Genomic DNA, 144,179 nt, shown 5'->3' with positions numbered 1-144,179 from the left:
CCATGCCCAACTATTGCAGTTTTCCTGTGGCCTGTGTTCCTCCCCCTGCCCTTTCTTCCTTCCTCTGCCAGCCTTTTCATTTAGGTTCCTCTCTGCTTTTTACTCACGCCTTGAAAAAGGGTTCGGACCTGATATGTTGCCTATATATCTACCTCCTCTGGACTCTGTGATTCCTGGTGAGTTCCTCCAGCATTTCTGTGTCTTTACTACAATTACGTCATTAGCAAAGTTTCGTGTTTCACTCGAAGAAAGATATGGGCTGATTATGCATTAAACTTTGAATGTAGTATGGTAGATTAACGAAGTATTGAAAATGTAGAATTCTAAATCGAGTTATGAAGTCCAAAGCATGAAACTATACACTATAACTGTAGAGAATATGGTCAGTACCCCCCGTGATGTTTTGTCACAAATTGGTCCTCATGCTTTAGGAAGTACAGGAATGCATTGTTGAAGTGCAGGATTGCTGTTAGATACAGTACATTTCCGGCCATTTGAAAAGCTTGGGACCTTACGTTTTTTGGTTGACTGGATTTTTTTGGATAACTGAATAATGGCTTTAAACAGCCTAGTAGCATCTGCAGAATATATGTATTGGTTAACAGAGTAAAATGGAACATCAGTTGTTGTTGATCGCCGACACATCCCCACCACCATTGCCGATCCCTGACATCACACCACTGCCATCGCCGATCCTGTCCAGAAGCCTGAGGTCCCAAATCCTGCCCGGGAGCTCAAGGTCCCTGCTCCTACCTGGGAGCCTGAGGTCCACGGTCCTGTCTGGGAGGCCACTTTTCTTGATGATGCTGGGACAACAGAGAACCAAGTACAGTGGAGAATAAAGAAGAAATAGAAAGAGAGAGGGGAGGGGGTTACCGAAACATGGACAATCTCCTCATGCACTGCCTGATCCTCTAACCTCCAGTCGCTCACTGATGGCTTGAGATTGTTCTCTGAGCCAGCAACCAGCTGCTCAGCATCTGTCTTCCCGGCTGGTTCTAAGCTCTGTTGATACCAAACTAGGACTAACAGCTCATCAGAGCTCCACATGAGCACATTGGGGGAGGACAGGAGGGAGGACAGGAGGGAGGAAAGGGCATGGGGAGGAACACAGGCTAACAGGTAAGATGTCATAGGTGGATATAGGTAGGAGGGTAGAAGACAAAAAAAAGCTTTTTAATTTGATTATACTTCCCATCACCCATTGTTCTAAATTATCTAAACCCACTCTACCTCTCTCTTGTGTACTTCAGTTTTGTGTTTATAATGAGTAACATTGAAAGTGAATAACTACAGAGCTCTGAGTTTTCAGTTAATGCATTCTTAATTAATCAATTCATTAAATTTGAAAGCTACAAAGAGTTATATTAAATAATTTATTGAAATGTTATGAGGTGCTTAAGTATATAAGTAATAGTCCGAAATCAGTGGAATAAATTTCAATGAACAAAATGCACCAACAAGACCCAAATAGCCCAATATGAACAGGCAAGTTTTTAAGTCCTTAAATTTCATGGATTATGAATAGTGAATGCAAGAATTAATGTCTCTACTTTATTATGCTCTATTGTAAAGATAATCAGCTTTTAAGTAAAAAGTAAAGGTTCCATTATTGTCATGCAATACTAAATTTAGAATGTAACACAACATAAAATTCTTTAACTTCTTCTACTGAAAGGAAGACAGAATCATTACTTTGTCACGCACCCTTTAAAGATATATCCTTTAGCTTTTCTTCTTGATTCAAAGCTTTTACTGAAACAAACATGTACTATCTTTGTACATTACCCTCATTTGTAAGCTAGTCTTGCTTGCACCTTGACCAAAATAAGATGATCTAGCCATCTACACATGTGTCATTGCACCACTTAAATTCCAGATAGAACATATTGACTGGATTATATTCCTTGCAGGATTAATACACAGATTGTCTGATCAGATATCATTGTCTGCACCATCAATGTCCAAACCAAAACGACAACATTTATACATTGGGTGTTTCTGTTCTTGCTGTATTTGTAGCCAAGATAAAAATAGGCTTAATCCCCTAATAAATACAAATTTCTGGAAAGTGGGGTCATAGGTAGATAGGGTTGTAAAGAAAGACTTTTAGCATATTAGCTTTCATAAATCAAAGTATTAAGTATAGGGGTTGGGATGTGATGGTAAAATTATACAATGCATTGGTGAGGCCAAATTTGGAGTATTGGGTGCCATTTTGGTCACTGAACTACAAGAAAGAAATTGATGAGATTGAAAGAGTGCAGAGAAGATTTACTAAGATGCTGTCTTAAGTTACAGGGAAATGTTAAACAGGTTAGGACTTTATTCCCTGGAATGTAGAAGAATGTATGGAGATTAGAAACAGATATTTAAAATGATGAGGTATTGTGATAGCACAGGATATTATCACCAATGTATATTTGTATATATTTGCTTATATTTGTGATTGACTGAGAGTCGTAGTCGCGCCTACTGGCAGGACATAAAGGGATGCTCCTAACCAGACCCAGGTCAGTCTGGACTGGTCGACCATGCTGTAATACGCTCCAGTCTTTTGTTGATTAAAGCCTTGGTTTGAGGTAACAAGTTTTTGGTTCATTTGACGCACTGCAGGTATCAAGAGAGAGTAAATGTCGATAGACTTTTTCCTCTGAGCTACAAACCAGAGGATATGGGTTAAGGGTTAAAAGGGAAAAGTTTAGGGAGAACATTAGTGCGAACTTCTTCACATAGAGAGTGGTGGCAGTGTGGTACAAGCTGCCAGCTGCAGTGGTGATTGTGGGCTCAATTTTAATTTTAAGAAGAATGTGGACAGGCACATGGATTGGAGGGGCAGGGTGCATGTCAGTGGGATGAGGGAGAACAATAGTTTGGCACAGACTAGAAGAGTCAAAGAGATCTGTTTTGGTGCTGTATTGTTCTATCTTTGGCTTGGCTTCGCGGACGAAGATTTATGGAGGGGGTAAAAGTCCACGTCAGCTGCAGGCTCGTTTGTGGCTGACAAGTCCGATGCGGGACAGGCAGACACGGTTGCAGCGGCTGCAGGGGAAAATTGGTTGGTTGGGGTTGGGTGTTGGGTTTTTCCTCCTTTGCCTTTTGTCAGTGAGGTGGGCTCTGTGGTCTTCTTCAAAGGAGGTTGTTGCCCGCCAAACTGTGAGGCGCCAAGATGTACGGTTTGAGGCGATATCAGCCCACTGGCGGTGGTCAATGGGGCAGGCACCAAGAGATTTCTTTAGGCAGTCCTTGTACCTTTTCTTTGGTGCACCTCTGTCACGGTGGCCAGTGGAGAGCTCGCCATATAACACGATCTTGGGAAGGCGATGGTCCTCCATTCTGGAGACGTGACCCATCCAGCTATAGTTCTATTGTAAACTGTTGTTTTGAACTATTTATGAGGGAGTTTTCAGACACTTCATACCATCCCCCACAAACAAACACCAGACCACAGTCTCCCATACCTTATCAGATCTCTTCATATTAGGAGACCTCTGCTCCACAGCCTCCAAACTGATGGTGCCCCAACCCTGCGTTGCCCACTTCTACCTCTTAGCCAAGATCCACCAACAGAACTATCCTGGTAAACCTATTGTTTTTGCCTGCTCTTGCCCACATTAACTACCATATCTCCCCTAGGCCAGTCCCTTCCAATTCTTTTTTTGGGTATCTCTCATATGCTCATGAGAAATTCAATTCATTGTTAATCAAGGCAAATGATGGTATGTTTAAGGATTATCATCCTTCTCCCATCCCATGCTCTTGCCATGTCTCATTCTCTTCCCAGGGAAGTGATGGAAGTATAGTGGATGAAGTGGACTGTACTCTTGCAATGACGGAAAATGTTGCTGCTTACAGAGCTGGGTGGTCATTCAACTTCTTGCAGTGCTGGGATCTATGCCTGGGTCAATGTTCAAGAACAAGAAATCCTCCTGAGGAAGTGAAGTGAAGAAGTAGCTCCAAGTACTGGCCAAGAATATGAATACAAGCAGAGGTACACAAATTCCCTTGACGTTTTAAGGCATATATTTTCTTGCCATATATTTCATCCATGACCTCTTCATAAATCTGTCCACCTTCCTTATTCCTTCTGGAAACTTAATCAATGACTTCATTTGTTGACAACCAAATAATCGGTTCTTCATTGCTTCCAGTCCATTGTTACAAAACCAAATGAAACTAAAGAGATGGTTCACCATTCCACTCCTACACAAGGAGAATAGATAAAAATGAGGAGTATGATGTTCCTCTGGTGGGGGAGGGCTGATGGTGACCTGGTTCAGTAGGAGAAACTGACATCCGTGAGGAAGACAGTACAGTCCTGTGATAGGCAGGCAGTGCAACTGAGTGAAATGTATCTTCTTTGCTACTTGGTACATGGTGGAACATTTCCAGTCATTCTATTGACCACATGTGAAAGATGAATCTCCAGCTTAAGATGATTGAACTCCAGTTTTGTGAACTGAAATGGTGACTGGTGTCACTGACATACCTTCAAGTTTGAAGATTTGGTGGATAGCATGTTTGGAGAACTAAAAAGCAGCAGAAAATATTGATGGAGGCATTTGTAGATTCCTAAATAGTTGACATGATACCCTGTGCAGAGCATGTTATCAATAAGGATCATGTAATAGGGGTAATAGAATCAGAATTTATTTTCTTGATGTCAAAAAATGTTGTTTTTCAGCCGAATTTCAGTGTAAATATTCCTAGAAAATTACATTTAAAAATAAATAAATTAGTGCAAAGATTAGACAAATTGGGTCATTTCATCAACCTTTAGACTGAGGAAATCAAATTAGTGCAAACAAATATAGAGGATGAATTCATATATTTTTGGATTTCTAAATCAGAGTATCGAGGAACTAACTAAGAAACAGATTATTTGGGATTGAGTGCTGTGCAATGAGAAGCCATTTATTGGTAACCTTGTTGTCAAGGGACCCAAGGCAACATGATAGAATTTTGTATTAAGATCAAAAGCGATGGAGTTCATTCCGAAACGAGGGATTTCAATCTGAACAAAGGAAGCAATGAAGGTGTGAGGGTTAGATTGGCTGAAGTAGTATGGGAAAATACATTAAAGGATGTGACGGCAGATTGGTAATAGACAGCACAAAAAATAATACAAGATCCACAACAAATACCATGAAGGCACAAAAATGTAACAGGAAAAGTTATTCACCAGATACCAATGAGACCCTGAAACATTCATTGGATCCTCCTTTGAGGCTGCAAAATGAACTGCAGTTACTCACCAAGTCTACTCTGACAGTACATCTACCACAAAGAAAGACAACGGCAATAGGTACATCGAACACCTCTGCTTTCAATTTCTCTCTGATTTAGCTTGACATCTGAACTGGATCTGGAGTTCACCTGTTGGTCCTTTATCATTGACTGGTGCAAATGCTCAAACAATCAACCCAAAGCTACCATGAGAGCTTTTTCACCAGGAGCAACTGTGGAAGTTGAAAAGGACCATTAAGAATAGGTAATTACCTCTGATTGAAATACCAATAAATTAACACCCAAGGCCCACCTGAATATTCATGAATGGAAGACATTGGAGTGGAAAATGAGGAGACCTGTTGGAATCAAACTGGAATAAGGAGATTGGAAAAGTTGGAATCAACTTGGTTGAATGAACACAGATATTCAAGCAAGGGCAGACATGTAACAGGGAAAAGGGCATCAGGTTAATGATCTGGAATGCAAGTCCTGAAGAGGTTATGGAAGCTATTTAAAGGGTCACATTCAAAATGGAATTTGATAATTACTGAAAAAGAGAAAATGCAGGACTATGGGAATAAAGGCTTGGAGAAGAATTAATTGGTTTCAAGCAGTCACAAAGAATCTGGACAGGAAATCTTAGCGAAGTTCTATTCCTCTGGGCTTGCAAGTAGTGGGTCTAATTACAGTATCTCCACCATCATCCCAGCTAAGATCAGTTTCTGGCATCTGTGGTTCAGTTTCACTAATGACTGAATGAGAGAGATCGAACATTCCCAGGTTATTGAAAGATCTGTCTGGATTTTGCCCTGGTGCTAACTTTTAAATTCTATTGGAGAGAATATTTGTTTTAATCTGTCATAAATACAAATGTGAAATAACTAATGAAAGTGCTGGACATGCTCAGCAGCAGGGTTGCCCTTTACAGTGCTAGCGATCAGGACCGGACCTTGGTTTGAAGCCCATGCTGTCTATTTGTACGCTCTCCCTGTGTCTGCGTGTTTTCCCAGGAGGCTCCAGTTTCCTCCCACCCTTCAAAATAAAATATAGATTAATGGGGCGTAAATTGGGCGACTTGGATTCATGGGGCCAAATTGGCCTGTTAAAATGCTGCATGTCTAAAATCAATTTAAAAATAGAATCTGTGCAATGCTTCAGGTTATCAATGTTAACTCTGAAATGTTAACCCTGTTCTCTTGTCACAAATTCTGCCTCGAGTGTTTTCAGAATTTCCACTTGTTTCTTGAAGGACAACCAGTAGTAAGTGACACATTTGGACTCTCAGAAAAAACACTGCTGTAGCATGCCTAGGTAACTCTGATAGGTCCTCTACCACCCAGAAAGAACAGGTCGGCAGATGCTTAGGAACACCATCATTTGGAAATCTTCCAGGTTGCACATTATCCTGTGTTGGAAACATTTGTCTGTACACTAATGACATCTTCAATAAAGCACACCAATACCTCTAAACTTTGTCAGGAGTTTGCAGAGGTTTGATATGACATCATAAACTCTGGCAAATTCCTACAGATGTGTGGTGGAAAGTGTGCTGACCAGCTGCATCATTATCTGGTAATGGGGACACCAATCATCTGGTATGGGGAGATCTGGTATGGGGAGATCTGGTATGGGGACATCTGGTATGGGGACACCAATACCCTCGAGTGTAAAGCCCAACAAAAAATAGTATACACAGCCCAGTCTATCACAGGCACAACCCTCCCCACTATTGAGAACATCCACAAGGAACACTGCCAACTGAAAGCAGCAGCAATCACCAAAGACCCACACCACCCAGCACAAGCTCTGTTCTTGCTGCTGTCATCAGGAAAGAGGTGTAGGGGCCACAAGACTCGCACCACCAGGTTCAGGAACAGCTGCTCCCCCTCCACCATCAGACTCCTCAACAACAAACTCAATCAGGGACTCATTTAAGGACTTGTACTTTTGCTCTTTATTGATTTTAAAAAATATTCTCTCTATTGCAGTCAGTGTTTACAATTCATTATCTGTTTACAGTTCTTTATTTGTTTTCATGTGTACGTTGTGTGCAATTTTTATTGCATTACTAATCAGAGATAATTCTGCTTTGCCCGCAGGAAAAAGAATCTCAGGCTTGTATGTGATGTCATGTATGTACTCTGACATCTATTTGCTTCACTGGCTGAAAAACATTTTGGTACAATCTAAGTTCATGAACTAATTCAGTGGTTCATGGGTTAACTGATAAAAACAGTTAATATGTATTGTCCATGGGACAAATTGATGAAATGAATGCTGATGTCAATGGAGAAAGAAGCAGCCTGGCAATCCCTGTGTCTTATCATTAAAGATGCGTACATAATCCATTGAAATGCACTGGAGAAAAGAAATCCAGAATCACTAAAAAAATAAACTTTGCCAGGAGTTTGCAGAGGTTTGACATGAGCTTGCTCATTAAAAAAAAACAATTCAATGACCTTTAGCCACAGGTATAGAATTTAAGAAAGATATGAATGTGAAATCATCTCTCTCTCTCTCACACACACACACACACACACACACACACACACACACACACACACACACACACACACACACACACACACACACACACACACACACACACACACACACACACACACACACAAACCTCCACGCTACAACCCTGGTCTTACTATATTCGAGATATTTCCTTCATCTTCCCCACCCTTCCTCCAGCTTCTCTCTGACTTAATGGTAATCTGTTTACCCTATTTCAGTTCCAACGAAGGGTCCTTGATGGGGAACTATGACCTGGTTATACTATCTACAGAAGCTGCCTGATGTGTTGAGGGTTTCTAGCATGTCCTGGTCTTATTCCAAGAATCTCTTTTGTTTGAAACTGCAACAAAACCTTATTTTTAAACACCAAATAAAGACCAAAGTGCTCATGAAGCTGCCTGCTAACCTTTGGTGCTTCATGCAGTAGAATATAGCCAGATCCCTCTGGACTTCACTCATCTGCAGTCTGTATCCATTTAGATAATAATAAACCTTTTCATTCCTTTTACTGAAGTACATAACCTCATGCTGACCCAGACCAGAGTTTTGCCCAGCCATGCAAACTATCTATATTCTTTGCAATATCACCATTTTCTCATCACAACATGTTCTTCTATCTTTTTACATACCCTAGACGACACAACTGCCATTGCAAGACTGATTTTTATGATGGTAGATAGGTGGCAAATTAAACAATTCTGTCTGGGGTGATGATGATTTTCTTGGCTATCAGTGGAGATTAATTCATTTGGACAAATGGACAGTATTCCATCGCACTCACAATTTGTGTGTTGGAGATGGTGGGAAGGTTTTTGAAAGTCATAAAATAAGCCATTTGCTGAAGGATAACCAGTCTCCCCTGTGCTCCAGTATCCCACATTACCTTATACGACTGGTGGAGTTGAGTTTCTGGTTATTAGTTTGTACGCAGGATGCTGATTTTAGACTGGCTGTTCTGGAGTGTCCGTTTACAGGCTGGGATCCTTCCTTTTGGGATGGTCATTGCCCAGTAGTGATCTTCGTCAGTCGTGGCTATCCTGTGAGGTCGAGGATGAGGGACTTCATTCCATTTTCCACAGAGCGATGACATCTGTGTGTGCATTTGTTCAATGTGTACTTGATGTTGCACTCCAAGAAGCTCACGATACCATCAACCAACTAATTCCAATGGCATGAAAACCATGATGATTGGAGATGATGGATTTATTGTGCGTCAGCCATTCTCAACCTTTTTTGGATTTGGCCCCCTTCTCTCCTAATGACTACATAAAAAATATTTTTATGATTTCAGTCTGTGCCCTTAAATGGATGTGCCCCCTCCCACCCCTCCCCCTGGGGGGGCTGTATGACTCCTGTTGAGAATGGATGGTCTAGATTTTGAGGCAGGCAAACATTGTATGCCTCATTTTCTACGGACAGAAATGATCATTGTGGTATCAGTAGCAAACATCTCCACTTCTGACACGATGAACAAAAAATTATTAGAATAAAGGTCCCTTTCACTTTGGCCATAGATATCATAAAAAAATAAGAATGGAGAAAGAGAATTTGAGCTTTTGGCCTCACCCTTCACCACTGACGGTTCAATGTAGTCTGTTCGGGTATGATGAGGATCTCTCTTTTACCAGAAATTTTTTTTTTGTGTTATTTATTCATTTTTCAGTCTCTAGAGGTCACTGGAAAATCCAGGAAGCTTCAATGATATCGACACAATAAAAGCTGGCAGTAATTCTGTCATTTTGTGAGACACAAAATGCATTTCACTGCCAGAGATAGTATAACGGAGAGCTATGAAACTGATCCCAGGTGTTGGAGATCTGAGCTATAATGACAGACAAAATTCATTTTCCTTGTAACTAATGACATGAACATTTTGTACAGTATTGGAGATCTCACATCCATTCTGAACAGATTTATATAGGATCTCAAGACAGTCTAAATCAGTGGTTCTCAATCGTTTTCTTTCTACTCACACACCATTTTAAGTAATTCCTATGCCATTGGTGCTCTGTGATTACTAAGGAGTTGCTTAAGGTGGTATGTGAGTGGGAAGGGAAGGTTGAGAATCACTGCTCTAGACCCAATTGTCCATTTCATCATATACAGCACAGAACAGGCCAGTTTGGCCCTACTAGTCCATGCCAGAACAAATCCCCACCCTCCTAGTCCCACTGACCAGCACCTGGTCCATACCCCTCGAATCCTCTCCCCTCCATGTAATTATCCAGTCTTTACTTCAATGTAAATAACGTCCTTGCTTCAACCACCTCTGCTGGAAGCTTATTCCACATCCCAACCACCCTTTGCATGAAGCAATTGTTACTGAAATTTTTTTTGAGAAAAAATGTCATTGGCCCATTTCCTTTGGAGTTATAAAACCGTGCACATGATGAGTCAATTAGGTATGATTTAAAAAGTGGTTATCAAACTTTTTCTTTCCACCCACATACCACCTTAAGCAATCACAGAGCACCTATTGCATAGGGAATACTTAAAGTGGTAAGTGAGTGGAAAGAAAAAAGTTGAGAACCACTGACCTAAATAATCAGGACTGACTGAATATTTTGAGGGATAACCATTGTTGCAATGTCAGAAACGCAAATCCCAATTTACAGGCAGTGAGAATGTACAAACAGAAATAGACCAGGACCAGAATATTTTTTAATCATTGTTATTTGAGATAAATGGTGAAGAACTGGTGTCATGTTTGCAACAAGTATTGGTCTGCAATGTTTCCATTTTAATTTTTTTCTTTTGGGTCAGTAAGTAAAGCCATTGACAACATTGCAGGAGATCTTGGTTCTGCCTGTATGGAGTTTTCATTTTCTCCCTGTGAGTGCATGGGATTCCTCCTGCTGTTCCAGTTTCTTCCTACATTCCAAGGACATCCGAGGTTGCTCGGTTAATTTTTAATTTTTAAAAAATTTACAGCACGGAAGAAGCTGATTCCGGCCATATAAACCTGTGCCGCCCAATTATACCCAAATTAACCTTCAACCCTCCATATTTTGGAGGCTGGGAAGACACCAGAGCACCTGGGCAAAACTCACAGAGACACAAGGAGAATGGACAAACCCCTTATAGATAGCACCAGATACAAACCCGGGGTTGCTGGCACTCTAATAGCATCGCACTAACTGCTGCACTAACTGTACCGCAGAAAACTGAACCTAATGTGGAAGTGAGTGTTAGAATCTGGGGGGGGGGGGGGGAGGAAAGGGGGATTGAAAAGATTGTGGAGAGAACATCAAATGGGATTAGTATAAATGGATAGTAGATTATCAATGCAGACTTGATAGGTTGAAAGGATTGCAAGACTCTTCTAGAGATTGGGGGTTAGCAGAAAAGAGCTAGCCTATATCTGGTAGGCAGGATAATCATCGGGTTGAGCAGTGTCAGTGGGAGACGTTTCAGGTCAGAATCCTTCATCAAGACTAAGAGTGCAGAGGGAAATATAATGAAGACCAAATGCTCCAGATTCCAGCATCTGCAATCTCCTCTGTGTCTGTAGGTTAATCATGTTTACTCAGTCTAGGCTGTGGCCCAAAAGATACTGATATCAGTGGAGGCTGATATTAAGAAAGGAAGATTTTGTTAGAATAATGTAGTGTTGTATGTAGCATTTGAGGATAATCAGTAGTGCAGTGCAATTAGCACCACAGCTAAGTTGTATTCAGTCAGATGCCTCAAATGGAAATATGATTAAGACCAGATCATTTAGTTTTGATAATGTGGAGAAATACTTAACTAACCTGTCACTGTTCAGCTGGGATGGATGACTGAAGTAAGGGTTTGCTGAAAGGCTGCCTACCTGCCATTAGTCATGCACACCCTCATTAGCAATAGATGAACAAAATAAGCCAGAGCTTAATGGTCGACTCCAAAAGAGAGAAGTATGCCTTTCAAAGAGAATTGAGGGAAGGGTGCATGTAAGAATACATAATTAAAGCCTGATCAATAAAACATTGCACGCAATTCGACATTTGAGAGCAACACATTCATTCAAAGTGAGTAACAACGTGATTCTTTACAAAAGATATAGAAGAAAAATCCATGCACAAAATTGAATAGTGGAAAAATAATTGTAGAAAGAGGAGCCTCTGAAGTGACTCAAAACCCATTACAATTAGGAACACAGTAATCAGGGAGAGCTATTTGTGTTTAACAATCCTCCTTTTAATGGTTGATTTATGAGAAAAGGTTGGATAGATTAGAAGAGGTGGTGTGTTCTCAGGGTAGAGATATTTAAGGGGAAATATATTACAGGGGTTTAAAATGGCTGTTTCTGTCACTAACCCAATAATATGGATTTGATGTATATGGATTAAGAATTGGATTGCATATGAGAAGACTATTTTTTGATGCATTTTTATGTGATCATGGTAAGTGGGTGGAATAGATTCAATAGTAGCTTTCATAAATTAATTGGATAAAACTTACCCTAACAATGTGATCTGCTAGGTTTTTTTTTAACAGCAAAAGTGGTTGGTAAGTTACTAGAGATTCTGATGGAGAAGATGTACATGCACTTGGATGGATAAAGGCTCATTAGAGATAGGCAGTTCAGTTTTGTGGGTGGGAGATCATGTCTTTTTCGAAGATGGGACCAAGAAGGTTGATGAGGGCATAACTGTGAATGTTGTATTTATGGATTTTAGCAAGGCATTCAATAAGGTGCCATTCTGGAAAGATAGGTCATGTGGGATCCAAGTTGATATAGCAGATTGGATACAAAATTGGCCTCATGGAAGAAAGCAGAGATTAATAGTGGAAGGTGGCTTTTCAGACTGGAGGGCTGTGACTAGTGGATTCAAAATTCAGTGTTTGTGGGAGGAAGGTCATGTTTGACCAATCTGATTGAATTTTTTGAAGAGGTGACTAGGAATGTGGATGAGGGTAGCGCAGTGGATGTTGTCTATATGGACTTCAGTAAGGCCTTCGATAAGGTACCACATGGAAGGTTAGTTAGGAAGGTGCAGTCTTTAGGTATAAATTTTGAGATAGTCAAATGGATTGAACATTGGCTGAAAGGGAGAGGCCAGAGAGTGGTAGTGGATAATTGTCTGTCAGGTTGGAGGCCGGTGACCAGTGGTGTGCCTCAAGGATCTGTATTGGGCCCATTGTTGTTCGTTATATACATTAATGATCTAGATGATGGGGTGGTGAATTGGATTAGTAAATATGCAGACGATACTAAGATAGGTGGAATAGTGGATAATGAAAAGGTTTTCAAGGATTGCAGAGGGATTTGGGCTGCTTAGAAAAGTGGGCTGAAAAATGGCAGATGGAATTTAATGCTGATAAGTGTGAGGTGCTTCATTTTGGTAAGAAGAATCAGAATAGGACATATGTGGTAAATGGGAGAGCATTGAGGAATACAGAAGAGCAGAAAGATTTAGGAGTGACGGTACATCGTTCCCTGAAGGTAGAAACTCACGTGAATAGGGTGGTGAAGAAGGCTTTTAGTATGCTGGCCTTTATCAATCATTGCATGGAATATAGGAGTTGGGAGGTGATGTTGAGATTGTATAAGACGTTGGTGCGGCCTAATTTGGAGTTCTGTGTGCAGTTCTGGTCGCCTAATTATAGGAAGGATATAAACAGAGTGGAGAGAGTGCAGAGAAGGTTTACCAGAATGTTGCCTGGGTTTAAGCATTTGGAGTATGGGGAGAGATTGGACAGATTGGGTCTTTATTCTTTGGAGCGTAGAAGGTTGAGAGGGGATTTGATAGAAGTATTTAAGATTATGAAAGGGATAGACAGAATGGATGTGGATAGACTATTTCCGTTAAGAGGAGGAAGGTTTAAAACAAGAGGACATGAGTTAAGAATTAAGGGGCAGAGGTTTAGAGGTAACATGAGGGGGAACTTCTTTACTCAGAGAGTGGTAGCTGTGTGGAATGATCTTCCGGGAGAAATAGTGGCGGCGGAGTCAATTGTATTATTTAAGAAAAGGTTGGACAGGTATATGGATGAGAGGAAGATGGAGGGTTATGGGCATTGTGCAGGGAGGTGGGATTAGAAAGGGGTGTTTGGTTCGGTGCGGACTAGAAGGGCCTAATGGCCTGTTTCCGTGCTGTAATTGTTATGTTATGTTATGTTATGTTTGGCTCATTGCTGTTTCGATTTAGATGAAAATGTACATGGCATAATAAGCAAATATACAGATAACAAAAATGTTTGGTATTGTAGATAGTGAAGGTGGTTGACAAAGATTGCAGCAAGATTTTGATCAGTTGGGCAGATAGGCAGAGATGATGGAATTTAATGCAGAGAAATGTGATGCAAGGTTTAGCATGGGTAGGACCTACACAATTGTAGGAATCTGGGGAGTGATGGAGAGCAGAGGGATCTAGCAGTACAGGCATATACAGGTGTGCGCTGCTTAATGTCTGATTGGGCAATGTACGACTGCATACATGTAGGGTTATAATGGAGTTCAATCAGAAATCCCGATCAGAGAACATAAGAACGGGACATAGTGGATGTAACCGGAATGGAACAAGAGGCAAGGGAAAAGGAAACTGCAGACGAAGAACAGGTACAGATGAGGTTCACTGTTAAAAGAGGTTAGCCAAATTCTTTGCAGAAGAGATGGACTGAACGCTTTTCACTGATAGAGAGGAATGTTCATGCAGTGTTCGCTGCATATAAGAAAAATGATGAAGAAAAGAAAAAGCAAACTAGGAAAACAACACTGGACATGTTCATGACGAAGCCAACACCTCCCCCAAGAAGATCCTCAGACAGGTCCTGCAGGTATTACAGAGTGGCAGTTCATCAATGGAGGTTACTCGACCTGAAACTCTTCCAGTGGAACATAATGAGGAAGTTGAGAACAGTGATGTGGATGATCCGGATCCTCTTTGTTAAATTGTATGTGATATAAGATGAGAAGCTGTTTACAGAAAAGTTTAAAAAGTGAAAAACTGTTTAATTTATCATAAGTTCAGCATCTCATATGGCTTTGCTAAATATACACAGTAATATCGTGTTATATAGTAATATGGTGTTCGCACACCATCCACATCACATATTGCCCAGTTTCACAGAATGCATTGTGGACGTTAAGTGGCGCATACCTGTAGTACCTTGAAAGTGGTGTCAAAGGTAGATAATGTGATCAAAAATGGCTTTTGGCAAATTGGTCTTCATCCGTCTTGAGTATAAAAGTTGGGAGGACATGTTGCAGTTGTACAAGAGAATTGTGTTCAGTTTTGGTCACCGTGCTGCAGGAAAGATGTTGTCAAGCTGGAGAGGGTGCAGAGTGTACTGATAATAACCGCACCAGCAGTGCGAGTATAAGACAGCTTTAATAAACTAATATGTACACTAAGAGGTCTTGTCTCTGCAAGACGAACCTGGAAGGCTAGACTGTAGCTCTGGACGGCTTTATGGACAAGGTCACCGGGATGACCCCTGGTGACCTAGTGGTGTAATTACATGTCACCCCACAGAGAAAGTTTATGAGGATGTTGCCAGGACTCAGGGCCCTGAGCTGCAGGGAGGGGTCGAACAGGCTAGAGCATTATTCCTTGGAGCGCAGGAGGCTGAGGAATGATCTCAGAGAGGTTTATAGATTCATCAGAGGAACAGATCAGGTGAATGCAGAGATACCTTTGCCCAGAGTAAGGGAATCATTAACTAGATATCATAGGCTGTAAGCTGAGGTGGGAGAGATTTATTACGAAGCAATGGGATAAGATTTTTACATAGTGCGGTGAGTGTTGGGAGAGATGGTTGAGGCAGATACTATTGAAACTTATGAGAAAAGATTGGACGGATTCATGGGTAGGATGATTGGGAGGAAATATGGGCTAAATGCTGGCAGGTGGGACTGGTGTGAGAGGGACATTTTGATCAATGTGGGTAAGATGGTCTGAAGGGCCTGTTTCCATGCTGTATGACTCGAATAGAGGGACAAGACTGACACTGACCGTGGGGCCTATTGTCTTGGCAAAGATTTTATGCTGACTTGAATGAAATTTACAAAGCAGAAGGGTGTGAGATAAATATAACTTTTCAGCCACCAAAAGAAGCATCTGCAAGATGATCTTATTCAGCTAAATAAACCAACTTTGGAAGTGGGAAATCTGATAGACTTAAAATAGAATTTTAAGAGTTGGAAATGGACTGTTAGAAAAGTCAATCCTTTTTAGCATAAAGTACTCATGTAAATTGGGAGACAAGATAATGGGCTAGATCCACAGGAAAGTGAAAGGCATTGAGGGGAATAAATGATCTTTGTTCTCTTGTGCTGAATGTGTGGTGGAGTATTAGTTGTCAGTTGCATGCACTTCTACACAATTGCTTCTGCAATGCGTCAGGATCTAATCTATAGGAGCGGAAGGAACCAGGGGCCAATGCTCCTACAGGTGTTTGGTTCCTCTGACCAAAGAGAACTTTCTTCCTCCTCAACTTTAACCAAGAGTGGGAGGATGTAATTACAGCCTGACAAGTTGACATAGCGAGTTCCATCTTAGACACAAGTGCCCCAATTTCAAAAGGAATTTTGCTTGGCTGCGAGTGATTTTTAATAGATTTCAGGCTTGTTTGACTTCCTTAAAGTAGAAAATTATATTACTCAAGTGGTAAAGAAAGAAGCCCAGTCAAAGCTTATTCTCTTCTTGCTCTGCCATGATGAAGTCAAAATGAGGCTGCAGAAACAGGCAGAAATCAACTTAAAAGGTGTTCCCTAAGCCCTTCACCTTGTCATCTCCCATCTGTGTACAAATTACACACCGCCCGTCGGTGCCTGGTAACATTTCCTCATCGTTACAAAAGGCAGGTATCAACTGTCCCACGTGAATTATCTTAAAGAATTGAAACTTCAATTTCCTTTAAACTAAGAAGCCTGATCCATTCTGACTTTCCTCGCAAAGAAGCAGGCTTTTGAATTGAAGAAACCGACATGATTAGAGAAGCAATCAATTTCACTCAGACCATTGTAATTGTCAGTGAAGAATGAATCCTTGACTTGATTAAACTAGTCCTAAGCCGGAGGTATAGCAATCTTGAGGAAATGTGTTGTATGTAATTGGATTTTGAATTATCAATGCACTGTGAAGTTGTCTGGGGAGCTGACTGAAATATTAATTCATGGAAACTCAGGAAAAGGCTGCCTCTGTGTACCACGGTCACCTGTTGCACTTATCCAGAATTATTTTTAAATAATAATTGATCTAGTTCAACCATGATGGAATGCCGTTAAATGCCTTGTATGTTGGAAGAATTAACAGATTCCCAATGGTTTATCGGGATCTAAAGTTTGTTGCCGACTTATGTCTTCTTGAAAGGATCTGTGCCATGCCTCAGCGCTGTCCCTTTCACCTTCGAGTCAGACAATTCAGAGACATGAGGACAGCAGATGGGACAGAGGATGATAAATTAACAGAAATGTCAGAAGCAGCACCATTTGAATCAGATGTTGTGCAGACATCCTATTTGTTCTCTCAGATCACATAAAATATCCCACTACATGGTTACAGAGCAGAGGAGAATGTCCCCTTTGTCTTTGTGGACACATATGTACATTCCCTGTGTTCCAATCGAAACTGGGTGCAAAACCTTGAGGGATGTCAGTATCTTTTTCCCTTTAGTGGCCTGAATCTTGGCACCGAATATCTTTACTTTCTAATCACCAATTTCAGAGCTTAATAGAGGACTTAGACCCTTGAAACAGCTTGGCTATTCAATAAGACTAGCAGTTTCTGACATGGATTTAATAGCTCCTGGCTGTGTTCCCCGACCCTCTGCAAACCCAAAAGTTGAAGGTAAATGGAGATAGCTCCTGAAAGAGGTTAATCCTTCTACAACCCTGTTACTGTTGAGCCCATGCTGCCTCACCACCATTATGGGAAAGATATGAAAGATGGGCTCTGCCTGCTCTCTTGATCTCAGAATTAGTGCTTTCAGTTTTTACTTGCAAGGTTATTAAGAATAGTCCTAACATGCTGTGTGGCACCAAATGATAGCGCCACATTATTATGCTGCCAACGACCTAGGTTTAAAACCAGTGCTGTCTGTAAGGAGTTTGTATATTCACTCTGTGTCTGCGTGGGTTTCCTCCGGGTATTCCAGTTTTCTCCCACCATTCAAAACGTACATAGGTTAATTGGGGTATTTGGGTGCCATGAATTCGTGGGCCTGAAGGGCCTGCTACTGTGCTATTTATCTAAATTTAAATTTATATAACGAAAGATCCTGTGCCTGTGGTTGCAAAGAAGAACAAGAAAGGTTTCTCTGATATCCTCACTAATAACATCCTGCATTAAGCATCACTAGATATCATATAACCATATGATATAACCGTTTATGGCATGGAAACAGGCCACGTCGGCCCTTCGAGTCCACACCGGTTCACTTGAACAACTCCACTAGCTCAACCCTCCCGCTCTCCGCCCATAACCCTCCAACCCCCTCACCTCCATGTACACATCCAACCTTCTCTTACGTGGCAGAAGGGACCCTTCCGCAACTATCTCTTTGGGAAGATCGTTCCATTCTGCCACCACTAACTGAGTGAAAAAGCATCCTCTAATATTTATCATAAAGTTTTGCCCCCTTACCCTTAACTCATGCCCTCTTGTTCCAACCTCCCCTGGCCTCAGGGGAAAGAGTCTATTTATGTCTAGTCTATCTATTCCTTTCATAATTTTAAATACCTCTATCAAGTCCCTACTCAGTCGTCAACATCCCAATGAATAAAGTCCCAGTCTCCTTAATCTCTCCCTGTATCCAGATGCTGTAAGCCAGGCAACATCCTTGTAAACCTTCTCCACCTTATCTATATCCTTTCTATAATTTGGAGACCAGAACTGAGCACACATCAACAGAAAATGCTTGTAATACTCTGATCAGGTGACATCTGTGACAACAAAGCTATGCTAATGTGACTGGCATAAATATTTTGTTTTTCAAAATTTTGTGCACAGAGTAGTTGATTTTTCTGCGACCAAAACCAAACGATCACGCTATAATCAATTGGCTGTTTGTGGAAGCTTGCTGCGCGGAGATTGACTGCGGATGAGAATGTGAAAAGGCGTTATATAAAAGAATGATTTCTTGTACACCCTCCTGTTTCTTTCAAGGTAGATGATCCCCATGCAGTTCCAAGCCATCTTCTAAGAGCAGGTCACTTCACTGCTCCCCTTATTCACTCAACAAAACAAGGTTCAAAGAAGCTCAACAGCAGCTCGTTATTTTTATTGACCCACACTGTTTCAAGAAAGCAGTGTCTGGCCCGAGGTATTGGATTCTTGTTCAAAATTCACTCAGCCAGCTGCAATTAGTAGAGTCGCTATAGCAACTCGGAATTAGCTTTCGTGTTTTATACCTGCAAAGTTATTGGCATTCAGAATGGACCTCACATGCCTTGCTCCATGAAATCATAAAGGTGAGCTTAGTAACTGTTGCCAGGGAAACCACTCGTTGGTTAAAGGGCACTGATAGCGAGAGCGAGGATAAAAAAGAGAGAAAGACCGAGGGGATGGGAGATTGCTTGAGTTGTCTGGAAACATTCACCAACTGGTCTCATTTTTAATCATTTTATGTAGGGAAGGGGTTGTCTTTAAATCTAGTGTCTGATAGCTGACAGAAACACTTTGATCCATCAACCTGTGATTTCAAAGAAAAACAATCTATGACTTTATGAAGAAATGTTAATAATCCCTCTCTACTGTTGACTTTTGCTGCTTTTGTTCAGGATAAATGGCAACATTCCTACATCCGTAGATTAACTTCATGACTCTCAAGATTATTGCCAAGACACTAATGAGATCTTGCTGAGTTTTATATACAGTTTATGGGATCCTCATAATAAGGGGGCAATTAAAATTTCCCTTGGTTGTGCTTGGCAAGATTCTGGAGCAGCATTCAGTCTTCCGCGCTCTGTCAGGCTAATGTTCTCGAGTGAAGACAGGGATAATGCACAGAACAAGGAACAAAGGCTAATCAATCTCTCTCTGAACCACTATGTGGTGATTAACTTAAGACCGTAAGTGTACAGTAGGTAGGGATTTTTTTTTTCCCATTGGAGGGAGCGAAGAACTAGAGGATATAACCGTTTGGGATGATGTCAGTCCATGCGCCTTCATACGTAGGTGGCGGAAATCTGGGGCATGTGCCTTGAAAATAGATAGATGGGGATTTTATTGGGGATTTTGAGGGTGGCATAGTGGGGTATCTCACAGATCTGTCAGTCTCACAGCTCAGCAACCCCGGTTGGATGCTGATTTCTGGTGCTGTAGGTGTGGAGTTTGCATGTTCTTGCGATGGAATGGGTTTGCTCTGGTTCCTCCCACATCCTGAAAATGTATGGGTTGGCCATTATACATTACACCTAGAGTGAGGGTGGGTGGGTGGGTGAGAAGGGGGTGTGGGGGGGGTGTTGATGAGGATGTTCAGTGAATGAAATGAATCAGAATAAATGGGTGCTTGATTGTGGACGTGGGCTTGTTGGATTCTTTCTCCCACTGTGACTCCATGACTCCATGCTGATAAATGGAGTTAAGATTCAGATGGCCAACAAACTCATAATATGAAAGAACAGGGAGTGTGTGGTCAACATCTGCTCAAGGAACAAACAGCTCCCTCCTTGGCTTTATTGGCATGGATATCACATCATGTGGAATTGAATCAATCCAATCATGATATTGAAATTAACATAGAACATAGAAGGCAGAGAATTACAGCACAGTACAGGCCTTCGGCCTACGGTGTTGTTTGGATGTATGAGAACCTATCCACAACAATCGAATCCTCTCCTAGCTAGAACTCTCATTATTTACTTGCGTCCATGTGCCTATCAATGTCCCTCTTGTACCGGTCTCCACTACCACACCTGGCAGTACATTCCAGGCACCCATCATTCCCTGCATAAAAAAGACTTCCCTTCGACAGCTCCACCAACTTTAAAAAGACGTCCTCTGGTATTTCCTATTGTCGCTGGAGGAAAAAGGTGCTGGCTGTCCTCCCCATCTATGCACCTCTTAATTTTATAAGCCTCTATTAAATCAACTCTCATTCTTTGTCGTTCCAAAAGAAAAAACCCCTCTTTCAACCTTACCTCATATGATATGTTCTCCAATCCAGCCAACTTCCTGGTAAATCTCCTCTCCACCCTCTTGAAAGCATCTATATCTTTCCTATAATGAAGTGACGAGAACTGAATGCAATAGCCCAAGTGTAGCTCAGCCAGAGCTTTATAAAGAGGCAGTGTTAGCTCATGGATCTTGGATGGACTGACTAAACTGAATTTTGGCACAGGTATAGTCACTGAGTTGGCCTTGGACAAGTGAAGTCACCACCTTTATGTTTTTCAGTGCTTAAAGCTGAAGGGTATTTATGTGAAGGTTGTTTTTTGGTGGCAAGGACTCTTTTGTACTTGACTCGAGGCTTTTAATGAAGGAGCTCCCCGATGCCACTCAATCAAGTGGTTTAGCTGGATGTGGCACCACATCCCATCAGGCTATAGAGGGAGAAGGAAGAGAAATTAATGCTGGCAGGACTATTACTGGAAGTGGGCTCACCTCTCATTCTCCTGCACTCAAATATCTCTTCCAGATGTCGTTTTTCAAATCATCTCTAATAGATCAATAGTTGGAGATGGACCAGCACATCTGGGGAAGGATGGGGTGCAAAATTGAAGAATAAAACAAATCTTTCTGCTGTCTTAACAAATAAGGTTGTCTCAGTTGGAAAAGTAAGTGTGTCAGCGGAGGTAAACAGGACAATCTGCAGTTGCCTGGGTACACAAAATTGCTGGAGAACCTCAGCAGGTCTATAGAAAGCAAAAGGCAGTCAGTCGGTCGGGCCTGAGACCTCCCTCAGTGGTGTTGACGATCAGGCTGCTCCTTCAATGAAACTGTGGTGCCCTGCCCTCAACCTCTTATTCAGGTGCTCAAGGAAAGCTATCACTGTGCTATCTTCTTTGGCTTGGCTTCGCGGGCGAAGATTTATGGAGGGGGTAAATGTCCACGTCAGCTGCAGGCTCGTTTGTGGCTGACAAGTCCGATGTGGGACAGGCAGACACGGTTTCAGGGGTTGCAGGGGAAAATTGGTGGATTGGGGTTTTCCTCCTTTGTCTTTTGTCAGTGAGGTGGGCTCTGCGGTCTTCTTCAAAGGAGGTTGCTGCCCGCCGAACTGTGAGGCGCCAAGATGCACGGTTGGAGGCGCGATCAGCCCACTGGCGGTGGTCAATGTGGCAGGCACCAAGAGATTTCTTTAGGCAGTCCTTGTACCTCTTCTTTGGTGCACCTCTGTCACGGTGGCCAGTGGAGAGCTCGCCATATAATACGATCTTGGGAAGGCGATGGTCCTCCATTCTGGAGACGTGACCCACCCAGCGCAGCTGGATCTTCAGCAGCGTGGACTCGATGCTGTCGGCCTCTGCCATCTCGAGTACTTCGATGTTAGGGATGAAGTCGCTCCAATGAATGTTGAGGATGGAGCGGAGACAATGCTGGTGGAAGCATTCTAGGAGCCGTAGGTGATGCCGGTAGAGGACCCATGATTCGGAGCTGAACAGGAGTGTGGGTATGACAACGGCTCTGTATACGCTTATCTTTGTGAGGTTTTTCAGTTGGTTGTTTTTCCAGACTCTTTTGTGTAGTCTTCCAAAGGCGCTATTTGCCTTGGCAAGTCTGTTGTCTATCTCGTTGTCGATCCTTGCATCTGATGAAATGGTGCAGCCGAGATAGGTATAGAAAAGGTATAGAAAAGGCATAGAAAAGATCTGTGAGAATCTTGGTGGATTGGGAGGCTATTAAAAAAGAGGCTGAATAGACTGGGACTTTTATTCCTGGGGCATAGGAGACTATTGGGGTACCTTGTAGAGGTATACAAACTCACGAGAGGTGTAGATCAGGTAAAATATCATAGTTTATTTTCCCCAAGGGTAAGAGAATCTAAAAGTCGAGATTTAAGATGAGCGGGGTAGGATTTAAAAGGGACCTGAGGGGCATCTTCTTCATAGAGAGCGGGTGGTGGATACGCAAAACAAAACTGCCAGAGGAAGTGGGCAAAATTGCTGTGCTAAAAAGACACGGAGATAAGTACATGGATAGGAAAGGTTCAGAAGGATATTAGCCTCATACAGGAAAATCCAACTTGCTTGGTCAGCATGTTTCTGAGCTGTAGAAATCTTTCTGTGACTCTCAACCTCAAGGGACTGCCTAAAGCAGAGTGCATGTAAATTAGATCAGAACTCATGGAATAAACATTTCAAAGGACCAGAATTCTAGTAGCATGATAAAATGACATTGGCTAGAAGGAACTGCTTCGTCCAATCATCGTCCACTGATTGTGTGATGGAAGCAAGTCCTACTCAAAAGGAAATTGGAAAGGTTTGTATGTTTAGAGAGGAAGGATGGGGTGGGATGAGAAAGTGGCCCTGGTGGACAGGGAGCATAGACATCATGGGGCAAATGCCCTCCTTCCTTTTGGGTTCCAAGTATTGCGAGACATTAGTGTTGGTGATAGCTCATAGGAGTAGAAGGTGAACTTCTCGCTGATTGATAAACTTTGTTTGGCTGCTCAAGTGGACATTAAAGACCTGTTGGCACTAGTTGGGAAAGGGTAGAGTAACTCCTCGAATGACCTAGTCAACCAGTATCACAAAATGTGATTGTCTTCTCAAATCATGTCATTGTATCCTCGATCTTGTGGAGCATACAATGGCTATCATATTTCAACAATAACTGAAAGGTGCTTCAGTACCTGAAAAGTTTTTAGTGACATTTTGAGATTTTTAATATTTTATTATTGATTCTATTGATACAGTATTGTAGAGAACTAACAAATCTTATTATGAACTAACAAAGGAACAATGGAAAATTCACCAGACAATGGTTAATTCAAATTAATAGTTTTTAATAAATGATTGATTACTTAACTCTAAACTTAACCCCACTATGTGAAAAAAAAATATGTGTGTGTGTATGTGTGTGTGTGTGTGTGTGTGTGTGTGTGTGTGTGTGTGTGTGTGTGTGTGTGTGTGTATGTGTGTGTCTCTGTGATTAAATCCCAAACTATTACAGTTTAAGCTTGAATCTGAAAAAGTCAATTTTAAAGTCCAGTTTCAAACTTCTTGTTGAACTTGAGAATCTTTTTAAATTGTAATTCAGAAGTAATTATGAAGCAAGAGTGAAGCATTAGATTTCTTTAAATTGTTCCTCAAAAACAATAATGAAGTATTTTGAAACATCAAATCATCAGACTTATTTAAAACTCACAAATTTCTTTTCAAAACATTGTTCATTCATACGAACAAAATTCTTCAATCCTCCATAGAAGTGATTTTCCACAAACATCCTCCTATTATCCTGAGGAGTTACAGATTCTGTATCTTTCACAATGATTTCAAACTTCTTATTCAAAAGTGACCATTCCTCTGGACATAATGAGGCTGCCTCTCTTTTCTTAAAAGAGCAGTCAGAGTGGCTATTTTCTTTTAAAATACCACTAGTTGTTCCTTCTTTTACTAAGAAGAGAACAGATGGTTTTCAAAGGATTTTGAAACATTCTCTTGACAGAGAAAGCAATCCTATATTCATAGGCGATACGGTTTCTTCCAACTGACTCAAAATCATGTGACATGACATCATCACTGATTCAGTTTCATTTCTTCAAAAACATCTGACCTCATCTTAGTCCAAAACTATAATTGAATGACTTTGAATCACTCAAATGGTACTTGAGTTTTGAAACAGCTGCCAGCCTAAATATACACAAAAATGCTTTTAAGAACCATACACAGTACTTGAGTTCTCAATTAAGGCCACTTCAATTCTTCTATAGCTCTGCCTTTCCAAGACACATCAACTTTGAAAATGAGCTCCCTTCTGAATGCATTTTGTATCTGTGTGTGACCCTGATCCAAACCCACAATAACCTTACCAAAAATATATATAATTCTATAACAACTTTAAATATTATGTGACAGATTATGTTATATTTTATATTGTATATAGATACATTTTAAAGGAGATAAATTGTGGCAGGTTTTTAAGTGTAGGTCACAAACACATTTCACAACACAGTTCTCATTTAAAATACCAGAGTTCTGCTCAAACCAGACAGTCCAGGCTCCGAGTGCCTTTGCAAAAACTTTGAAGAATGCCTATAAGGACTTCACATGTAGGTGTTAATTGGACATGCTGTGGAGTAATGGTTTATGTTGTTGGAAAGCAACAGATGAACAGACTCAGTAGATTGGGTCTGGTGCCGCAGTATGTCTGAATGCAGTTTGTAGTTCTAGGAAGGTCATGTGGTTTTGCAAGCAGAGAGAGTCAAACAGGCTTTTATCTGAGAGGGAGAAAAAAATCAGTTCTACCGTTCAACAGCAGCAGCTGGAACTGGAACAGGACAAGCTGGCAAGCTTGTGGACAAACCCCATTTTGAAGATGGGTTGTGAGTTCTTAGTTCAGCTTGTTCAAAGCACTTGTGGACTATACAAGAGGAGATGCTGGCTGTATAATGTTTTACTTGAAATAAGGGAAACAGAAAAAGAACTCTGTGATGATCTGAAAGAAAGATGTTATCATCTGGAAAACCCTGATGGGGCAAGTTTCTTCAGCAAGACATTGACGTACGTGGCTGATTACAAGGAATCATTTGTGTCCAACAAGCAACAAACCTCTCTCTGAAAACCAACCAGAACCTTCCTGAGTGGTAACCATTTACCTTTCAAGCACCAATGCCTGGTGAAGATTCATAAATGCTAAATTCTGTGCACAGTATAAGAATTGCCTGATACCGGTGAACTTGGAGGTAAGATTGGACTATGAATCAAATAACGTTTCTGCACTTACCCACACATTACATACACGTGCACTTAGAATTAGAAGGGTGTTAATTTAGGTTAAGTTAATAGTAATAAGTTAAAGTTTGATCCTGTTTTCATGATTAAAGATAATTAAAAGTAACTTTTGTTTAAGTAACCATTTGTCTTGGTGAATTTCTATTGCTGCTGGGTTTTGGGGTCCTTTGGGCCCATAATATTTAATATTAACATTCACACATCCATTTCACTATGGTGGAAGGCTATGAAACCTGTGGCACCAAATTGCACTCAACACCATACATTTTAGAGCAGGGGTGGCCAACCTTTTAATTTTTAATTTAGACATACAGCACAGTGACAGGTCATTTCAGCCCATGAGTATGTACTGGTGGGTGGGGGGGGGGGGGGTGTAGGTTAATTGGGCGATACGGACTCCTGCAACGAAATGGCCTGTTACCGAGCTGTATGTCTACATTAAAAATTAAAAGGTTGGCCACCCCTGTTTTAAAGGATGGGAGGAAACTGGAGCACCTGAAAATTCTCACCCGGACACAGGGAGAACTAACAAATTCCTTGCAAACAGCACTGGCTGGATTTGTTGGTGCTGTAATAGTGTTGGTGTTAACTGTTGTGGTGGGTACTTTGGGAATGAACATTCTGTCTTTCTCTTGAAGCTTGATAAGCAAGAGACAGGATGGATGGGAAATGGGACAGGAACACGCAGTTCATTACTACCTCCTCCATTGGCTTGAGTGAGCCATTTGGGTTAACTTCTGCTGGTCCACTTAGTTTTTCCCTCATGTGCTGGAGCAAGATTTGCCAGGAACCTGGGAAATAAACAATGCCCTGTGTCGGCACAGATTGCTTAACAAGCCTGGGCCAATATTATACATAGCAGCACCTTGAGCAGGACTCCAACCCACAACACCAACTCAGGGCTGAAACACCTTCGGCCACTGTAGTTCAATAGACACGTAAGCCTGCCATGGTGTTGAATAAATGGTCAGAGAATCGGTTGCATCAGATGTTGATTGAGGAAAACCTTTTGGTGAGTTCCCTGGAAAGATTCCCCATCTCAATCCTTCACACGAATCCAACATGATTTGCAAGATAAATCGACAGGGAGCTTTGGTTTAGCATCATACCCTCTTCAAAACAAACAGGGAATCTATTTTAAACCTTTTTACTTTTCCCTTGTGAAGGAACTACAAAAAAAACAACCACGAATTCAATCTTCAAATCCCCTGGGTTCTGCAATCCAGGCATTGCACTGAGGGGAAACTAGAGCTGCAGCACTCTCTGTTGGTCACAGAAGGAAATGACACAAATGGTCTTTCAGAAATGATGGTAGCAATAATCCATAAACTCTGTTTGCTGTCAGATTTAAAAAAAACAAATTTCCCAATGTTTCAATTGTTCAGCTCATGGGCCAAGGAAGGTGGCAAAAAACAAGGGGGATGTTGAAAGCAGTAAGATAGGCAGCAATGGGGATAGAAATGCAAAAATTAAGGATTCAATCAATTTCTGGTCTGTCCATTTGCCATGGTGGGTTTTACGGAAATGTTCTACTGTATGTTTAATACAGTAAAACTAGGTCATGGATCAGTATTGATTTATTTCCCAGTTTGCTGTGGTTCTGTCCTATGTCTTCCTTTAATGTGCCTGTTGTTGATCTTAATTTTCACCCCTCCTTCTGATCCTCATTGTTGCAACTGTTCAGCACTTTCTCGTGCTCTTTCTCTCTTTCTCTCCCCTCTCTCCTTCATTATCTGAACCTTTCTCTGTGCCACTCTATCTCATTTTCCCTCCTCGCCTTCCCTCCATCTCATCTCATTATCTATCCCTTTCTCTGTGCCTCTATCTCATTTTCTTCCCTCCATCTCATCTCATTATCTATCCCTTTCTCTGTGCTTCTATCTTATTCTCTTCCCTCCTCTAACTTACCTCTCTCCTCCCCTCTCTCCATCATAGTTGTCGGCAGAATCACAAAAGTCAATGAGGAACTGTACAGGAAGGGAGATAGAGCAACTCATTGAATGATGTTATGACAACAACCTTGCATTCAACGTCATCAAAATCATGGAGATGATTGTGGACTTCAGAAGGAAGTCGGGGGAACATGACCCGGTCCTCATCGAGGGCTCAGTAGTAGAAAGGGTCAAGAAATTCACATTGCTGGGTGTCAGCATCTCCAAGGATCTGTCCTGGATCCTCCATGTTGATGTAAGGCCTGCCAGCGGCTATACTTTGTGAGGTGTCTGAGGAGATCTGGTATGTCACTGAAGATTCTGAAACTTCTACAGGTGTACCATGGAGAGCATTCTGGCTAGTTGCATCATTGTCTGGCATGGAGGTTCCAATTCTCAGGACAAGAATAAACTCCAGAGGGTTGTTAACTGGGCCTGCGACATCACAGGCACCAGACTTCACTCTATCGAGGACATCTATATGAGGCGGTGCCTTAAAAAAGTAGCCTCTATCCTCAAAGACCCACCATCACCCAGGCCATGCCCTCTTCATTCTGCTACCCTCAGGAAAAAGGTACAGGAGCCAAAAGATGAGCAGTCAGCGGCACAAGGACAGCTTCTTCCCCGCTGCCATCAGATTCCTGAATGATCAATGAACCAAAAACACGGCCTTACTTTTTGTGCACCATTATTTTTTTAATAGTACTGTTGTAAAATGGTTATAATATGTATGTTTCCACTCTGACGCTGCCGCAAAACACTAAATTTCATGACTTGTTCATGACAATAAATTCTGATTCTGATACAGGTATATATCGCCAGCGATAGGGACTGGGGTTCGAATCCCTGATGTTTGTAAGGAGTTTGTATGTTCTCCCCGTGTCTGTGTGGATTTTCCCTGGGATCTTCAGTTTTCTCCCACCATTCAAAATGTACCAGTAGTGTAGATTAATTGGGTGTAAATTGGACTTTTGGGCTAAAATGGCCTGTTACCGTGCTGTATGTCTGTGATGCGCTATCGAGCAGAAAGCAGACACGGAACATAAAGTCTGTTCAACAGGCTTTATTCCATATAAAATTCCACAGAGCTGGCTGTGAGAGTAGCTGTGCAAAGCTCTGAGACTGACCTCAAGGGGCCAGATCTAGCTTAATCCCGGAAGGTGATTGGCAGCCGACTGGATGGGGCTTGGTCCATTCAGGTTGGCTGATTGACAGCCGGCCAGGTGTTGCCTTGTCCTCCCATGCTCTTCCTGCAGGCACACAGGTCGCCCCCTGCTGTCGGCTAGTGGTGTATCACCACAATGCCCTGGATGCTCTCACAAAGTTGTGGTGGGTTGGCTTTGTCACTCCCATGACTGACAGATCTCTAAACTGATGCTTTGTTCTGAGCAATAGGCGGACAGAAAAAAATAGATTCATGGATGCACTTGAAACTTCCTTGGAGAAGTGCATCATTCCCACCAACACCTGGGAACCCCTGTCCCATGGCTGCTCAAAGTAGAGAAATAGATGGTTATTGAGATCTTCTGGGCTTGGTATTGGGAGCCCACACAGATACCTTATCTACATGGCAGAAGGAGAGGAACCACTTGTAGTCCAATGCTCCTACCTGCCATGGCAGCTTCATCTGATCCTATCTGCAGAGGAGTCTATGTTTCTCATATTGGTCTCATCAGACGCTTCAGAGCCTACAAAACAAGTCACCCTCAATCCCGAGAAGGAAAAAAACCAGGCATATTATATCTGAGTGATATATTCTGCATTTGAGATTCATTCCATTGGTTTATGGTAGGTGATTTCAACAGATCACCACTGACTGGGTATGAGTTTCCAGCCATCAGGAAACAATCAGGAATGCAGTTGTACATTAGAGTTTGTTATATAATTCCTGTTGTAAAATAATTTCTGTTGTTATATAAATCTTTGGTGAGACCACACAGAAGGAGACCAAAATTACATCATGCAGAACTTGTGGAATGTAAGTTGTAAAACTTACAAGTAAGGAAGTTGTGTATTTACTGTACACTGAGAAACATGATCGTTAGTTCCTTTGATACATTTGTTTGTGCTTGGGAATCATTCGTTCTCGAATCACAGAGTCCTAAAGAGGTACAGAATCAAAGCAGTCTGATTCCATGCTGACCATCCACCATCCATTTACATGGATGTATTCTCCCCACATTAACAACCCCTCCCAGATTCTACCACTCACCAACGTACTAGGGGCAATCAGCAACCAACCTCCGTGTCTCTGGCTGTATGGGAAAAAACCCAGAGGACTCAGAGGAAAAGCAGTGGTTAGAGTGAGAGTGTGCAAACTTCAGACAAAATCAGAATTTCATCCAGGTCTCCAGCACTGTGAAGCATTCATACAATTGGCGCCTCAATGTTCCTAGCCTATACTGATGAGATTAGTGTACTTGAAGCAGGCAAAAGCAACCAATGGGTTCATTTTCAAACATTCAGTGTCCTCTTTGGAAAGGGACAAAGAATTTTGCTTCTTTTGAACAATTGAAAGCCAAATTTAAACTTCCTCATAGACACTTTTTTTTAGATATCGACAGGTTAGGCATTTTGTTCAATCTAAGCTTTCTGATTTTCCTCGAATTTCAGAAAAATATTCTTGATTTACCTTTGCTTTGCAGTTCTCCCAGTGTAGATTAATATCAATTATTTATAATAACTTATTAGATTTAAGAACAGTCTCAATGACTGAGATTAAGAATGATTGAATATATCATTTTCAGACCAAGATTGTGGATTTTCACTCTTAACTTGATTAATGGCTCCACATTTTGTGCATGACATTGTTTGTTACAATTTAAGATGGTGCATAGTCCAAAGTCCAATGATCTCATTTTTATACTGATGTCGATCCATCATGTGATAAGTGTAAAATCTTTGAAGCTTCATTGATTTCTATGTTCTGGGAGGGCCTTAATTTAGAAAAATTTTGGAAGGATATTTTTAAACTTTATCAATGTTTCTAAAGATCAAATTAGAACTGTGCCCGTTCATTTGCTTTGTTTGGTTTATCCAAAGAAGAGCATTTTTAAAAACATTTTATGTAAGGATTTTAAAAGTACATCCATGTATATATATTCAATAAAGCTACAAGGTAAAAAAAATACATGTGTGGTATATATATATATATATATATATATATATATATGTGAGGTTTTTCAGTTGGTTGTTTTTCCAGACTCTTTTGTGTAGTCTTCCAAAGGCGCTATTTGCCTTGGCGAGTCTGTTGTCTATCTCATTGTCGATCCTTGCATCTGATGAAATGGTGCAGCCGAGATAGGTAAACTGGTTGACCGTTTTGAGTTTTGTGTGCCCGATGGAGATGTGGGGGGGCTGGTAGTCATGGTGGGGAGCTGGCTGATGGAGGACCTCAGTTTTCTTCAGGCTGACTTCCAGGCCAAACATTTTGGCAGTTTCCGCAAAGCAGGACGTCAAGCGCTGAAGAGCTGGCTCTGAATGGGCAACTAAAGCGGCATCACAAAGATAAGCGTATACAGAGCCGTTGTCATACCCACACTCCTGTTCGGCTCCGAATCATGGGTCCTCTACCGGCACCACCTACGGCTCCTTGAACGCTTCCACCAGCGTTGTCTCCGCTCCATCCTCAACATCCATTGGAGCGCTCACACCCCTAACGTCGAGGTACTCGAGATGGCAGAGGTCGACAGCATCGAGTCCACGCTGCTGAAGATCCAGCTGCGCTGGATGGGTCACGTCTCCAGAATGGAGGACCATCGCCTTCCCAAGATCGTATTATATGGCGAGCTCTCCACTGGCCACCGTGACAGAGGTGCACCAAAGAAAAGGTACAAGGACTGCCTAAAGAAATCTCTTGGTGCCTGCCACATTGACCACCGCCAGTGGGCTGATAACGCCTCAAACCGTGCATCTTGGCGCCTCACAGTTTGGCGGGCAGCATCCTCCTTTGAAGAAGACCGCAGAGCCCACCTCACTGACAAAAGGCAAAGGAGGAAAAACCCAACACCCAACCCCAACCAACCAATTTTCCCTTGCAACCGCTGCAATCGTGTCTGCCTGTCCCGCATCGGACTGGTCAGCCACAAACGAGCCTGCAGCTGACGTGGACTTTTTACCCCCTCCATAAATCTTCGTCCGCGAAGCCAAGCCAAAGAGAAAGAGAGAAGATATATATATATATGTGTGTGTGTGTGTGTGTGTGTGTGTGTGTGTGTGTGTATATATATATATATAATATATCCCTCCCTCCCGCCTCACCCCACCCATCCCCATATGCTGGTCCACCACCGGCTGACTCCAGTGGGCGACCTCTATACCTGCAGAAGAGCATGGGGACAAGACAACACCTGGCCGGCTGTCAATCAGCCGACCTGAATGAACCAAGCCCCAGCTGGTTGGGGGGGGTCAATCACCCTCCGGGATATAAGCCAGAGCCGGCCCATCAAAGACACTCCCAGAGTTTACAGCAGCTCTCCTCACAGCTGGCTCTGTGGAAGTTTATGCCGAATGAAGCCTGTTGGGTTTTGTGTGTTTACTTCTGTCCGATAGCGCACCACACCCCCGAAACCTATCAAAGAAAGAAAAAGAAAAGAAAGGAAAAGAGAAAGAGTTGGGAGAATGTCAAAAGGAAATATAAAATTTCACTGCTAATATTAAAAGAATTAGGGGTTACCAACTGGATGGGTTTTCAGAGAATCCTTCAAATTTTCAAACCATGTTGTAAGTAAGGGCTCCATATTTAAAAAAATATTGATAGTTATTATATAAATTATAAGTTATTTTCTCAAGTGGAATACAAGTACGCAATTCCGCATGCCACCTCTCCATCCCTAAATCGATATCTGATGAGAGGATATATTCTTGACTTCAAACCAAGAGAGAATTTTAGCTTTTACCTCATTGCTAGCTAGATGAAATGGAAAGATAACTCTCCACCCACTCATACACATGTAATGTCCTGTTTCAGCCTGGAGAAAATTAGATGCAACATTAAGGATGTAAAGTTTCAATTTGACAAGATGTGGGGCCATTCATAGATTACTTATCCTAATTGGAAGATTTAAGAAGTCTGGATGCCCTGGAGACTCTCTGTCTGGTGTCTGAAGATAGCTATTCGATCCATATCTTTACAATTCTACAAGTTAACCTTGGTTAGAGGGAGGGGTTGGATTAGCCAAAGGATTTTTGTTTATTTTTTTCTTTCTATCTTGTTTTTAGATTAATCAGTTAAACAAGGATTTAAAAATGTATATAAAGGGATTGTTTAATTTTGTCTTATTATTTTCTATACAAAATTATACTGGGATATATTATGAGAAAGGGATAAACTGTTAAATATCATATTTATAGAATTTGATGTCTTAAAGAAACAGTCAAATAAGCAATATGGATAGACTTTTGATTTACATTATATGTTTAGAGTGTGATATGTATATAATTATTAGAGGATTTATTTGTTAAACTCAATATTTTAAAAATAAAGGCACATCTGGTTTCCAATGGAGGTTCAGTAACACAGAAATGAATGATTACCAAAGCCTTAGAATACTGATGAATTTCTCCAAGAGAACAGATTTTTATTGGTGCCCCCTGGCAGAACTGCCATCTTTCAGATAAGATGATAAACTGAGACCTTGTCTGGTCTTCTGATGAATGTGGAAAACCCACGGCACAATTTATAACAGAGCCAACAGCTCTCTCTAGTGCTCTGGGCAAATTTATCCCTTAAACAATATCTAAATCACCACTGTTTGTGTGAGCTTGCTGTAGGAAATCTTTTTTATTTGTTACATTTTTGGAGGTGGGGGGGGGGGTCCTGGGTGTTTGTGTCAAGGCCAGCGTTAATGGTTCCTCATCACCCTGGAAAAGATGGAGGTGAGCGATGTCTCCAATAATGGCAATGCTTTCGTGTCAGAGATAGCTGCATTTATACCCAGCAACAATAGAGGAACGGTGTAATATTTCCCAGACGTTGTTTGTGATGTTTCCATGTTTCTGCTGCCTTCATTCCTCTTGGTTAAATTTAGACATACAGAACAGTAACAGGCCATTTTGGCCTTGAGCCCATGCCACCCAAATGACCTACAACTTGGGACGTTTTGAGGGGTGGGAGGAAACCAGTGCACCCAAAGAAAACTCACACAGACAGGGTGAGAACGTGCAAACTCCTTCCAGACAGTGCCAGATTTGAACCTGATCACTGTCACTGTAACAGCACTAAACATGCTGCTCATACAGGTTATCTGATTGGGAGTGAAAAAGTCTGCAGATGCTGTGATTGTAGTCAAAACACAGAAATACTAGAGGAACTTAGTTGCGTCTATAGGAGGTAAATATATACCAGCAACATTTCGGGCCTGAGCAAATTGGCACTGGAGTGAGCTAACCCTGCTTGCCTTTGAATATAAAGGCAGGGATGTGATGTTGAGGCTTTATAACGCATTAATCAGACCGCACTTGGAATATTGTGAGCGATTTTGGACTCCATATTTAAGGAAGGATGTGTTGGCATTGAAGAAGGTCCAGAGGCAGTTTTCAAGGATGATTCTCAGAGTGAAAGGGTTTTCATATGAGGAGCATTTGAAGGTTCTGGGATTGTACTCATTGGAGTTTAGAAGAATGAGGGGGATCTCATTGAAACCTATCAAATACTGAAAGGCCTGGATAGAGTGGATGTGGAGAGGATATTTCCTTTGGTGGGGGGGGGGTCTAGGATAGGGCTGGCATCAAGGGGGGGCATTCGTGGGCATTTCCCCCCAAATGAGTTATGCCCCCCCCACCCACACGACTAGCATCACTAGCATCAGGCACTCAATATAAGCACGGCTTCCCCCCCCCCCACTGAAAGAGTTTTCGAACATTAGTTTGTGCCCCCCTCTTCACGGTTACCCTAATGCCCCCCTCATTAGAATTGTTCTGACGCCCCTGGTCTGTGACCAGAGGGCACAGCCTCAGAATACAAAACGTCCCTTCTTTATCCAGGGTGGTGAATTGCTGCGGAAGGCTGTAGAGGCCATGTCATCGAGGATATTTAAGGCAGAGTGAGATGCGTTCTTGATCAGGAAGGGAATCAAGGGTTTCAGGGAGGGAGGCTGGAGAATGGGATTGAAGAGCACAGTAAATCGACAATGGTGGAGTGGCGGGACAGACTCGACGGGCCAAATGTCCTGATTCTGCTCCTAAATCTTCTGGCCTTATGCCCGGCAAAATAAATCTTTTCACTGTATTTCAGTCCACGTGACAATAATGAAGGCAGGGAGGAGCTCAGAGAGAAATGTAAACAAAAATCTTGCTGCTTTGGTCTGAAGCCCTTTTCAGATGGAGAGTGATCAATCTGGCAAGAGCCTGGTGAGAGAAGAGAGCAGATCATGTACCTGAAGACATAGGTAGGGGCAAGGCCACAGAGGGGTTAAAAAACGTGCTCAACTGCAGGTCAGTGGTGGAGGGGGGGTGGGTGGGTATGAACTGGGTCTGCAGAGTTTGCATGCGTTTGTTATTGACAGAAATATATCCGGGAAGCGTGGACACTGGGGCTGCAGTCAAATCCCCAGGCAGCTGGGGATATCAGTCCTTCTCTGGTTGGGGGTCCAGGCTCTGGCATGTTGACCAGTGAGCAGATTTCCTGTGTCTGATCGAGTGCAGTTTAAACACTGCAGACGTTTTGTGAACGATCTGGAAGCGTGAGAGGGTGGAGTTGGGGATGTGGGGTGTTGGAGAGACAGATGAGAAACGAGCCCCAAAGAGGCAGGAGGCTTAATTTGTAAGGGAACTGGCCCCCTGAGTGAAGGGAGGGAGGCTGAAGGATCAATCACCCAGCTTGGAGAATGTGAGGAGAGAGAGAGAGAAGGGCAGAGCAGGACGAAGATCAGAGCCGATATTGATGAGATCTGCGCTCTCATCAGACCCTGAAGGATGTGTGCGTCTGATGTTGGCTGAAGGACGCTCACAGGCAGCTTCAATCCAGTGCCATTGAACCAGAACTCGGTGAGATCCAGTCTCTTCTTGTTTAAGTCTGCGACTGGCTGCTTTGTGTTGGTTTAAATCTGCTTGGATTATTCCAGAAGTCACTTTACAACTCTTGCATGAAATCTGTGATTTATAGGGACCACCGTAATGAACCAAGCCAGTGACATGTCCCTTTAAAAAAAAGGGGGGGGGGCTTTTTTAAAAAAAAGAAACCCCCTGTGCTTTTTGCAGCTATTCAGCAGGATTTGTGGATGTTGTTGCAGTCGCTCTTCCCAAGACCTTCCGTGGCTCGGGGGCAATGAAGGGAGAGCTGGTGGGGGGTGGTCTGCTTGGATGAGGGAGATGCGGTGTCTCACAGAGCGCTGCGGGCAGCCGCATTCGCAATGGGATTTGAGAATTCTCCCCCTCAAGCTGCAGGGGAAGGGGGGGGGGGGGGTGGGGGTTGATAATTCTCTAATTGAGGTGTTTTAATTTTTTTTTAAGTTAGCAGCTGAATGATTATTTTAAAACCTACAGCTAAGGGTGTGAAAAGTTAGAGGAATTAAGGCAGGCAGATGGTTGTAGGGCAGTGGTTCTCAACCTTACATGCCACCTAAAGTAACCCCTTACAAGCCACAGTGCACCCATGGGGCATGGGATGCCAGAGATGCTCTGTGGTTGGTAAGGGATTACTTAAGTGGAAAGGAAAAAGGTTGAGAACCATTGGTGTAGGGGGTACATGTCAAACACAGTCATAATGATTTGTAAAACTTGTCCATGGGGGTGGTGGTGAATGGACTCTTAAGATCCATATATTCTATTGTTCCACTGTTTCCTTGTTCCTATATCCACATATTCTGCGTATCCATAGATCCTTATATGCTATATGATTCAGGGCTAGCATCCCCTCCCCTCAATAACCCTGATCGTCCAGGTTCAGGCCTGGAGCCATAGGGAGATGTTGTACTGGAGAGAAGACCAGATAGGGCTGGAGTAACTGGATGATGACAAAGCTATTCCTGGGACGTTGGGTACCACCTTGGAGGAGGCATAGGTTCATGCTACAGGAATAGGAAGAAAGGCTCAATCAAGGTTGCAGGATAAAACTAGGAGATTATTGGAGACCAGGGGTCGATCAGTCTTTGATTCTTTAGATCAGCAAAGGGTTGACAAGTGACCTGATAAAGACGTTAGATCATGAAGATGCCTGAGAAGATAGAGATGGAAGAGTGTATTGGGAGTCATAAATGCAAGAGTTGGGGGGTGGGGGGGGGGGGTAGTTGAAGCAAACAGCATGGATATCTTCTGAAGGCAGCAAGGTAAAAACCTGAGGGAGCGAGAAATTCCAAGGTGGTAAGGGTTGGATTATGTTTGCTTGGAGCAAAGCCACTGATGTGAAGTTGTTGGGGTGAATTGGCTATGTCTGAGCAGTAAAAGTAATTGTGCTTTCCACCAGCCTTGCATGGGATCGGCACCCCCCTTCCCCTCTTCCTCTCCAAAGCTCACTCCTTGCTGCAATCTGATGCTGAGAAATTCCCATCCATCACTTAAAGTGCGTGAGCTATCTATTCACATCAGCATACTCTGCTGTGCCCTTGAAACACTGACCATAAAAGTCAATAGAATGGATTCTGGAGGCTAGGTCAGCCTGCTGGCACTGTTTGGTAGTATGTTTAGTTCTATCGACCAGGAAGCAATTTGCAGGCCGTTGACTCTCGCAGACTCTGCCACAGCTCACTATCTCTGTGCAGTATTGAGGCCAAGCGATTATTGTGTTTTCCTACCCACAATATCTCAGCAGATTATTTCCTCACCAATCTTTTTTTCATTCATCACCCCTCTACCCACTGACTGCACTCACCCTCATTTTAGGAGTTCCCCAGTTTTAAAATTCATTTTCCCTCCTTCCTAGCTCTGCAATTTCTTTCTGTCCTATAAACCTCTGAGAAGTCTGTGCTCTTCATTCCCAACCCCATAATCATTCCCAAATTTAATTACTAAACTATTTGGCTTTAATCCACCAATAGGCATGTTATGGAATTCTATTCCTAAATTTTCCATCTCTTGACACCCCTTTCCCCATTTAAGATGATCTTTAAAACCTTCCTAACACCAGAGAATTGTTATAAAGAGGTCACTTGGCCCATCAATGCATTATCAAGGCTTTGTCAGAGCAGTCCAGGTAGTCCCATGCCGTGGCTCTTCCTGAAGTTCTGGAAATGTGTTCCTTCAATAGTTATCTAATTCCTCTTGAAAGACATAATTGATTCATCTATCACCCCTCTAAGGCTGTGTTCCAGATGATTATCCATTGGGTGAAACAGCCTTCCTCTTTGCCCAAATTTAATATCTACTATCTGCTATGTGACTGAGTGCCAGTGAAACAACACTAAATAAATAGAAGCTGTATTTGATGGAAGGGTGGTATTAACATGCAATGGGAATCTGTAGCAGGAACAATTGATAATTTTTCTCTTTTCCTCAAGGGAAGATTCTGCATCATTGCTCTCTGATTCCACAAAGGAAATGATATAAAGTTGTTTGTTGGTCGGTTGTGGCTAAGTAGGTAGCATTCTGGAACTTTAGAAGTCCAACACCAAATACAAGAGAATATAATTCAGGCTGGTGCGGAGGGAGCTTCGTGCAGTTAGAGGCGCTTGGCATTTAATCGAGGTAGTGTGTTTTCTCATGTTTCCGTGACAACGCGACCGTGAGCATTAGATTGCTTGGGATTAGTGAGAATGGGCGGGTGATGGTCAGTGCAGGTTTGGTGGCCTGTTTCTGTGCTGTATCCCTCTGAGCCTATTGGCATTTTTACACAGAATCTTTGGAATTATTCCGGGGAATGAAATGAGCATAGTTACCTCTGGTGCGTCCCGATGCTGTTGTTTATACAGGGGCACTTTTACACAGCCTTCCTGTGTGGTGGAGTTTGCTGAAAGGGGAACGTCATATTCATTAGGCCTGTTTCTTACGGAGTGCCTGTGGCCAATTTACAGTAATTTAATGCAAACGGATGCACCCTTTATGGCATTTTCTACATCGGAGAGACCGGTTGCAGACTGGTGCTTTGCTCAGCATCTCCTCTCCATTCACAACCACAGCAACCTCCCAGTGGCCACCCACTTCAATTCCGAGTCACACTCCCGCACTTACATGTCCCTCCATGGCCTTGTGTACTATCCATCCGTAGATTGAAGGAACAACACCTTATTTTTCTGTCTGGGCACTCTCCAGCCAGATGGCATTAACATTGACTTTACTGCTTTCCACTAAACCTTTTCTTTCCCCTCACCCTTTTCCTGTTTAACCAGTTCTCCATCCACCTAGCCATCCATCCTCCCTGACATTGCTGCTATCCCTCCCTCCTTTCTCCACCTATATTCTCCTGTCTTTACCATTCCCCCCCCCCCACCCACCCCCACTCTTTTGTTTGGATGAATTGAGGTGAACAAATTCAATTCTGAGACAGACCATGGAGTTGGAATGATCTTCAGTTCCTTTAGAACCAAGAAGTGGAGGTTAGAGGAGGCTTCCTCATCTCCATGTCTCCATTGATCTCTGTGACATGGCCCCCTCTCTTTCTACCTCCCACCAACTTCTCACCCATACAGAGAAATGAGACTAAAGATTTGGCACTGTCTCTAAGGAGTTAATGCATTTTCCCTGTAACCTGCGTGGGTTTTCTCTGGGTGCTCCAATTTCTTCCATGCTAACTCAGTGCAATTGGGTGGCACGGATTTCATCGGCCGGAGGGGCCTTCTACCATGTTGTATCATTAAAGAAATGAAAGATGTTGAATTTGCATGATTAGAATTGAAGAATTCCTGCTTTAAGATATGTTTGCAAGTCAGTCGTGATCTAATTTCATTTCACTGCATGTTGTTGGGACTTTTCCATTGTTTAGTGATTTCTCCTATTGCTTTCTGACAGGCAGATTCTTCAAGGTTGTGAAAAAAAACAATCACTAGGAGAAAACACAATTCTTTTCAAGACTACATGTGTACGCAACCAAGGGCAACAGATTTACTGCTTAGTAACCAACTGCAAAATTCCGTTAGAAAAGGATACCTCAATGAGTCACCTGTAAAGCACTTTTCAGGCAATAAATTCTCTCTGAAAGGCAGTAACTCTTGTAATAAGGGAACCCAATTTAAGCTCAGCAAGATTTCCCATGAGATAATTACCAGATTTTTTTTGTTGAGAAATATACCAGTTAGGAAATGATCCCTCAAGCCCTCTCTGCCATTGTATGTCTATGGTTGCCATTGGTTAATCTCATTGTAATTTCATTTTCTTTCCCTGTGCACTGGTTTATCAAGAATTTGCTTAACTCTGCCTTAAAAGTAAACCTCTGAGTCCGTCATCCTTTGAAGGAGCAAGTTCCAAAGAGTCTTTCAGTTCAACAAATGAACAAACAGGAGTTGGCTGCTTGATCCCTAGATTCCTGCACTGCCATTCAATGACAGCTAAAATGATCTGACAGTCACCTCAACCCCACATATAAATGAACAAAGACCTGGCCACCTCTTTTCTTTGAGGAACAGAGTTCCAAAGAGACATGAAGCACCCTCCCTTCCCCCCCCCCCCCCTCCCCACCCCCAGGGAAAAAAAGAGCCTTATCTCCATCTTCAAAGGGAAAATTATTATTATTAAGTTCTGCCTTGGAAAAGCAACCAGCTTGTTAAAAGCCTTATCCTACCTCAGCTGGACTCTCTTCACCCTCCTCCCATCGAGAAGAAGATTCATGAGAGTGGGATCACATCACCCCAAGATCCCTTTCCCACTCTTATCAAGCTCCTGAATGAACCCCACACGAGTTAAACACTGTTGCCCCTGCTCAGTTACTACTCATCTCTCTCTGACATTTTAACTGTGGTCAACTGTTGCACTACTTGTGGGTTGACTAGCTGGACTGCTTGCATTGCAGACCTTCTCACTGCACTTCACCATCACAACCTATCATCATTCAAGTTGCCTCTCCATTTGAAATGTCAGGATTACAGATTCACCTTTGGCTCACAAGCATCTTATTCCACCAATAGCATCTTCTAATGTGGCGAAATGCCACACATCTGATGTGTCGTCAAACTAAGCTTGACAGCAAGCCTGGAGACAGGGCATGTAAGAATAATTTCAGTTAGAGAGAGATGAGATATTTTAGTGCTCTTGCAGCTGTTGAAATGCAAGGGGTGAACAACACTGTTTCGCCTGGTTGTATATGTACAGTCAGATGATAATAAACTTGAACCTGAGAGACCAGTGTTGGAAGGTCACAGAGATCTTGGCAGATTTGTTTCAGAGAAGGGGAGGGTTGGAGGGTTTGAATAAAAGGACATTTAAATCAAGGCATAGGTGTACAGAGAGCAGAAGAAGGTTTTATGGTCACCAAGGTGACTTCGACCACTGAATAGATCTATTAGGCCCTGTCAAGCATTTGTTATTTTTGGCCAAGTCAAGATTCGTTGGCTTGAATAACAAGGCAGTTCATTCACTCAACGTGAGTGAATGGAGTAATTGCTTGGAGTCCAATGCATGCTTCAGTATATTTCTGATCCCTTACATTTTATTTTCTCCTCTGCAGCACGGTGAGTGCAATGCTGTTACAGCGCCAGCGAATCCCGTGCTGTCTGAATGTTCTCTCTGTGTCTGGGTACTCGGGATTCCTCCCACCTTTCAAAAATGTACCAGGGTTGTAGTTCAGTAGGGTGTTAATGGGTGGCAAGGTCTTGTGTTACGGTGCTGTATGTCTAAATTTAAAGTTAAAAATTTAAATGATCTTACGACACATCTGGCTAGACAGAGCTCCTGGGGACATGTTGTGATAAAAATCAAATAAATAAGAACCAGGAAAACTGACAGGGATGTAATCTTATAAGTTCTGTTGTCGTTTGGTTTGATGAGCAAAATAGACAATAGAAGACATAAAGCACAATGCTACTTGCCATCCAGGGGCCAAAGGTCATGAACTGTGGTTGATCAAGGATTGCATCTGTTCACCCAGCAGTCAAGGCAGCATGGTCACCGAGGTGGGAGATGTTAAGGTGGTTTTCGTAAAGTTTGTAATCATTTCTACAAATGGACCAGGTTTTGCAGGAGCTGAGCATCTCCTGCATTTTCCAGCTCAATAAGGTATAGTTTTAAGGTAAGAGGTAGAAGATTTAAAAGAGATATGAGGGGAAGAACATTTTAACACAGAGTGCGCCTGTGGTGGCGTTGGTAGCAAATATTCTTGCGATATTTAAGAAGCATCTAGACAAGCACTAGATTTACCAAGAGAAGGAAGGCCATGAACCTGATACACACAACTGAGTTTAGTATGGTCTTAGGTCTAACTTGGCTCATGTGGAGAACCCAGATTCTCCAGAGGAGCAGTACAGTGATTTAGTCGTTAAACTACTGGTCCGGCAGACAGTTCTGGTCCATTGATTCAGAGATGTTTATCAGAATCTATGGCTGCCAGGGAGTTTAAAATTGGGCAATTAAGTAAATCTGAAGCTCAGTTAGTCCCAGTAGCAATTACCCGATTGTCATTAAAAATTCATCTCGTTCATCTAAGTTTCTCTAAACCTGAATTGGTTGAAACATTTATTATTGCAATAGGTTTGGGATCTAGATGCTTCCTCAGTTCAAGAGCCATTCAAGTTCAAGTTCAGATTTATTGTCAGAGTGCATACATGACATTACATACCACACTGAGATTCTTTTCCTGGAGGCCAAAGAAATTCTACTTATTGGTAGTGAATAAAAAAAGTATTCAAGAAATAATATGGGTACAAAAGAGATGGCAGCTCTCAATGCCGATTTTCTTGATGGTGGAGAGAGTTTTGCCTGTGATGTACGGGGCTGTATCTACTCCCTTGTGCAGGAATTTCCACTCAGAGGTATTGGTGCCCCCATAACAGGCCATGATGCAGCCAGTCAACACTCTTTCCACTACACATCTGGAGAAGTTTGTTAAGTTTTTTGATGTCATCCAAACCTCTGCAAACTCCTGAGGAAGTACGGATGTGCTTTCTTCACGATGGTATTGGCATGTTGGGTCCTGGAAAAGTCTTCCCAGGAATTTTAATTTGCTTGCCCTCTCCACCTCTGATCCCCCAATGATCACTGGATCGTACACCACTAGTTTTCCTTTCCTAAAGTCCACGATCAGCTCCTTGGTTTGGTGACATTGAGTGAGAGGTTGTTGTTAGTACACCATTCAGCTAAGTTTTCATTCTCCCTCCGATATGCTCACCCCTTTTTGACATCATCGGCAGATTTGCAGATGGTGTTATTGTTGTACAGAGCCACACAGTCATAGGTGTAAAGTGAGTAGGGCAGGAGGCTAAGAGCAAAGCCCTGAGGTGCTCCAATACTGATGGGAATTGTGGGGGAGATGTTCTTGCCATTCCTCACTGATTGTGGTCTGGAGGAAATCCAGGATCCAATTACACAATGGTGTGTTGAAGCCCAGGTGTTGGGCTGATATTGGTGTTAAATGCTGAACTGTAGTCGATAAAGAGTATGCTGATGTATGTGTGTTTGCTATCTAGGTGTTCCTGGGCTTTGTGTAGAGCCAATGAGATGCCATCTGCCATAGACCTGTTGCTGCGTTAGGGAAATTGGAACAGATCCATGTCACCACTCAGACAGGAGCTGATATGTTTTAAAACTTGCCTCTCATAGCACTTCATCACTGTGGATGTGAGTACCACTTGTCCATAGGCAGGTTACCAGGTTCTCCTTCGGCACAGGTATGATTGATATCTGTTAGAAACAGGTGGGTACCATTCCCTCCTGGAATGAGATGATGAAAATATCAGTTAATACATTGGAAAGTTGGTCAGCACAGCTACTCGGCTGGGTATTTCGTCCAGAATAGTTGCTTTCCTTGGATTCACTCTCCTGAAGGCAGCTCACACGTCATCCTTAGATACTGACCATAGAAGATCATTAGGGGATATGGGGGTGCATAGTGGCTTTTCCTTGTTCTGGTGGTCAAACTGGTGCAGCAGGAGATAGCAAAGCTTCACTCCTAGGTGAACCCTCGATTTGGGGGATGGGTTGTCTCGAAGATGTCATCCTATGAAAAATAACATTCAGGAAGTTAAGGCATCACCTCTTGTTGCAATGTGGAATTCAGCACTGAAGCCACTGAGGGTGGAAATTAGGATATTTGAGATCCATTAAGCTCTCCCTCTCTTCACTTTCCCCATTAACTCCTTTCATCAAACACACTGTTAATCCTTCATATAATCTCTGATTTAATTCCTTGTTTTATTAGCCCAATGGGCAGGTGTGTGTAAAAAGAAATTCTTCTGATTTAGCCCTTTTGAAGTTTGGGTATGGAAGAGTGTGATATTTCAGATTCTAAATTAGGACACAATTCTGTCTTCTTTCAGTGAGATTGCAGTTTTGAGCAAATTCTCTGAAGTGCACACCTCAAGTATGTTTAAGGAGGGAATATTTCACTTCAGGCAGATCATGGTATATGCCAAATAATCACTTATTTTTGATGGTGAGGGCAGATTCTCATAGAAACATAGAAACATAGAAGATAGGAGCAGGAGTAGGTCATTCGACCCTTCGAGCCTGCTCCGCCATTCAACGAGATCATGGCTGAACTTAAAGTTCAGTACCCCGTCCCCACCTTCTCTCCGTAACCTTTAATACACTTATACGAGATAGACAACAGACTCGCCAAGGCAAATAGCGCCTTTGGAAGACTACACAAAAGAGTCTGGAAAAACAACCAACTGAAAAACCTCACAAAGATAAGCGTATACAGAGCCGTTGTCATACCCACACCCCTGTTCGGCTCCGAATCATGGGTCCTCTACCGGCATCACCAACGCTTCCACCAGCGTTGTCTCCGCTCCATCCTCAACATTCATTGGAGCGCCTTCATCCCTAATATCGAAGTACTCGAGATGGCAGAGGCCGACAGCATCGAGTCCACACTGCTGAAGATCCAGCTGCGCTGGGTAGGTCACGTCTCCAGAATGGAGGACCATCGCCTTCCCAAGATCGTGTTATATAGCGAGCTCTTCACTGGCCACCATGACAGAGGTGCACCAAAGAAGAGGTACAAGGACTGCCTAAAGAAATCTCTTGGTGCCTGCCACATTGACCACCGCCAGTGGGCTGATATCGCCTCAAACCGTACATCTTGGCGCCTCACAGTTCGGTGGGCAGCAACCTCCTTTGAAGAAGACCGCAGAGCCAACCTCACTGACAAAAGACAAAGGAGGAAAAACCCAACACCCAACCCCAACCCACCAATTTTCCCCTGCAACCGCTGCAACCGTGTCTGCCTGTCCCACATCAGACTTGTCAGCCACAAACGAGCCTGCAGCTGACGTGGACATTACCCCTCCATAAATCTTCGTCCGTGAAGCCAAGCCAAAGATATCTAATTCCCTCTTAAATATATTTAATGAACCTGCCTCTACTGCCCTCTGTGGCAATGAATTCCACAGATTCACCACCCTCTGGGTATAGAAATTCCTCCTCATCTCGGTCCTAAATGGTTTGCCTATTATCCTCAAACCATGGCCCCGGGTTCTGGATTTTCCCATCCTTGGAAACATCCCATCTGCATCCATTCTGTCCAGTCCTGCCAGAATTTTATATGTCTCTATGAGAGCCCCTCTCAATCTTCTAAACTCCAGCGAGTACAATCCCAATTTGCGCAATCTTTCCTCATAAGTCATTCCTGCCATTCCAGGTATCAGCCTGGTGAATCGCCTCTGCACTCCCTACATTGCAAGAACATCCTTCCTTAGATAAGGTGACCAAAACTGCACACAATACTCCAGGTGGGGTCTCACCAAGGCCCTGTTCAGCTGCAGTAAGGTATCCTTGTTCCTAGACTCAAACCCTCTTGATATGAAGGCCAACATACCATTTGCCTTTTCAACCGCCTGCTGTACCTGCATGCTCGCCTTCAGAGACTGGTGTACAAGTACCCCTAGGTCTCTCTGCACTTCCCCATCTCTTAATCTATTGCCATTCAAATAGTAATCTGCCCTCCGGTTTGTGTTACCAAAGTGGATAACCTCACATTTATCCACATTGTAGTGCATTTGCCATGTATCTGCCCAGTCCCTCAATTTATCCAAATCACACTGGAGCTTCCTGACCCCTTCTTCCGTGCACACAACTCCTCCTAGCTTAGTGTCATCTGCAAATTTGGAGATATTACATCCAATCCCCTCATCCAGATCATTAATGTAAATTGTGAACAGCTGGGGTCCCAGTACAGATCCCTGTGGTACCCCACTGGTCACCGCCTGCCACTCAGAAAATGAGCCATTTATCCCAACTCTCTGTCTTCTACCTGCCAGCCAGTTCTCAATCCACATCAATACTTTGCCCCCAATCCCATGAGCCTTGATTTTGGAAGCCAGTCGTTTATGTGGGACCTTATCGAAGGCCTTTTGGAAGTCCAGGTACACCACATCCACTGGCTCTCCCCCATTTATTTTACCTGTCACCATCTCAAAGAATTCCAATAGATTTGTCAAGCACGATTTACCTTTTGTAAATCCATGTTGACTCCGTCTGATCCCTTCTCTGCTAGTCATATGCTCCGCTATTACATCCTTAATAATGGATTCCATCATTTTGCCCACTACTGATGTAAGGCTTTCCGGCCTATAATTCCCCGCTTTTTCTCTACCTCCCTTTTTAAATAGTGGGGTAACATTAGCTACCCTCCAATCCATGGGTACTGATCCTGAGTATCGAGTTCTGGAAAATAATTCTTAGAGCATCTGCTATCTGAATGGCCACTTCCTTGAGTACCCTAGGATGTAGATTATGAGGCCCTTAGGATTTATCTGCCTTCAATCCCATCAATTTCCCCAAGACCATTTCCTTAGAGATACTGATTTCTTTCAGTTCCTCCCTTGCATTAGTCTCTATGTTTCCCAACATCCTTGGGAGGTTATTTGTATCCTCTCTTGTAAAACAGAACTAAAGTAAGAATTTAATTGGTCTGCCATTTCCTTATTCCCCATTATATATTCCCCTGATTCCGACTGCAAGGGACCTACTCTGGATTTCACCAATCTTTTCCTCTTGACATATTTATAAAACCTTTTGCAGTCGGTTTTTATATTTGCCGCAAGCTTACTTTCGAAATTTATTTTTGCTCTCTTGATTAATCCCTTCGTCTTCCTTTGGTGCATCTTGAACTGCTCCCAGTCTTTGGTTGTGGTACGTTTTTTGGCCGATTGATATGCTCTCTCTTTGGACCTAATGCTGTCTCTAATTTCCCTTGTTATCCACGGTTGAGTCACCTTTTTTGGTTTACTTTTATGCCAAACCAGTATAAACGATTACTGCAATTAGATCTGTGAATGCTTTCCATTGTCTATCCACCATCAACCCCCCCATAAACACCACCCAATCAATCTTACTCAACTCCCGTCTCATACCATCATAATTCCCTTTATTTAAATTCAGGACCTTAGTCTCGGTTTTAATTTCATCACTCTCCATGTCGAGTGAGAATTCGATCATATTGTGATCGCTCCTACCCAAAGGGCCTCGTACAACAAGATTGTTGATTAGCCCCTTATCATTGCATAATACCCAATCTAAAATGGCCTGCTGCCGAGTTGGTTCCTCGATATATTGGTCTAGATAACCGTCCCGTAAACGTTCAAAGAATTCCTCCTCCTCAGTATTTTTACTAATTTGGTTAGTCCAATCTATATGCAAATTAAAGTCTCCCATGATGACAGCTGTTCCCTTATTGCACGGTTTCTAATTTCTCTTTTAATGCCTTCCCTCACCTCTACACTACTATTTGGAGGCCTATATACCACCTCCACTAATGTTTTCCGCCCCTTGCTATTCCTCAGTTCTACCCATAAAGATTCCGTATCTTCTGAGTTGATATCCTTCCTGTCAATCGTGTCGGTCCCTTCTCTCACCATCAATACTACCCCACCCCCTTTTCTTTCTTGCTGATCCCTCCTAAATACCGTATACCCCGGAATGTTAAGTTCCCAGGCTTGCCCACCCTGCAGCCATGTTTCTGTAATCACAATCAAATCATATTTGTTTATCTCAATTTCCACAGCTAATTCATCTACCTTGTTCCGAATGCTTCTTGCATTAAGATATAAAGCCTTCAGATTTGCTTTTCTCATTTGACCTGCACAGGGATAAAATTATTGGCTAATTGTATTGAGCAAGAAAACTTGAGGGAACGATGCAATTGTTCTTACATTTGTTGTCACTTTCTCTCTTGGTATGGTGTTGCATTTAGAGCAGGTTTTCCTGGGATGCTTTCTCTCCCTCAGCATTGGCGTTTCCCTAGTTACAGATCCTGCACCCAAATAGACACTGAGTTAAGTGGCTGAAATCAATGACCAGCACAATTGTTTCCCTATTAGTTCAGTGGCATTCTGAGATCGGCAGGGTTGTTCTCATTGGCTCGGAAGCCTCGTCCCTTCCCTTTGTCCACATCGCTTTTGCACATGGGCTGTGTAAGAATTTACAACATTTCTGTCGAATTGAGATGCCTGGTGTGCTGCAGTCCTGTTCACTCTGGGAAGTGTTGAGGTAATGCATTCTCTCAATTGAATCATTGAGCAGTCTCTACTTTTGATTCTCCTGTTAGTTCCGAGACACTAAATTTAATGGGGAGTGCGTGTGAATTATCTGAACTCAACGGTATTGAATTTTACTTGTCACTTTGGCATCCATTCATAGCTCCCAACTTAATATATTCCAAAGGGGGTTTGCAGTGTGTATGTCTAAAAAGCAGAATTAAAATAAGTAATGAACAGAGCAATGTTGGAAACAGCAGCCCAGGTAGCACAGATTAAATACAAAATGTTAGCCTTCACCCTCTCTCTCCCATATGGCTCCATCATCACGTGCCAGCTCCTGCCTCAAGCGTCCCCTCAACTCTTTATACTGGGAATCTCCCCTCTACACTCTCAGTCCTGATGAAGGCTCAAGACCTGAAATATTAGCCCCCTTCTCCACTGGCATCCCAGTTAATTGGCCGTGCAGTGTCCTGGGATAGGAAGCCCTTTGTGCCGTTTCCACTGAGCCACCCTTAAATAGGACACTAATTGGTTTTTCACTGAATACACTCATCCCTGGAGATTGGAGTGCTCTATCTTCAACTGGAAAAGGGTGACTTTCTGTTGTCCCTTGTCCACTGGTTTTATCAGCACACCGACGCCAGCAAACACCAGGGATATAAGAGGGGTAGAGGTGGTTAATCCTCAATGTAAAATAACGTCATTTGACGCCGGCATTCGGTCAGTGTTCCCTTTCCACTAGACCCTGTCCCAATAAATTCCCAGTTAATTCCTGGGACAGGATGCCAGAGGAAAAGGGGCTATGGACTCTTCCCTTACCTCTGCAGATGCTGCCCGACCCCCTAAGATTCTCCAGAAGTAGTTTTTTTGTTAAAAATATTAACTATGTTTCATGTGACCACTGGCCAGCTATGTTTCTAGCATTTTCTGTATTAATATCTGATTTCCAGCTTCTGCAATCTTTTGACTATCATGTTTTTGTAAATAGATTTTAAAAACAAGCTGGATGTCATCTGATGTGTAGAGAATTAAACTACTCAGAAATCCCTATAGAAGTTGTACTTGTTCAAAGTTCAGATTTATTGTCAAAGTATATACAACCCTGAGATTCTTTATCTTGAGGGCCTGGCAGAATTTCTACTTATTGGTGGTGCAAAAAACTACTCAAAAATAGATATTGTTTAAAAGAGAGAAATGTAAACAAACTGACTGTGCAATAAAAAATGTATTCAGTAATAAATAATGCGCAAAGTATGAGTCCTTAAATGAGTAACTGAGTTTATTGTTTAGGAGTCTGATGGTGGAGGGGTACAAGTCTTGAAGCATCTCTTGCCTGATGGCAGCAGCGAGCATAGAGAATAGGTGGTGTGTATCCTGGATGATAGCTGCTGCTCTCTGACAGCAGCGTTCCATGTAGATTTTCTCGATGGTGGGGAGAGATTTGTGTGTGTATGTGTGGGGTGTATGTGAGCATGTACATACACGTGTGGGGGGCGTGTGTGTGTGCGTGTGCAGCGTGTGTGGGTGGGGGTGTGTGCATGTGCAGCCTGTTCCTGTACTGTACTCTTCTATGTTTCCGTGCTTGTATTTACGAAGCACTTATCACATTGCAAAACACCTCATGGTGAGTAAACAAGTATTTGTTCTGGACGTGCTTTCCACAAGCACAGCATGACTGAAACTTTATATCAATTAAATACTCTTTTGGTGTGCTTATTGTTGTATTTTGCAACTGACAGATGTGCAGAGCAAGATCCCACAGAGCAATGGTGCAGATAATCCGTTATTCTGTTATTGCCAGAAGGTTGAGTGCCTCGACTTTTTAATGATTCACACCACTATGTGGTATTTACATCCACAGTACCCATCAGAGCAAGCTAACTAAAAATGTGCTGTACAGTCTCTTCAGGTGCTATCTCAGAGACCAGACAGAGTCTTCTTTATCTTATGAGAAAATAAAGATTCTCCTGGGAGGTGTGTAGCATAATTAATATATGATTCACTTAATGCCTTTCTGTAATTGTAGATTACTGTCATGTATTTGTCTGGTGATGAAAAGGATGTTAAATTGTTCCATGTCTTAATCCTGCTTTGCACTCAGGGTGCAGGGATCGTAAAGAATTTGGTGATGCTTCTATACTATAAATCCAAGAATTGCTCAACTGGTCAGACAATGTTTTTAGCAAAAGAAAGAGCACTTGGATTTTATTTAATCTTTAAAGTATATTGATTTACAGTACACCAAAGGATCTTGGATGGGAATGTGTCCCAGGACTAGTGGTGGTACTTAACTTTTCCCTTCATGTCGTGGAAAAAAAAGCTTCCGAGAAAGATTGAAGTTCACGGCTGTTTGAAACTCAATGATTCTGCTCATAAAGCTGCATCTGGAAAGATTACCCTCGAGAATGTTTTTTAGGACGTTGAGAAACAAGAGGAGGCTTGTAAGGTCTGCCCAGCAGTATTCCATATAATTGTCACTGTGGGCAACTGACTGCTAATGGTCTCAAGCTGGTGAAAGTTAGATTGGCTTTGCAAGGTCTGTTTCTGCACAGACAACATGCTGCACAATAATCTACTTAACTTTTTACTTTGAACCATAGAAGCGCAGAACTTTGCGGTACAGAAAACAGGCCCTTTGGCCCTTCTAAATGATGCCTGCACACATTATGACCTGCACACATTCCATACCCCTTCCATCCATGTACCTGTCCAAATTTTTCTTAGATGCCTGCATTCACTACTTCAGCTGGCAGCTAGTTCCACCCTCCCACCATCCTCGATGAGAAGAAATGCCCCCTGATGTTCCTCCTTCTCATTTTGCAAAATAAATGCGTACAGTGGTTTAGCCCATTCAGTTGCACAGTGACGAATCAGTTGAGGTTTCTTAGACAAGATGATAAAAATCGCCATCAAAGATTAGGTGCAACAGGCAGATACATTGGATAAATCCAGCTATTCAGAAATCCCTGCAATGCAAATCAGCCATGATTGAACTGAGTTGAATCACCTGCTCCTATTAATCTTCTATCTTAATGCATGCATCGTGGGCTGTCAGTAAAACAGGTTTTACATATGTGCAGTGGGCAACCAGAAACAAAGACTTTGGAGATAAAAATCTATTTTACTTGCAATTTCTGGCTGATTTTAAACAATATATATTTATAAAATAGGACTATTATATTTCTGATTATTAATGGGCAACCACAGATATTTCCCTTTACTTTAAAAATGTTTTGTGTCTGCATTTATATTTCTTTATTTTGCTATAAAACTGCATTGATGGACACCCCCCCCCCATTAAAAATGACCATATGAGTAAAATGTAAATGACTGTTAGAAAGGATTCATTTCTTCCCAAACCAGAAGTTATGGCTATGATTAGGGTGCTGTTCATTAACCGGAGCTGAACCCAAAATGTCATTTGCCTTTTTATACCTCTCCTAAGATAAGGCATTTTTTGAGAAATTTCATTTTCTAAGCAAAACTCAATTTCACGAGACTCAGTCAAGCCCTTCATGTGGGTTGCTTTGTCCTGCAAAAGATCTCTATTCCTCACTGCCATTCACGTTCATCTGATTACTTATTTACTGCACCCCAGTAGGGTGCCATTCAGCCCATCAGGTCTATGCAGACTCCCAGCAGGGCAATCCCATCCAGTTCCATTCCTTTTCTCTTGCTTCTGTATAACCCTGCAACTTATTCTTTCTCACAGGCCATCAACCCTCCCTTGGTTCTTTTGCTTCATGCCTACAATAAGGGGTCATTTGGCAGCAGCCAATTAACATCAGTATTCCTTTGAATGCAAGAAGAAAACAGGGCACCCAGTGCTTGTCAGAGGATGTGCAGACTCCAAACTTGATCCCTGGTCTTTGCAAAGATGGTTATTCCCCAAATTGTGCCATTCAATCAAACACTGACAATCCTCAAGCCTGAAAATGAGGGCCCCAAAAAGACTCCATTTAGCAGCTTTCTTTTTAAATCCATTAGGCCTCATGAAGCAGACTGGTACGAAAATCTACGTTGATTTGTATGACTGATGGAATTATAATAACTTTATCCAGATTCTGACAATAGTAGGCAGTGAGATTATATTTAATCATGCAATTTACCATGGTCAATGCTGACTATTAAGCTATATTTGTACAGTGCAAGGGAAAGTTTTTTTCTGTTAAATGTGTCAGTTTTGGACAAAATAGTCCTTTGAAATCACAAATAAAATTGGAAAAGTGGCTTAATGTGGAACAGGGAGGTTTTGATGTTAATTGGGACAGGTAGTACAAGGACGTATTGAGGTTACTGTGGAAAAGGTAGTGTAGGGAGGCGTTGATGTTAATGGGGACAGGTAGTGCAGGGAGGTGTTGAGGTTAGTGTGGAAAAGGTAGTGTAGGGAAAAGGTAGTGTAGGGAAGCGTTGATGTTAATGGGGACAGGTAGTGCAGGGAGGTGTTGAGGTTACTGTGGAAAAGGTAGTGTAGGGAGGTGTTGATGTTAATGGGGACAGGTAGTGCAGGGAGGTGTTGAGGTTACTGTGGAAAAGGTAGTGTAGGGAGGTGTTGATGTTAATGGGGACAGGTAGTGCAGGGAGGTGTTGAGGTCGATGGGGTGCAGGAAATATAGGGAGGTGTTGAGGACAATGTGGAATTGGTAATACAGGGAGATACATTATCACCAGCCTCTTCCCTGATTTGTCTATCCTGACTTTGAGATCTCTTGCTACTGCTCCCAATTACCCAACACAATCACATCTTACGCCAGCCTCTGTCTCTGACCTACCCCCCCTCCCCTCCAAACTCTCCTCATTCGGCCTCCCAACTTTCCTCAGTGAAAACTTAGACCCTGTGCTCCAACACACCATTGATGATCCCTTCCAACCTGCCATGGAGGCTCCGTGGCAATTTTGACTCTGTGGACTAACAACCCAAACAGCTGTATCCCACTGGTAGCCATGTCACTTTATAGCATCCCTGTATTTCTAGTCTCTCCCACAAACAGAATCAATGGAAACCCATTTTCATTATCTTAAAGGTCTCTCTCCTGTCACCCTAAGGCCTCATTTATCTGGTGAAATGAAGTGGAAGGGGTTAGGATGGAGTCTGTACTCCAGCACAGATCACTTAAGCTGAAATAGCTTGCTTCTTCTTTTGATTTCTAACAGAAAGCTCAAATAATAACAGAAAGTAACATATGGTTATGGAGGTAGGAGGAGATGATACAATAGGCTGAAACCAAAAATAGGTCAGAATAATTGAGGCAGGAATGATGTCAGGGTCCAGATTGGTTCCAAAGAGACCATATTAAATAAGTTGGCACACGACTGTTGTTTTTGGGCAGTCCCCGAAATAACTAAAAACATTGAGATTTGGCATTGCTAATTGTTTAATTCTAACCTCATCGAAATGCAACAGATGCCATCAGGAATGTGAAAGGGAAGCTAATTTGCACTCTGCAGAATTAGCTTCTGGCAATTTAAAGGCAGTAGGCGTGAGTTTTTGAAAGTTTGAAAGTATTTTGTGAGATTTAGAAACCAAAGTTAATTTAACCAAAGAAAAATTAGAGCAGAGAAAATGTACTCTTTAAAAAGGTAAATTAATTTTTAAATGTAAGTAACTTGTGTGCTAATTCCATTGATAATTTAATTCAAAGTGGACTGATGGTGCAGCTAGAGATTCCCCTGCAATTTATAAGTCAGCAGGTTATCATACTTACTCCATGAGTCATTGCTTGGATGTACCTCATGGTAAATTAGTCCACATCATGGTAAATCCCTGGTACAAGTTCTTATGTCAATCCTTGCCTAAATGTCTGGACACTTGGTGGTTGGGTAACAAATAAGCATAAGGCAGATGACAATGGTCCAACCCTGTGCTGCTGCTATATCTGGTGTCACCATCAGGCAAAGTGTCCTCAGGATTTTCACCTGGACAATCCCGAGGCAATCCTTCTTCCCCTCCCCCCCCCCCCCCCGAGGAAAATGTGGCAATTACAATCCAAGATCTCCTTTTATATCTGTAATATTTGTAGAGGGAATATCTCCTGGTTCAAATAAAACCAGTTGGCACATTATCTACAGACTGAAAGAAATGACATTATGGCTATCTCTGAGATATGGCTTAATGATGGATGGAATTGGGACCTGAATGTCGAAGGGTACAAAGTGTATAGGAAAGATGGGCAGGTAGGTAGAGGGGTTGGTGTGGCCCTGATGGGCCAAAAAAGGTGGAATCCTTATGGGCTGTTAAGCAATGGCAAGGGTAAAAGGACCTTTTTGGCAGTTATATACAGGCCCCTAAATAATAGCCAAAGGTGGACCTCAAGTTACAGCTGGAAATAGAAAAAGCATGTCAGAAGGAAAATGGAGCATATTCCAGCAGTCCATCCACATTCGGACCTTTTATGGAAATAAATGCAGTGATTTAAAGATGGAGAATCTCTGTAAAAGAGATTTTACCTATAAAAGGGTTTATGGTTTCAGTTTTTCTTCCTTATTTGGAAATAAATGGGAAATGATAGATCAAATTCCCCCCCCACCCCTTTTGATAATTTGATCTGTTGTTTTAAGGCCTGTAACATCAAGATGTTTATGTCTTTTTCTTTCAAAAATCTGGCATTGAATTGGAGCACAATGTGCAAGAAATGAAGACACCCCTTCATCCATGAAGTGTACGAGCTGGGATAATGGATAGGCATATATATGGTAGCATCAACACTTGAAAGCTCCGCTCAGTAACACACATCATCTTGACTTGGAAATATATTGCCAGCTTTCCTTGTCATTGGGTATAACTCTTGAAACTCTCTACCCAACAGCACTGTGGGAATGAACACCTTCTCAAAGGGAGTAAGGGATGGCAATAAATGATGGTCTTGCAAGCACACAAGACCAACAATTTAAAAAAAAGGCTTTCAAATTAAAAAGCTAGACATTTGTAGGTGACGATCAAGGAGTAATAGAAACCTGGACACTCTTCCAATAAGTGGCTGAGATAGGAAACCATTAAGTATCTAACCAAGTACATAGATGGATATGGAACCATGATGGGGAGATTATTGACTGATCACATACAACTTAAAGGGTGTTGGCATAGACCTGAAGGTCAGAACATTCTCTGCTCCTAAGAGGAACATAGATCAGTACAGTGCAGAAACAAGCCATTTGGGTCATGATGCCTTTGTCAAACATAATGCCAAATTAAACCAAATCTCTTCTGCCTGCACACAATGCATATCCCTCCATTTGTCTGTCTAGTCTTAAATACTACTATTGGTTTTGCTTCCACCATCACTCCTGCACCTATTCCAGGCACCAACCATTCACTGCATATAAAAACTTGCCCTGCACATCTCCACATAAAATATATGTTCTCAAGTATTTGGCATTTTTAACCTGGGGTAAATATTCTGACTGACAACCCTAACTTTGCCTCTCATAATTATATATCTCTCAGGTTAGGGTTACCCTCTGATGCTCCAGAAAAAAAAAAATCAAAGTATGTCCTGTGATGTTTCTTTTATTACAATAAAGAAATTTGTTTTTTTTTAAACAACTAGATTTATTAACTAAGGACTGAACATACACATGCAAACTTCATGGAAAGGCATTCATCTTGAATCTCCTAAAGATGCAGCAATATTCCCAAGATGCAACATTCACAAGATGCAACACACTGTCTCTGACTCCTTCTGGTGGAAGCACTCTATCCCTACATCCCCTTTCCTTGAGATGTTTAATCAGACATGACACATTAATACAATATTCTTTCAATTTAAAGTTCAACACAAACGTAACATGAACATCAGCAGCATCACCTTTAAGTGTGCAGTTCTTTTTCTTTTATAGATTCAGTCTGTCAGGAGCTTTTACAAATCGCGTGGATCTTCTTAACACAGGTGCTTGTGTCGGCTCTACTGGTCCACTACTGTCTGTTTCTGTGCAGGCCAAATCCTCGGCGTTTAACTGTTCCTGCAGTATCTCTGGCATTTTCAGCAGGCTCCATCGATTCCTCCTCAGTATTTGACCCTCCTCTGTTCTGACAGTGAAGGATCTTGGATTTAATTCTCCCAGAAAAGTAGCCTTTTTGTCCCAAGTGTTGGAATCTCAGAGTCTCACGGTGCCATGTTGTGCCAGTGGCTTCTTGCTGACTTGTCATAGTTTGCCTTTGTCTCCCTTTCAGACACTTTTGTTTCCGTTCGACATCTCGGTTCTTGTTTGGTTCTGTAGAGTAGGGAAGTGTGGTGCGTAGTCAACATCCCATCAGAAGCTCAGCGGGTGAAATGTCATGTTCAAGAGGCGAAGCATCCATCTTGAATCTCCTAAAGATGCAACAACATTTGCAAGATGCAATATTCCCAAGATGCTGCATACTCCATCTCTGACTCCTCCTGGTGGTAGCACTCTATCACTAATTGTCCAATCTCTTTTTATAGTTCGTACCTTTTAATCCAGGTAGCATTCCAGAAAGAATAACATCAAATTAAACCGAGAGAGTACTATTAGCACCTTAAAGATATATTACCAAGCAAAAGGATGACAAAGAAAGTTTAGGACCAGAAATTTTAAAAAATGATCAGAGGTACATTTTAAGGAAGACCTGAAGGAATAATGAGAGAGGGTTAGTGAGATGGAGGGAAAGGTTTCAGAGCTTAACACTCTTGGCTATGAAAAGTGGCATAAATCAGTAATGTTTCACTGAAATGAAAGTAAGATTGTAATGAATATATGATCAGCATCTGATAAGAGAAAGTGCAGGCCAGCATTGTAAGTGTATTCCCTTCATCAGGCTGTGCTAACATTTCGTGTTGGAGATCAAAGCCTTCTCCTGGGTCTAACAGATGTTCAGAGGATGTAGAGAGTACTTCCTGCAAACTGATTCAGTGAGCTGCTCTGCAAAATGCCCTTCTTTGAGTTTAATGAAGACAGCGCTAACTGTTTGATCTCACGCTTGTCGAACAAATGACAACTCTGTCTTGCTCTCTCCCCCACTGACCGCCAAACCATGGCAACCAATATTTACCAGGCACTGTTCTGCATTCGGCATTGTGCTGTGAGAAAATAACTTGTGAAGAAAATATTACATCTGAAACAGTAGATCCAGAGAAATCAAAATTAATCCTCGGATGTTATCTTTATAACGCTCTGCCATATATTGACTAATTCTACAAACCAGTGTTCTTCAGAAGACCAAATTACATTGGACAACAACTTTTTTCAAAAGGTTTGCTTCTTGAAAAGATAGTGGGGATTATGATAGACAACTTCAAGTTGAACACAAAGATCATTTCAGATTTTATTTATCACGTAGGAAGTTAGAGAAATATTAAATTAATTTTTATTGAATTTAGCTTGTTTAATCACAACATAATGCTGACACATTGCGCTAGTTTTACCGCTGATTTTCGTTTGTACTCAGCATCTGATGCCTCTCATGTCAGTGTCCAACTTAGTCGGCCAGCATTGATGGATTCCAGTTGCCCTGATTCTGCTTTTGCATGGTCACAATGTCCTGGTGTAACCTTTCACCAAGTGCGAATGCAGAAAATACCTCCTGTCATAAGAATTGTAGGAATGTGTCAGAGTGGAAATAGCAGCACAAGTTATCACATCTGGAACCCTTTTTACTTTGTTAAAGATTTTGTACCAGAGTATGTTGCTGTTGCCGATCTTCATAGGTAGGTCATCTTAATAGATCAAGTGAATTTCAATGGCAGAAATCCCTTCTGTCCTCTCAATGGAATAATAAACATCTCAGGTCATTGCTCCTATAGGAGGAATATTATGTCCCAAGGTATAATAGTCCTTCAATAAATATTAGTAAGAAATGGCTACAGTAAGTCCCTGAGTTAAGAATATCTGACTTACGGACAACTTATACTTACGAACAGACTTCATTGGCTCGAGGAAAGAGGATGCCATTTCAAGTTGGATCATGTTGCCGTTAACACTGTGTTGAGGGCGTAACTTTGTATTTGGCTTAAAGTTTTCTCTTATTTACCCTTGTAACCATCCCTCCAAAGTGTAAATCCAATGCAAGTGCTGGTGATGCATCAAAGAAAAGGAAAATTATCACGATTGAAAATAAAGTGGAAATAATAAAGCGATCAGAAAGTGGGGAAATGCCATCAGTCATTGGAAAAGCGTTAGGCTACAATCGGTCAATAATCGGAACAATTTTAAAGGATAAAGTGAGAATAATGGAGCATGTGAAAGGCCCTGCCCTGAAGAAAGCTACAATTATTACTAATCACACAATGGTTTATTATTGAAATGGAAAGGCTATTGATAATTTGGTTAGACGATCAAAATCAGTGTAATATGCCTGTCAGCCTTACTTTAATGCAAGAAAAGGCTTGAAGCACCTGGATATCCAAGCATAGATGACCTTCACCCCAACCCCCAAACACCACATCACTACTTCAGCCAATGGATCAAGGAGTCATAGCTTCCTTTAAGGCCTATTCTTTACAGCAGACAAGCGGACCAGGCTACCCAAGATGAGCTTATGAACTTCTGGAGGAATTATAACATCTTTGATGCCATCAAAAATATTGCTATTCTTGGGGGGTGAAGTGAATCAGTCAAATATAAAAGGAGTGTGGAACAAATTGTGCCCCCAGTTTTGCAGCTGACGACATCACGGAAGCCAGGCAAGCTGTGGTTGATATTGGTAATCAACTGCAATTAGATATCAGTGGAAATGATGTCATTGAGTTACTTGACTCCCATGCCAAAGAACTGATGAATGAAGACCTTGTGGAACGAGAGCAGCAGATTATAGCATTTGAGGAAGAAGACTGGGACCTAAAAACTCCAGAACTGAAAACGCTTTAGATGAAAGAGTTAGCTGAAGCAGGGATGACAAAGTTAGAGGAAAGAGATCCTAATATTACCAAGGTTTATCGTACAGTTACCGAGGGCCTCAGCTGCTACAAGGCCCCTTGATGATTGACTCCAGTGGTTTTAAATGCATAGAAAGGTCAAATATATATTATATACTAAGACAAACATTGACTAACTGACGCTAAATAAGAACCATATGCACCTGTTCTGACTTACCTACAATTCAACTTAAAGACAGACTTAGGAATGGATCTCATTCATAACCCGGGGACTCCCTGTAATCTGGTAATAATCAAATTTCTGCCTGTTGGAGCTCATTATGCAGAATTTGGTGCTGCCTTTCCTAAATTCTGATGATGAATGCACTTCAAAGAGTAGTGCGCTGGTTTTAAATTTCTTTGGAAAGCCTTAAAGTTGGGAACGGCTCTCTATAAACAAACTTACCTCTTTCCTTTCTGATTATTACTGTATAGAACAAAGTAAAATTTAAAAACAATCTCAGAAAATAATAGCAATGCATCAGGAATCTAAATTGCCAGATGAACTTTATTTAGTTGTTTGTGATCTCATCGTTGCTGTCTCTTTGAACAGACAAAGTTTCGGCTGCAAAAAATAAGAATCACCTGGGTTTATCTTTCCTCCCCTTGCCATCCCTGCTCTGCCCCTAAAGTTGCCAACTCTTGCTCAACTAGACTTCCACATTTTCTCCATGTCCCAGGACACTGAGTGTAAGTAGGGAAGCAATTCTACCCTCATCAAGTGTCCTGTCCCAACAAGCATTCAGTAAGAGTGACTTGATATTGACCAGATGCAGGAAACCTCACCTCTAATCCTAGTGATTCAGCCATCAATATTGCAGATGATGCATCCACGTTGAAGAACCAGCTGTACGTTGTTGCACTATCAGTTGCTTCAGCTAATACACATTGTGTGCAGATGTACTGGTTGCGCCCTTGTCGTGCTATCTCCAGAGCAAATGCAGCCTTGTAACTTACTTATTAGACTTTTACACATCTTCCCCTCTTTGATTTTTCTATCCCATGACTTCAATCTTGCTGGTTTCAGGCTGTGGAACTCTCTCCATGAGAAAAATATTTTCCAAACTGCAAATGCTGGAAATCTGAAATTTAACAAAAACAGAAAATACAAAGGGACTCAAGGCCTGAACCATTAACTGTCTTTCACCCTGCAGATATTGCCTCACCTGGTGAGTGATTCCAGTAGTTTCTTACTTCAGAATTTCCAACTCCCTCCTGCTCTTCAAAATAATCTTTCATGAAATTCACTCCTCTGAAACTTTCCGTTCTTTTGGGTTTTGTGCCCTGCTTTTCCTAATGCAGTACAACCCTCGTAATTTGGAATTCAAGCAACTGGCAAAAAAAAAGTGGAAAATAAATAGGTAAAAAATACAGGAGTTTAAAATTAGCTTGCTTCGCCATGCAACATAGAAAATTCACTTACACGGTATCTACCAATCTCCCTAGAGGCTGGATACCAGGAGTTAGCTTGGGACTTTTTTTTTTAACATTGCCCTGAGCACAAAAATCATAGCTGTCACTCCAGGGAGTACTACACTGTTGAAGGCACATCTTTCAGATGAGATGCTAAACTGAGGCCCCGTCTGCGCTCTCAGTTGGATGTTGGCACTATTTTGAATGTAAGAAGGGGAGCTATTCACAGTGCCTTGCCAATGTTTACATAGATTACATAGGCATCACTGCATTGTTATTTGTGGATTGTGGTCTTTAAATTAGCCACCACATTTCTGACATTGAATTACAGTCTGAGGCGATTTGGCATGCCATTGAATACTCAATGAATTTCTACATGTACTGCGGGAAGTATACTGGTTGTTACCATGGCTCGGCTTGGAAACTCGAGTGGCCAGAGCCACAAGAAGTTGCAGAAAGTGGCAGACTTAGCCAAATCTGGCACGGGCACCGACCATCCATCCTGGCTACACCACATGAATACAGGCAACATCATAGGGGATCCCCATCACCCCGTTCACAAGCTCTTCTCGCTGCTACCTTTGGGCAGAAGCCTGAATTCTGGCACACCTTGGTTAAAAATAGTTGTTTTTCCAACAGCCATCTAGCTCTTGGATCTCCCCACCCTGCCGTAACAATAACACGACTCCAAGACCGCCAAAGATCTATCAGTTCTATAGGCATATCAATTTTCTTTCTGCTAACTGCAACTGTGAATATTTCTCTATCCTTTTATATTTATTATCTTTTGCTTCACTCATCTGTTAATTTAATTTATCACGTTATATATGTGTAGCTGCAGAAATTAAGAACTTCAGTGTACCTTCGCTAGGATTCTACTAAATAGAATAATACCTAGTGTCGCCGAGAATATTCTCCCAGAATCACAGTGCGGCTTTCGCGCAAACAGAGGAACCACTGACATGGTCTTTGCCCTCAGACAGCTCCAAGAAAAGTGCAGAGAACAAAACAAAGGACTCTACATCACCTTTGTTGACCTCACCAAAGCCTTCGACACCGTGAGCAGGAAAGGGCTTTGGCAAATACTAGAGCGCATCGGATGTCCCCCAAAGTTCCTCAACATGATTATCCAACTGCACGAAAACCAACAAGGTCGGGTCAGATACAGCAATGAGCTCTCTGAACCCTTCTCCATTAACAATGGCGTGAAGCAAGGCTGTGTTCTCGCACCAACCTTGTACTGTACTTATGTATATGACAATACCACAGTGGCTGTGCGTAAAACTCTTGTAAAGAGGATGAAAGGCATTATATAATTGCAAGCCTTCTTTATATTTTATTAAGATTTGTTGCTTATTGAAGAATTGTGATACAGCGTGCCTTACCCTGCAAGACATGGTTTCTCTTTTTTAAATTTGCTAACAAATGTCCTGATTGTGTTGATGGTTAAGGCAGGCTTAAACTGTGCTGAGATCACATGCTAATGGTCTGATACTGTGGCTATGAAAGCAGAGAATTGTAAATGCAAATCTTTTAACAGCAGCTGTGGTCTGAGAAGTTACTGATTTGCTCTTCCTGTCCTTTATTTTTCCAGGGTGCCTTTTCAAACAAGAATGGCCTTATTTAAAGAAAGAAAGCTTTCATGACCCCGGGACATCCTTTTTTTTTGAAGTGGAGTCATTAATGCAATAGAGGAAAGCATCAGAGCACAACAAACTCACCCCAACCAACAATAATTAGATATTCTGTTCTGGTGCCGTTGCTTGAGGGATAACTGTAGGAATGTTCACTGGGGTTTTCTACGATTCTTCTTCATCTCGTATCGGGGAATCTTTCAGCTGCACCAGGGAGCCCAGGAGAAAATAGGAGGAGGTGTCAGTCCTTATTAAAAAGGTGTTGGCACAGTAAATGAGTTAGCAGATGTTGGTTTTGGTGTCCTCATTCGGGACCAATAGAAACTTGTATCATCTGAAGGGAAAGACTCGGTTTGGAGGTGGTCCACTAGGTCTGTGTTGGAATAAGGGCCATCCTTTAAGAAGAAGAAGAAAAGTAGAATAGGTCTACATTTTCTTTGGTTTTGAGAAGAATGGATCTAAGTGGAGCAAATAAAAGAATTGGAGAAACACAAAGGCTGCAACTGTTGGAATCTTGAGCAAACAAAATATTGCTGGGGGAACTCAGCAGGTCAGAGAGCACCCATGGGTGAAAATCCATGGTTGTTCACATCTGAAATGTTGACTATTTCTATCCATGGATGCTGCTGAATGCCTCCAGAGATTATTTGCTTGCTTATGTAAGAGAATGAGGTTTACCAGGCCACATCATCAACTCCTGGTCCTTATTCCCATCACAGGGAAGAAGTTCTTCAGGTAAAATGGTTCCATTCTTTTTCTTTTGCAGCTGAATTGTTTGGAACTGGAATAAGTAAAATGAAGAAGTTTAAGCGTCGATTCTCGTTGTCAGTACACAGGACAGAAACCATCGAGGAGTCACTTGCAGAATTTCAGGAACAGATCACAAACCAAATAAACAACAGAAAGAATGATGGTGAGTATTCTGTCAGATTGATTGTAGATTGTATGTAACTGGCAGACTGTCCAATCTCCTGTTGGATTATATCTGTTCTTCACTACCCTAGTCGATCAGAAATACCTTGGGTAACCTGGTTACTGGCTCAACAATATATTTGCTTTTACTTAATTCCATCTTTCAAGATTAGTGTTAATCCACTCTGTGAACTTTGATCATTTAACCAAATTGGTCAGTAAAATGCATAATGATAGAGAAATCCCTGGGGCCTGATTAGGTGTGTCCTGTGCAAAATAATTGCAGGAGCCCTCTGTTAAGTGCAGGCGAGGTACCGGAAGACTGGAGGGTGGCTAATGCTGTGCCTTTATTTGGAGAACCAGAGTATAATGGGTAAGTTACTGGAGGAGATTCTGAAGGATAGAATCAATCTGTATTTGGAAAGGCATGGACTAGTTAGTGAAAATACAGGAAAGGTCTGTGTAATCTTAAAATTGGAGGTAAAAACCAGAATATTCTAACTCAATTTGTGAACGAGACTAGCTTGGGTAGACAACTTGGTTGGGATGGACAAGTTTGGACAAAGAACCTGCTTCCATTCTGTAAAACCTCTATGACTTACAAGGCAGCAGATCCTGTGAATTGTTATAGCATTTAGAGATCCTGATGGTGGTTAGATTTATACTGGATCATAGAATTAGATAAGTGCATCTCAATTAAGTTTCCAGCTGGAGCTGATTTTTGTTTCTGGTCAATCATCACATGTGTATTGGGGCAGAATGATCCAGTGGCTCAATGATGATGTTCTTGTGTGTCTCTCCTGCACAGTTAAGAACGACCAGAAATAGGCTAATCAGCTCATTGAGTCTTCCCTGCCTTTAATCATGAGCTGATTCATTTTTCCATCCAAGCCCCACTGCTCAGTCCCTCCATAACCTGTTCATGGGGGGGTGAGAGGCCCAATCTTTTGTCTGCAATAGATAGTTTGGCTACAATAAGCTCATTGGTAAGAGAGCTCAGAGTTTTCTTCACTCAAGAGTATTGTGAATCTTTGGAATTCTTAAACCAAAAAAAACTTTGCGAATATGAATGTTAGGTTTATGCACTTCAAATAATTGGGAGGAAGTGGCTTAAGTTTAAATGTCTGTTAGAACAGACTCAAATTAGTTGATAGACTGATGTTTTATAAGATTTATGTTCTGGGTCCTATTCTCTTTGCTCTGCCGTTGGGTAAAAGTAGACTAGATCTACAGGTGGCCAAAATCAGTCAATGTAATTTCGCAGCGCATGCTATAATGATGTTCCTTCTATTTCACAAGCTAATAGATAGATACATTCTTTAAACTCAAGCATGCCAAGTGAAATAGAAAGAGAGAGAAAAAGTGAGAGGGAGGGAGAGAGAGAGAGTGTGGCCTACTAGAGATGACAGAAACAGGACAGAATTATGAAGTGAAAGCCATTCAGCCCCTTCTCCTGCTCAACCACTTGAGTTAGACTATGGATGATCAGTGCCTCATTTAACTTTTTTCCTTGTTTGTAAACAATCAAATCTCGCGATTTTAGTTGTCCAAAGTTCTGGCAGGCAACAGTTGCTTGCAGATTTCCATCAGTGAACAAGCGCTTTCCTGAATTGAATTTTCTCCTGAATAATCTGTTTTCAATTAGGTTATCTTGTAAAGGGACAGTCTGTGCTAATTTAAGGCATTTCAATTCTTAATGTCCTGGATCATATTTAATGAATATAACCAAATAGCATTCACCAATCAATGTGTTTTGAATGCTATTTGCCCAAATGCTGCACATTAAAAGCTTCCTTGAACCTATGTGTCACTCCTGCTTGTTTTAACAGTTATCCTGCACCCATTTAGCCTCCAGGCAACTGCAGTTCACTGTCACTGCCTGCATGTACCTTCACCAAATAAAATTAAAGCATTCAAATCACAGACAATGGAGTGAAAGCTGAGGAAAGCTGGGGACGAACTGCAGGAAAATAATGAAACAAAATTATGAGATTCAAACCAGTGACATTACTGATCATCACTTTTTCCTCTGCCAGCAGTTTTACAAAGCATTTATTTTGACATTATTTAAGCTCCATGTCCTGTAAATGCAATATTTTTTAATGTACTATGGAATTGAAATGTATGGCAAATTGATTGCTTGAACTGAGTGTGAAACACATCATGAATTAATGCTTCTGTGCACAAAACATACCCAAGCAGCAGTAATTTTTAATGATGCCAATTTGGACACTATATTTTATAAGCTGGAAAGGAACGGTACCCACGCACAAGAGAATAGGACATAAAGAGCAGAGAAAGGTCCATTCATGCACAAAGGGAAAGTATATAATAGCCTGAACATGCTTGAGATTGTCTGATCTCGGAAGCTAAGCAGGCTCAGGACTAGGAGCGGAGACCAGCTTGGAACACCAGGTCCTGTAGGTTTCTGTGAGGCGCGCTGGACAAAGTGGCGACTCCCTGCCTTAAAGAATTTCATGTATGTTACATTCTATCATGTAGCAACAATGGAACCTTTTCCTTCTTGTTGCCCAATGATTCTTTCCTGCGATGGAGTGTTGCCAAAATTGTCGTCATGAAGAAGGATGATAGGTGACTTAGTAGAGGTCTACAAGATTCTGAAAGGCATAGGTAAGGTATACAGCCTTTTTCCTAGGGTGGGAGGAGCAAACATCAGAGGTCACCTGTACAAAGTGAATGTGGAGAAAAGTTTAGGGGAGACATCAGGGGTAAGTTTTTTTACGCAGAGAGTTGATGGCGCCTGCAATGGGGTGGTGGAGGAGGCCGAAACGTTAGGACTTTTAGACAGGCACGTGAATGAAAGAAAATAGAATGTTAGGAGGTAGGAAGGGCTTTTTCTTTAGGTAGGAATATATAGGTTGGCATAACATCGAGTGCCAAAGGGACTGAACTGTGCTGTAATACTCTATGTTTTATGTTCTCCACTCCAGCTCCTGCTCTCTGCAATACTCTGAGACTGCAATAGCTCACAATCTCTTGGTCTGGGCCCTCACAGATTGTATCTGGTGTTATTTTATATCTGACCTTCTGACCTTCTACTCTTGGAGCATCTACTATTGGGGCGAGGGGGGTGGGAGGGGACATTGTTTGTAAATTCATTGATTTATAGAGTTATGTGGCATGGGAATAGGTCCTTCAGCCCAGTTCATTCGTGGTGACCAGGATGTTTACCTAAGCACATCCAATTTGGCCCATGTCTCTCTGAGCTTTTCCTTTCCATGCATCTGAGCAATTTTTTTTTTGTAAATATTTTGCACCTGCTTCTGCCACGACCTCTGGCCACATTTTCCATATACTTACCACCTTCTGTTTCAAAAAGTTGCCCCTCAGATCTTCTTTAATCTATCCCCTCAAATCCCATGCCCTCTGGTTTTAGACCTCTCTACCCAGACAAAGGGTGTGACCATCTAACCTACCTTTGCCCCTCATTATATTTAAACCTCGGCTGTCAGATTTCTGAATGGACAATAAACCACGACCACTACATCAGCTTCTTTTTGCACAATTTTAAAAAAATGTATTTTAGAGCTATATTTGCACCTATTAAAAGCTGCTACAAATTTTGTGACATGTTCATGACAATAAATTCTGAGGATTAAACTCTCCAATCTCTCCTTGTAACTTAAGATCTCCTATCTAGTCATCATCCTGAACAATCTTTTCTGCACCTCTTCCATCCTTCCACCCAGAACAGCACACAATTTCAGAATATGCAGTTGCCCATTTGAAGCATAACTTTCTTCTCTCAAAGGTCTGTACATCTTTGGAAATCTCAAAATGAGAGAACCACAACTGCTGGGTTATTGCTTATAGTTCAGGCTGAGAGAGGCGAGGTTTGGTCCAGAGGGAAATTGAAGGTTATGCGACTCAGGCAGGAAAATGAAGCTTCTGTCAAGATCGAATGCACCTCAAACTTACTGAACAATGGAACGTCCTCAAGATGACGCGTGGTTGAAATTTAAATTTAGAGGTACTGGTCAGCAACAGGCATGAGCCCGACCCGCCCAAGTACACTAATTAAACCACAACGCTGTACTGTTTTTGGAGGGTGAGAGGAAACCTGACCACCTGAAGGCAACCCATGTAGACACAGGGAAAATGTCCAAACTCCTTGCAGACAGTGCTGGATTCGAACTCTGATCGCTGGTGCTGCAATGGCATTTTCTTTATTATTTACAACATGGTTGTGGTGATATGTTTCCTCCATTGTAAATAGTTATTGTTGACTACTGTATATATGGAGCTGGCCCTGCCCACTGATGACTCATACCCTGTGACTCCTCCCCCGTGGTCCTAGGCCATAAAGGTCGAGCCACCTCTCCCTTCCCTCCATTCCTATTCCTGGATCCGGGCCAGCAAGGTTCTTCTGTATATTAAAGCCTATCGTTCCCTCAGCCTAGTCTTTGTGGTTACTGGTAGTGCCTAACAATGGTAGAAGCCAATTCCAGCCATCCAATTATACCCAATTAATCTATGTTTTTGGAAGGTGGGAGGAAACCAGAGAACCTGGGGAAAACCCACACAGGTCACGGGGAGAACGTACAAACCCCTTACTGAAATGCAAACCAAGGTCACCGGCGCTGTAATAACATTACGCTAGCCGCTACACTAACCGCGCTCCCCTACTCTTAACTCCTACTCGTATTTCTTTTATTTCCTTTGTTGTTTCTCATTCTAATCGACCAAGATGTTGTGCTCTGCTTTGGGACGGTGCCTAGTTTAAGCTTCACAATGAGGGAAAATAATGTTGGTTCCTGCACTGAGTGGGTTAAACTGTGGGCTTTTGTTGATTCGTGTTAATCTTCAGGATCAAAGGGAGGTGGGCAGAAAGAATAGCCTTTGAATTATGAAAGCTTTTTGGCAGCATCTGTGTATAGTCCCACATCCATTTCCTTTGATATTGCACATTCCCATTAATCAGCTTGATGAAAATAAGCCCATTAATAAACAGTGGAAAAACAATTGAAATAAACCAGTCATGCATCCCTTCTGGTGGGGTACTGCAATCATCATTCATCTGCCAACTATGAAGCTTTCGGCATGTTCATTTCCATTAAATCTCACTCTCCCCTCAATTTCCCTGCATCTACTTTACTGCAGGCCAGAGGAAAAAAAATTGCTTTTTCAGACACTATTGACTTGGAATCAAATCAGACACTATTGACCTGGAATCAAATCGGACACTGCCTGAAAGGGGCATGTATGTTCTCCCTGTGATAGAACATAGAACAATACAGCACAGTGCAGGCCCTTCGGGCCTTGATGTAGGGCTGACCCATTTTTTTCCCACTCCCCTCGCCTGAAACATTTATCTCCATAGATGCTGTCTGACCCTCCAGCTTCTCATTGCCTGCTTCACTGTTCTTATCCTATCCTTTTTCTAACCCCTCACTTTTTGCTACATCCAGAGAACCACACTTTTTCTGTTTCATGGCCCAGCAATGAAGCAGATATATATTCCGGCACTGCTAGAAGTATTCTTCCCTTCCTTCCTTTTCCACACTTGCTATTACTCTGTGGAAGATGAGGATATTGCTATTCATGAAATGTGCTCTTAGAGCTATGGAGAAAATACTTTCTTGAGCTGGTGGAACCATGATTCTAATAGGAAGTGAAGTGACCTTTCAACTGATCAACTCCAGTTACAGTCAGAAAGGAGTTCATCCAACACTAACACCATCCCTCCGCCAACCTAACATCAAGCTGACAGTTAAAATGTAGAACCAGATTTCGAGATGAAGTTAGTCAAATTATTTGTATTTTAATGGATTTTCTTTTGCTTGTGAGTCACCCTTAGTGATATTGCACAAGTGAGTCTTCAGCTAAAGTGAGGTCAATCTGTGGGAGATCATTGGAGAAGGGTTTATGGAAATATATCAGCCCCTCTTTAAAGTCATGCATTCCAACTTTGTTTCAGAATTTCCATGACCTATTCTTGCAGAAATCTGAGTTGACTTTTCCATATGTAATCCTGGTTGCTACAGAAGTGTTTTCTTCCCGCCCCCACCCCACCACTCTCCCCCCTCCTATTTCAGAAGGGGTGAACATTGAATCTGTGTTTGGAATTTTTGAAATCATGAAATGCGCGTATGAATGCAAATCTTTTCCAATGTCCAAGTTTACAATGCGAAACAAATGAAAATGGTCATGCTATCTTTTCGCCTTCCAACCACTGTTAATCTTTAATTATCAAGTTTTCTGTGACCAAGTCAATTTAGAATTAGACCATCAGAGCAGAAACTAGGCTATTCAGCCCATCAAGTCTGCCCTATCACTTAATCATGACCTGATCCATTTTCCCACCTAGCCCACTGCCCAGCCTTCTCCCTGTAACATTTGATGCTCTGTCTAATCTAGAGCCTATCAGTCTCTGTGTCAACTACATCCAATGACCTGGCCTCCACAACCACCTGTGGCAACAAATTTCACAGATTTACCACCCTCTGGTTGAATTGGAACTGAAACAATCACTTCAAACCTTTATATTGTTGGGAATGGATTCAAACTGAGGTTCAACATTTAAAAGACATTGCTTGAAGTAACCTGAAGTATTTCCACCTTGCTATAAAATTGTGCTTTATTGTGTGAAGGAGCCATCACAATTGAACACTTTGTGGAGAGTGATTAAGCAACAAATATTATATCAATGTTTGAATTTATGTTTGTGGAGGAGGATAATATTAACTGTGCAGACATTTTGCATTAAAAGGTCATGATGTTACCACAGATTATAGATGCTTGTATGTTAATTTTTGTATTGGTATCCTACAATACATGAGGCCATTCAGCCCATCATCCCCATGTTAATTAGAATCCCTGTCCTTCACTAAAACCTTGCAATTTTTTTTTTCAGTCAAGTACTTAACTTTCAAAAAGAGATGTGTGTGTGTGTGTGTGTGTTTGAGAGAGAGAGAGAGAGAGAGAGAGAGAGAGAGACAGACAGACAGACAGACAGACAGTCTGACACAGAGAGGGAGAGTATATTGTTATATAAAAGTTCAATACACCAAAATTCTTACTTGCTGCAGCCAAACAGGTATGTAAGATATACCAACTACAATCATATACATTAACTTACCACAATATGCCAAGACAGAAAAGGAGATAATAAATATAAAAGGATAGATAAATATATATTTGTAGTTGCAGTAAGTGCAGGAAAAAAAGTGTTTAAGCCTATATTTTAATGCATTAGGAGAAGAAATAGGCTATTCAGCCTATTGAGTCTGCCCTGCCGTTCATTATGAGCTGATTCATTCTCCCACTCAACCCCACTCCCTGGTCTTCTCCCCACAACCTTTGATACTCTGGTTAATCAAGAGCCTATCATTCTCTGCCTTAAATACACCTGGTGGTTTGGCCTCCACAACAAATCCCATGGATTCACCAGCCTCTGGCTAAAGTAAGTTCTCTGCATCTCTAAGATTACATCCTTCAATCCTGATGTTGTGCCCTCTTGCCCTAAACTCCCCCACCATGGGAACCACCCTTTCTATATCTACCCTGTCCATGCTTTTCAACATTGCTTCAATGAGATTCTCCCTCATTCTCCTAAATTTCAATGAGAACAGTCCAAGAGCCATCAAATATTCCTCTCAGATAACCCGTTCATTCCCAGAATCATCCAAGTGAACCTCCTCTGAGCCCTCTCCAACATCAGCACCTCCCTTCTTAAATGAAGAGCCCAAAACAGAGCACAATACTCTGTGAGGTCTCCACCACAAGCCTCAACATCACATCCCTGCTCTTATATTAATTTCTCTTGAAATTAATGCCAACATTGTATTTGTCTTCTTCACCACTGACTCAACCTGCAAGTTTACCTTCAGTAGTGCAGACAGTTATTTTAGTGGTCCTGGAGTAGTTTATGGTTGGGTAATAGGTGGAGGTTTTAAGGCCTAGTAGCTGTTAGATATAAACTGTTCTTGAACCTAGAGGTGTTGGACCTCAGACCTCTGTATCTGCTGCCTGAAGGTGTCAGTGAGAATAGATTGTGATCAAGATGATGGGGGTTCTTGATGCTTTTGTTTGGTTTCTTGAGGCAGCATCTCAAATCGATGTTTTCAGTGGATGGTATATTGTCGTCTATGATGGATTTACCTGGGTTTATCACTCTCTGTAGCTTTCTTCATTCCTGGGCACTCGAATTCCCAGCCATGATAATTCAGTATGTTCTCCATAGATGAACTCCCTCAGGGAATTCCATAGCATGCCAAATCTTCTCTAAAAGTTGTGTCAGGGTTCTTTCTTCATTGTTATTTCGATGTAGCGAGCTCCGGGAGAAGTTCTCCAAGATTGCGGACTAGAAGGGCCGAGATGGCCTGTTTCCGTACTGTAATTGTTATATTGTTATATGTGGACTCCCATGAGCTTGAAGGTACGTAAACGATTATTGAATTATCAACTGTTAAAAAGATATTTCAAAAGATATATGAGTAGGAAAGGCTTAGAAGGACCAAATGCAGGCAAATGAGACAAGCCCAGAAAACCAATTTGGTTGAATTAGGTCAAAGGTGGATTTCTTTATAAGGAGAGACTGGATACAATGGGACTTTTCTCCCTTGAGAGTAGGAAGCTGAGGTGTGGTTTATAAAATCATGAGGGGGGTTAATAAAATAAATTTATAAGGGTGGTGCGGTTAGCGGAATAGTTAGCGCAACACTATTACAGAGCGAGCAACCAGGGTTGTAAGGGGTTGTATGTTCTCCCCATGTCTGCGTAAGTTTCCACCGGGCACTCCCACATTCCAAAATGTATAGAGGGTGTAGGTTAGTTAGGGTATTTGGGCTGCATGGGCAAGTGGGCTGGAAGGGCTTGTGCTGGATTGACTAAAGGGTAATAATAATAGTCGCAGCCTTTTCTCCCAGGATGGGGGAGTCTAAAATTAGACAGAATAGATTTAAAAAGAGAAAGTAAAGATTTTAAAGGGACCTGAGGGGCACCTTTTCCACACAAAGGGCGTAGAATGAGCTGCCAGGAGAACTGGTAGAGTTTGGGACAATTGCAGTATCTTAAAGGACATTTAGACAGGCACTTGGATAGGAAAGGTTTAGAGGTCAATGGGACAAACACAATTGGACTAGCTCTTGTATACATCTTGGGCGACATGAAAATTGGGCTGAATGGTCTGTTTCCATGGTGAAAACCTCCATGACTCTATCTCCCTGCACATGGTCTGTATCCCTCCATTCCCTGCCTGTTCAGGTGTCCATCTCAATGGTTCCTAAATTCTCCTCTTGTTTCTGCTCTAAATGCATTCCAGGAACCTAACATTTTCTCTGTATTTAAAAAAAAACCTTGTAAATCCTCTTTAAGCTTTCCTCCTTCATCTTACACCTATCCTCTTTAGTATCTGATATTTCCACCTTGGGGAAAAAAAGGACTGTGACTATTTACCCTTTTTATGCCTTTCACATCTCCTTCACCTCCCTCTGTTCCCTTGAAACCCCTTAAACCTCTTACCAAGATTTGGATCACACCTGGTTTCTCCAACTTTCGCAATATTCTTTTTATTTGGTCTTCCCATTGTACATTGTTTTAAGTTGTTTCAGTCTGAAAGGTGCAATCCAAAGACTGGATCTGCTTTTTTTTCTCTCTGTCACAAGATGCCACCTTACCCTGAATATTTCCTTTATCTTCCTCCAAAGCTGCATACATAGCTTTCAACAAATAGTACATCCTCACACTTGGAAATTAAATTAGATTTGCATTATGTCAGCATTTCAATGCTAATCTTGGAAATATTTCATGGAACTCTTGGAATAATTCAGGGCCATGAATGCCATCGGCAAAGCCCATGGACACTACTTGTTACACACCATGGGATTCCACAAATAGCATTGAATCATAGCCTCGTGGAGTGTTATAGCACAGAAAGTGGTGACAGAGTGGGAGGGAGCTGGGGGGGGTGGTGTGGGTGGGTGAAACTTGGGGAGTTGGGAGGTGGGGAGGCAAAATGAGAGTCATTGAGTGTATACTAAAGGAGGTAGGGAATCAAAGTGGACGATAATTCTGACAGTTTGGGGTTGGGGTGTGCGCGCGCGCATACATACATACTCATGCATGTCATTGTGAGTGCATATGCAACGCCAAAGAGCCTGGTCTCCAATCGTCTTAAAGGACTGATGACAGGTTTCAGCCCAAAGCCTTGACTCTCTTTTGCTTTCCATGGATGATGCCTAACCCGCATTTTCTATGTTGCTCCAGTTTTCCAGCAGGGTCTTTGAAATTGGAATTAATTAACAACTTGTCCAAATTAAATGTCTTAAAATTGAAGTCAGTATGAATTGGAAGCAATGTCTCCTCCTCACTGATCATCAACACAGGCGCACCACAAGGATGTGTGCTTAGCCCACTGCTTTACTTGTTACACACCCACGACTATGTGGCCAGGCACAATTCCAATGACATCTACAAGTTTGCCGATGACACCACAGTTGTCAGCAGAATCATAAACGTCAATGAGGAAATGTACAGGAGGGAGATAGAGCAACTCATTGAATGGTGTAATGACAACAACCTTGCATTCAACGTCACCAAAACCAAGAGATGATTGTGGATTTCAGAAGGAAGTCAGGGGAACATGACCCAGTCCTCATCAAGAGCTCAGTAGTGGAGAGGGTCAAGAACTTCAAATTTCTGGGTGTCAACATCTCCGAGGATCTGTCCTGGAGCTTCCACTTTGATGTAATCACAAAGAAAGCTCACCAGCGATAGTTTGGTATGTCACAGAAGACTCTCGTAAACTTCTACTGGTGTACCATGGAGAGCATTCTGGCTGGTTGCATCACTGCGTGGTACGGAGGTTCCAACTCTCAGGAAAAGAATAAACTCCAGAGGGGTTGTTAACTAAGCCTGCGACATCACAGGCCCCAGACTTCATTCCATCGAAAACATCTACATAATATGGTGTCTTAAAAAAGCAGGGACTATCCTCAAAGACCCCCCACCATCCTGGCCATGCTCTTTTCACTCTGCTACCATCAGGAAAAGGTACAGGAGCCTAAAGACGAGCACATCAGTGGCACAAGGACAGCTTCTTCCCCAGTGCCATTGAAGTGCCAGTTAATGAAGAAATCGAAGGCTGTGTAGTTAACCAGGAATCATGACTTTTATTAGTAAAAACTCAGTAGTACAATAATGAATGATAATGGGTGCATACACAGTTATAGCCAAGGGGAGTGTCTTTAGGTGTAGAGATAATACACGTCCAACATCAGTAGAGAAGACTAAGTACAGCGAAAGACTGACAGCATGACATAGATTCATCACACCGCTGCCATCAGATTCCCAAATAATCAATGAACCAGACACTTCCTTACTTTTCGTGCACTATTTTGTTTGTTTTATTTTGTTTTAGTGATGTCGTGAGATGGTTATAATCTAAATGTTTCCACTGTGATGTTGCTGCAATCATCGAATTTCATGGCTTGTTCATGTCAATAAATTCTGATTCTGCCTTTCTAAAATATAAGAACAATAAATTGGAAAAGTGTATAAATACATCACACAAAGTGGATATTGACAGTCTTGTACCATGATTCAGCCTTCAAATTCATGACCAAAGCTGATTTTCCAGGTAACAGTTGGGTAACTCCTCCACAAAGTGTCATCAACGGAGGTAATGGAGGCATGAACCTAACATCAATCTGAGTCACTGAGTATTCAGATGTGATTGATAGGAAAATTACCCAATCATTTCCATCTAGAAATTGATGTGTATTACATATGCAGCACAGAGATAAAATATCCCCAGGAATCAGTGTGTTGTCTATTTTTGCTCCTTTAGTTAACCATTTGTATGAAAGATATGTTTACGATAATACTTTCCTTTAATCTGTAGGCACAAAGAAAGATTTGCATTTATACTACCCCTTCTTCAACCTCAATATGTCCTAAATTATCTTACAGCACATCAAATACTTTTGAGTTGAACTTCCTGTTATAGAAAGGAAGCAGCAGCTATTAGCTCATTTGTACACAGCAAACTCCGACATGGCCGGCAAAATTAACATGGTTAGCACAATACAGCACCAGTGACTGGGATTCGAATCCAGTGCTGTCTGTAAGGGGTTTGTACATTTACCCTGTGTCTACATTGGTTTCCTCTGGGTGCTCCAGTTTCCTCCCACCGTTCAAAACATACCGGAGTTATTGGTCAATTGGGTGTAATTGGGTGGCACAACTCGTGGGCTGGAAGGTTCTGTTACCTTGCTGAAAATTTAGATTAAAATTTAAAAAACTAAATTTAATTTAATTTAAGCAGCGATGTGACTGCGACCAAAAAAATCTGATTTGATCTTATTAATGATCATTAATTGATACTTTAGCCAAATGCTACAACAATCCTGGCTTGTTTCCTGCCCAATGATACAGGTTTCTCTTTATTTAGATATTGCACATGGAAATCTTCCACTGACCTTGAATGTGCAATCAGACTGTGTTGCATCGGAAGATGTCCATTCACCAAATTCCCTGCGTTACCGGAACCATCGTCAGCGGAGGTTCTCAATGGAGGTAAAGAGCCATTTCTTCTTTCAGACTGTTGTTTTCAGTTAGTAGAGGACTTGGATTTAGTTACCTCAGTTAAGAAAAAATAGCGTCAATGCTTTTATTAACATGCTTCTATGAGATACTTTGAGACAGTTACTGAGGTGCTATATAAATGCATGTTGGTCTTGTTGTAAATCTTAAATCTCACTCCTAAAATCAAAATATTACTGTGACAGGAGAGCTGTGTGGAATTGGACACAATTGCCTGTGGACCTCTTTCTCAATACCCTTCCTGTAACCTCACCAGCAAAAAAATTTGTTCCACTCTCTGGGTTTACCTAGCTTTAGGAATGGACAGGTTAGGTCAGAAATGAAGAGTAACGTCCTCACTCAGACTGCAGCGAACCTTTGGAAAACTGCGGAATTTCAGTTGTTGCGTTCATTCAAAACAAACATCAATAGATTTCTGGCCATTAATGAAATCGAGGGATATAGAAATAAAGTTAGGAAATGGCACTAGGATAGAAGTTTAACCATTACTCTGAAGCAGCAGGGATGTGGAGGCGGATGGCCAATGTCTGATCCCTTTTCTTTGGTTCTTGTTTCTTGTTTGCTTCCCCCAGTTGTTCTATGTGATAACACAATTATATCGATTATACTCACTTTGTTCTTCTTTCCCTCATCCACCCATCACATTCTTCCATCTCTTCCAGGACCTGGGCAAGAGACTATCACTCCCGATGGACATTAGGCTCCCAGAGGAATTCCTACAGAAACTACGGCTGGAGAGCCCACCCTTCCCTAAAACGCAGAGCAGGACATCCCGCAGAGCTTCACTGGTGAGTTGGACACTGATGGAGGCTTGGAGATTGCTGATGCCCTTGCTCACATGGAAATTTGAGTATGGAGATGAGTATGAGCGCTTATTGTCATATAGGTGAGTCAATGTATCAGAAACACCAAAATGCTGCAGCCACACAAGAACATAAGATGCACCAACTACTATTGTATCAATTAAATTACCATGAGAGAGAAAAGGAGGTAACATATATAAAAGGATGAATGATCAATAGATAGATGAGGTGGCACAGTTAGGGTAGTGGTTAGTGGTTACAACGTCAGTGACCAGGGGTCGAATCCAGTGCTGTCTGTAAGGAGTTTGTACATTCTATGTGGGTTTCCTCTGGGTGATCTGATTTCCTCTCATCGTTCCAAATGTACTGTGGGTGTGGGTCAATTGGGTGGCGCAGGCTCATAGGCCGAAAGGGCCTGTTACCATGCTTTATGACTAAATATAAAAATTTTTAAATATTCATAGTTGTAACTAGTGTAAAATAATGTAATCTTTCAATAGATCAGACAGATCTTCAGTGGGCCCCAGATTGTTGGAAAAAAAATCTGTTCTTGAACCTTGAGGTGCTGGACTTCTGAACTTAGGATGTTACGGGCCCACAGGACCCCAAAACCCAACAGCAATAGAAATTCACCAAGACAATGGTTACTTAAACAAAAGTTGCTATTAATTTTCTTTAAAAATTATAACAGGGTCAAATTTTAACTTATTACTATTAACTTTACTTAACCTAACTTACCCCCTTCTAATTCTAGTATGTGTTCAGGAAAGTTCTTTGTTTCACAGTCCAATCATTCACTTCTCACTGGTATCAGGCAATTCTTATACTGTACACAGAATTTAACATTTAGGAATCTTCACCAGGCTTAAAGGTAAATGGTTACCACTCAGGAAGGTTCTTGTCGGTTAGAGAGAGATATTTGTTGCTCGTTGGACACAAACAGACTGATTTCCTCCAATCAGCCGCTTCATCATCTTGCCGAAGAAACGTGCCCCATCAAGGGTTTTCCAAATGATAACCTCCTCTTCCAGGCCACCACAGATTTCCTCTTTTTCCCTTATTTCAGAAGAAACATTCTAGCCAGCCATTTCCTCTTGTAAGGACCACAAGGGTTTTGAATAGGGTGAACTCAAACTCACAACCTGTCCAAAATGGGGTCTTTTAGCAAGCCTGCCAGCTTGCCATTTTGCAGGCTCAACTGCTACTGTAGAACTGACTTCTCTCTCTCGCTCTCTCTGTCTCTCTCTCTCTGAGAGAAGAATTCTGTTAGTTTTTTCCTCTCCTTCCACGTAAAAACCAAATACCTCTCCCAAGGCTCCAAACTCAATCTTTGAAAGATCTTATCAGTACTTCGAGCCTCGACATTATTGGCCATACACAATAGATCAGGATTCTTCATTGCTTCTGCAAAGCCAACTGGACCCTCAACGTCAAGCTTCAGCAAAGCTCTTGCATGTTAAATGAGATGTCTTTTGTGAAATTTTACTCTGCTTGTGAAGTGACCTAAACTAAACCCCCACAATCTTTCTCTTTTAAAGGCATATTTTACCCATGACCACACAAGGACCATTAAGCCTTTTGAGCCAGTTTTGCTTGCCATAGTATTGTGATGAACTAAACTCACTGCTACAATGGAAGACACCCGTTTTTGTACACTGCATTGTTTGCAACCTGGAACTAAACACAAAACTCTTAGATATGCTGGAAATTTGCAGTTCTTGCACTTCAAATAACTAATGAAACATAAAAACTCTCGTTGAAGGATGTTCTGATGGTAGGTGATCATACAGATAGGTATCTTTTGTGAGGATAGTTCTATAATAAAGAGATATCATCATTAATTATGAGCATAGCCATCAGGACTAACACGAAGAACATGGGAATCTGGAACTCAAGCCACACAATGAAGGTTTTAAGTTTGAACTGATCATGGAAATTTGATGTTGTGTTTTCATTTTTAGACCAGAGTGTAAAACATTATGGACCCAAGCTGGGTGGATACGTGGATGCAGCTAAGATCAACTATGGTCCAATTAGATCGAGCCATTGAGAGATAGCCCTTTGGCCCACCAGGTCTGCGCCACTATTTATACACTGATCCTACATTAACCCTATTTTTCATTTTCTCTCAGATTCCTCCACTTACCAGGGCCAATTAACCTCCCAGGACACGTGTCTTTGGGATGCACGAGGAGAGCAAAGGAAACCAGGCTGGTACCAGGGGAACACAAAGATTCCACACAAGCAGACCACGCCCATAGTGCTGAGAGGCAGCGAGTGACTCTAGGCGCCTTTAAATGTTGAGAATTGTCAGATTGAAGGGCCTGCTTGTAGCTCCAATAGCTTTGGTTTAGTTCCCATCCATCAGTAAAAGGAGATGCATTTTAAATTGAAACAAGCAGCAAGGAAACAGCCCCTTCTGACCCACAAGCCCGGTGCCTCCCCAAATACGCCAATTAACCGATAATCCCTGTATTTTTTCTGAAGGGTGGGAGGCAACTGGAGCATCTGGAGGAAACCCATACAGACATGGTGAGAACATAGAAACTCCTTGCAGAAGATCTGAACTCGGGTCGCTGGCTCTGTAATAGTGTTGTGCCGACCACCACGCTGACCACCTTGCAGTTAGCATGAACGTTGGGAGGCGGGTGACCTAGGCCGACAAATGTCTCTTCTTCACTAATTCCGAACCAGAATTAGATGCTGCCATCCAGTGGTGGCTATCTCAATTGAATCTTCATTTCAGCATCCCAGTTCCCCCCGACCCACCCCTCTGCTCTGCAGGAATAGTTATCTCGGGAGGGGATTCCATTCATGTTTTCACCACTATAATACTCTAACTACGCTCACCTCCATCCAGCGAATGGATCTCCCTGACCTTCCCTAGGAGAAAGCCCTGCTCTCTCTGGCCTGTGGGAACGGGGTAAAACACCGAAGTCTGCAGACGCTGTGATTAGTAAAAACATAGAAATGCTGGAGGAGCTGAGCCGGTCTCCCAGCGTCCACAGGAGGTAGAGATAGATTACTGGCGTGTGGGACATTGTCACAACTGTTCACCATCACTGCCACCATCAGTATCCATGTTGGAAGCGTGCCAGGTTAAAAAAAAATGTAGGCTTGCAAACCCACTCCAGAGTCCTTAGATGCAAAATTTAAGCGAGGGTTTCTTTTATTGGGTGTGGTGCTTTTTTTTCAGCTGGGAATTTAAAACCAAGGCTTGCGTATCCTCACATAATAATACACAAAAATGTAATTTCCATTATATACTTCATCGTTTGTCTGCAAAGGCAAACACAGGGTCACCATGAGCATTGCCCAGTGCCTCTAGCAATACGAGAAAGAGAGACGACAGAGAGTCCCATTAGAGACACTAATTGCCTATGGATTCACCTCCAGCGCCTCCTGCAGCCTCTGCAGCTGCACGGACTCCAGTTCAAACCATTGGTGGCCAGAACACCAGATTCAGACCTCCAATGTGATCAGGAAGAGCCCAAGGCCCTTCAGGGTTCCTGTCTTGCCTTCAGCCCCCTCAGGAATCCCGGTTCAATACCTGGTTCCCATGAGCCAGTTTCCAGCAGCCCACAGCCTGTGTAGATCCTTTGACGGCAGGTTGCCAGGAGTCTGCAGCCCATGTACTTGATGAGAGCAGGGCAGTTCTTACTTGCTGTCCCATCAATAGGTATTCCTTAACCACCATTATTAAAATCTGCCCATTGGTTGCTTTGGGACTGTGTTGTATGCAGATTGGCTGACAGATTTCCTACGTTACACAGTGACCACTCTTCAAAAAAGCCTGATGACTTGAGATCTTTATTACTGCCCAATTCACTGAATTCCCTTTTGCCCTGAAACTGAAGGGATGTTTTCTTCTTTCTCTGCAGTCAGACATTGGATTTGGGAAGCTGGAGACGTATGTCAAACTAGACAAGCTGGGAGAGGTGAGGCTGAACTCATTTGCTGCCTAAGTTCTTTCAGACACTACCCTCTTTCCTTTTGGGTTAGCTAGAAGGAAGTTTCTATGATCAGCAAGAAATGGATTATCATTGATTAACTTCTGCCTCTACGTGAATTCACCGTAAGCAGAGAGAGATGTCGACAATAACCATTTAGCCAAAAGCATTCATTCTCCCACCTCCTGGTTATCTCAGGTATCTTTGGGAATTAACTTTCCAAGGTTATATCTGTGCAACACAGACCCTGATCCATACAAGGGTCTCTGTTTCTCTTTTCCTTTCCCTCGCTGATACTGTAGTGCGCGTCGAAAGAACCAAAGACTTGTTGATCCAAACCAAGGCTTTTATTAACTAAAAGACTGGAGCATATCAAAAGTAGGTCGACCAGTCCAGAATGACCTGGTCTGGCTAGGAGCAATCCTTTAAGACCTGTCAGTAGGTGTGGCTACACTCTCAGCCAATCACAGTCATCCTACACTACCATCTGTACATATGTACATATACACATGGGTGATAGAATCTGTACTATCACAGATACTTAACTTGATTGATAGTTTCATAAAGGCCAAGGCTTGGAGACAGCTTCTGGTTTTAGATCGGATTCAGGTGTATTATCACATCAACATTAAGATTCCTTTTCCTGTGGGCAGTGCAAAAGAAAAGGACTCAACATGCACATGTAGACAAATAAAGAAATGTAAACAACCTGATTGTCCAATACCGAAAAAAAAATTGAAGTGCAAAGGTAGGAATCCTTAAATAAGTCCCTGATTGAGTTTGTTGTTGAGGAGCCCTGATGGTGGAGGGGTCCACCATCAGCTTCTTGTTAAAATGATGCTCCGATGATTAACTATCTTCCCAGTTTCTCCAGAACTGCATAATTTTTCTTCCAGGGAACCTATGCCACTGTATTTAAGGGGAAAAGCAAGTTGACAGAAAACTTGGTGGCATTGAAGGAAATTCGCCTGGAACATGAAGAAGGAGCACCATGTACTGCAATACGTGAAGGTATCGTCCAATTCTGGACTTCAATTCCATTGTCAGCTCTGGCTGGAACCAGAAGTGAACCATGCGATAATCTCTTACCCACCCCTTGGTTCCCTGGTTCTCTCTAATTTGAGTCAGAAGATGTGCCTGGAGAGTTTGTGGGTTTGAAAAATAGCAACATAAAATTGTTGCGCATGTATCTTAAAATGTTAGTTTGCAGATGCAGCAGGCAATCAAGAAGGTAAGTGGGATCAGAAATGCTGGAGGAACTCAGCAGGTCTCTCAGTTTCCATAGAAGGTAAAAATTCAATGTCTTCAATGCAGGAGGGCTTGAATTTAAGAGCAGGGAGGCTATGGTGCAATGCACAGGGCCCCTGGTAAGTCCACACTGGAGTACGGTGACCTCCGAAGCCGCACGGCCTCCTGTCTGGTCCAGCAGTGAACCTGAGCTCGAGGCATCAAAGTCACCCTCCACGGCCCTTGGTTCCAACGCCGCCACTCTCCCTCATGCCCGATGCGAGGAGAAAGCTGAATTTTAATTTCTTTTTTCTGAAGGATCTGCTTTATTTAAGAAAGGATATATTGGTTTTGGAGACAGTGCAGAGGGCATTCACCAGGTTGATTCCGGAATGAAGGGGTTAGCTTATGAGGAGAGTTTGAGTTGCCTGGGATATGCTTAAAGGAGTTTAAAAGGATGAAAGGGGGATCTTATAGAAACAAAATTATAAAATAGATAGGTTAGAAGCATTGGCAAGTGCTTCAAGAACTAAAGGGGCATGGCCTCAAATTCTGAGAGATGATTTAAGACAGAGATAAGGAGGAACTGCTTCTCCAAGAGAATAATGTATCTGTGGAATTCTCTGCTCAGTTAAGCCATAGAGGTTGCCCATTGAATGCTTTTAAGACAGTTAACTACATTTTAGAATAATTGGGAAAATGAAGTTTATGGGGAGCAGGTTCTTACTTCCTTTCTCTCTCTCTCTCCATCTAGCCTAGACTCATGGGCACCCTTCAACCCCAGGGCATAAACATTGAGTTCACTGCATTTCACTAATCAGCTTGCCTTCCTGCCCCCACCCCTTTTAATTTGTTATTCCAGTTCCTACTTCCTTTCTCTCTCTCTATCTAGCCTAGACTCCCCCCCCCCCCCCCACTTCCTGCAGTGTTCTCCCTCCCCCACATCATATCCCGTCCTCACCACACCCCTTCCCCCTTTTGTTCAGACATCTCTCATGTTCCCCCACACCTTGATGAAGGGCTCCAGCCCGAAACGTTGGTGATGTATTTTCACCTTTGCTACATAAAGGCACTCTTTGATCTGCTGAGTTTCTCCAGCATTTGTGTGTTTTTTTTTTCACTTAACCACGGTGTCAACAGAATCCTGTGTTTTACCACCAGGTGGGTAAGTTGAGTTGAGTCCTCAGCTATGATCTTATTGAATGGTAGAGCAGGCTCAACTGAGCAGATGTTCAACTCCTGGTTCTATTTCTTAAGTTTATTTATAAAAGCTAGTGGACTACAGTCCCCAATTGGTCCTGGTTTTGGCTGATGCTCAGCAACCAATATAAACCAGCTGTCTGCAGTTGGAAATATCCTGGGATCAGCTCTCTAGTGGGTTCAAGACCCACCTCAACCTGACATGGTACAGCTTTGCCAAGGATGCCGCCTTGTAGACAAGGTACAAATTCGCAACCCATTTGCTTTCTGAAGAAAGACAGGCTGTGCCAATGTTTATCTTTCAGACATGTTCTGGTTCCACCTATCTCATTGCTATTTGTGTGAGACCAGAGGAATAGAAATAGGCCATTCGGCCCATCAAGTCTTCTCCGCCACTTAATCATGAGCTGTTCCATTTTCCAACATGCCTCCACTGCCTGGCTTTCTTTCCATAACCTTTGGTGCCCTGGATAATCAGGAATTTATCAATCTCTGTCTTAAATACGCCCAGTGACCTGGCCTCCACAACCCCCTGTGGGAACAAATTCCACAGATTTACCACCCTCTAGCTGAAGAAATTATCATGCATTTCTATTCTAAGCAGATGCCCTTTAATCCTGAAGTTGTGCCCTCTTGTCCTAGACTCTCCCACCATGGGAAACAACCTTTCTACATCTATTCTGTCTATGCCTTTCAATATGTTTTGATGAGATTCCCCCCCCCCCCCCCCAATTCTCCTAAATTCGAACAAATGCAGGCCAAGAGGTGACAAACGCTCCTCATATGATAACCTTTTCGTTCCCGGAGTCATCCTAGTGAACCTTCTTTGAACCTTCTCCAACTTCAGCACATGTTTACCTAAATGAGGAGCCCAAAATTGCTTACAGTACAAGTGAGCTATCACCAGCGCCTCAATAGCACATTCCTGCTCTTATATTGTATTCCTCTTGAAATAAATGCTGGCATTGCATTTGCCTTCTTCACCACCGACTCAACCTAGTGAACCTCCTTTGCACCCTCGCTGTTCAGGAATTGGGTGCTTTATTTCTTACCCACAACATTAGCTCGGCATTGTCAATACTCAGTTGATTTCCTGTGAGTATAAGTGGAGAAATTTAATGAGCATTCCCACCACACAAGATTTCACGTTATGGATCTAAGCTTCTCAAAAGAGTTAGTTGGCCATGATCATGAACCTGAGCTGACGTTCATCTAGCTCAAGTAATTTTAGCCTGTAGATCACCATCAATCAGCAATTTCCACAAATCATCTTTGTACCTGTTGCCCGAATGGACTTGCCTTCTTCCTATAGTTTTATTTTAGGTGGAACACAAATAGGAATTTATTTCATTTTTTTTCTCAGCCAACAGATGGCAGGGTTTCCTCTCATTTATCCATTCTGCGCTGGTTTAACATTATGTGGAAGTAGTTGGGAGAACAACGGGGAGTGGGGGGGGGGGGGGTGATGCTGAACTAATCTCTTCAGTCTTCCAAGAAAGTAGAGGCGTCAGTGTGTTCTTCTGACCATCACATCAACGTGCTTGTCCAAGGTCACGTAGTTAGAGAGGAGTGGAATAAGAGAGGTAACGTGGGCTTGGAATATGAGCTTAACTAGTGGGTTGGATAGTGAGCTGCCGTGCAAATGAAATCAGAATCAGAATTTATTGTTATGAACAAGTCACAAAATTCATTGTTTTGTGGCAGCGTCACAGTGAAAATATTTATATTACATTACGAAATTAAATAAAAATAGTGCATGAAAAGCCAAAGTAAGGCAGAGTCTTTTGTTCATTGATCATTCAGGAATCTGATGGCAGAGGGGAAGAAGCTGTCCTTGTGCGGCTGAGTGCTCGTCTTCAGATTCCTGTACCTTTTCCCCGATGGTAGCAGACTGAAGAGGGCACGGCCTGGGTGGTGGGGGTTCTTGAGGACAGAGGCTGCTTTCTTAAGACACCGCCTCTTGTAGATGTCCTTGATGGAGTGGAGACTGGTGCCCGTGATGTCGCAGGCTGAGTTTTTTTGCTGTTGTCCTGAGCGTTGACCCCTCCATACCAGTGAAGAGGAATCACAATGAGTTTGTAATAACATAGCATGCTTCAGATTGCCCCATAGATTGCATTTTACTTTCAGAAAGATTGGATTAACACGGATTCCTTCCTTGAACAGTTCTCCTATAAATTGACCAGTCATTCATTGAAATTATGTAGATTCATTCTGATTAGTTGTTGCACAGTCTGTGTTTTGTACAGGTTCAATGTGACCTCCTATCTTTTGTCTCTATGACTTTGTTTAATAAATTCCTGGGCCCAATCACTCTCAACAGGCCATTCTACTTTCAACAATTGTGAGCAGGTAAAGCCACTAAACATCCTTTAGAATTGTATCATTATAATAATATATTCTCCCTTTTCCTTTTTTAAGATTCATTTATTGTCATGTACACCAAAACAGACAAAATTTGTTTTCCTTGGTTTGCCCTGTAAAGCAGCCATTCTCAATGTATGCCATGCATGCCCTCCTCCCCACCTCCCCACCCCGCACCTACCCCCTCCCCCGGGGACCACAGCCCAACCAACAGGGGCCATGGACTGAAATTATAATTTTTAAATGTTTTTTATGTAGTTGATAATAGAGAAATACGGAAGAAACAAACTAAATTTGATGGCTTCACAGGGAAGCCATAAATTTTGAACAGAATACTAAGGGGGTCACAGCCAAAAGAAAGGTTGAAAATGGCTGCTGTACACCTAGAGGCACCACTGGTCCAGAGCCACTCTTAAGGCCAGAAAGAGAAGCAAAAGAAAATCCCCTCGGAGATGTCCAGCGACCGTGGATCCCAGCACCTTCTCCGATGCCACCGTCTCCTGCTCTCCCGCGACCTCCGAAGCCGCACGGCCTCCTGTCTAGTCCAGCAGTGAACCTGAGCTCGAGGGATCAAAGTCACCCTCCTCGGCCCTTGGTTCCAACGCCACCACTCTCCCTCATGCCCGATGCGAGGAGAAAGCTGAATTTTAATTTCTTTTTTCTGAAGTATCTACTTTATACTCTGCCACAAATTTCTTCCCCCAATGCCCGCTTAATCAGCGAAACTATAATTGTACAATTTGTCATATTCTGAACAATATGTCATTGGGTGGATTTGGAAATATCACCCTGCATGATCATGCCTGAGTCATTAATGAGCACGTAAAACCAGCAGTCACTTTAACATTGAACCGTGGGAATGTCAGTGTCTACCACCCTTCCTTATATACCTTTGAGCTATTTTGCTATCCATGCTACTGAGGACTATTTAATTCCATGGGCCTTGATTTTTATGAGTTCTTGCATAGAATCTATCAAACATTCTGACATTCTATGTGCCTTCCATAGTTTTCTAGATGTCTTCAACAAAAGGTTTTGTCAGATTAGTCTTTCAAGCTGTCTCTCTTAATTCAAACTTCTCCAAGTGCTTATCAATGTTTTCTCTAATATTTTGTCTCTGAAGGTTTCCATGCAAATGAGATTAAGATGACTTGCCTCTGGGCTCCTGATCAGTCCTTACACCTCTTCTTGAACAACTCCTCTTCCCCCACCCCTATTTCCTTCAGTACTTGCCTTCATCAGTCAGGCATTGAGTACGGGAGATGGGCTATCACATTAGGACAAATTCTGTGCAGTTCTTGTTGCTCAGGGATTAGTGGTGGGATCTTTTGTTGTTGGGAATCATTTAGCTGTGCATGCACGAGGCATGGTCAGTAAGCTTGCAGATGTCGTAAAGGTTGATGGGGTCGTTGACCGTTGCTGATGGTGCTGGACGTTTGGATGGGAGCGCGGGGCTGCCGATGGATAGAAGAGGAGTCTGTGTGGCTGCAGAGGCTGCGGGAGGTGAATCCATGGATGCTCAGTGACTCTCTTTTCCTTCTCTTTCTTTCATGCTGTGTAATGGGTGTCAGGCGACTCTTATCTGCCTTGCGGAAAGCAGAAGGAGATTTCATCTAATATTACATGCTCTGAACTATTACATGACAATAAAGGTATCTTAATCTTATTCTTAGACTATAGGGTGATTTTTGATGTGTTAATGAGAAATGACAGATGGAGTTTAAACCAAACGTGAGCTGATGGACTTTGAGAGTACTAAAGAGGCTTGGACATATACCATCATTAAGTTCATGTACAAATTTATTGTCAGAGTATATTCAGTAAAATCCTCATTATCCAACAGTCAGTCAAAAAAAAATTCAAGGAAATAAATGAATAAATCGATTTAAAAATAAATAAGAATAAATAAAGTTTTAAAGTTTAAAATTAAAGGTTCTCCAAAGCAACATACGACCTCTTGGAAGTAAACATTCAACCAGCGGAGCGCCCCGCTCGTGCCCCGCCCACACCAACTGTTTGAATAAAGTTGTGTTTGAATAACATGCGGCGTCCAGGATGAAGAGCCGGCTGATGCTGCTCACCGCTGAGGCAACTCTCCCAAAGTGTTTCCCTACCTCTGCCTGATAAGAGTCTTTACCTTTATTAACGTTAAGTATATTAGTGAGGATTTAAATGGGGGAGGGATATTTAATTATGATGGCGGCATGGTTAGCTTAGAACCTAGTGCAATGCTGTTACAGTGCCAGCGGATGGGGTTTGAATTTAAAGGAAGGCGCTCCCTGACTGGGACACTGGCATGGAGGTGAACCAGGGTGTTAACAGTGTGTTGAGGGCCTGAACAGGAATCTAGCATGGAGGTGAGTCGGGTTGCACTGTAAATCGGACCGGGACACAAGCGTGGAGGTGAGTTGGGTTGCGCTGAGGGCCTGGCCGGGACACTAGTGTGGAAGTGAACCAGGTTGTTAACACGAGAAAGGTGTGTTGAGGGCCTGACCAGGGCACTTGCATGGAGGTGAGTGGGTTGTCAGCTCGAGGGGAGGAGGGCTAATTATAACAAAGGTATGGTTAGCGTAGGAGTTAGTGCAACGCTGTTACAGCGCCAGTGACCGGGATTTTAATTTAAATTTTATAAGTTACAGGAATTAGCTGATTAAAGTGAACTTTACATAATTAAAGACTACAATACTGATTTTTTTTTTCAAGTTACTTTACATTTTGCACTGTCTTTTAAATGGTGTATTCTTAATGCAGGTGTATTAGTTGGAAGAATTCATTGGAAGAATGAGTCTCAGTTAACGGGAAAATTTGCTTATCCAACATCTGCAATCTTCATTGGTGCCAGATAATGGGGATTTTACTGTACATGAAAACACCCTGACATTCTTTTTCCTGCAGGGCAGGCAGAATTTCTACTTATCAGTAGTTCAAAAAAACTGTACTCAAGAAAAGATATGTATACAAAAGAGAGAAATATAAACAGAGAAAGAAATGTAAACAAACTGACTGTACAAATTCAGGAAAAAAATATTCAGTAATAAATAATGTGCAAAGTTAAGGGTCCTTAAATGAGTGTCTTATTGAGTCTGTTGTTTTGGAGTGTGATGGTGGAGGGGTAGCAACTGTTCATGAGTCTTGTGGCACCTATACAGTATATTTTTCCTGATGGTAGCAGTGAGAACAGAGCATGTTCTGGGTGGTGTGGATCCTTGATGATTGCTGCTGCTCTGTGATGGCAACAATCCATGTAGATTTTCTCAATAGTGGGGAGGGTTTTGCCTGTGATGTCCTGGGCTGTACCTACTACGTTTTAATAGGTCATTGGGAATACAGCATAGAGGAACAGAGGGAACTTGGTGTACGTCTAAAGATCAGTGGTTAGGAAGGCAGATGGAGTTTTGGCCTTCGTCAGCCATAGGATTGAATTATAGAACAGGGAGGTTATACTCAACATTTACAAACATTAGCCAGACCACATTTGAAATACTATGTGTAAGTTACCACAGGTGAGGAAAATGCGATGGGGGTAGAGAGGGCGCCATGCATGTTTCCTGGGTGTTTCAGTTAATGCAGAGAGATGGGGAAGCTTGGTCTCTTTTTCCCTGAGTGGAAGAAGTTAAGAGAGACTTGATTGAGGTACTATATATAACATGATGATAGGGGAAACTGCAGGGAACAGTTTCCCATTTCAGAGGCAGATAAAACCCTAATGTTGTGGTAAAGGATAAATGATTTAGAGGGAATCAGAGGGGATATTTTTACGTAGAAAGTGCTGGGTATCTGGAATACACAGCCTGACAGAGTGGTGGAAGCAAAGTGAATAGACGAGACTCGAGACATAGAAGACCAAAGGCTAAATGGTGGTAGATGGGATTCATGTGGATAGCTGCCCATTGGCCAATGTGGATGTGGTTTGCCCAATGGTGTTCCCATGCCAAATTACTCAATGACTATATTTATGAAATTAAGAAACACCTGGTATTGTAATGCTTAGTGTAGCATCCTGACTAGTTCAGGTGAGGAACATGATCGGAGTTTTTTGACCTGGTCAATTAGTAATCCCAGTTAAATCATGAATATATCTGACTCCAGTCTTCTGAGAAGTCACTCAACAAGGTTAAGGATAGTCAATAAATGCAGGCCTTGCCAGCAATGCCCCAGTTGTAAATGAAGCTGATTGAGTATCAGAGATCAATGAAGAGTGGGAATCGTATCCCCAGCACATTGGTTAATCGTTCCGTTTCCCTGTTCAGCGTGGCCCTGTTTGTGGGGAGTGCAGACCAATCCAACTCTGCCTCGCTGAATTGTCTCTACCCACAATCCTCCTTACCCCATGTCTCATACTAATTGCACTGCTCCCAACTTCGGAATCTTGTTAATGGATGGTGACGATTAAACATTTCCTCTTATGTTACACGATTACCTAAATACTAAAAGGTTGATTTATAGAAGGTATGAAACTGAGGTCAATTGACATGTCACTTGCAGTGATCAACCAATGATTTACAGGCGTTGATTTTAACGTAGTAAAATGACATTGTTCAGGAGGGTATATTAATACCAAACCAATAAGAGTTATGGAAACTTGAAGAGTGGTATTTTTATAGGGGTGGGGGAGGAAGAGGTGATGGGTAAAGGATTGGTAATGATAGAACTCGAAATGGTGCGGTGATTAAACATATACATGTTATAAAGGTCATAAAATTAAGAAGCACACCAATATCTTGAAGGGATGAAGAAAATTACAAAGAGTGGATTAAATCATAAAGGACTAGAAGCAAAGATGAAGACTTTACAATAAAGGTTTTGTTAATGGACAGCTAATACAAGGGTGGCGTAGCGGTTAGCACATCACCTTCCCAGCACCAGCAATCGGGACTGGAGTTCGAATCCCGCGCTATCTGTAAGGAGTACATTCTCCCTGTGTCTGCGTGGGTTTTCCCTGGGGGCTCTGGTTTCCCCCCTCCATTCGAAACATACCAGAGTGTAGGTTAATTGGGTGTAAATTGGGCAGCATGGACTTGTGGGCTGAAATGGCCTGTTACCATGCTATATGTCTAAATTTAAACCAGAGTTTGATCAGACAGTGTATTGGAGAATATGCTGGGTTCCAGGGGTTAAATTCTGGTATCTTTCTGTTCAAGTCAAGTCTATTGTCATCTGATTGTACAAGTACAACCCGATAAAACTGTTCACTGGTCCCCATTGCAAAACATGCAGACATAACATACCTACAGACAAACAATGCATATGCAGGACAAGTATTTTATCTATAAAAATAAATAAATAAATACTGCTTTGTATAAATGAGAGTCTCGGATGGTTAGTGTGGGCCGTTCCTCTGGTTGTTCGGCATTCTCACTGCCCGTGGAAAGAAGCTGTTCCTCAGCCTGGTGGTGCTTCCCTGATGGGAACAGCTGAAGGATGCTGTGTGCAGGGTGGAAGGGGTCCTCAATGATTTTGTGTGCCCCCTTCAAACAGTAGAAGGGGGGAGGGAGACTCCACTGATCCTCTCTGCCACTCTTATGGTCCTGTGGGTTGACTTCCAATCCAGTTCTCTGTAGTAACTGTACCATACTGTAATGCAGTCAGCTAGGATGATCTCGATAAAATTCCTATTCATTTTGCTGGTCTGACCAACGTTGGGACAGCATTAGCAATGCAATTAATGTAGGGTATAGGCTGGTGCAATATCATTTTTTACATCAGCTGTACCTTACTCCGCAAAAATTAAATAAATTGAAATCTGAATTAATTTTTCGATATGGTCAAGATATAGAGACCTTTTTGCATTCAACCTGGTCATACCCTCAGGTGTGATCCTTCAGGGAAGATTTGGGGAATCTCCTGGAACACATTTTTTTTGAATATTTTATTTATCAGTTTTCAAACTCATACAGTGATCAATGTTCCTCAATACTTACAGTCATCATTTCCGTACAAGTTTCACCATTGAGTTTGAGCCCTGTTTTCCCACCCCTCCTTCCCCCTGTTATCACGCACAATGGACCACATAACAAACCTAAGACACTAACAACAACCTAAATCAGGGATATATGGATTTGTTCCAACCTGGTGGCCCATGACCCAGCCATTATCCTAACCATGGTCTTCTTTATTCTTTTTCCCCCGGATTGGGATGGGATGGAGCTAGGCCGTGAGGCAGGATGGTACACCCTATAACTGAGCACAATGAAGTTTAGGTATGGTTTCCAAATCTTAAGGAAGGTACTGTACTTTTTCCTAAGATTATAAGTGATCTTCTCCAGGGGAACACAGATCTACATTTCTGCATTCCAGTGCACAATGCACAAGCTGGTGTCGGACTTTCAGGTAACCACTATGCACTTACTGGCCACTGCCAATGTGATGATTACAAATTAGATTTGAAATATGGACAGCCTCATTGTAAGTCCATCATATTTCCTAACAGGAACAACTCTGGATCCTGTGGGAATTCTTTGCCTAGGATTTTCCCCAGGGCTTCGCCATCCATCCAAAAGGGCCTCACCTTGGTACATGCCCAGGTTGCATGCACAAAAATTCCTGTTGCAATGCCACATCTGAAGCATTGGTCTGAGATTTCTGATTTTGATCTGTTCAATTTTTGTGGCGTCAGGTATAGCTGGTGAAGAAAGTTGTACTGCACCAGCCTATACTGCACATTAATGTTTGCCGTTATGTTGATCAGACACAGATCTGATCAATCATTATTCCTCAGTACAACTCCCACCTCTGCCTTGACTTATGAAGGCCTGGTTTAGGACCCCCCAAAGTAAGAAATACATTGCCGAAATAAACTTCCATGTGTTCCCCTTCGAATCAGGATCTCTATGTCACTTCACTCTGGTAGCATTATTATGACGCCAGGTGTCCAGGATGTTATTATCCACAATCTATGGGAGCAGTTCATTTGGAGCCAGGGATGTTTTTGGAGACAGTCCCAATTTGAGCCTTATATGTTGATTAATTTTCTTCAAATTGGAATTACTTTTTTTAATATAGGACTGCCTTTCTTTTCGGATAGCAATTTAGAATTTCACGTAAAAAAACGTCCTCTGCTACCTTCTCCCCTTCCACCTGCAGATTAATTTGTGCCCAGGATGGTACACCTTCCCTCTCGAATAGAGAGGCGATGTATCTTGACTGGGCTGTCCAATAATATTTCTTAAATCTTCTGGAACAAATTAACAGAATTCGATATCTTCAGGGGCCAGAATTTTTTTTATTGGGGAAATTAGCAGATATAAGATCTAAAATAAGGCTGTCAAAATATCAATTGAAATTTGTTAAACTCACTTTAGCGGTGATCAGGAAATGCATAGCCATGACTTGGAAATCTGGTTCCCAACTGAGTCTAATCCGCTGGAAGTCAGAGATACATAGTTGTGTTCCTATGGAGAAGATTACTTACAACCTCAGAAATTATTACAACATGTTTTTAAGAATATTTAAGATATACAGGGTGGGTTAACCTTGAATGATTTCCTCCCCCCCCCCACCACCACTCCGATCTCCAATACCACTATCTCCAGTATCTCCAGTGATGTCTATGTCAAGACCTTTTTCCCTTAAAGGAGGAAGTAAGCTCTGAGTGAATTATCTCATGTTTCATATGTATGTAATTAATGCTTTTGGAAAACAGATGACTTTGTCACATCATATGGGAGAATTACCTCTTAAATTTCTTTTTTCCTTTCCTTGGGGGAGGTAGGTCTTTCGCTTTTCATTTTTTTTCTTTTTTTTTCTGTTTCCTGCTTTTTTTTGAAGGATCAACATGGTGTGTAATTTTATATTCATAAACAATAGTGCAGAATTTGACGGTTGAAATATTTCATAATGGTGGAGGTCAGTGCCACAAGGTGGTAGTCATTGAGGACCGTTATTGTCACCCTTCCTGGGATACTGGGATGAAGCTGATCATTGTTGATCGATATACTTCCCTTTCAGCCCTCTATTTACTGTGGGAGACTGAGATTTGTGTGTGTGAATGAAAGACAAAATGAGACAGACAGTGAGCCAAAATGAAAGAAGTGAGTGCAAGATGAGATGCTGAGAGGGAAAAATAATGAGGTACATGAGAAACAGAGAGAGAGTGAGAATATTAGCATGGTTGCTTTTACCTTGGATTATATTTTATATTTTATTACAACATACCAAGAAGCTCATTGATCTGTGCCAGTTCTCACAGAATTCCCATCAACCCCATCCCCTACTTATTTCCCCGTATCTATTCTCTCACCCAAGAACACTCTGGTTTTTCTGCTGCCTGCTACTTATACATCAGCCAATTAATCTAGCAGCCAGCAGGTCCTGGGTGGTGTTGATGAGAACAAGGGCATCTAGAGGACATTCCCCCAGTCACAGGGGTAACGTGCACACTCCGCACAGATAGCACCAGTATTGGGAACTGTGAGGCAGCGGCTCTACCTCGGGGAAAAACACAACGACTGCAGGTGCTGCCATCTTGAACAAACAGTAAGAAGCTGGAGAAACCCAACAGGTCAGGCAGCACCTATGGCTGGTCAATTCTCCTCAATAGAGACTCCTGACCTGTCCTATCCATGGATATTGCCTGACCTGCTGAGTTCCTCCAGGTACTCATTATTAGCACCACCACTGTATTTATTGTGTTACTCCAGGTCAGTTTATAATAGTCGAATGGAAATGATTTCCAACGTTTATTATGGGCTACATTTGAGCATAATTATAGGGAAGAACACAAATATGTGGGAAAAGGAAAATATGTGGGTAGACCGCAGAGACATGGGCAGAAAGAGGGGAATAAATAAAATCTGCCCGAAATGGTCTTTTCGGTGGAAAAGATGGGAATTATTTCACAGCCACTTATTATAAACCAGGCACTGAAGAATGAGTGAATCTTCTGACATAATGTGTGTGTACCTGAGCTGTCATTGAAGTATAGAGATATATCCTTATTGACTGCTTCATTCTCTTTCCACAGTCTCCCTGCTAAAGAATCTGAAACATGCGAACATCGTTACTCTGCATGACATAATCCACACTGAGCGCTCCCTCACCCTGGTGTTCGAGTACTTGGTAAGTCATGAAACTGGGACAGCTCCATTAGGTTCTTTTCACCTAGAAATAAGTTTACTTTGGGCATACAGAGCATGGATTAGATCATCTGGCTGTGAGGAGGATTCTCTCTGAATATCTCTTGATTTTGGTGTGGATTGAAGGTGGAGACTGGAGAAAAGAGTGATCTCACTAAAGAATTTTAAATGGTTTCCTGGCTCGCTGGTAATACTCGAGATTTGGAAAGGTCCATTGTCTATGTATTTCTTAAATGAGAGAGCTGGCAGTCCCTCTTTGAGTCCTTGGTAGGAGCACGTCAAAGCCCACCGTAAATGGTGGAAGGACCACACAACTTCCTCATCCTACCCCGCCTGTCCACCCCATCAATCCCCCGCCACCTGCAGCAGAGCCTGCAGATCTCACCTTGCTCTGGAAAATCCCACAGAACTGTATTGAAGGCAAGTCGCCCTCAATCCAAAGGGGTTACCTCAGAAGATGACTTGAGGGGATTGTACCTCAAGTTTTGGCTGAATTTCAGTTCCAATTTTTAATCCAGTGAGGGTGAACAGGCTAGTTACGAATCTCCTGTGCCTGGCCATTAAACCTATTCAACACTCCAGGCAGCAGATTATCAGGGTAAAAATAAAATGCTGGAGAAACTCAGCAGGACTCACACCGTACTGTGTAGAATGAAGATAAAGATACATAACCAATATTCCAGGCTTGAGCACTTTATCAAGGTATGATCAATATGTAGGCAGGAGCCTAAATAAAATGGCAGAGGAAGGGACAGGAGTAGGAACATAGGTTCCTAGGCACGAGGTCATGTGGATGACAAGAGGTCATCAGGATTCCATCTGTTCTAGTTGCCAACACCTCCTCTGAAGTTATATGCGTACCTGAGTATCCTTGGAGAGAGTAAGGTTTCCACAAATATATTTGTGATCTTTGACCAATTGGCCAATGAAGGACTAGAAACAAAGTACAATTTTATAAATTTAAGTTTTGTTGTTTTTTAATAAAATTATTTTGGAGTACTCTCCAAATAAAAAGAACATAAAACCAGCCCCAGGGAAAAAATGGTTAGATGCTGAATTAATCTCCTTCTAATGCCCCTGCACGTACTGCCTAGACATGCATAGCACGGGTTAGATACAGAGTTAAGGTGTGTTACAGGGAGAGAAGTATGTTTGTTAGGCAACAATGCGGTTGTTGAATCTTCCCAAATATTGAACAGAAGAAATATAGAGCAAAGAGCAATACCGTCTGTCAAACAATCCAGTTTCCCTCAATTTATTTCAGGACCCCTAACTGTCCTTCCAAATGAAGTAACACTTCACTTGTGTACCTGTGGGAGTCATCTACAGCACACATTGGGGGAGATAAATACGAGAGGTCATAGTTTTAAGGTGAAAGGAGAAAAGTTTAGGGGGAACATTAGGGAAAAGTTCTTCACTCAGAGAGTGGTGGGAGTGTGGAATGGGCTGCCATCGGAGGTGGTGAATGCGGGCTCGATCTTGGGTTTTAAGAATAGACTGGATAGATGCATGGATGAGAGGTCTAGAGGGTTATGGAGTGGGAGAAGGTCAGTGGGAGTAGAGATATAGTGGTCAGCATAGGCTAGAAGGGCTGAATGGGCAGTTTTCCATGCTGTAGTGTTCTATGGAAATACTCTGAGATTTGTACATTGGCTGTCAGAGGTCTTTTTAATGTATTTTTTTCCCTTTATAAAAGCGAAGCTTAAGGAGTGACAATGGCAAAACTGATTATTTGATGTCCCTCTTTCCATTTGCTTTGCAGGACAGTGACCTAAAACAGTACATGGACAATTGTGGGAACATCATGAGCATGTATAATGTCAAGGTGAGATCATTTCCCAATTGGATTTTGTTTTAGGCATTGAGAATCATTCAAAATAACAGAGAGTGCTCTCCACGATTCATTGGAAGAAGCTTCTTATCATCAGACTGCACAAACTGCTGTGTGTTGAATTATATTTCCACTGTGAACTACCTTGGCGTCCGACTCTACCGCTCTTAGTCCATTCCCAAGAAATCACTGCTTATCCAGAGATTATTTAAACAATATAAGGGACTCCTTGCTACTCAGTTGTAATCTCAAATCATTAACTTAGTTCAAATCAAACTTTTCACAAATGTCTCATTGTATTTGACCCTGAGATGAGCCTCCCAACTACATATCGACACAGTCACTGATACTGCTGAGCTCCACTACTACAGCGTGGCATGATTCATCCTGATGTGCTGCCAAAACCGCGACGAAGAGACACAAGAGGTCTGAGGAGAATTGGCATGTCGCCGAACACTCTATCAAGCCTCTACAGGAGCCCTATGGAAAATATACTGAATGGTTACATCATGACCTGGTTTGGTACTTCAAGTGACTAGAAACACTAAAGGCTGGAGAAGGTAGCAAATGTAGCTGAGTCCATCGCGAGCTTTGATCTCCCATTGATTAAAGACATCGGAATGAGGTGCTGCTACAAGAAGGCAGCCAACATCATATAAGCCTCCCAACAGCCTGATCAGATTTCAGATTTATCGTCAGAGTGAATACATGACATGACATACAACCCCCGAGAATTTTTTTCCTGCGGGCGAGGTAGAGTTACCACTTATTGGTAATGCAAAAAACAACCACACACAATGTACACATGTAAACGAAAAAAGAAATGTCACTGCTACCTTTGGGAAGAAAGTACAGAAGCCTGAAGACCAGCCCCTCTAAGTTCAAGAACAGTTTTCTCCAGCCACTATCAGGATTTTGAACCTCTGCTTACTACCCTAATCATAAATTACTTTGACACCACAAAAAGACCTGTCTGCACGTTGTAACACCACATTTTTCTTACACTACTCTAACTGTGAATAATTATTATATATATTTTATGTTTATTAGCTCTTTCCACAAGGTACCTGTTTGGCTGCAGCAAGTAAAAACTTCAGACCTATGTGCATTATACTTATATTTATGAGAATAAGTTCATTTTCAATAGCATTCCATTGCATACTTGGTTGCCTCCCCATCCTCCACCATCTATTACCTGACGTTCATCCTGAACACTGTTTCTTATATGATAACTCTCCTGAGCTTATAGTCACTCATGCCCCTGAGTTAGCTGATCTACAATGGGTCCTCACTGAGCACAATCACTCCTCTAAAAACTGTCAGCCTTGCTGGCAAATTTTTCTTTATTGATTTTCTGAGATTCAATCAACTACCAAAGTTCCTAACTCCCTCATTATGAGATCCTGAAAGTCCCATCTTTGACTGAGCTTTTTAATCGTCTACTCTTACATCTGAGGAACAATGGTTCTTGGACTGCACTCATTGGAGCACACAAGGATGAGGGGGGACCTCAGAGAGGCATTTGAATGCTGACAGGCCTGGACAGAGATGATATGGCAAGGACATTTCCCATGGAAGGGGAGACTAGGAAAAAGGGCATAATTTTAGGATAAAAGGGTATCAATGGGTGTATTTAAGGCAGAGATTGACAAGCATTTGATTAGTCAGGGAATCAAAGCTGGGAAATGGGGCTGAGTGGGTGGATAGATCAGCTCATGATTAGAATGTTGGAAAAGATGATGGGCCAATGGACCTACTTCTGCACCTATATCTTGTGATTTTTTTAATTTTAAATTTTTGAAAAATTTAATTTAGTCAGGCCCAAGAGTCTGTGCCACGCAATTTGCATCCCATTAACCTACACTCCTGGTACGTTTCGAACAGTGGTAGGAAACCAGAGCCCCTGGGAAAAACCCACACAGACACAGGGAGAATGTAAAAACTCCTTACTGACAGCGTGGGATTCGAACCCCGTTTTGGTCCCAAGCGTTGGTGCTCTAAAAGTGCTAACTGCTACGCCAACCGTGACGTGACGATTTCCTTATGCAGACTGATATCAAATCTTTGATAATTTTTCAACTATTGATAATTGGATGAAATCTTGATTGCAAGTGAAATATCATTTTCCCGAGGTCCAATAGTTTCAATATCAATAAATAGAAACATTCACAGAAAATTAAAACACTTTACAATGCCTAACCACTCTGTGTTTGGAACAGAATCCTTTATTTTCCAGAGATTTCAGGATATTCCTCGAGGATTGGTAACTGTGACAAAATCTAGTGTTCATTTTTTGTGCAGATCATTGTTTTGACTGAACAAACTGGGTGCATGGTTACAGCAGCAATGACCGGCGTTCGAATCAGGCACTGTCTGTACGGAGTCAGTACGTTCTTCCCGTATCTGAGTAGGTTTCATCTGGGTGCTTCGGTTTCCTCCCACTGTTCAAAAAAAATGTTGGTCAACATGGACTCATGGGCCAATAGGGCCTGTTGCTGTGCTGTATGTCCAAATTTTTTTTAAAATTAAGAACGATGGAATCATAGAACATTACAGCACAGAAACATGATGGAACATAGAACACTACAGCAATGAAAACGTTACAGGCCCTTCAGCCCTTCTAGTCTGTGCCAAATTATCCTTCAGTCTAGTCCCACTCACCTGCACCCATTCCATATCCTTCCATACCCTCCCATCCATGTACCTGTCTAAATTTTTCTTTAATGCTAAAGTTGAACCCACTTCAGCTGGCAACTCATTCCATACTCCCACTACTTCTCCGTGGATTGTCATCTTGTCTTGGTGGAGAAGCTTGTGTGGTCCTGAGATTCCAAGAGCGATGTCATCTGGGGTTACTCTCCTAGTGGGGCCAACTACAGGGTGAGGTCTCTGATGAAGAACAATCCAACCAAGACATCAATGGTGGAACAGGCGGATGAAGTTACTCCGAACTCAACAGCTGTGAAAGCGGATGAAGGCTGCAACAAATTAGCTCCAATTGTCATGGTTTTCATGCCATTGGAACCAGTTGTTTGATTTGTGAAGTATCGTGTCCTTCTTGGAGGTCAACATTAAATACATGTTAAACTAATACACGCACAGGCATCTTCGCTCGGTGGGCCACTTTTCATGATTGGACTCATAAGTCACTTGAGAGACCCTGAGGGATAGCCAACTCCCACTACTCTCTTTGTGAAGATATTCCCCTTAAACCTCTCCCCTTTCACCCCTTAACCCATGCCCATTGGTTTGCATCTCACCTAAATTCAGTAGGAAAAAAAAGCCTACTCTCTTTATGCCCATAATTTTGTATACCTCTATCAAATTTCCCCTCATTCTTCTAAACTCCGGGGAATAAAATCCTAACCTGTTTAACCTTTCTCTCTAACTCAGATCCTCAAGACCTGGCAAAATCTTAGTAAATCTTTCAATTTTATTGATAACTTTTCTCTAGTTAGGTAACCACACAATACTCCAAATTTGGCATCACCAATGTCATGCAAAACTTTTCCAGAACATCCCAACTTTGATACCCGATACTTTGATTTATGAAGGCCAATGTGCCAATTTTGGCACATTTTCCATTTGCTTTGGGGAAAAAAAAGGATCTTATTTCACAACTGGTTGCTGTATTTTACAAGTGGTGGTCCTAATTAAAATTAGTATTAAATGAATTTTGATTCTCAGTGAAGTAAAAACCCCCAATTGGGGCCTTATTCAAATACTGGCGACAAGATTATGTGTCACCAAGAATGCTGAAAGATGTTATTTTAATGTGATCTAGGATTGCTCCACTCTCCTCATCCAATTACGGCTACTAATTTATCTCAAATAATTAAATGAGGAAATAATTGTTGAAAACAATTATGTGGTCTGAAGGTAGGAAAAGTGGAAAAGATACATTGTAATTAACTTGTAGATTTGTACAATCTCGCTGTAAGCATATTGTTGAGATTTAATGCATGTTCTTCTGTTTCCACATCACTCTGTGTAGTGATTGACTTACATGGACACTAAATCAAATCATACCTCAATAAAAAAATTTGCAGCTTTATTTTCAAGTCATTCTATGGCCACACACAACAATATCTCTGCAGCCTCCACAATCTCTAAAATATCTCTGCTCTCCTCCAGTTCTGGTACATCTTGACTTTCAACACTCCATATTTTACCAGAGTTCTCTCCTTGAACCTCAGAATCAGAATTTACTGTCTTGAACATGTCACAAAATTCATTGTTTAGAGGTAGCATCACTGTGCAACTATTTTTTTTTTATAAACCACATTACAGAATAACTAAAAATAGTGCAAGGAAAAGAAAAAGATGAAGTGAGCCAGTGTCTATGGTTCATTGTTCATTCAGAAATCTGACGACAGCGAGGGAGAAGCCGTTCTTGTGCCGCTGAGTGCTCCTGTACCTTTTCCCTGATGGTAACAGAGTGAAGAGGGCACGGCCTAGGTGGTGGGGGTCCTTAAGGATGGAGGCTGCTTCCTTAAGACACCACCTCTTGCAGATATCCTTGATGGAGTGAAGCCTGTGATGTTGCAGGCCGAGTTAACAACCCGCTGGAGTTTTTTCTTGCCCTGAGCATTGGCACCTCCATACCAGACAGTGATGCAACCAGCCAGAATGCTCTCCACGGTACACCTGTAGAAGTTTTCAAGACTCTTTAGTGACATACCAAATCTCTTCAAACTCCTAACAAAGAATAGCCACTTGCGAGCCTTCTTCATGGTTGTATCAACATGAAAGCTCCAGGACAGATCCTCAGAGATGTTGACAGCCAAGAACTTGAAGTTCTTAACTCTCTCCACTGATGTCCTCTCGATGAGGACTGGCTTGTTCTGCTGAATCCCTCCTGTAGTCCACAATCAGCTCCTTGGTTTTGCTAATGTTAAATGCAAGGTTGTTGTTTTGGCATCACTCAACTGGCTGATCTTTCTCCCTCCTGTACGTCTCCTCATTGCCATCTGTGACTTTTTAATACTCGGCCGGGTACTCCATTCAGGCCAGATGATTTCTTTGAATTCACTGTCCTGAGGGCAGCACGCACTTCATCCTCAGATATGGACAGGATAGGATCATCAGGGGAATGAGGATGTGGAGGGGGTAGTTTTTTCGCTGTTACTGTCGTCAAATCGGGCGTAGAAAACATTGACTTCCTGTGGGAGCAAAGCTTTTCCAACTGCTACTTCACCAGATATGTCTCTTTCCCGGCAATGTTACCCATTCTCCCTTGGATCGTGAGGCATCTTAGTCGACACCAGTAAAATCAGGAAACCATCCTCTGACATGAATGGTTGGACTTTGCTTCCACTCACTATGATAGAAGTACGAGATTCCGGGTTGGTGCAAGAGGAGGGGGGGGGAGGCCATCCACGGGCATGGACCCCCGAGATCGAGGTGCAGTGCCTCCATACAGTCGCAGCCATCACCCCCCCCACCCCCCGTCAGACCCACTCTCACCCCCTCTGGCGTCACTGGCATGCGTCAAGTGTCGCTAGCAGCTAATGACGCTTGACTCCATGAAAGCAGCACTCTTGGCACCTACATAGGAGGGGTAGATGATTGTAACGGCAACCCCCCCCCCACTGAATGAGTTTATGAGCATTGCACTGTGCCCCCCCCCTTAACATGCTAATACCTCCCATTAACATTCATTCTGGCACTAATGGTGATGAGATTAACTTCCACTGACACTCCTGGAATTTCCTCATGAGCATTTTTTTCCTTGTGATGTAAAAAGAACATTTTACTCATTAAAAAACAATTCTAGAAATAACGCAAACTATATAAAGAGGGCAGGTGAGTAACATTCACAAGAGAGACAATGCTGTTTCTATTAGTTTGTCATGTCATAAGATTAAAATATAGATTTAAATACTAGAGTCCATCCATACAATCAAAGTTTAGAATAAACTTATTTATCTGCAGGATGCGCAGAATGAAAAATTCACAACCCCTGGAATAGTTATAGCAAATTGTATTTAATGTAAAAAATCAAGAGTGTGAAGCTGGGTAAGTACAACGATGTACACATAGAAGAACACGATGAGCTCAATGCAGAAGGTTTGGTGAAGTCTCGTGGAGAATAAAGAATGATATGGACTACTTGGGCCAAATCAACATTGAAAGAAAGTACAGTATAACGAAAATCTTAAATCCTTTGTCTATAATCCAACTTTTTTTTCCACTAATAGATATTTATGTTCCAATTGTTGAGAGGATTAGCCTATTGCCACAAGAGAAAAGTTCTTCATCGAGATCTGAAGCCACAGAACCTGCTCATTAATGAACGAGGAGAATTAAAATTAGCTGATTTTGGCAAGTATTCTCTCATCATTCTCCTTTCAAATTCATGGTCCATCTATGTTTGGTCAGCATTGCTTAACTTCAGAGGGAGGTAAATCCAGAAATAAAGATCAACTTTATGCCAAGGATATGGATTTTGCTTATGTGATGGCATTGTGTAGCTGATCGCAATTGTAACTGGATGGGGAGTCGGCACCTCGTTGCTGGGTCGACGTCTTGCCTAGCAGACAAAGGCTGCAGGGAAGGGTTTTGAGAGAGAACCTTTGGGAAGTGAGTGCAGGCCGGAACTGTCTGGAGGATCCAAATTATGTAACTTACAGGAAAAAAGATTAAATAAAAGCCCCTGGAGCAGAACTTACCTGGATTCAGAAAGAATGAAATAATACCCAAATTCTACTGAGGTTTAGAGTTATGGAGTTCTAGAACAAGGAAACAGGGTCTTAAGTTCAACTCGTCCACACTGACCAACTCCCATTTGCTTCCATTCAGCCCATATCTCTCTTGGCCTTTCCAATATCAGTGGTTCTCAACCTTTTTCTTTCCACTCACATACCATTTTAAGTATTCCCTATGCCATAGGTGCTCTGTGATTAGTAGGGTGGTATGTGAGAGGCAAGAAGTTTGAAAACCACTGTTTTTACCGTACCTCATTGACTTGTTATGTGCACAGTTTCATAACTCCAAAGGAAATGGGTCAATGACAATTTTTCACAAGCAAAATATTTCAGTAACAATTGGGTCTAGAGCAGTGGTTCTCAACCTTCCCTTCCCACTCACATACCACCTTAAGCAATCCCTTACTAATCACAGAGCCCCAGTGGCATAGGGATTACTTAAAGTGGTATCTGAGTGAAAAGAAAAGGTTGAGAACCACCGCAGTACATGTACTTGTCTAAACATCTTTTGAATGTTACAATTCTTTTGGTCGCTTGCTCCACATAGCCGCCACTCTCTGTGTGAAGAAGTTGCTTCTCAGGGCCCTTTAAATCTTTCAATTTAAATGTATACTCTCCAGATTCAGATTCCTTTAACCTGGGAAAAAGGCTATCCCCCTCATTGATTTTATAAACCTCTTTCAAGTCCCACTTAGCTTTCTAGATTCCAGAATGGAAAGTCCCAGCTGATGCAGCATCTTGCATGGCTGCAGAGTTGTTGAAAGGTTCCAATTTCGTTGGAACCATTGGGGTCACCAATGTAGTGCCTGCCACAGCAGCGCTACTCAGTACACACACTAGTCAGATATATCGGTAGAATGACTTTAATCTTACATTCTGTCCTCTTTTAAGTCACTTCCAGTCCGGACACCCGAACTGGAAGTGACATCATGACGCGGCTGCGACGCATTCCAACAGCGCGGGCTTCTGCCCCAGGATGACGGGGAGCCCACACCACCTTCCTTGGCGAGTATTCTGCAGCAATGTTGCCCATCCTGGGCCTCAACTGCTCGGGCCACTACATCATCTCTTTGTTCTGGTGCCGATCCTGCTGTGCGCAAATATTGATAATAATTCTCCAAATAACAATTGATACACGATAATTTGTCAATTTTAAATCTGAGATTGATAGATTTTCTTACCAAAGGATATAATGTGCAAGAAGCAAAATAAAATTGTTCACAGGTTAGCCGCGATCACTTAACTTCAGTGTGGTCTCTAAGGGCTGACATCAGCCTTGGGTGGTGGAGTAGCGGATAGCGCAATGCAATTATAGTGCCAGCGACCTGAATTTGATTCCCGCACTGGCGTTTGTATGTTCTCCCTGTGTCTGCATAGGTTTCCTCCAGGTGTTCCATTTTCTTCCCATCCTTTTAAAAGTACAGGAGTTGTAGGTAATTGAGGTATTTGGGCAGCGTAGGCTTGTAGGCTGGAAGGGACTGTTACGGTGCTGTTTGTCTAAATTTTAAAAAATCGTTAGTAATAGTTCACGATCCCATGAAGCTAATAATAAAAGCAAGATCATAATAAAAGCAAGACAAGACCATGCAGGACTCTAGATTCTTGTGAACCATCATGGTCAAATTCATTTGGTCATACTTCATTGGGTGCAAATCCTTCGACTTTATACCTGACAGCGCTCTGTATTCTCACATACTGCAATGACTTAAAAGAAATTCAATAGGCCTTTGCTAAAGAGGCATTGATGGCCGCAACGCAACAATTAATTGGTTGTATTTCCCCCATTCCTGCCGTGACTAGCTCTGGCTCAAGTCATAATGAACTGGGAGGGACATGGGAAAGGTAGGATGAGGATTCACCCCTAACAATCCTTCTGGAATGCTATCTGGGGTGGATTGATGGACACAAAGTCTGGATCTCAATGATATCCATAATGTCTGTTGCCTAATAGGTCTCAAGATGAAAAAATGGTGGAATGCAATAACTTACAATTGAGTGACACCATAAGACATAGGAATGAATTAAGCTATTTGGGCCATCGAGTCCTCCCTGCTGTTCCACCATGGTTAATTTACTATTCTTTTCAGCTCCCCATTATTCTTGATACCATTCTTAAACAAGAACCTATCTACCTCTGTGTTAAATCTACCCAATGACTTGGCCTCCACAGCCTTCCCCGGCAACGAATTCCACAGATTAACCACCCTCTGGGTAAAGAAATTTCTCTACACCTCTTTGCTAAAGGGATGATTTTATATTCTGAGGCTATGTCCTCTGATCCTAGACTCCTCCACCATAGAAAACATTCTCTCCACATCCAATCTATCCAGGCATTTCAGTATTTAATGGGTTACAATAAGATCCCCCCTCATTCCTCAATTCTTCAGCAGTTACAGTCCCGGAGCCATCAAACACCGCTCATATAATAGCGCTTTTATTCTAGTGATGTGTACAAGTTAGTGCTGCCTCACCATTCCAGCGATTGGGTTCAATGTGGAATTTGCATGATCACCTGGGTTTCCTCTTCGTGCTCTAATTTCTTCCAATACCAAGAAGACATGCTGCTAGGATAATAACCACTTAGTGTAGACGAGAGTCAAAGAGGAGAAAACATTTCAAGGCTGTAGCTCTAATTGGTGTTGCTTGCTTAGTTGCTGGCATGGACTTACTGAGCCAAATGGCTTCCTTTGCCAACAATAGGAAGTACAGAATCCCCATTCAAATACGTGGAATATTTCTTTCTCAGGTCTGGCAAGAGCAAAATCTGTCCCCACCAAAACCTACTCAAACGAGGTGGTGACCCTGTGGTATCGACCCCCGGATGTCCTAATGGGCTCAACGGAATATTCTACCCAGATCGACGTATGGTGAGCACAGCTGTGGGAAATAGTCATATCTCATAGATTTTTTTGTTGATGGTATTTTCTGTGTATGATAGGATAAACTATGGAATGCAATTGCTTGTATCACAGAAAATGGGCACTAGGATCCATAGATCCAAAGACAGGACCCTATCCATATATACTTGCCTCCCCAAACCCCTTTGCCTGTTTATTGGTATCCTTCCTGTCAGAGGAACTGGAGTAGGCAATTCCGTCCCCGAAGTCTCTTCCACCTTTTAACTTGATCATGGTTAATCCCGATCAAAATGTTGACTATCTTGGCTTTGGAACCAACCTGGATAACAAAAATCTATCAACCTGGGTTTTGAAATTCTTTTGAGAGGCTGTCCCAGATGTTTGTGGTTCTGTGTGAAGAAGTGCTCCCCCATTATCATCTGACCTCATCTGGCGTCAATGTCAGTGCCTCATTGTTCTGAAGATCTCCCAACACAGGAAATAGTTTCTCACTGGCTAAACTATATTTATACACTACTCTCCTTTAATTGTTCTAAATGACTCAATTAATCGTCTGTGTTCAAATTCTATAGACACAGAACAGACAATTGCACCAAACAAAGGGTTTGAATTTTAGTTACTATCTGTTCATTACTTGGATCTTGATGTTATCTCATATTGTACTGGAAGAAGACTTTCTTCACCAGAGATTTGCTGCAGGGTAACAGAATAAAGGACAAACTTCATGCTTAGTTGAAGTACTGTGGTTCACTGTTAGCCAGATTCAGACACACACAAAGATAAAGACTGTACAACAGACTTTAATCCACAAAAGGCTTCCACAGAACCAGACTGGCTGTAGCTGCAGCAACTCTGAATGAGGCCTCGGGAGGCCGGCACAGGCTTATATCCCGGAGGGTGATTGACACCCGACCGGGTGGGGCTTGATCCATTCAGGCTGACTGATTGACAGCCGGCCAGGTGTTGTCCTGTCCCCTTACCCTCCTGCAGGTACAGAGGTTTCCCCCTGCAGTAGGCCGATAGTGTACCACCACAAGTACACACCTCAGAATATAACTATTGGAATTAACATGGGCATCAGGATCATGGATTGAAATGTTATTGCTTTGTAAAATTTAGCACACTTTAGTCCTGCTGACTTTTTCGTTCTGAATGCTAGAGGTGATGTGTTTGGAAGAAATGGTCAATGAAGCCTTGGCAAGCTGAAGTAAAACATTGTATAGGCGATGCAGAATGGCTTGCTAGTTTTGGAAGGAGTGAATGTTTGAGATAGTGAATGTTGTGATGGTCAAATTGGTTACTTGATTCTAAAAGGTGTCCATGCTCTTGAGTATTGTTGGGTTGGCACACGTCTAAGTACCATGTAACCCAGAACGACCTGTCGCATGGTCTGGTGATGCCTGGTGCAGAGGGTGGCTAGTCACTCTGCAGGATGAAAAACAAGACCTGTCAAAGGGCGGGTGAACCCTCTTGTAGGGTCAACGGCCATCTGGCAAGCACATGCCGTGATGTGCAGAAAGGGCATCCCTTGCCTTGAAGCTTGGTCTGGCCATTCACTGAAACAGGACATCCCCCAGCCGTCTTGGACCTCACCGTGCCGCTGGATCGGGAGGGGATGTCAAGCGGGTGGGTCTGGACCTGTGCAACCACTACCCACCTAAATCCATTCACACGCACGCTGTTCCTTGGCTGCATCACAGAGCGCTATGGTTGCTGTGGTTGCGGAGGTCAATTCACAGGGCCATCAGAGCAGCAGAAAGGAGTGCTGGAGTCTCACTTCTCCACACCTCCCTCCCCCCACCTCCGCATCAATCTATCGATGTGAACTTCTGGGATTTTTGTGTGAAGAGGGCGTGCAAAATCGCCGAGGTTCCCGTCACCCCATAACAAGCATTTTCCAGCTACTCCCGTCAGCAAAGAGATACAGAGTTTTAGAACCAGAACCACCACCAGGCTGAGAAACAGCTTCTTCTCACGGGCAGTGAGACTGCTAACAATATTTTTTTATTTTTACATATGTACTGAAAATAAATTGCTTGTAAATATGTGTACTGTCTATATTATGTGTTTGCATGTTTTTTGCACCGAGGACCAAAGGACACTGTTTGGTCCAGTTGTACATATACAATTGGATGATAATAATAAACTTGAAATGCTTGTTTTTTTTTTAAAAAAAAGCTATATATCTCTGTTCTGCACCGCAACCAGTGGCTGTGTGATAATTTCAATATCATGTGCTCTCTATATTTCCAGGGGAGTTGGTTGTATACTATATGAAATGGCTGCTGGAAGGCCATTGTTCCCTGGTTCCACAGTCAAGGAAGAATTGCACTTAATTTTCAGGCTTTTAGGTGAGTGTTAGGATTGAGATGCCAAAAATAACCCAAATCTGTTCCACCCTCTTTCCAGAGAGTTTAATTATCAACACTAATGTGTTGGATCAAAAAGATTAATTCCAAAGGCAGAATGAAATGCACATAAATTGAAATTGTGTAATTACAAAAAAGTAAATGCTCTTTAGGTGGATTGCCATCTTACCTGTTGCAGAATTTAAAATCCAAATACATTTAATCATTGAAAAAATGTCATATCTTTACTGATGTTTGAGCTTTAGGCCAATAGAACTCAAACTTTCTGACATCTGATCCACCCCGTGGATCAAAGGAACATTTCTAAGATCTAAGCAAACTTCACTTAAACTCCAACCAATGGATGTTATGATGGTTTGCATTAAGCTGATTGCTGCTCATGCTTGCAGTTGATTGATTACTCAGTTACTTCTTCTCACTGTTTTCCAATTTCACAGAGAAAGGTTTCTATACAGAAGCTACTATACAGGAGGAAGCTGTTCTGCTCACTGTTGGTTCTGCTTCATGAGAAATCCAATTCAGCCACATCCCACCCCCACCCCCGCTCCATGCCCCACCAAATATTGTCTTTTCAACTTACACAGTCACCTTTTAAACATTAGGATTGAATCTGCCTCCATTTCCTGTTAGAATTGCCGTCCAAAATGTTGACTTTCCCTAATCCATCTCTCTGGGACTGGTATTTGTGTCCTGATTATCATTTTTAAATGTTGCTGAAGTTATGAAGAGAGGAATGTACAGGTAGTTGCTGGGCTTGTCCTTACCCTCTTTCAACAAAGTTGAAAGCAGTTTTTCATTCTTCGGGCATCAACAACTATCTACAGACTTTAGAAGATTATGGGTTATATCTCCCCAATTCCCACCCTTACTTCTCACAGCATTTGTATTCCATTCCATTTGGACCAGTGATTTATCTTCTTTAAGTGCAGCTGGCATTTTTACAACCTTTGTATCCCAAACTTTTTGAAGACTCTTCCTTGGTAAAGATGGAGACAAAATACTTTGGCCTTGCCCTCTCTCCACAGGTATGGTTATTAAGTCAGAGAGCTAAAAATATAGACAGAGCCTTTGGTCCAGCTCATCCATGCCAACTACATTGTCTACCTACCCATCCTGTTTTTGTGTATGGCCCACATCCCTCTAAACCTTTCAGTCCATGTCTAAATGTCTTTGAAATGTAATTGTTCCTGACTCTACCACCTCCTCTGCACCTCATTGCACGTACCCACTGCATGCTGGATGAAAAAGTTGTTTCCTGTGTCCCTTTGAAATATTTCCCCTTTCACCTTAAATCTATGACCTCTATATTGGTCTCCACTAACCTGGGAATAAGACTGTGGCCATGTATCTTATCTATCCCTATCGCTCAGCCTCCAATGCTCCATGAAAAGAGTTCCACCTGTCTATCTTCTCCTTATAACTCAAGTACTCCAGTTCCAACAAACATTTTCTGCTCTCTTTGCAACTTAATGTCATCTTTCTTATTGCTGAGCATTCAAGGCTGCACAAAGTACTCGAAGTGTGATCTCACAAGCGATTTATACAGTAACAACATGGTGCCCCAAATCTTGTACTCAGAGCTCTAATTGATGAAGGCAAGCATGCCCAAATGCCTTCTTCATCTTCTTGTTGACACTCGGAGGGAACTATATACATGTGCCCCAGGTCCAACCCTAACACTCCACAGGAGTATATAGTTTTTTCACGTCCTGTCCTAATTTAATTTACCAAAATGCCAAGTAAAATTTAATCTGCCTTTCCTTGGCCCAAAAGTTGATTTAGATCCTGTTGTAATCTTAGATAACCTTCTTCTCTGCCCAACTTTGGTGTCATCTGTAAAATTAAAAGTCCTGCTAATCGTGTTATCATTCCTATCATTGATATAGAGATAATAAAAGTGGGTTAAATTTTCTTCTCTATTTAGCTCTTCCTCTTTCTCCCTCTCTAATATATTGTTTCAGGAACTCCAACAGAAGATACATGGTCAGGGATAACAACAAATGAAGAATTCAAAGCTTATAACTTCCCTTACTACCGACCTCAACAAATAATAACTCATGTGCCCAGGTACACTGGTCATTTATCCTGTTTATTCAGTGTTATCTTACATTGTGTGAAGCATAAATCTATGGTCTAGTGGTAGATAGCACACTTTTGCTTCAAATGATTATGTGTAAAATGTTGTTCAAGGGCCATATGTACAAAAACCCAGCCCTGCACTGAGGGATGCTATATAATCACAAGTACCGTATTTTGGGCAAGACATTAAAGCAGAGCCTTATCTCATCTCTCATTGAACAAACTTCTTTGATAGATTATATTCCTGCTATTTTAATATGGTATAAATACATTCACAGTAAGTGGATTATCAATGCCATGAAAAAAGGAATTTCATCTGCTTGTTTTAAGCCATAGCTCGTTTGGACATTTCAAGTTAATTCAAATTATTGTCTATGACAACATTTCAATCTCTTGTCCAGGTGAGAATCTCTCAAGTTCTTTGATTTATTTTTCTAGGCTGGATGCGGAAGGACTAAATCTTTTTTCCAATCTGTTATTGGTAAGAAGCTAAATAATTGAAATTTTTTTAGTGTATTTTTTAAATATCTCAAGTATATTGTCACACCAATGTGTTTGGTATTCACTGTAGTTAAGAAACCAGATAAATGTTGCACTTGTTTATTTCTTGTCACAATTGAAAATGCACTTCCCAAAGAGCGGTGATCCTCAACCTTTTTTTTCTTACGCCATAGGTGCTCTGTGGTTAGTGAATGATTACTTAAGGTGGTATGTGAGTGGAAAAAAAGGTTGAGAACCACGGCCATAGCATTTAATGCATCTAGGGCCCTGGACATCTGAACGGATTCTCCCCAGCGTGAACTACTCCTGTCGATCTGACATAATTGTTCTAGATGTTTGCTCAAAATAGATTTGCCTCAGCAATGCTTCTTATAGATCATTATGGAAGAAATTAAATGACATGGTCTCAGGAATGACCATCTTTGGATGCTCCCATGATAATTAGGACTTCATTGGGATCCAACAAAAGAAAGTTTTAAACCCACCTCATGTCCATCCCTGTCAATCCACTGATATCTCCCTGCCATTAACCCAAGGGAATCCTTAATGACTTATTTGATAGCTGACCCCATCTAGCCCTGAATTAGGCCTTGGATGGTACCTGAAGACATGATGTAGACTTGACTTTCTGTACTGAAAATTAGAGTGGAAAATACTTGTAAGTTATTGAATAAAAACAATTAACTTCCATATTTCTTTTATATGGATTGTCCTCTTTAAGGATGTCGGGAAGTATCATTTCAAAATCAACATGTCAACCAATATATGTTTGATTTGAAGTCAACCTGTTTTGAGAGCTGAGCAAGTAGACGAACAAATCAAGTAAATCTCTCAGCTGCTCGAGCCAATGCTCTTGATGAACAGCTACACTAGTAAGACCTAGAGCAGTGATTTTCAAACTGCCCCCCCCACCCCACGATCTTACATTTCACCTTAAGCAATCCCTATGCCATAAGTGCTCTGTGATTAGTAAGGAATTGCTTAAGGTAGTATGTGAGTGGGAAGGTTAGGTTGAGAATCGCTGCTCTAGACCCAATTATTACTGAAATATTTTGCTTGAGAAAAATTGTCATTGGCCCATTTCTTTTGGAGTTATGAAACCGTGCACATAATGAGTCAATTAGGTACAATTAAAACAATGGTTTTGAAACCATAACCATATAACAATTACAGCACAGAAAGAGGCCAACTTGGTGCTTCTAGTCCATGCGGAACACTTTCTCCCACCTAACCCCACTGACCTACACTCAACCCATAACCCTCCATTCCTTTTCCATCCATATACATCCAACTTCTCTTTAAATTTAATATTGAGTCTGCCTCCATCACTTCATCCAGAAGCTCATTCCACACACCCACCACTCTCTGAGTAAAGTAGTCCCCCCTCATGTTTCCCCTAAACTTTTGTCCCCTAACTCTCAGTTCATGTCCTTGTTTGTATCACCCCTTTCTTAAAAGAAAAAGCCTCTCCTAACAGAAAAAGCCTCTCCACGACAGCTCTATCTATACCCCTAATAATTTTAAATACCTCAGTCAAATCCCCTCTCAACCTTTTATGCTCCAAAGAATAAAGACCTAACATTTAACCTTTCCCTATATCTTAGATCCTGTAATCCTGACAACATTCTAGTAAATCTAACCTTTATGAAACTTTTTCTTTTTGTTCACATACCACTTTAAACGATCCCTCACTAATCACAGAGCCCTTATAGCACAGAGATTGCTTAAGGTGTAATGTGAGTTTGGGGGGACAGTCTGAAAACCATATTCCTTAGTCTGATGAATTGGTAAACAATGCTGACTCTGTCTGGACTGAGGATTTTGAGAGGGTAGATGCAGTGAATTGGGCAAAGAGAAATGGATTATTATTCGTAATCCACTTTCATGATCTGGGCCTTGTTGTCAGGAACAGCATTAAATGCCCCTCTCTCATTGTCATTGAGCTGGCCAACAGCTTTCTGGAACTGCTGCAGTCCTTCTGATGAAGGTTCTCCCATGGTGCTCCTGGGAAGGGAGTTCCAGAATTTAAATCTAATGATGGTGAAGGAACAGGCAACATAGTTCCAATTGAAGATTCAGGTGGTGGTGCAGGTGGTGGTGTTCCTATGCACGAGCTGCCCTAGAATATCTTGGTGCAGGAGGGTATGAATTTAGGAGGTATTGTCAGAGTCGAATAAACCAGGCAAATAAATGCAGTGCATTTTGTAGAAGATGTATACTGCAGCTACAGGGTGACAGTGATGGAGAGAATATCTGTTAAGGAATGAATGATGGGGTCCTAAAAAGGCAAATTTTCAGTGGTAGTGAGATTCTTGAAATTTGTTGGCAACGATCTCATCTAGGCAAGTGTTCTAACATGTTCCTGACTTGGAAAGACCTTGGGATATCAGGAGTTGAATCACTAGCTATGGGATACACAGTCTTTGATCTGCTCTTGTAGATAAAGTATGTATAAGGCTGATGCAATTGAGTTTCCATTCAATGGTAATCCCAGGATATTGATAATGGGATTGGCATTCAATGATATTAGTGTTACCAAAGGAGGAGGTCACACTCTCTTTCTTTGGAGGTGATCATGGCCAAGCTCTTTTGTTGCATGAATATGACTGCCACTTATCAGGCCATAACTGAATGATGTCTAGGTTTTGCTGCATGCAGCCACAGGCTGGTTAATTTACTGGAAATGTTCAAATGGAATAGAACATTGTTCAGTCATTAGTGGACTACTTTAATCCTTGTGAGGGAAGGAAGGTCACTGCTGAACCAGTTGAAGATTGTTGGTCCTTGGAATCTGCCTTGATGAACTTCTGCAGAGATGTGGGATTTGGATGATTGGTGTCTGTGAACCACAGCCACCTTACTTCGAGAAACGTATGACTCAGAGAGTTTTCCCTTCGATGCCCGATGACCTTAGTTTTATTTGTACACCTTGATGTCAAAGTCAATCATATACTGCCTTCATGTCATAGATAGTCACTCTCACTACACCGTGGGATTTCAGCTCTCTGGTCCATGTTTGAATTGAGGCTGCCGTGAGGTCCGGAACAGAGTGTTCTTGGCAAATCCCTAGACTGTGCATTGGCGCAGGTTATTGGTGAGTGAATGTTGATGACGCCTGCCATCACTGTGTTGATTATGAGTATAACTATCTGGCCATTTTCCACATTGCTGGGTAGGAACCAGTATTGGAACCATTGGAGTAAAATGCCCAGGTAACGCTGGGATTGGAGACCTCCAGAATGGCCGCTGGGACATTGTCTGTTGCCGTGGCCCTTGCTCTTACCTAGTGCTCACAACAGTTTCCTCATGTCAAGTAAACTGAATTGGTTGGGATGTGATTTCTGTGGTGGTGGGGATTCCAGGAGGAAACAGAGCTGGATCACCCACTTGGCTCCCAAGGTCAATATGGTTGTGAGTCTGTTCATGGTTTGGGGCATCACTCATCATTATACAGAAGTGGATAACCTCTCGTGGCATTAAAATAGGTAGTTAAGAGTGAACCCCAAGATTGAGGATTTGGTATCACAAATGGGGCAGGCCAGATAAAGGTGACATTTATTTTTTGGAGGATGTAAACAAACTGAATAGGATTTTATATTGCCAAGACTAGATTTTTATTCCACATTTATTTAACTTAAATCCCCCAGCTAGCTATTGTGGTGGGGTTTGTAAGCATTCTTCGGATTGATAGGTGAGGCTACTTGTTACTGGAGCCAAATGTAACCACTATGCAATCATTGCACCAACCTTTCTCATTGAATGTTTTAGAAATCCTCATAAGTTTGGGTATTTCTATTAGTTCTCCTGTGCTCCCTATGTAGCACAGTCGTGCAGCAGTAACTGCCGGTTATTCATAGGTCCAGGCACACTGGCTTGATCCTTACTCCAGATGCAGTTGGCATAGGTATACATGTTCTCTGAGATTACGAGTGTTTCTGCTGCATTGTTCAGCTTCCTCTCACCTCCCAAAGACATGCTGGTTGATTAATCGACTTCTGTAATTACTCCATAGGTGACGGGTAGGTGGGAAAAAGTAAGCTGCAGGGCTCCAGGGCAATAAGAAAAGAGGAAAATGAAATGACTGAAATACATTTTTCCTGGAAGTGGCACTGGTGAAATGGCCCCCTTTATGGTGGTGGGTCTCCTGTGAGGTACCAGTCTCTTCCCATCTTTCTATTTGCCTGGCTGGGTTACAAAATCGCTACTGGAGCTCTCCAGGGAAGTGAGAAAGCACCAGGATACGGCAGCTGAGAAATGCTGTACATTTTGACTGGCCTATACACACCAGCATAACCGCAGAGCTGGCAAACCCTGGAGGATTAGTCTAAAGGCTGTGATCTTCCATTGATCACAAATAGGTTCCTTGCAAGGCAACAATAAAATGTGGTTACAATCAAGACCTTATTAGAAACAGACTTGCTTAACTTATTTCTCCTTTTGATCAGTCCCGTTTTGACTTAATTTGTGGTAAGTTAAAATATAGAACCTTCTGGCACAGTGTGTCTGACCTTTCCCTTCTGTTTTTGCCGCAGTATGAAGCCAAGAAGAGGACTTCAGCTGAGGATGCTCTCCAGCACGCTTATTTCAAAAGTTTGGGAGAAAGGGTCCACCTTGTACCAGACAGTGAGTTCCCTTTCTCAGTGGGATGAGTTTCTATCATTTAATGAAAACTTGCAGCTGTCTCTGTAACACTGGAGAGGAAGAAAGCTTCTCTAGCTCATACCCTCATCTTGAGTCAGAAACATGGTTAATGTAAAAGATCTGGGGGAACTATTGAAAGGATAACAGGGAATATACTATTTGTAGGCTTACATTTTTTTCCTTGACCTCATCGCTGAAAGTAGCTAACTTGATTCTTTGCTGCAGCTTTGTTTGTGGGCATTTGCTATTACAAATAAAGCTACTCTTCATAGAATGCATTGCCACCAGTGTTGCCAAGACCTAGAAGCTATTACAGACTTCAGAGGAGGGGCGAAGCTCACTCCCTGGTCTACATCAACGGTGCTGAGGTGGAGAGAGTAAACAGGTTTAAGTTTCTCAGGGTAAATATCTCCAGTGACTTCTGGCCCAAGAGAGTGCCTTATCTTCCTCTAAATCCTGAGGATGTTTGGTATGGCATTCTCTATTCTATACCTGAAACAGTGACTTCTTGTTCTAAATCATTCCAGGTAACACATCTTGTCTACCTACCCTGTTAGAGCATTGTAAATTTCAATCCTCTCTCATTCTACTAACCAATACAGACTAAGGTGACCTAATTACTCCTGAGACAGCAGACGTGCCATCCCAAGAATTAGTCCAGTGAACTGATGAGCACTTCCTCTAGTAAGGTGAAGGGAAAGATCCCCAGGGATCAGTTCTTGGCTCTCAATTGTTTACAATTTACATCAATGTTAGAGGAGGAACAAAATGTAAGTTCTGGGGAATTTCAGACAAAGTGAGGAGAATGTAAGTTTTGGCCAATGGCAATGAAAATAGGTGAAAGGGCGTATTGCGATGAGGAGGTTGTGATTGTGCAAAAGGATAGAGATAAATTGAGGGGTTCAGTTTAAGGTGGGGAAGTCATGCACAGATGGATTAATGTCGAAATGGAGTGCAACTGCGAATGAAGGAAGTTCTGAGCATTCTCGAGCATGCATTGAGCAGGAGGGTGTAACAAGGTAGTGGGAACACTGGAGGCGAATCCAGTCTCTGACTGGTGTCTCTGAAGGGACTCTTGTTTTGCCTCTCTTTTATTGTTAATGCTCATGGAGACTTTGCCTTACAGCAAACAAAAGTTGAGGTATATCATTCATTTAACATGACAATAAAACAAACCGAAGGAGTGCAAAGGGCAAATTACATCTTAGCCTTTATTACCAAAAGAATGGAGTTTTAGAATGTTGATGTGCACAGTTTTGGTCCCCTTAATAAAATAGATAGAGAAACATTTGAAGCAGTCCAGTGGAGAATCATGAGGCCTATATCTGGGATGAGGAACTCTATCAAGGGAGGCTAGCCTTGGAGTTTAGAGAAATGGATGGTGACTTTATTTAATCATATCAGGTCCTAAGGGGCTTAACAGGGGAGATGATGAGATATTTCCAATAGTGGGAGACAAAGGGAACCAGCTAAAAAGAAGCGACTGTTCGTTTCAAGGTCAGATTTATTATTATCATTCAATTGTATCAGAACAACTGGATGACACTTTTCAGTCCTTAGTGTAAAAATATCCAATCAGATATCTTGACATAGCACACATATTTACAAGTGATTTATATGCAGTACATATATACGATTTAGACAAATGCAGCACAGTAACAGGCCATTTTGGCTCATGAATCCATGCCGCCCAATTTAAACCCAATTAGCCTACACCCCCGGTACGTTTTGAATGGTGGGAGGAAGCAAGAACCCCTGGGGAAAACCCATGCAGACACGGGAAAACGTACAAACTCCATACAGACAGCAGGAGATTTGAACACCAATCCCGATCGCTGGTGGTGTAAAGGCATGGTGCTAAACATTACGCCATCCATGCCACCCCAAAATTAATAAATTATAAGTTAATAATTATTAATACACTGAATCATAAATGTGTTTAACTTTTTTAAAATTTCTTTCCAGGTATCAGTAATTTTACATTTAAAACTGAAATGCTTAGGAATTTCTTCTTTCAGGGCATAGTGAATTTCTGGAATCCTCTGATCCCCTAAGGTGCTGGGGGCAAGATTATTAAATATACCGTAAATATTCGAATCTAATGCAGAAAATTTTGTACTGAAATTTGAGCTCAAAGTGGGGGGGGGGGGGGGTCGCATTATACGAGTTTATATTTTTTTTAAAATTCTGCCAGGTTTAACAATGTGATACATTGTATACAACTTGAAGATGCAACCATGGAAAACTTTGTGCGTAGTATGATGTTTGCTGGTTCATTTTGAACCATTCATTATTAACAGCTGACTACATTGACGGCAGCGCGACTAGGTTGGGGGGAGGAGGAAGGGGGAGAGATGGCAGCGCGACTCGGGTGGGAAAGGGAGAGAGAGAGATGCCAGTGCGACTCAGGCAGGCGAGGGGAAGGGGATCGTATTATACAAGGGGGGGGGGGGGTAAAATTTTTCTCCCTTTTTCCCATCAAAATTGGGGAGGTCACATTATACACAAAGCGCATTATGCATGAATATTTACAGTATTTAAGGTGAAGTATTTGAAAGATTGAGCAACTGAGGATAATGAGGAATTCATTTTTGTAATATGGGCTATTTTTCTGCAATTCTATTTAATTAACCAGTTGAACAAGATTTAATGAAATGGAAAGGACAACTTAATCCCTTGTATTTTTTGTGAGTTCATAGACAGGATCCTCTCTGCTTTTTAAACTTGAATGAATACAGGCGTCGGTAACTTTTTCTTCCTACTGCAGTCCAACCATCCCAAGAATCAGACCAATTAACCATTATTTCACTGCCTCTAATAAGGCTAGAGGTATCTAACTAGTGACTTCACCAGTTACAGCCAGTAGATTTGATGAAATGAGGTGGATTTGTGCAAAATTTAATCAGGGGGTCACTGAATCAAAATATGTTTAAATGTTTTTTTTTAATTTCTTTCCAGATATCAGTATTTTTACTTTGAAAGAAATCCAATTGCAAAAGGACCCAGGTTACCGAGGGTCTTCCTATCCACAGTCTGGTGAGTTCCGCTGGGATGACCCATACTGTTCACTGAGGCATTCCTCTTGGCAGTGCAGGGAAAATGGAGAGTGTCTGTTTGAGAAAGGCTGTTGTTCACTCACAGCTGATGGCACAGGTTCAGAATTACCTTCAGTAACTGTGTTAACTGGGATTGGAATAACTGGTTCTAGGATTGAAGTTCACTTGGGGACAACTGAGAGTGTGATAAATTTAGTGCAAAGTGATGAGGACGAACATACTGCTTGATATTGCAACTGGAATTATAGAGGCAATTTGAACAGGGTAATTACGATGACCATGTGCAATTTGCTACTGTGATTCCAATGCTGGTTGTAACAGAATAACTAGGTTTAGGTTGTTAGCTAGTGGGGGACAAGTGGAATTGGGTTACTAATGTGTGTGGTTAAAAGGGATTGAGTTGACAGTTTGTGAAGTTATAAGGGTGCTCGGTAGTAACTGAAATTAAGATGCTGGTTTGCAAACTTCTGAGGGGTATAAAGTCAACACAAGCAGGCTTTTTCTACTGAAGTTACGTGAGGCAAGCACAAGAGGATATGGGTTAAGGATGATAGGTGAAATGTTTAATGGGAACATTAGGGGGAACCTATACCCGTGGAGAGTGGTGAGAGAGTGGAACAAGTTGCCACCTGAAGTAGTGAATGCAGGCTTAATTTTTACAATGAATGAAATTTTGGATAGGAACATGGATGGGAGGGTTATGGAGAGCTATGATCCAGATGCAGGTCAATGCGACTGGACAGAATAATAGTTTGCGACAGACTAGTTGGGCCGAAGCGCCTCTTTCAGGGCTATAACTAGAATTAAAAAGCTGCTTAGTTTAAATGGGAGTGCATTCCAATTTTTGTGCCTCATCGAATACATAAGATCCCTGTTGACTTTCTCATGGCATATCCACACTCACCCGAAAAGCTGAAGGTCAATGTGAAAAGTTCTGAATGAATAACAATGGAAATAAAGTCTCTAACTATCTGTATTTGTCTACCAGGCCGGGGGAAGAATCGAAGGCAGAGTGTCCTATTCTAGATGATCCATGTATGTGTTCACTCCCACGTGATGATGAGACAACAGCTCATCGCCCATATGAGACATGTCATGGATTGAGGTGAGGCGATGACAGTCAACGATGGCAAAAGCCACATGAGGTCATCATCAGTGAAATGAGATGAAGCGGCGTGGGAAATGTCATGCGGAGTGGAAGGGACCTATTCAGCACATCCAATCTATGCTGCCATTGAACTCTCTCTGGTCCATGCATTTCCTCATTCCATCAGTCACCTTAATTCCATGACTTACTGAGGCTGTTTGGCCCCACTCTAAATTCCACAATCTGTCTGATTGGCTACTTGAACATCTCTTGATTGTGGGGTGCCTGCACTGGCCTCTGAGATCCAAGTATCTTAGAGTAGCTGTTGTATTGATTCTGTCCTTCCAATGGTTTGGGAGTATTTGACCTCGACAAACCCTCTCCCTCATCTTGATGGAAGATTTCCTCCTTTAAACTTGCAGGTTCAAAGCAAGTTTGCATCTTCATTCAATAGGCATAGAGGCACGGGTCATCGAGGGCCTATGGATCGAACTTCGCAAGGGGCTCGGGCCTACAAACTCATACTAGGCAAGGGAACCTGAAGAGGGTAGGAAGAAATGTCTGTAGCCAAAATGTCATAGATGTGTAGCAAACCCAGAGGGCATGGGCTCATTGTGAATCCAGGCTTCACCGGATCGTACCTGGCCCAGGATATATTAGCTGATAGTGGTCCCAGGAGGCACAATCTCTTGGTAGACCTGATAGACAGAGGTTGGAAGTGGCCTCAAAAGATGGAGGATTGAAGCAGGCCCAGGCAGCCCTTGGATATTGGTGAGGCCCAGAGTGCTCTACACCAACCTATTCAGTGAGCCCAGAAAATTCACCTGAAAGTGTGCCTAGAGGGTTCAGGTTGATAGTGGTTGCAGGGGGGGTCCAGGCTGAATGTGGGCCTTGGCTGATAGTGGGCCTTGGGGGGAGGTTTCATAGTAGCCCTGGGGCCCAGATCCTTCAGGCTGAGAGTGGCCCCAGGATCTTCAGGTGGATAGGAGGCCCAGGAAACACTAATTCCTAATGACCTGATTGCGGGATCAAGGGAAGGTGATGTTCTTGTGCAGTGAGGTAACATTGTATGAGGAACTTTGGCTTCCTGTTGTGTAGTGAAGGAAATCCTCCAGCTGACCTTCATGTGAATGTGGTTCACACTTAACTGCCTCAGCTTCCTCACTTGAGGGAACAATTAGAGATGGACCATAAATGCTGGTCCAACCAATCCTGAGAACGAGTAAATTTTAAAAGAATCTGTCAAGTCATCTACAAATGTTGAAACTGTGCCCTGTGTTTCTCCTAAGCCTTGATCATTATATTATAAACTTCAGTGTCCCTCATGATGAGCTTTCGGGACACACCACACTGCTGCCCCTCCCCCAAGATATTCCTTCTTTGAGTCTAAGGAACATCCTTTTTCCATGGCTCTTTGTTTGTTATATCTTGGCCTTTGGACTTCAATTTTACCATTGATTCTATCATATGGTGCACTGTCCTCTGAAGTTAATGTGTCCTCGAGTTTCCCATCTTGTGACATCGCTCTTGGATACGTATTGAGAGAGAATGTGCATTTCAAGCCACAATCGTTAAAGTATTGTTATGTAGATAGCATTGTTAAAAAATTGCCATAACAATGCTTTGTAGTTTCACAATCGTCTAACAATTTACTATTTATTATGGGACCATCTTGACATCATTATTATAACTGTGAGGAGAGTCTGGTCATTCTTTAGATAGCTGAAACACCTTTGGCATTTCCCATCCATGAGAAGCTTAATTTGATTTGTGGAAGATGCCACTACTTTGAAGAGGAGCAGGGCATAACCCTACAAACCAACTCAACCAGCATGACCAAACGTCGTTTAAATCATTGATTTATGGGATCTCGCTAGAAACAAAATTAACTTCTCCATTTCCAACATTATAACTGATGACACTTTAGAAGTACTCCATTAGGTATAAAGGACTCTGGGGGAAGATTATACAAGATTGTAATTTCCCCGGTGATAAATGAGTATTGTGCAGTCAGTATATTTTCAGTTGTTGTTCTAAAAGTGACGCGTGAAAACTCTGAGCTTCAAACAAATTTGTTGGATATAGAAATAATTCCTCCCAATTACTTGTCCTTGACAATAATTCATTTTCAGATTAGATTTCAGATTTATTGTCAGAGTATATATGTGACATCACATAAAACCATGAGATTCCTTTTTCCTGTGGACGTGGCATAATTACCACTAATTGGTAGTGCAAAAAATAAACTGTACACAGCATGAACATGTAAACAGATAATGAATGTAAGCAAACTGACTGTGCAATACAGAGAGAACAAATGAAAATCAATAAGGTGCACAAGTAAGGGTCCTTAAGCGAGGCCCTGATTGAGTTTGTTGTTGAGGAGTCTGATGGTGGAGGGAGAGCAGCTGTTCCTGATCCTGGTGGTACGAGTCTTATGGCACCTAATACCTCTTTCCTGATGGCAGTAGAGAACAGAGTGTCATTGAGAATCTCCATATGGGGTCATTGTTTCATCTTGACATTCCATTTCTTGCTTCTGAGGAGAGCATTGGAAGAGGAGCAGTTTCCCAGTCCATTCAGTGCAATCTATCACCATCTGATCCCTGAGAAAGGAGGTTGTCTGTGGCTTGACGCTTACCTGAAGTTGATGTGCTGTGGATTAATTTAAAAAGTAAAACGAAGGTGGCAAGGTTCCTTCTCAGACTTTTCAGAAAGCTGAATTCCTTGTGTTAAAAATGTGTTTAAAAAAACTATTGTATTGAGACATGTGCGGGGGAAATTGGTGAAAGCACAGGACCATGGATCTGAAGACTTCTTGACATACAGGTACAATTTATTTCAGTTTTACTCAGTGCCAAGAGGTATGTTAATGAAAATTGGGCTGAAGCAGTCCCAATGGCAGCACATTATCATTCAAGTTCAATAAATTAATCAAAATGTTAGCTTGTAGTGGTATGTTGACTTCTATTACAAGGGAATTGGAATAAGTGGGCTATAAGTTCCTCATTTTAAAATGCATATTAAGATATTGAGGTGAGGGTCTACACTAGTCTTGTGGGAGGGTTTCCTTCCTGACATGAGAAGGTGAGATCCTCTTGGAGGCTGATTAGATAGAATTGGTTTGGAGACTAGTTAAGTGAGAATGGAACAGAGGTAAGTTGGTGGAAGTTGTCCAGATCCTGGGTGGGTAAGATTGGTCTGGAGACTGGGTGGGTGAGGTGGTCTGGAAACTGGGTGAATGGGATTGGTCCAGAGACTGGGTGGGTGAGTTGGTCTGGAGACTGGGTGAATAGGATTGGTCCGAAGACTGGATGAGTGAAGTTGGTCTGGAGACTGGGTAGGTGAGGTGGAATCTGCTGGAAGAATTCAGTGGGTTGAGTAGCGGCAATGGGAGAAAGGAATGTTTTGAGCTGGAGCCTTATCAAGACTGGAAATACAGAGAGAGAAGGCAATGCAAAGGGGACAGGCTGGGAGATTTGTCCAGGGACTAAGTAGCTGCAGTCAATTCAGAGATTTGATAAATGGAGTTGGTCTAGAGGTTAGATAGATTCTTATGCTTTAAATGACAGAAGGAAATAATGTTCCCAGAACTAATACTCCTTGTCCTAATAGGTTCATATTTTCATATGTATACTGGAACCACATGTAGTTTGGCTGGTAGGATTAATAGCCTTTAATTCAAAAAAGACAAGTCTGAAACACTAATCAAATAAATAATCATTATGCTCAGTATATGCAAAATCCCATTTTATAGGAGGTGGTTTGTATATTAACAGAGAACTTTCTGAAGCTCAGAGTTTCCCAATTTTGGTTTTGTGAATTTTTGGTGAATGTTCACTAGCACATCCTGTACCATAGTTATACAACACATTCCAGGGCAAAAAGGAAATTGTAATATCGTCTCCTGAAATTGATTAAATGTTTATTAAAATTTGCTTTGAAAAACTCCATGGATTGTAATGTTCATCTTCTAGTTAACTGGTTGCTTTCAGGTAGTTCGAACTGCTGTGAGTTGCCTTTATCAGATTTTGCTTGCTTGATTTAGATAAAGACTTTAGAAGAATCAGTTAACCTCAGTTGCCATTACTAGGCCAAGGACTGGTGGAGAATTATTATAAGGTAGGAAGGAGGGCAATTTAAAATCTGGAGCTGCGGTATAATCTTGACCTTGAAGTTATTCAGCTACTTCTCTGAGGCAATGTCTGAAATAAATCTTGTGGATCTGTCTGAGATAGAAGATTACTTCCTTACCACACTATTTACTTATGTTGCCGCTCTCAGGGAGCTATAGACTTGCACTTCAATCCCTCTGGGCCTTAACGCTACTAAGGTTCCTAATATTTACTATACTCTTTGGTTTAACATTCGATCTCCCAAAACACTTGTCCGGATTAAACTTCATCTGCCATTTTTCCACCCGTTTTTCAACTAATTTATGACCGCCTTCCTCACCATCCACATCTCCACTGAATGTCACATCACTAGCAAACTTACCCATCAGACAACAGTATCTGCTGATTGGAGGACGTTGGTCACAGACCTCCAGCTGGAACTCCCCTCCACCATTATCCTCAGTTTTCTATAACTGAATCAACTTTGTATCCAATTTACCAACACACCATGGAGCCCATGTGACTCAATCTAGAATACTTTGCCAAATGCTTGACTAAAGTCCATCTATCTTCTTTGCCTCCTCCTCAATATCCTCATCAATCTTCTTTGGCATCTCCTCCAAAAAACAGAGCATTTAAATTTGTGAAACATCCAGGCACAAAGTCATGCCGGGAGTAAAAGTTGTCCCTAAGAATCTTCTCTAATCATTTCCGAGCATTGGCAGTGTATAATATCCTGGATTATCCCTGTTGTCCTTCAACATTGGCTTTCACTGTGGCTAAAGAGGACACAACAAGGCCCTAGCAACCTCTTTCCTTGCCTCCTTCGATATCCTGGCATATCAAAGTCAGTTCTTCTTCAACGTAAAATGTAGTTAAAAGGGTAGGTTAAGTAAATGTAGGGGAAGGAAGGAATAATTAGATGGAGGATAATTAGAGAATGGGAGCAATTCAAAAACTAGTCCTCTTGTATTTGTTTTTAAGTTGAAAGCATGCATCAGGTCTGGGAGTGGAGAGGGAAGTTAGAATGATCAGGTAAGAGGCAAAAATAAGACGGGCTGGTAGGTGATGGGTGAAGCCAGATGATGTGGGAATGATGGACAAGACAGAGACAAGTAAGAGAGGGCAGAGGAGGAGTAAGAGGGAGATGGAGATGGAGGCAGGAAGATGATATTGAATCAGATAAGAGAGTACTGAGTCTTGGTGAGACCTGGGAACCTATTTTGATGAACATCTGCACTCTGTCCTCTATGGCCATCTTGAGGTTGCAGTTGTTTGTCATTTCAACTCCCCTCTCCATTCTCACACCTCAGCCTTCTCCACTGCCACGGTGAAATCAAATGAAATATAGGACAAAAATGTACTTTCCACTTTGCCAACAACCCAATGGTTGTGAGGATTAAACCCTGAACTGTTGTATGATCCTGCATAAATAGAAGTTATTCTTTCACCACAACTGCAAGGGTGGAATAATCCTTATTTCCAACAGGATGGGCCAAGTGTGTCACGCAGTCAGAGGGATGGGCCCCCACAATGCCATTTCAGAATGAGCAATTTCCATTAAAAATAAAACAAGCACCAATGAGACAATCATTACTATAAGGAATTAAATGATCTTCAGCCAGTTCATCACACCCTGAAAGCAGAAACAAGTCCAAGAGTAACCTTTTGTACTCATTAATAGAAAAGATCACCCGTTGTATATTTGTTTTAGCTATCGCTGTTCATCTTAGTAACTTAGGGTAACTCGGCTCACTTATACCAGTCACGCTGATGTAAAATTCACTTTCAACTCAAGATTAGTATATTTCATCTTGATTCCTGTCGTGCTGAACTGCCAAAGAACATTGTCTTGGTTGAGATATTAAAACTGAGGCTCTGTCTCTTAACGATTAGCTCCAAAGTCCATGTCCTGAAGAACAGAAGTCGGCCATCCGGCCCATCGAGCCTGCTCCATCATTTAATGAGGTCATGGCTAATCCGATGATAGGCTCATCTCCACCTACCTGCCTTTCACCCGTATTCCTCAATTCGCCTACTTTGTAAACATCTATCCAAACTTGTTTTAAATGTATTCACTGAGGTGGCCTCCACTGCTTCAACTGTCAGCAAATTCCATAGATTCATCAACCTCTGGGAAAAGCAGTTCTTCCTCATCTCTGTCCTAAATCTACTACCTTAGGCTATGTCCCCTAGTTCTTGTCTCCCCCACAATGGAAAAACAAACACTACCAATAAAAGCAAAATCATTCTCTTTAATATTGGGTGAAGATGGAAGTTATTTCCAAAATTCTTTGAGGCTGTGTATGTGTGGTTTCTCTTCCTGCCAGCATTTACAAACACGTAGCTCATATATCTCTCACAAATGTCAGGAGTTACCCAAGTCTTCACTTGCAACCTGTTCCACAAACAGCCATGACTATAGTCAGTCATATATTTATGCAGACCTTCTTGTCATCATGCAGGCAGTCCAGTTATAAAGGTACACTTGGTCCTAAAATTTGAAAGTCTGACAATCAATTAAGTCATTTTGACTATTGCGAACTATGAAATGTACTCATTGTGTGTCTAGGAGAATTGGTAGACTATTAAACAGCCATCAAATGTTGGTTAACTATTTTCTTTCATTACGGCATCAGCTACCCAGTGCACATTGTTCCAGTTAGTCATTAATTAGTTGGGTGAAGGATGAAGTGGTCCCTGGAACCTTTCAGAAATACAGCTAGTTATCATGAAGGTTTACCTACGAAGGGATTCCTCTTCACAATTGTCAGGGCCATTGCTCATGCATGGAATTGAACCTGACTTCCTAAGTAAGGCAAAATAACATTTGGTTTATTTTTGTTTTCTTCTTGGATGGTCATTCAGGATTGAGGATAAGCTCCTTCCACTCCAATTCTGTGGGTTTTGATGGTGCTGATGAGGTCAAGGTGGGAACTGTAGACTCCCTCCACAGATGGGGCAGAAACCTACGGCATGGAAGCAGGCCATTAGGCCCAACTCTCCCTTGCCAACAAAGTAACTTCTTGAGCTAGGCCCATATGCTTAATTTGGCCCATATCCCTCTAATCCTTTTTCATCTGTGTATCTGTCCAAATATATTTTAAACATTGTAATTGTTCCTTCCTCCAGCAGTCTGGTAGTTCATTCCATAGATCCACCATCTTCTATGTGAGAAACCTGCCATTCGGATCCCCTTGAAATCTTGCCCCTCTTACCTGAAACTTACGCCCTCTAGTTTTAGGTTTCCCTACCCTGTGGGGTAGCCAAGTTTATTGTTATCTGATTGTACAAATTCAACCCGATTAAGTAAAACACGAAAATCTGCAGACACCTTTGTGAAGGGCTTAAGCCTGAAATGTAAGTTATTTATTTTTACCTTTGCTATATAAAGGACACTGCTTGACCTGCTAAGTTTCTCCAGCATTCTCTAAACCTTGGTGCAAAACATGCAGACACATAACCAGGCATAATGCAGATACAGACAAATAATATATATGCAGGACAAATATTTAACTTCTTCTTCTTTTCTTTGGCTTGGCTTCGCGGACGAAGATTTATGGAGGGGGGTAAAATGTCCACGTCAGCTGCAGGCTCGTTGGTGGCTGACAAGTCCGATGCGGGACAGGCAGACATGGTTGCAGTGGTTGCAGGGGAAAATTGGTTGGTTGGGGTTGGGTGTTGGGTTTTTCCTCCTTTGCCTTTTGTCAGTGAGGTGGGCTCTATTTGTTTCATAAATAGAAGAGATTGAGTCGTTCCTTTGGTCGTTCAGCATTCTCATAGCCCTTGGGAAGAAGCTGATCCTCAGCCTGGTGGTGCTGGCTCTGATGTTCCTGTATCTCTTTCCTGTTGGGAGCAGCTGAAAGGTGCGGTGTGTGGGGTGGAGGGGGTCCTCAACAATTTTGTGCACCCTCTTCGGACAACAATCCCAGTAGATTACCCTGAATTGGGGCGGGGGGCGGGTGGGGGGGGGGGAGGAAGAAGGGAGACACCAGTGATCTTCTCTGCCATTCTTATGATCCTGTGGATTGACCTCCAATCCATTTCTCAGCAGCCAACAAAATACACTGTGCTAAAACTGCCCAGGTCGCTTTTGATAAAGCTTCTGTGGCCAGTAGCCTTGCCCACTTCAGTCTTCTCAGGTAGTGCAGTTACTGTTGCAGCTTCCTGGCAAGGGAGGAGATCTTGAGTGTCCACGGTAGGTCATTAGTTAAGTAAACTCCAGGAACTTGGTGCTCACCACTCTCTCTACTACAGTTGTTGATGTGTGTAGTTGAGGGTGGTTGTTCCTAGTCCTCCTGAACTTCACGATTATCTCCTTCATCTCGTCCATGTTGAGACTTGGGTTGTTATTCTCACAGCATGACATGAGATTTTCCACCTCTTCTCTGTAGTTCACCTCATCGTTGTTGCTGATGAGGCCAACTACTGTTGCATCATCTGAAAACTTACACTGTTGGAGTTGGATCTGGTGATGCAGTCGTGGGTCAGTAGCATGAACAGGAGCGGACTGAGTACACAGCCCTGAGTTATGCCAGTGGTCAGCTTGATGGTGCTTGACGTTCTGCTACTGACCCGGACAGACTGTGGTCTTTATGTTGGGAAGTCCAGAATTCAGTTACAGTGTGGGGCGTCTTTGCCCCTCATGACTTATTGACCTCTTTCAGACTGTCTCTCATCCTCCTTCACTCCAGTGATAAAATAACTAACCTATCTAGTCTGTCCTTAGACCTCAAGCCCTCCAGTTCCAGCAACTTCCTTGTAATTTTTTTCTACACCCTCTGGAACAGCACGTAATCTTCCAAGTGTGATGTCACTAGTATCCTAATTCTTCAGTTCAGTCCCATGCCCAAAGAAGGCAAGTATGCCAAATGCCTCATTCACTCTCCTGACTCTCTGTGCTGTCACCTTCTGGAACCGGTCTCTCAGTTCTATCAAGTTGTCTGCCATTGACTGTGCAAATCCTGCTCTGGCCTTATTCCCCATATTCAACACCTATACTTTCCTCATTGAACTTCCATCGGCCATTACTTTACACCGTCCATTCTCAAAGACCACACCCCCCTACCTCACCTGGGGGAGTCACAGCATATTTAAATAAAAGTTTTTTTTTTAAAAACATTGAGGCCTACAGCACGGCAACGGGCCATTGCGGCCTACAAGTCCATACTGTCCAATTTAAACCCAATTAACGTACACTCCCGGTACATTTTTTTGAACAGCAGAGAGAAATCCAGAGCCCCCGCAGACAAGGAGAGAACATACATACTCCTGACAGACACAGTCTGGTCCAAATTGCTGGCACTAACACTACGCCAACCATTCCCCTCATGAAACATTTTTATTGCTTTTTCGGTAGTTGTTAGGAGAGAAGTACAGAAGAAACCAAAATTTGACTGCTTCACAGTGAAGAGGGCTCATAAACATTGAGCAAAGCCAGACAAAAGGTTGAGAATGGCTGCTTTATACATTTTCCCAGTTGGTCTGAATCCTGCTGTAATCTTAGATAACTTCCATTTAAATTTCAATAACCTCCCTTCACACACATTCCTTGAGCAAACAATCTGCAGATATGTTGCACTTGTTCCAGAGCGAATGTAAATGTTGCTTAGGGGTTTGTGGCATTGTTATTACCTAAGGCATCCAGTCACATGCATGGCGAACCCAAGTGGACACAATGACTGTGATTAGCAAATTAAGCTTGTGGGAAAAGGAGATGGAGGATCATATGGGATGGCTTCTCAGGCAAGCTATTACATCATTGACAAAGTGTCAGATTTGCCTGGTTGACAGTACCCTTGCCATACAAAGGATACTATTTGACCTGCTGAGTTTCTCCAGCATTGTGCTTTTGCTTCGTTCCACACTGTGATGCAACCTACCAGGCAGGGCCAGCGCTACCACTAGGCAAAATAGGCAGCTGCCAGACATCCGATGTGTAGGGGCCAAATGTACAAAAGTCACTGTGTACTTGCTTTATTAGTCAGAGTCCCAGGGTCTGTTGGCTGGACGCGGTCATCCTTATTCTGGTGTGCACGCACGAGGGCGCGATGGATTATGTCCCACGAGTGTCGGCTGGCGAATGCGCATCGCAATATGTCGCACAACATCAGGCGAGCAACATTTGCAGTGTTTGTTGGAAGCAACTCCTGACTTTTCTTCCCCCTGCAACTTGGGAAGGGGTGGGGATGAATTAAAGACACTTGTACTGAAATTTAATTGCAAAAGAAACCCAGGTCTATTAATAGCACATTCACTTGAACTGCAGTTTTCTATTGGTGAGTTGGATGTTTTGTTTGATAATATGTGGGTAAATTAATTCCGCACTGTAAATGTAGCAAATTGACATCAAAAAATATCGTGACAATTATTTAGGTACCTAGTTTCTGGTACTGTATTGCATTGAGTCGTTTCACCCCCAATCTAAACTATTAATTTTACATCTGACCTTTAACACTTTCTAGTAGATTCATTTGAATTTTACATGGGATGTGTAATTTAGTGGAAATTCTATGCTCAAATTTAAACTTTTCCATGTATTAACAAAAAGTTAAGCCGAAATTGAAATTGAACCATCATTGGTTATCTGCATCAGACGTCACAAAAATAAAATCAGTTAATTTCACTAGCAGGAAGCATTGCTTGCTCAAACTAAAATTTATTTTGATGAATGCGTGAATGTTTTGACTATTCTGAAGAGGGACTTCACTATGGAGAAAATAGATGGAATATAAGTGAGTTTTTCCCACCTGCAGGTAAACATTGTGCATGCATTATAACCAAATAATGAATGGACAAATTCAATGCTATTATTCCCCACCCATTTCCCTTCAACAAACATTAAAGCAAGGTCAAATGGTAATTGATGAGTGATGTCCATTTGTTGTTAAAGTAGGGACAAAGCCACGCCAGCAATTTACAGCCAGTATGAAAAAAACATCTTGAGACCCTGTTGCCTTTCTGCCTGTTGGAAAGTTGAAATGCCTTCATGTCATTTACTTGGAAAATTAAAAGAAACAAAAAAAAAATCCTCTGTCACTCAAAGGCTTTCACTTCAAACCATAATTTTAAGGTAACTGCAGAGATCCTTCCATGGCTTCCAATAAAAGACCAACTCCTACTGATTCAACTCTGAACCAAAACATCTATTTTGAATGCAGGGTCTGACTCGGGTAAAGTAGGAGCTCTTCAGCACCTGAACGCCACAGAGGATGAAATGTAACAAATCTTACTGACATGAAAGAACATGGCCATTTTTCCGTTACATTCATGTAGGTGCTTATAGAAATGAAGATGTAATAACTGTGGGTTTCAACATCGTCTTACGGTGTTCTAGATGTGCAGCTGTGACTTTAGGGGGAAATAGCAGGACAGTTTGAAGGAATAGCCCGGTCCTTTGAAACTTTTACATCAGTGTTGTGAAATTTGGATAATCTATTCAGAATAAAAACGTAAGCTAACTTAATTCAGAAAGATATTGATGCTGAAGATCTGTGTGGCCACAGCTCGAAGACTTCCAATGTCCATGCTCTCACAAAGTGCACTTCGTCCCCTCGGTCATGTGCCCAATATTTCCATTGCTCTAAGGACCCTTCTCCCACTTCCACAGTATCAGTGGCAAGGGGTGAACGTAGTTTCTCAAAACTTACACGTGCTCAACAATGTTGTGACAGAGACTCGATGGCTTGGCAACTACGTCAATTGAACATGCTCAGGCATCAGCGCGTGATCTGATTGAATTGGTGACAAAATTTGCAATGGAAAAGGTCGGCAAAGTGAGATTTTGATGTGCCTGAAACGGAACCTTCTGAGAGACTTAAATTGAATGAATGTACAATTGTCTCAATTCTGACTCTGCGTAAATATGCTTTTGCTACTGCCGTTTCAGGATTTCTCAGTCCACCACACACTTGGTCTTCCACGTGAATGCCGTGTTCTCTGGTTGCCAGAACAAGTCAGTGTGATCGATGGACCTTGACATGTTCAGGGTTTCTTGCTCAGCAGCCACCGATAATTATTTGTAAACTATTTATGTAAGAACATAAAATTATTTGCAAGTTCTGGGTAGTTTTTCATGAAGACTCATCATGTTCAGGGCAATTAGTTCTGCTCAATAGAAATTGTGGAAGTGCAGAGGAGACCTGACAAAACAATTCCATAACAAATGCACTGATGTTCATGAATACAGGCACACGCACGTGTTTGTGTGTGTGTGTGTTTGTATGTGTGTGTGCGTGTGTTTGTGTGTGTTTGTGTGTGTGTGTGCATGTGTGTGTGTTTGTGTGTGTGTGTGTGTTTGTGTGTATGTGTTTGTGTGTGTGTGTTTGTGTGTGTGTGTTTGTATGTGTTTGTGTGTGTGTTTGTGTTTGTATGTGTGTGTGCGTGTTTGTGTGTGTGTGTGTTTGTATGTGTTTGTGTGTGTGTTTGTGTTTGTATGTGTGTGTGCGTGTTTGTGTGTGTGTTTGTGTGTGTGTGTGTTTGTATGTGTGTGTGTGTGTTTGTATGTGTGTGTGTGTGCATGTGTGTGTGTTTGTATGTGTGTGTGCATGTGTTTGTGTGTGTGTTTGTGTGTGTGTGCGTTTGTATGTGTGTTTGTGTGTGTGTTTGTATGTGTGTGTTTGTGTGTGTGTGTGTGTGTGCATGTGTGTGTGTTTGTATGTGTGTGTGCATGTGTTTGTGTGTGTGTTTGTGTGTGTGTGTGTGTATGTGTGTGTGTTTGTGTGTGTGTTTGTGTGCGTGTGTGCGTGCGCGCACACGTGCATATACAGGATACTGCATATGTGTCTTCATGCGTGTGTGTGTGTTTGTGTGTATATGTGTGTACGTGTGTGTGAGTGAGTATACAGTATATGTGTTTATGAGTATATATATACTCTGTGTGTGTGTGTGTGTGTGTGTGTGTGTGTGTGTGTGTGTGTGTGTGTGTGTGTGTGTGTGTGTTTTGCACATACATGTGCACATGCCTGCACATATACAAGAGAAGTGGAATGATTAATAACACAATTGACACCATTCAGTGTTTTACATAGTCATTGCCACATGCTGGATAACAATGGCACAGATAACCACACAATACAGTAACCAGAAGAGCCCATATCTTGACGAGGGGCCTGGAACATCGCTTACTCTTTACTTCCTGTGGATGATGTGTGATCTGTTAAGTTTCTTCAGCACTTTGTGTATTGCATTAGAATCGCAATGTCTGTAGACTTTCCCGTTTAGATAACCATTGACACCTCAACAAGACTTTTTTTCATCTTTTTATTGTAAAATTACAGATTTCATCACAACACTGTGTTCATTTGGGATGAGTTAATCATGAAAAAAAATTGACAGACACTGTTGAACATTGGTTTTACGTTCTGCTGAACCTAAATGCTAAGTTAATTTTAACTTGGGTGCGGAACATGCCAATTAGTAATCCAGTTACTGTTCCTGCTGCTGTCAGAATAGCCATTTCCTTACAGAGTTGCACAATCACTGAGTGCCCACTGTCAACACCTTAGGGTTAGTTAACCAGAAACTCTGTGGAATCAGCCATATAAACTCTATCCTCATTCTTCTTCTTGGGCAGAATTGAGGATGATCTGTTTCCAGTTTGTACATTCTGAGGTGATACATGAGTCCAAGTAAAGAGATACCCAGCAGGTCGGTCGGCATGCGTGGAAAGAGAAACTATCAGTCTTTCAAGGCTGTGACTCTTCACCATGACTTTAACATTTAAAAATTTAGACATACAGCATGGTAACTGGTCCTCCGGCCCACGAGCCCAAATACACCAATTTACCTACAAGCCTCATACGTTTTTGAAGGATGGGTGGAAACCAGAACACCTAGAAGAAACCCATGCAGACACGAGAAGAACATGCAAACTCCTTACGGACAGTGCCGGATTTGAACCTGAGTTGTTGGCACTGTACTAGCATTGCGCTAACCACTAGGCTAACCGTGCCACCCAAACATGCTCAGAGGTTGGATTTGCTTTGAGGAGTAACTCCCTCATGATAGATCAACACCTCTCCATCATCTTCAAGGATCATCAGGAGCTTAACAGAATAATCACCCTTTCAGCTAGGTCAGTTGAACTAACCCAGGGTGAGGGCATCATAACATGATTAAATAGGCTAAATTCAATGAAAGTTAATTTAATGTTTTTCCAACTTCCTATGTGATACAGGAGATCTTTGTGTTCAACTTGAAGTTATCTATCATAATCCTCAATTTTTTTTTCAGGAACAAACCTTTTGGCATTTGATTCCATATAGAGAATCATGGCTCACATAAACTTTCCAGCAGGAGATTTTGCATCCTCCTCACCCTGCCCTCTTCCCTCTATGTTCACAATCCCTCACACCAAGCCTGATCAGGTCACAGACACTGGAATTTTCAGCAAACAATGAGATACTGGTGGAACTCATTGGGTCAGGCAGTATCCAGGTCAACAGTTAGGAAGGGGTGATATGAAGAAGGGAAAAGGAGGGGGTGAATAAGGTGGGGAAGGGCTGAGGTGATTGGATATTGGACAGAAGCTGTGAGACGTGGACAGACAGATAGAGGGAGAACATGGTTTTACCAAGTTCCTCCAGCTTCTCGTTGACTGATCGGGTCGACTATCACTTTGTCCTGTCTCAGATAAATCTGGCCAGATTCTACATTTTCTTGCTTGCATGGCGAGTAATCACATGGCACATGTGATCAAATCTCTGATGTGAGGACGAATTAAAGTGAAAGAAACTCACTGTTTTGACAACATTAAGCCCAAAACCTCAATTTAACTGGAATCTTGATGGAACTGATGTATTTCTCAGCCATTTACTTTGTAGGACACCTTTGGATAAGGAATTTGTTCTGTTTTTGCAGACATCCATAAACTGATATTTTTCATAAGTTGGAAAGGAATGCAAAAATCACTGAATATGGTAACCAGGATATTGTAATGAATGGTGTCAAGAGCAGATGACATTGACAAGATAGGACAATTACTAAAAGTGGAGAGAGGAAACTAATTCTGCCGCTCAGAGGAATTAACACTTTTGAATGGAATTGTTTAATGTTGACATGCACCAGATGCAATGAAAAACTCTATTTTGCATGATAGCCAGGCAAGTCAACCCATACTTAAGTCCAAAGGGCTGATTCTGTGCTGTAAGATTCTAATGGCCAGTGAATTCTCTTGGCTTATTTACTCTCCCTTCAAAACTTGATTAGTCCAACTTTCTTAGTTTGTGCTGTTCTAACAGGAAAGATAAAGCAAGCAGAAATATTGAACCCTTTTGCCCACATTAATTACCTTGGCTGCTTTGAATTTTGTTATCTGGAGGGTTTTTCTTTGGAGTTGTTTGCACAAATAGATGATAAGTTGTGAAAAGTATTATTTGTCTCCATTATCAGCCCAAGATCTTTACAAATTTATCAGAAGATAGGATTAAATTTAAGTGGCCAGTTTCATAATTACATGACAAAATCCCCATCTGGAAAGTGCTCTTTGTATCAAGCACAAGTTCTACATGATTCCCACCTCTCAGATCTTTAAATAGAATAAATTCTGTGATCTCACTTTCTGTGCATTATCTTGTTCCATATAATTCCAAGTAACTTCTTTACATAAGAACTGGTTATTGCACCTCGGGATTATTAATTCACCATCTTGTGAACCAGACATGCCTGTTTATCTCCAGAATACAAATGAAGATGGACTAACTCATTCTCTGAACTACGAAACTTATGCACAGAAATTCTAAGCATAGTCATAAGGACCCTGTTCTGCTGGCCATTTCTGCCTTCTTTCCCTGATATCTAGGAGAATGTATGAGGGTTTAAATATGGCCACTAATGGACAGCTAGATCGAATGTGCACCTAAAAAGAGACATATTATTTTTCAAAAAACAAACTGCTGGAGGAACTCCCTTCAAAAAAAGCAGAGAGCAGGAGTCAATGGAGCACAGCTACCTGAGATCCCGACAGCATTAATATCGACTTCTCTAGCTTTGGTTAAACTGCACCCCCACCCCCTTCTTCCCCAGTTCCTTTCCCTCTCCATTCCATCTTTTTTCGCACAAACATGATAAGTTCTTACCTCGACCCTTTTAGCACCGTTTGTTGGTCTGGATTCATCCTCCAGCCAGCATTGTCTCAATTCGGAGACTTTCTGAGCTTTCCTGCTTCTGGCTAATTCCTTGTTTCAACCTCAGGCCTGAAACATCAGCAACATTTCTTTTTCTCCTACCGTGGCTGAAAAGACTGGCTGAGTTCCTCCAGCATTTCTGTGTGTTTTTGCTGGAGGAGTCCAGCAGGCCAGACAGCAACCATGGAGGAAAATGGACAGTTGACATTTTGGTTTGAAATCCTGCTTCTGGAATGTGCGGGGATCAGGAAGATAGGCAGTGTTAAAGAGGAGGGGGGGTCTGTTGAAGATAGGTGGATCAATGAGGGGTGATAAATGGACAGATGGAGCCAGGTAGGAGAACAGGAGGATGGAGTTTGGGAAGCAGAGTCCGGAGAGGGAAAGGTAGAAGAAAACAAAGGAAATGAAAAGGTAGATGGAATGGGGAGGAGAAGGTAAAAGTGGGGAAGCTGCTGAAGGAAGGAGGTTGGTCATTATAATGAGATAAATTGGATCAGCAAGGTTGGAGGTGTTGTGGGCAGCAAAGAAGGTTTTCAAAGCTTGCAGAGGGATCAGGACCAGCTGGAAAAATAGGCTGAAAAATGGCAGATAGGGTTTAATGCAGACAAGTGTGAGGTGTTGCATTTTGGAAGGTCAAACCAAAAAAAAAGATATATGCAATAAAAGGTAGGGCACTCTGGAGTGCGGTAGAACAGAGGGATCTGGGAATACAGACACATAATTCCCTGAAAGTGGCATCACAGCTGGATAGGGTTGTAAAGAGAGTTTTTGGCATATTGGCCTTCATAAATTAAAGTTTTGAGTATAAGAGTTGGGATGTTATGGTAAAGTTATATAAGACATTGGTGAGTATTGTATGCTGCTTTGGTCACCTAACTACAAGAAAGATATCAATAAGATGGAAAGAATGTAAAGAAGATTTACTGGGATGTTGCTTGGACTTCAGGAACTAAGTGACAGGGAAAGGTTAAACAGGTTAGGACTTTATTCTTTGGAGCATGGAAGAACGAGGGGAGATTTGATATTTAAAATTATGAGGGGTTTCGACAGAGTAAATGTAGATAGGATCGAGCCGCCAGCTGAAGTAATGAATGCGAGCTCAATTTTAACATTTAATAAGTTTTTGGACAGGTACATGGATGGAAGAGGTATGGAGGGCTATGGACTGAACGTGGGACTAAGCAAAAAAAAAGGTTCGGCACAGACTAGAAGGGTCGAAGAGGCCTGTTTCTGTGCTGTAATGTTCTATGGTTCTATGGTCTACACAAAGTTTCCACCAGCTGCAATGATATACACCCCCCCCCACCACACCTTCCTGCTTTCCACAAAGGCTACTCTTTCCATGGCTCCCTTGTTTGCTCTTCTTCCCTAAGTATCTTCTATCTCAATAAGAGGGTTCATTGAAGGTTGACAAGAATGATGTCTGGAAATAAGGCCTTAGCCTATGGTGTTCAGAGAATTAGGGATGACTTCACAGAATCATTTTGAATGTTGAAAGGCCTGGACAGGGAAGATGTGGCAAAGTGGTTTCCTGTGGTAGGGGAGTCGAGGACAAGAGGCCACGATTTCAGGATTGAAGGGCACCCATTTAAAACAGATATAGACGAATTTCTTTAGCCAGGGAGTGGTGAACCTCTGGAATTTGCTACCATGGGCAGATTGTTTGGTGTATTTAAGGCAGAGAATAGTCAGATTATCAAAAATTAAAATGGGGAAGTGGATCAGCTCAGAATGGAATGGTGGAATAGACTTGATAGGCTAAATGCCCTACATGCTCCTATATATTATGATCTTATATACGCTTACATTTTTAATTGTCTCAGTGATTATTTGTAGGCAAAGCCTTTGTCGTGTCAGTCATGCCCATCCTGTCCCTTTGTCCATGCTTTGTCCTGTTCTCATTTGTGGAGGAATCTTCCACTTTTTACTCATTGTGTGAACATTTGCACCCTATCCTGATTGACCTAAGCTCTCAGTTTAATATTACATGCTCCGAATGAGCTATGGAATGTACATTAAATTCACAAGCATTTAGGGTGTACTGGGGACATGCTCACTTTGAGGGTTTAAATCAGTGGTTTTCAAACTTTTTCTTTCCACCCACATACCACTTTAAGTAATCCATAAGGGATTAGTTAAGGTGGATTGTGAGTGAGGGGAAAAAGGTGAAAACCACTGGTTTAAATCCTTCTCCGAAGATCTTATTACGACAATCACAGCATTTGTGGACTTTCATGTTTCACTCCATTGACAACTCACCACAATGGAGTGAAACACGAAAGTCCACAGACACAGTGATTGTAAAAACACAGAAAGGTCGGAGGAACTCAGCAGGTCTTGCAGGGTCCTTAGGAGAGAAAGATATATTCAAATAAAGAATGTTTCTTTACCTTCTATGGACATTATGAGACCACCTGAGTTTCTCCAGCATCTCTTTGTTTTTAATTCAGTGCAGTTTCAGAAGTGGGGTCTTTCAGTGAAGATATCAAACACAGGTCCTGTTTTCATCGTTGTATGAATTTAACTGATATTGTGGCTCTGTTTCAACAAAGAGCAGAAGGCTCTCCCAAAAGTCGAGGTAATATTTATCAGTTAATATTTATCAGTTTGCCAAGATCATCTTCTCATTATCGCACTGTTACTTGTGGGACCCCGCTGTGTTTCCTATCACAGCAGTAGTTACACTTTACAAGTATTTCATTAGCTGTGCTGGAAGATGCTAACAAAGTATAAAATTGTGTTCTAGTTTTTAATGAGAGACTCTGGGGCCCGAAGGTAAAAGTCAGAGGCCTATTTTGTTTATCTTGACTATTAGGCAAGTTCCTGGCACTGCACTTGAAAGGCAGTTTACTTTTCCTTCAGAGCTTTCACTTCTGAAGTAATTTGTTGTTCTCCTTGACTGCATTATTTTTGCACAAGTCCCCTTTGCTGTTCTAAAGAATGAATCATTCAACCTTTGCTTCTACGCTCAAGATAATATGCCATGCTTGGATCCACAGCGGGTGAATGAATCAGTCTAATGTTATCTGATTCAATGCTCCCGTTCTCTATTCTGGTCTGACCGGAAACTACATCTCAGTGTCTAAATAAAAATCCAGTCGAATGCCAACAACTTCAGTGTGTTTGTCTTATTTTGGTTTAGTTTCATAAATTCATGAAGTTATACAGCTGGGAAACAGGCCCTTCAGCTCAACTCTAACATGCCAGCCAAAATGCCCATCCACCTTAATCCCAACTGTCTACATTTGACCCATTCCCTATCCATGTACTTGTCAAAATGTCTTTAAAGCAACAAAATGGTACCACCTCTACCTCCCCATTCCAGATTCAAGTGAAAGACAAAAGTCTGCAGACACCCTGGTTGAAGTAAAACACAATGCTGGACAAATTCAGGAAGCCAAGCAGTGTACTTTATATAACAAAGATAAAGATGCATGACCAATATTTCAGGCTGGAGCCCTTCACCTTGATGAAGGCCTCAGTCCCGAAATATTGGTTACCTTAGAACCATAGAACATTAACAGCAAAGAAAAGGGACCCTTCAGCCTTTCTAGTCTGTGTTAAATCACTTTTCAGCCTAATCCCACTGACCAACACCCAGCCAATAGCTCTCGATATATCTCTCATCCATGTACCTGTCCAAATTCTTCATAACTGTTAACATTGTGCCTGCATTCACCACATCAGCTGGCAGCTCATTCCACACTCCCACCACTAGCTGTGTGAAGAAGTTCCCCCTAATGTACCCGCTAAACTTTTTCCCTTTCACCCTCAACCCATGTCCTCTGGTTTGTATCTCATCTACCCTCAGTGGAAAAAGCTGACCCACATTTACCCACCACATTTGGAGTATTGTGTGCAGTTCTGGTCTCCAAATTATTGGAAGGATATCAATAAGGTAGAGAGGGTGCAGAGAAGATTTACTAAAATGGTGACTGGGTTGCAGTATCTAGAATATGGAGAAAGATTGATTAGACTGGGTCTTTATTCATTGGGGCATAGAAAGTTGAGGGGGGTGAATCTGATAGAGGTATTTAAAATTCTGAGGGGGATAGACAGAGTAGATGTGAATAGGCTCTTACGCCTGAGGGTAGGGGCGATTGGAGCAAGGGGTCATGAGTTAAGGGTTAGGGGGCAAAACTTTAGAAGTAACATGAGAGGAAGCTTCTTTACTCAGAGAGGGGTGGCTGAGTAGAATGACCTTCCAGAAGAAGGTGGTTGCAGCAGGGTCAATTTTGTCATTTAAGAGGAGGTTGGATGAGTACATGGATGTGAGGGGGTAGGAGGGTTATGGGCAGGGAGCAGGTAGGTGTAATTAGTGGAGTTTCACATAAATCGGTGCAGACTAGAAGGGCCGAGATGGCCTGTTTCCGTACTGTAATTGTTATAGGTTATATGATATTATTTTAAATACCTCTATCAAATCTCCCATCCTCCATTTTTCAGCCCATTTTTCCAGCTGGTCCAGATCACTCCGCAAGCTTTGAAAACCTTTTTCACAATGTCTCCAATCTTAGTGTCATCTGCAAACTTGCTGATCCAATTTACCACATTGACATCCAGATCATTGATATAGGTGACAAACAACAATGGTCCCAGCACCTATCCCTGAAGCACACCACAAGTCACAGGCCTCCAGTCTGAGAAGCAATCATCCACCATTATTCTCTGGCTTTTCTCCCATCCAGCCATTGTTGAATCCAGTTCACTACTTCACCATGAATACATAGCATCTGAATCTTCCTGACTAACCTCCCATATAGGATCTTATCAAAGGCCTTACTAAAGACCATGTTGACAATATCCACAGTCTTTCCTTGGTCAACTTTCCAGACAACCTCTTCCAAAACTCTATAAGATTGGTTATACATGACCTACCACACACAAAGCCATGTTGACTATCCCTAGTAGTCCCTGGCTATCCATATAATTGTATATCCAATCTCTTAGGACACCTTCCAATAATTTACCTACTACTGACATTAGACTCACCAACCTATAATTTCCAGGGTTACTTTTGGAGATTATTTTAAACAATGGAACAACGTGAGTTACCCTCCAATCCTCTGGCGCCACACCCATGGCTAAGGACATTTTAAATATTTCTGCCCAAGCCCCTGCAATTTCTATACTAGCCTCCCTCAAGGCCTGAGGGAATATCTAGTCAGACCCTGGGGATTTATCCACCTTTATTTGCTTTAAGGCAGCAAGCACCTCCTCCTCTTTAATCTGTTTTCCTTACTTCCCACGACCCTTCCTGAGTGAATACTGATGAAAATAATATTAATACCTCCCCATCTCTTTTGCTCCATACAAAGCTGGCCACTCTGATCTTCACGGGGACCAATTTTGTCCTTTTGCTCTTAATATACCTGTTGAAACCCTTCGAATTTTCCTTCACATTGTCAGCTAAAGCAACCTCATGTCTTCTTTTAGCCTTGTGAATTTTTTTCTTGATGTTTTTCTTGTATTTTTTATATTCCTTAAGTACCTCATTTGCTCCATGTTACCTCTACCTGCTATACAGCTCTCTCTTCTTCCGATCATAGAAACATAGAAGATAGGAGCAGGAGTAGGTCATTCGATCAATATCCCTATGTCTGGTAACTTTGCCTTTAATCCTGACAGGAACACAAAACTGTGTACTCTCAAAATTTCACCTTTGAAGGTCCTCTACTGACCTCGCACATCCTTGCCCGAAATCAACATATCCCAATCCACTCATTCTAGATCCTTTCTTATTTCCTCAAAATTTGCCTTCCTCCAATTTAGAATCTCAACCTGAAGCCCAGACCTATCCTTCTCCATAATTAACTTGAAACTAATGACAGTATGATCACTGGACCCAAAACATTCCCCTACACATACTTCTGTCACATGTCCTGCCTTAATCCCTAATGGGAGATCCAGTTTTGCACTCTAGTTAGTATCTCTATACAGATGTTTCTCTACTTACAATGGGGTTGAACCCATTATAAGTGGAAACATCGTAAGTCGAATACTGCGCCTACCGAACATCATAGCCTACCTTAAATATGCTCAGACCACTTACCATAGCCTACAACTGTGCAAATTTATCTAAAACAAAGCCTATTTTATAATTAAATGTTGAATATTCCACATTGGAAAAAAAAATTTTAATTATACAATATCGCGCCAGTCAAAGCATCCATCAGCTATTGCCCAATAACCATTAACGACAGTCACACCAACACCATCATGCAGTGAATAGTGAAACTATAGTACCAAGTAATTATGTACGGATACAGAATTTTCATTAGAATGCGTATCACATACCAATTGCCATATTTCAAATAACTTGCATATTTTCTCTCCAAATACAAGCAGAACATTTCACCTTTGAGGCTCCATTGTTACATCTGAGCTCCAAAATTCAAATGTAAGGTGCACTCTGCTCATTTTGATAACTCGGGAGAAAGGAGTGCCCTGGAACATTTGTTCTATAAAGTGACCAGCATGTCCTGCACATAAAGCTCAGATAAGGCTGTGGTTGAGTTCTGGCAGATGATCAAGGGGATTGGGTGAAAATCCCTGGGTTCATTCAAGTTTTCCTCGAGTAGTAAATGGGAGTGTTTTTGTAAACAGGTATTCCCTGGGGCAAATAAAGAATGAGGACTTTAAAGAAAGGCTCAGGCCCAAAATATCAGTAATATATCTTTACCTCCTATGGATGCTGAGAGATCTGCTGAGTTACCCCAACATTTCTGTGTTTTGAATAAAGAATGATACTGAGGCTAAAGTGAATGGACAAGTCACATAGATTAGTGTTGTATTTCCCTGGGTTTTGAAGCTGAAAGGGTTTAATTTATATTTCAATATCAATTAATCTATCCATCCATTACATATCTTTAATCCGGAGATGTTGGGACCTGGCCATTGCCAGACACAGAAAATGCTGGAAAACTGAAAGTGGACCCTAATGGAACTCCCAATGTAAACATATCAAAAGTAGAACAAAGCTTAAAACAGTAAATAATACTGTGGGCTGGCACAGTAAGTGCAATGCCTTTACAGCACCAGCGATTGGGACAAGGGTTCGAGTCCCGCGTTATCTGTAAGGAGTGTGTGTGTGTGTGTGTGTGTGTGTGTGTGTGTGTGTGTGTGTGTGTGTGTGTGTGTGTGTGTGTGTGTGTGTGTGTGTGTGTGTGTGTGTGTGTGTGTGTGTGTGCGTGCGTGCAGTCAATAAATCAGTTTATTTTGCAGTTGTGCACACAGAATTAAACTATTTTCTCTGTGCTGGTGCTGGGGTATGGCGGGGTTGTGTGTGGGTGGCGGATAGGGTGGGGAAGGATGAGGATTGGTGAGGGATTGACTGGAGGAAGTGTCCAGAGAGAGAGAGAGAGAGAGAGTGGGCAACACAGGAGGTTAGGTCCATCTGAGAAATGATGATAAAAAATCACATCAGAATCAGAATCAAAATCAGAATTTAGTGTCATGAACATGTCACAAAATTTGTGGTTTTGTGGCAACGTCACAGTGTAAACATTTCTATAAACCACCTTATAAAATAAATAAAAATCGTTCAAGAAAAAGAAAAAGACAAAGTGAGGCCGAGTCTGTGGTTCATTGTTCATTCAGGAATCTGAAGACAGAGGGGAAGAAGCTGTCCATGTCCTGCTGAGTGCTCACCTTCAGGTTCCTGAACCTTTTTCCCAATAGTGGCAGTGTAAAGAGGGCATGGCCTGGGTGGTGGGGTTCCTTGAGGACAGAGACTGCTTTTTTAAGACACCACCTCTTGTAGATGACCTCGATGGACTGAAGTCTGATGCTTGTGATGTCGCAAGCTGAATTAACAGACGTCTGGAGTTTTTTCTTGTCCTGAGCATTGGCGTCTCTCTACTAGACAATGATGCAACCAGCCAGAATGGTATACCTGTAGAAGTTTTCGGGAGTCTTTGGTGACATACCAAATATCACAGAAAGGAAACTGTGAGATTCCAGAAATGATGGACTTCATTGAAATGTGAGATTTTAGAATGATTGTCAGGTCAGACAGTGTTATGGACAAAGGTAGGAAGTATCTTTTGGATACAGAATGACTCTGATATAATTGAAAGCTGAATGTCCTTTGGCCAGCTGCAAGGAGGATGAATGGAATTAGTCCACTCGAGTTGCCAGCACTGAGCAGAAAGTGGACCTGCTGAATGTGTTGCTTGGTGCTTAGAAAATGATATTAGCATGTGGTTGGTGAAGATCCACCATGGAGGGAAGACACATCAAGGGTACAGTCATTATGCAATATGCCCAATTCAACAGGACAGCCTCAACCATAGAAAGCAACTCAGAGTTTATTTTATAGGCTGTCATGATTCTGCCTTGAATCTGCTGTGCCAATGCGCCGTAAACTAGTTCACTCCAACCACCACCTTGGACATCACTTCAACAAATATTCCACAACCTAATTGAATATTTTGACTGTTAAAGTTGCACTGTCAAGATTTTGATGTGAAGCATGAAATGATGGGAGGGTAAGGTGGTGTAGAAGAATATTTGGTAAAAGGTTATTGCCAAGTGAGTGCTGAGGGTGTAGTGAAGTGAGCAGCGCCAAAAGCTAGTGGAGAGGTTGCTAGGATATGGCATTTGAACAAGTACTCAGTGACTCTGGTCACCCTGTGCTTGGTCATTGAAACTCCTGCAGTTATCAGATCAGTGGGGTTTGAATCCTGAAATTGCCAGATCCTCTTTTCCCTCAGCCTTTGGAGCTCTCATCTGCCAGGTTTCCAGTCCACTGGCGAATCTCTGCGAATTTACAGTCCCCAAAATGGGCTGGCACAGTTA

At 42.0% G+C, this 144,179-nt stretch overlaps 1 protein-coding gene across 4 annotated transcripts; it reads left to right on the top strand.

Moving 5' to 3' along the window:
• Positions 1-34,820: 34,820 nt before the first annotated feature.
• LOC138765150 (cyclin-dependent kinase 18-like) lies at positions 34,821-131,275 on the top strand. 4 transcript variants are annotated; one of them, XR_011358503.1, is made up of 17 exons: positions 34,821-34,889; positions 62,684-62,830; positions 75,242-75,366; positions 76,056-76,181; positions 80,078-80,134; positions 81,043-81,157; positions 93,900-93,994; positions 95,774-95,836; positions 102,043-102,166; positions 105,296-105,416; positions 107,661-107,758; positions 109,738-109,843; positions 110,294-110,336; positions 114,889-114,979; positions 117,956-118,033; positions 119,042-119,158; positions 131,144-131,275. XR_011358503.1 is itself a non-coding variant. In XM_069941979.1 (16 exons), the coding sequence occupies exons 2-16, from the start codon at positions 62,713-62,715 to the stop codon at positions 119,077-119,079; spliced, it is 1,398 nt and encodes a 465-aa protein (XP_069798080.1). In that variant the 5' UTR covers positions 34,821-34,889; positions 62,684-62,712; the 3' UTR covers positions 119,080-123,091. The 4 variants fall into 4 exon arrangements, 3 of the variants coding, with proteins under 3 accessions (XP_069798080.1, XP_069798081.1, XP_069798082.1); XM_069941979.1 differs by lacking the exon at positions 131,144-131,275 and having other exon boundaries at positions 119,042-123,091; XM_069941980.1 differs by lacking the exon at positions 131,144-131,275 and having other exon boundaries at positions 34,833-34,935; positions 119,042-123,091.
• The last annotated feature ends 12,904 nt before the right edge of the window (positions 131,276-144,179 follow it).

This window comes from Narcine bancroftii, chromosome 5 (assembly GCF_036971445.1).
Source record: "Narcine bancroftii isolate sNarBan1 chromosome 5, sNarBan1.hap1, whole genome shotgun sequence".
In the NCBI taxonomy this organism is placed as follows: domain Eukaryota; kingdom Metazoa; phylum Chordata; class Chondrichthyes; order Torpediniformes; family Narcinidae; genus Narcine; species Narcine bancroftii.
The sequence above is the reverse complement of the archived record's forward strand: the minus strand, read 5'-3'. Positions and strand labels throughout refer to the sequence as shown.

Bases quoted from the DNA above. Each gene is read 5' to 3' on its own strand.
- LOC138765150 (XM_069941979.1), top strand. From the start codon at position 62,713: ATGAAGAAGTTTAAGCGTCGATTCTCGTTGTCAGTACACAGGACAGAA. The intron at 80,135-81,042 runs GTGAGGCTGAAC...TTTTTCTTCCAG, and splicing joins AACTAGACAAGCTGGGAGAG to GGAACCTATGCCACTGTATT. The intron at 105,417-107,660 runs GTGAGCACAGCT...CTATATTTCCAG, and splicing joins TCTACCCAGATCGACGTATG to GGGAGTTGGTTGTATACTAT.